Raw genomic sequence first — 144179 nt, forward strand, 5'->3', positions numbered from 1 at the left:
CTGAAAATAACGAAAGAGGTCCCCACTGGACGATTCATATTTATGACTCAGCTAATCAAAGGACATCATGACCACCCCCTCAAATAAATCTCCCAAACAGGAGACTCCTCTAACCTCCCAGAACCTAAACCAGAATCCATCAATCCCAACCAAAATCCTTGCATTCCTACTATAGGAGTAAGAGGGGAAGTTTTATATAAATCGCCCTCGCTTTGTCACACCATTGTTTAACCGCACTTTAACCGTGTTAATGACAATCGGGTTTCAACAATGCTCCGTGACAGTCCTCACCTTGTCTATAAACAGCAAATTAACAAGGTGACATTTTGCCTGGGAGGTGTCAATGTCCAACCATATTGACCTCTGATCCTGATAAGCCAATCATTCACATAGGGATAATGGGGAACTTATTTGCTATCTCTTGAAATCTGGGAAGTCTACCCCTATCCCATGTGGAAGCTGCAGTTTAGTAAGCTTAATAAGAGGCCGCCTGCAGCGCCAGATGAAAGAACCAAGCCAACCATTAAGTCTCCGCTATGCTTGCCTAGGTAGCATCTGAGGGAGCATTCTCATGAGATATAATAAGCAAGGAAGAACATTCATTTTAACAAGACCTATTCTACCCAATCAAGATATTGGTAGAACCTCCCAATGCTGAAGGTCCTGTCTTACCTTCTCAAACAAATGCACAAAATTAGCTTTATATAATTGATCAAAGGCAGGAGTAATAAAAATGCCTAAATATAGAAAACCTCCCTCTGACCACCTGAAAGGGAATTGCATTCCACCTTCAAGATCAGGTACTCCCACAAGACCCCCCCCCCCCGCCCCCCCAACCACGGGCATGGCCTCTGAGTTCATAAAGTTGATTTATACCCCAAGAAAGAGGCAAATAAATTAATACTTTGTATTAAACAGGGCTTAGGCTACCTTTTAATTCCAAAGTTATATTGAATTCAAATTTCACCAACAGCCATGGTTGGATTCGAATGAATGAGCCCTGGGATTCTGGATGACTAATCCAGTGTTCACCACTACCCCATTCCATAACCTACTGCCCACTTCAATGATCTCAGAATGCAAGATAGCCTCGCAATGGGTGCAACAGACTGTACTTTCCACATAGCTTCTGGCTCTGTTTCAACACTGATAACTGCATCAAATTCTTACAGATATTGTTGTCTGGCTACAATGGCTGCATTTTTTTGCTACCTTTTAGCAGTCTGTTGCTGTCGTGACATTCCTTACTCTCCAAGAAGTCTTTTTAAAATGCTTTGATGGATGTAGAAGTTACAACCAGGCCAATTATCTGCTCAGTTAGCTCAGGCACTGAAAAATCACAGTCCTCCCTCTTGTCACTGATGAACTGATCAATTAGCTCTTGTGGCTGTTACCTATAAAATATAAACTCTAGATGGTGAAGTCTGACATTAATTTTTATACAAAGCTGATTTTTCAGCAACTCCCACAACTTTGTGGGGTCTCTTTGGCCATCTTAAGTCAGGCCTCAATTATTGGCTCTAAAAACACCCCATTCCTGATTTTTTATTTTTATTTTAATTGCCATTTAACCTGGTTCTGCAATTGCTAAATCTAAATGTGCACTTGAGGATAATGGGGTGAAAAATCATCTTGAAGATAAGGTGGCACTTAGCAAGGACAAAGCCATTCAAAAGCTGACAAAATGTTGTGTAGAAGGCTGAGAATATTGAACAGTAAAGTTTAAGTAAATCAAGGAGGTTCCGTGACCATCTTGTGAAAAGTTAACTTACATTTTGCATATAATTGAGGGTCAAACATCAACCATCAATTACAATTTATCTTTATATTATTTGACCGAACAAAATTAACCCTCTGGTTCATTTGCTCCATATTGTACTGGAGATTGATTTGAAGGTTCCCAATATTTATTTACAAAATGCAAATTCTTCTTCCACCCACCTACTTTTCTGTATTCTCTTCTGAAAAGATTGACCTTTGCGAGAGTTCTTCTCTTTTGGTGCTGAGCACCTTCCACTGTCTTTCCCATTAAGTTTCATGTGTCAGCCTAAATATTGACAGCAATGTGCAAACTAAATGTGGAGGGAATCACATCACATTAACAATCACTCATGCAATTTCCAGCATGAACCATTGAGCAAAGATGAAAGCTTGGAATTTTGACTGACTTCATTCTCTAACTCAAAAGGGCTGCATCCAATTGTAGCACCCCAACTCCTAATTCAGTTCAGACCAAAGGAGACACCAGCTTACTGATATGCAAGCTGGGTCTAAACAGACTACATGCTGATCTAGAAATAGTGTACCACTTTAGCTAAGCAGCTTTTGCCATCCTTATCCAGGCAGTGGAAATTACATTACAATTCAGAGTAGCTGTCTATTTTACAGAATCACAGAATGTTTCAGCACAGAAGGAGATCATTCAGTCTATTGACCCTGCACTGACTCTTCAAACAAGGTTCCTAATGCTAATCTTCTGTGTTTCCTCCTTACCCTTACATACTGATTCTATCCAAGAAATCATCCATTGCCCTCTTGAATACCTCAACTGAACTTTTCTGATTGAGATGGTCCTTATTTGCATGCATAAATTAGTAGTCATGATTGAAAAATGTTTACAACAGACAAACACTGGATAATCTGCAAAGCCTTTATAAGGTGGAAAGGCTCCTCGTATCAACATCCATGGCAAATATAGACAGATTTGTGCTCAGTTAATCACTTGACACATCAATAACAGTTATCCGGGAAATATCCGTAATACGTGACAACATAGTTTGAAAGAAAGATTGAATATGCAGCTCTGAGAAGCATAAGGTGATCCACTTCAAACAAAGCGGCAGACCCTGATGAGAAACTTCTTAATGCCTCATGCTGGAGCATCAGGACAGTTGTATGTTGTCCTTTTGTGACCACCTACAAGAACAATATTTAAAAGATCAGTCGCAATGTTTGTGTACAATGCTATTCTTGAGTGTTTTGGTTCCCTCTTTAGATTTATGCCATGTTTGAAGACACTAAAGAAAATCAAGCAAGGCCCTTAATGAATATAAAGGAAGCAGAAAAGATCTTAACAGTAAATTAGGAGGGCTAAAAGGGGTCACAAAATGTCCTTAGCAAGAAAGATGAGGGAGAATCTCAAGGCATCTTAGACATATACAGTATTAGGAGCAAAACTGTATCTTGGGAAAGGGCAGGGCCAATCAAGAACAAATTTATGCCAGAGGATGTGAGTGAAGTCCTTAGTGAGTACATCGGGGCACATATAGCATAGTGGCTCAGTGGTTAGCACTGCTGCCTCACAGCACCAGGGACCTGGGTTTGATTCCAGTCTCGTGCGACTGTCTGTGTGGAGTTTGCACATTCCCTCATGTCTGCGTGGGTTTCCTCTGGATGCTCTGGTTCCCTTCCACAATCCAAAGATGTGGTTAGGTGAATTGACCATGCTAAATTGCCCATAACGTGAGGTGTATTTGTCAGGAGTAAATAGTGGGTAGGAGAATGGGTCTAGATAGGTTCGTCTTTGAAGGGTTGGTGTGGACTTGTTGGGCCAAATGGCCTGTTTCCATACTGTAGGTAATCTAATCACATTTGCATTCACAAAGGAGAAGGACATGGATGATGATAAGATTAGGTAGGGGAGTTGATATTCTGGGCCATATCAATATTAAGAAGGAGGAAAACTTGAAAACCATTAAAGTAGATAAATCCCCAGACCTGATGGGATATATCCCAGAGGAGACAAGAGAGAACATTGCTGGAGGCTGAACAGAAATCATTGTATCCTTTTCAGTCACAGGCAATGTCGCAGAAGAATAGCAAATGTTGTTCCTTTGTTCGAGAAGGACAACAGTAATAATCCAGGAAATTATAGGCTAGCATGCCTGACATTGGTGCTGTCTTCAGCATCAATGTCTCCATCTCTCTGCTACACTGTTGTGAAAAATTAGCTGAAACTTCAGTTACTTTTAGGAGAAACTCAATTTCATGCTTCTCAGCCAAATCCTTTACAGGTAATGCTCTTTGGTTATACATTTCATTTATGTGAAAAGTTGCTGACCTCTATACAAGTCCTGTTGATGAGCTCTTACCCGAGACGTTGATTCTCCTGCTCCTCGAATGCTGCCTGACCTGCTGTGCTTTTCCAGCACTCCACTCTTGACTGTACAATTATGCTAATTTCATAGATCATGGAAATACAATGCACATGGATATTGCCAAGCAAAAATAGAGGACCAGGGATTTTCAGTTGCACAACTTATGTATTTTCTTCTTATTACCTTTATTGGTTTGAGTCAGGTGGGGAGGACTCCTGAGCAGGCTACAAGAGCAACTAGTTTGATGTCCAACACTGGGGCAGAAGTCTGATTCCCAACTTCACTGATCCTGGGGGAAAGTCCCTAACACTAAGGGCCATTGAATGCAGAGAGCAGGGGATGGGGATTTAGGGAAGGTATGGTTGTTGATGGGTCTGATGACACTTGGATCTTGCAAGCAGGAGAAAGGAGTACTGTTTCTCCAGACTCAAGGGTTGTGCTGTAAAAAGGCATTTCTCCCAAAAATTCTCTTTGTATCTCTTCAGCTGCTAAGTTTCCTAAGGATTGGGAAATCCAACCTCAAAGTGGAATTAAATCAAAATCCATTAGCCGCCAGAAACATTTAAATTGTCAAGCTGCTTGGGAGCAGGTTTGTTACTCTCATCAGCTTTATTAATCTTGAAATTGGTTGTACTGGGTTCTGGCTTGGGATTTTCCAAATTTTGTTATCTAACTTAAAATTCTCATAAAGTCAAAGCTGCATTTTGGTAAAACATTTATTGATTACCATTTAGAACTTGCAGCATGATTGAATTTGACTGGGTCATCCTTCGGCAGACAGTTAAACTGATGCTTTCAATTCATTGACATGACAGATTCGCTGCAATGTCAAAAAACTTGTGATCCAGCCACTATACAGCTCAAGTACTGTCCTGATGCATTGAATGCAATTTTCTGCAGGGCAGTAAACCAGCAATCAAGTGATTAGCTTCCATAATACTGTCCCATAGATAGTCTAATTGACTTTTTGCATTGGAATAGGCCCTGTTTCTAAAACTGGCTAAACTGACATAACAATTCTCAGCCAATCTGTAGTTTTTGATCAATAGTTTAACTATAAAAGTAAAAGGATGTTATGAAACTTGAAAGGGTTCAGAAAAGATTTACAAGAATGTTGCCGGAGTTGAAGGGTTTTAGCTTTGGGAGAGGCTGAATAGGCTGGGGCTGTTTTCCCTGGAGCGTTGAAAGCTGAGGGGTGACCTCATAGAGATTTATAAAATCATGAGGGACATGGGTAGGATAAGTAGACAAAGCCTTTTCCCTGGGGTGGGGGAGTCCAGAACTAGAGGGCATAGGTTTAAAGTGAGAGGGGAAAGATATCAAAGGGGCCTAAGGGGCAACATTTTCATACAAAAGGTGGTGTGAGTATGGAAGGAGCTGTCAGAGGAACTGGTGGAGGCTGGTACAATTGCAACATTGAAAAAGCATCTGGATGGGTCAATGAATAGGAAGGGTTTGGAGGGATATGGACCAAGTGCTGGCAGGTGGGACTAGATTGAGTTGGGATATCTGGTTGGCATGGACGAGTTGGACCGAAGGGTCTGCTTCCATGCTGTACATCTCTTTGACTATATGACTCTATAATGAGAGGACATTTATGCTCTTGCACTAGCGAGAACGCATTTCACAGCCAAAGATGAAATGTTGGTTTGTTTTGTATGTTTTGTTTCTCATTCTTTTGATTAAGTAAAATCTTTGGAAATACCTTCTGCAATAGTATGCAGAGCATATTCTGCATGCTGGTACTTCCTGAAGGTTTCCTCTATCAGGTCATTAAGCAGCTGATGTCATGAAAAATCAGTTGCAGTAGTGAGGCTGATAATGATAGGTTTACACAGGAATGTAGAAATATATAGGACTAGAAAAGACAATTGTGACTAATAGAGGAGGAACTTAATGAATAAACTAGGATTCAACTGCAATCTCAAAAGATACTTAAGACATATACTGTAAACAAACTATGTGATCTGGACATAATAAACACAAAAATAAATGTATCATCTTATTGAATGATAGAACAGGATAAAGGAACTGAATGGCCCACATTCCTATGTTCATATTTGACCTAACCAAAGTGAAAAACTACCATATGTTATATTAAGTCTTATATTCCTCAGAAAAATAATTTTCCAGTCATTCCCAATTTAGCAAAAGTATCTGGTACCATTGTCTCCCTGAGCAGTTTGTTCCACATGTTCACCTGCCTCTTAGGAGGATAAAGCCAAATTGTGTCTTTGCCTTCTCTTCAGTTAAATACAAACCTGGCTAATAATGTTGTTGCTCTGTATTGAACATCTTTTTTTCTCTACCGTTAACATAAAACCAAATGTGGAGTAATTGGTTGAGATATTTATAAAAATAGTTAATGTATTTTCACCAGCAGCAAATGAAAGAAGTACGGAGTCATGATTGCACTTTTTTTCCTCGCTTGGGTTTGGATTTGGTCAAAAGTGACAACTCTACTCACATATCCAACATCAGCCCTAAATGTTGGTGACAGCTGAGTAGTGTGATGAGATAGACACAGATTTGCTATAACATTTAGGTAACTAGTATTATGGACCAGGCCAGACCCCCTCAAAACATTTTAGGAAGGTAACCCAGACCCTAAGTTTCCCAGTAGTTTTAAACAAATGTAAGGTGACTACTCCAGAAGCAATGCAGCTGGTCAAACTACTCAGTTTTAAACAAAACAGAATTTATTATTTATACATGAACAAAATAAAACCAAATTTCAAATAACATAACTATTTGAAAACCAAACTGACACAAAAATGCAACTTTACAATGAGCTGTTCTGATTTCCTGCAACACCCCTTGGCAAAAAGGTAAATTCAAATGCAGGTTCTTACAGGAGAGAGATGTCAGAGAGAGACAGATCAGAATGGAGCTGTTCCTTTGGGTTCCGAGCTAAAACTAACCCAAAACTGAAAAAACCCTGGACTGGAAGAACTGGCCACTCTCCTTTCATTGTACTAGCGTTTTTTTAAGAAAAACCTGAAACCTTTTCTGATTGTTGACTTAGGCAACATCTGTTAGCAATTATTAAAGTAGCCAATTCAGACATTTCAGCATTTCTGCCTTTACGACCCTCTTGAAAGAAAATCAAGGACACAATAACCTCGTTAAAGCAGCAGGATTGTCACGCTAGCTACTAAAAAACTTGGAAATTGTCAACATTTTAAAAATCATTTCTGAGACAATTGTCCCAATGTAAAAATGTTTCTAATATTAAAACAAAGCCTTTGACAAACATAATTGCCACTCTCAATATAAAAACAAGAATCTCAGCTTCTTATTGGCCATTGCTCTTAACTTTTATTCATCCACAGGATGTAAGCTTTGCTGGCTAGCCAATATTTATTGCAAATCCCTAACTGCTCCTTCAGAAGGTGTTCGTGAGCTGATTTCTTGAACTGCTACAATCATTTGGTATAGGTACAGGCCCAATGTTATTGAGTAATTTCCAAGATTTTGACCCAATGATTGAAGGAACAGCAATATATTTTCATGTCAGGATGGGGAGTGGCTTAGAGTGGAAATTGCTGGCGGTGGTATTCCCATATATCTGCTGCCATTATACTTCTAGATGGGACTGATCATGGGTATGGAAGATGCTGCTTAAAGATCCTTGTTGAATTTCTGTGGTATGTCTTACAGAATGATACACACTGTTGCTATGGAGATAGAGGGAATGAGTGATTTTGGATGTGGTGCTAATCAAGTTGGCTGCTTTGTCCTGGATGATGTCAAACTTCTTGAGTATTGTTTGAGCTTCACTCATCAAGACAAGTGGGGAGCATTCTATCGCATTTCAGACCTGCATCTTTTGGATGGTGGACAGGCTTCAGGGAGTCAGAAGTGAGTTACTTGCTGCAGGATTTCTAGCCTCTGAACTGCACTTGTACCCACAGTATTTACAATGCTAGATTAGTGGTGCTGGAAGAGCACAGCAGTTCAGGCAGCATCCAACGAGCAGCGAAATCGACGTTTCGGGCAAAAGCCCTTCATCAGGAATAAAGGCTGTGAGCCTGAAGCATGGAGAGATAAGCTAGAGGAGGGTGGGGTGGGGAGAGAGTAGCATAGAGTACAATGGGTGAGTGGGGGAGGAGATGAAGGTGATAGGTCAAGGAGGAGAGGGTGGAGTGGATAGGTGGAAAAGAAGATAGGCAGGTCGGACAAGTCCGGACAAGTGAAGGAGACAGTTACTGAGCTGGAAGTTTGAAACTAGGATGAGGTGGGGGAAGGGGAAATGAGGAAGTTGTTGAAGTCCACATTGATGCCCTGGGGTTGAAGTGTTCCGAGGCGCATCAATGTGGACTTCAACAACTTCCTCATTTCCCCTTCCCCCACCTCACTCTAGTTTCAAACTTCCAGCTCAGCACTGTCCCCATGACTTGTCCGGACTTGTCCGACCTGCCTATCTCCTTTTCCACCTATCCACTCCACCCTCTCCTCCTTGACCTATCACCTTCATCTCTTCCCCCACTCACCCATTGCACTCTATGCTACTCTCTCCCCACCCCCACCCTACTCTAGCTTATCTCTCCACGCTTCAGGCTCACTGCCTTTATTCCTGATGAAGGGCTTTTGCCCGAAACGTCGATTTCGCTGCTCGTTAGATGCTGCCTGAACTGCTGTGCTCTTCTAGCACCACTAATCCAGTATTTGGTTTTCAGCATCGGCAGTTATTGTTTTTACCTTGTTGATTTACAATGCTAGTCTAGTTCAGTTTCTGGTTAATGGCAATTCCGGGATGTTGATTATGGGGAATTCAGCAACCATAATGCTACTGGAGGTAAGGGGTGATAGTTAGATTCTGTCTTCTTCGAGATGTTTATTACCTGGTGCGGTGTGATGTGAATGTTACTTGCCACTTGCCAATCCGAGTCTGGGTATCAGAAGATCTTGCTGCATTTGGACATGGATTGCTGCAGTGTTTGAGGAGTTGCAAATGGAGCTCAACACTGTGCAGTCATCTGCTTACATCCATACAGCTGACCTTATGATGGAGGGAGGGTCATTGTTGAAGCAGCTGAAGATGCTGGGGATAATACCCTAAGGGACTGCTGCAGCTGTGTTCTGGAGCTGAGGTGACTGACTTCTAACAACCACAACCATATTCATTTATACCAGGTATGGCTCCAAATAGCAAAGTGTTTTCTCCTTGATTCCTATTTACTATAATTTTACTAGTGCTGTCTGATGTCACGCTCAGTCAGATGTGGCCTTGATATCAGGACAGTCACTCTTATCTCCCCTCGAGAGTTTAACTTTTTTTACCTGTTTGAACAAAGTGTATAATAAGGTCAGATGCTGAATAGACCTGGTGTAACCCAAACTAAGTCTCAGTAAGCAGGTTATTGCTAAACAAGAGTTATTTAGTACTGTCAATGACTTCTTCTATTACTTTACTGATGATCGAGAGTAGACTGATGGACTGTAATTGACTCAGTTGGATTTGTTCTGCTTTTTTGTGCACACGACATTCCTGGGGAATTTTATACAATGTTGAGTATATACCAGTGTTGTAGCTGTACAGGAACAGTTTGACTAGGGTTACAAGCCTTCATGACAATTACTGGCATGTTGTTATGGCCCATAGCCTTTGCAGTATCCAGTGACTCCAACAGTTTTGATACCATAAGACCATAAGACCTTAATACATAGGAGCAGAAATTAGCCCATTCAGCCCATCGAGTCTGCTCTGCCATTCAATCATGGCTGACAAGTTTCTCAATCCGATTTTCCCGTGTTCTCCCCATAATCCTTGATCCCCTTGATAATTAAGAGCCTATCTATCTTGGTCTTAAATATACTCAATGATCTGGCCTCCACAGCCTTCTGTGGCAATGAATTCCATAGATTCACCACTCTCTGGCTGAGGAAGTTTCTCCTTATCTCCCATCTAAAAGGTCTTCCCTTTATTTTAAGGCTATGTCTGCGGGTCCTAGTCTCTCATACAAATGGAAACATCTTCCCAACATCTACTCTGTTCAGGCCATTTGGTATTCTGTATGTTTCAACTGGATTCCCCCTTATCCTTCTAAACTCCAATGAGTATAAACCCAGAGTCCTCAAATGTTCCTCCTTTGAACATGCTCCAGGGCCAGTACATCCTTCCTGAGAGATGGGGCCCAAAAATGTGCACAATACACCAAATGTGATCTGATCAGAACCTTATGGAGTTTCAGAAGTACATCCTTGTTTTTATATTCAAATTCTCTCAAAATAAATGCCATCATTGCATTTGCCTTCCTAACTACTGACTCAACCTGCAAATTTACCTTGAGGGAATTCTGGACTAGAATTCCCAAGTCTCTTTGTACTTCAGACTTCTGAGTTTTCTCCCCACTTAGAAAATAGTCCATCATGAGGAGTAAGTCAAAATAGTTAGAAAATTTGCATTTGTATTTGTGATGCTGAGAACCTCCAATGGAGACTGAGATGAATCTTTCATTCACCACTTCTGGCTGAAGATTGTTGCAAATACTTCAGCCTTACCTCATGCACTGGTGTTCTAGGCACTTCCATCATTGAGAATGAGGATATTTGTGGAGCTTCCTTCTCTATTAAGTTCTTTAATTGTCTATAATCATTCACAACCGGATGCGACAGGACGACAGAGCTTAAATCATGATCATTACGGCTTGGCGCTGAGTCTTGGTCTGTACTTAGATATCATTCTATTCAAGTTTGTCCACTCTGGTCAGGCAGACTAGGTCCAGAATCAGCAGTTAGCTTCCAATATATATTTATAGTTAAGTACCCCTCACGATTAGTCCATGGTTGGCATGTATTTGCATTTGCTGCTCAAAAATAAATTTGACTGGGTGGAATTAAAATGGCCTTCTGAAATGAATTTAAATACTTGAATACCTGCCAATTCCATTAGTTGAATACAGTTTCTTAATTATAATAAGCCCTCCTTGGTTCATCATCCAAAATGCATTATATAGAAATCATTGTAAAAGATTGACCATTAATTAAAAATTATAGATAGTTATGTATTATGTCAGGTCATGGAAAATCAGAGCGTGCTGTTGGTGATTTCTTTCTGTTATGATTGATGTTATCCTTACCTTTCATTAGTCGTTCCCATCTCACAGCTCCTTCCTGGGGTCATCTGCCAACTCAGTATTGCTTCATCCAAATCTTTAATAAATATGGTGAAACATTCAAGCCCTCAAAAGATCTCTGAGAATGCCACTTGTTACATCTGGCCAGTCAGAGCACATATCTACTTTCCCCACCATCTCCTATCTCCCAAACAATATTGAACAAATTAAAAGATTACTTTCAATTCCATGCATTGTCATTTCTGTAACTAATCTGCATGGAACCTTACAGAAAGCCTTGTGTGGGCCACATTCATACCCAGAAAACTTGAATGAAAAAGATGTCCACACCACTCATTTCTTTGATGGGAAGAGCCATCGTGATTCTCACTGGCATATAAGAGGACAAGCTCCTATCTCCAGTAGTCACACTAGATGGCTGAAAAATGCTCAGGATTCTTTCAAGAAACCTTAGCTTACTTGCTCTTGAAATTGGACTTCAAGTCCATTTGAGATAATATCAGGAATGTTATTACACATAACTGGAGCAGGTGAGACTGGAAGCTGGGCCTCACAGTCCAGAGGTAGGGATATTACCATTAAACTAAAGAGATCTTGATGCAGGAGGTATTCTCTACAACTGCATGACTAAAGTTCCAAAGACAGTGTATGGAAGACATTCAGTGTTATAAATATCTAGCACATTCAAGAAAGTGGAAACATATTTGCATGGTAAATTATAGCTGTTTAGCTATGACACTTCAGCATTTTTTGGTCAATTTTTTATCCCTCACACGGTCTTTAATTCCCAGGCAGCAGCATCTGTATTGCACCATGCCCAACTGGCCATTTTCCAAATGCAAGTTTTAGCACAGAATAATAAACAAATAAATGAGTTGATTTCACTTTATTTCAGTTACAGTGTTCCTCCAATTCCAATGACCAAAACAACCAAACCCATAATGCCTCCATTAGGCCAGTGGGAAAGCTCCAATGGACTTTCAACAGGTGAGTTTTTGATCAGTACTTTTCTCAAATTTGCATTGCATTCTACTATCAAGTTTCCCTTTGATGTTCCTATATTAGTTTCCATGTAATTAATTAATGCAACTTTGTTTAAATATTTTCCCAAGTAAATTTGCTACATATTTTCTCTTGCCATTATATATGTGCTATTAGTTTTTATATACTTTTGGTAATTAATTCCAGAGTCTGAATATAAAAACCTGCTGTGTTCAGTGTTCATCTTACTGCAAAATAGAATAAAGGAACTCTGCAAAGCAAATAATGTGGTAAAGATTCTCCACTTTTACATGACTACAGCTCCAAAGACAGTGCGTGGGGACAGTCAGTGTTAAAAATATCTAACTCCCACAAGAGTAGAAACATATTTTTATGGTAAATGGTAGGTGCTTCACTGTTACATATTAGCTTCCTTTTGGTCAATTTTGTTCCCTCACTCAGTCTTTAATTCCAGGCTAACGGCACCTGCAAAACACCTTGACTATGTAATTATTTTTCATGTGCGCATTTTAGCAGAGAGGAATAGACAGGTCAACAACTACAGCCAGTTTCAATACAGCCCCATTGTGAAGCCCACATGTATACAGTTTCCAGCAGAAATCATTATCATAATAGACGGTAGACGATAGACAATAGGTGCAGGAGTAGGCCATTCTGCCCTTCGAGCCTGCACCACCATTCAATATGATCATGGCTGATCATCCTTAATCAGTATCCTGTTCCTGCCTTATCTCCACAATCCTTGAATCCACTCTCCTTGAGAGCTCTATCCAACTCTTTCTTAAATGAATCCAGAGACTGGGCCTCCACTGCCCTCTGGGGCAGAGCATTCCACACAGCCACCACTTTCTGGGTGAAGAAGTTTCTCCTCATCTCTGTCCTAAATGGTCTACCCTGTATTTTTAAGCTGTGTCCTTTGGTTCGGCACTCACCTATCAGCGGAAACATGTTTCCTGCCTCCAGAGTGTCCAATCCTTTAATAATCTTATATGTCTTAGTCAGATCCCCTCTCAGTCTTCTAAACTCAAGGGTATACAAGCCCAGTTGCTCCAGTCTTTCAGTGTAAGGTAGTCCCACCATTCTAGGAATTGACCTCGTGAACCTATGCTGCACTCCCTCAATAGCCAGAATGTCTTTTCTCAAATTTGGAGACCAGTACTGCACACAGTACTCCAGGTGTGGTCTCACCAGGGCCCTGTGCAGCTGCAGAAGAACCTCTTCACTTCTACTAGCCTTCTTCACGACCTGCTGTACCTGCATGCTTACCTTCATTGACTGGTGTACAAGAACACCCAGATCTCTTTGTACTGCCCCTTTACCTAAATTGATTCCATTTAGGTAGTAATCTGCCTTCCTGTTCTTGCCACCAAAGTGGATAACCATACATTTATCCACATTAAACTGCATCTGCCATACATCTGACCACTCACCTAACCTGTCCAGGTCACCGTGTAATCTCCTAACATCCTCCTCACATTTCAACCTGCCACCCAGCTTAGTATCATCAGCAAATTTGCTAATGTTATTACTAATACCATCGTCTATATCTTCTATTATGATCCATCTGGTAACAGGAAAACAAGTCAACTAATACATTTTCTTTCCCTGTTTTCTTAGTCCCTCACTAAAGATATTCATTCTTGCTAAGGTCACCATGCTTGTGATGGTGCAGGATTTGAACCTGGGACCTACGGGACTGCATTGGCATTGTAATACACTGAAGAGTTAGATTAGTTTTATTAGTTTTATTAGAATTTATAATCTGTTTTAAAATAATGTATATGTAAATACACTCTGTCAACATTTTATATCATAGTTCCTGTAGTCGGATCTATAATGGTACAAGGATGTGGGACTTCAGTTATGTGAGGGGATGAGAGAAACTGGGTTCTTCTTCCCATTCATTTATTGAGTGTCAGTGTTGCTTGTTATGCCTACATTTATTGCCTATCCTGAACTGCCCTTGAGAGGTAGTGGTGAGCTGCTTTCTTGAACCACTGCAGTCTGTGGGATGCAGAGATACTGACAGTTATAATGGGAGTTCCAGGATTTTGATATTGTAATAATGAAGGAGCAGTAATATGGTTCCATAAGGCAATATCATGTTTGTCATGGAGGAAAATTTTTAAGTTATGGTATTTCCATGGATGTGATTAGAGATGGTTGAATTTTCACTTGTTGGGGATGGCCATTGCCTGACATTTATGTAGTATCAATGTTACTTGCTACTTGTCAACCTACATATAGATGTTGTCCAAGTTTGGTGCATTTGGACATGGGCTGCTTCAATGTCTATGAATCCCAAATGTGCAATCATCAGCAAACCAATCCTGTTCAGAACTTATGATGGAGGGAAGGTCATTGATGAAGCAGCTGAAGATAGTTGGGCATAGGACAATATCCTGAAGTACTCCTATAACAAAGTCCTGGAACTGAGATGACTGATCTCGAACAATTACAACTATCTTTGTTTGTATCAGGTTCCAATTAGTGCTGAGCTTTCCCATGATTCCTACTAACTTTAGTTTTGTTCCGACATCTTGATGTCAGACATGTCAAATGCCGTCTTGATGTTAAGGGCAATCGTTCTCACTGCACCTCTAGAGTCAGCTCTTTTGTCCATGTTGGGGTGAAAAGTCGAACAAAGTTAGGAGTTGAGCAGTGGAATCCAAACTGAGCACAGGTGAGCAGGCTATTACTGAGCAAGAGCTGCTTGGTAGCATGATGGAAAATATCATCTGTCGCTCTTCTGTTGTTTTGAGCATAAACTAATTGAATGCTATTGGCTTATCGAGATTTAAGTAACATGGCATACTTGGGCAATTTTCCATATTGTCACATGGATCCCAGTGTTGTAGCTGTACTGGAACAGCTTATCTCAGGTGCAGTTAGCTCTGGAGCACAAGCCTTCAGTACTATTGCCAAAATATTGTTGGGCCTATTATTTTTTGCAATAGCCAGTGTCTGCAGCAGTGTCTCCACAATATGAGGAGTGAATTGAATTGTTGAACACTGGTATCTGTGATGCTGGAAACCTCAGGAGGAAGCTGAGATATTTCCTTCATTCATCACATCTGACTGAAGATTTTTGCAAATGCTTCAACCTCGTTTTTTTTCCCATGTGATATTAATCCCTCATGGTTGAAAACAGGGATATTTGTAAGACCTCCGATTCCTGTTAGCTGTTTCATTTTCCACTAACATTCCTGGCTAAGAGTGGCAGTTGTCCAGAGCTTAGATCTGTTCTGTTAGTTACCAGATTGAATAGTCTTGCCTATCAAATGCTATTTCTACTGTTTGGCATATATACATAGTTCCAAGTTGTATATTTACCAGATTAACATCTAATTTTTAGGCACGACTAGCACTGTTCCCCTAGCATGCCCTCCTGTGCTCTGCATTGAACCAAAGTTGATCTCCTGGGTTGATGGAAAGAATCATAGAATCCCTACAGCATGAAAAGAGATCATTCTGCCCATTGAGTCTGCACTGATCCACTGAAAAGCATTCTACCCAGACCCAGGCTCCCATCCATCCCTGCATTTACCATGGCTAATCCACCTAACTTGCACATTTGTAGACTGTGGGAGGAAGCTGGAATACCAGAGGGAAACCCACACAGACACAGGGAGTATGTGCATACTCCATACAGGTAATCACCCAAGGCTGGATTTGAACTTGGGTCCTTGGAGCTGTGAGACAGCAGTGCTGACCACTGAGCCACCCTGATGCCCATTAGTGGGGGGTTACAGATTGTGCTTGAATCCAATTCTCAGGTGGTAAATTCTCACAGCACCTCATAGATGTCCAGATTTGAGTCAGTAATCTGTTTGAAATCCACCTCATTGAGCACAGCTATAATCCCACATAACATGAAGGGGGTTATCCTCAATATGAAAATGGACCTTCATATCCCCAATAATTATATGGTGGATACTCTTACCAATATTCTAATGAATAGATGCAACTGTGACAGGTAGTTTACTGATGTCAATGTCAAGTGTAATTAACCTATTGTTGGTTCCCTCACTACCTGCGTAAGCCCATTTGGCAGCTATGTACATTAAGATTCAGCCTGCTCGGCCAATGATGATGCTGCTGAACACCTCTTCATGATTGACATTGAAGTCACTGACCAAGAGTTAATTCCGTATCTTTGCTACCACCAGTGCTTTTTCCATTATTTGTTTCTCATGACGATTACTAATTCACCAACTGGAGTGAGCGTTAGGTCTCAGCAAGAGGCATCTTTATCCAGTTTAGACTTGGTGCCATAAGACCTCATGGATTTCAATATCAATATTGAGATCACCCAGGGAAACGTCCTTCTGACTGTATAATGGGGTCCATTCTGCTGGTGGGTCAGAACCCACCCTGGGATAGTGATGCTGACGTTCAAGGACCTGTCTGTGAATATGACAATATCAGTAAGATGCTTGACTGGTCTCTGAGTCTGCTCTTCCAGTTTGAAACAGGCTTCCAGATGTTAGTGACGAGAACTTTTCAGGGTCGCCAATGATATTCATGGTGCTCAGGTTGTTGCAGGGTGATCCTTCGAGCAGAGCAAGTTAAGTGTTAATTTAATAAAGATGTTCAAATTCATGATGTGTATTGACTTGGTAAATAAAGGAGAAATTGTTTCAGTGGTAGACAGCTCAGTGACCAGGCAGGGGACAGATTTAAAAGAACAGAGAGACCAGACAGTATGCTCAGAAAATACTTGTGATCTATGCCTCCACTGTTGGACAAAGGATCAAAACACCAAAGCATAAATTCTACTCCCCAAAGTGAGGCCCAAAATGTGTACGGCTAAAAATCTCCACTAGTAATCTTGCTTTAATAGTTCAGGATGGGCATCTCATTTGTACATTTTGTAAATTAGACTTGAAAGCACATGTTTGGTTAAGATTTAGGATTTTAATGGATTATGATTATAATAGAAAGTGAACAGTGTGGGGTTTTAGTGCTTTGAGAACATTGAAAATTATGAACTGGTGCTGAACAGATTACAAATAGACTTGGGAGCACCTCTTTTAAGATATGCGTTGAGACGTTATTAAATCTCAGTTCTATGAATGAGAGGTAGAGAGGGGATACTGATTACTTCATTTCCCACAGGGTGTGTAACTGCTTCACCAAAGCCTTTTGATCTGTCCAGGCCTCCTTTCTTTTCTCTTTATTGTTTTTTGCTTGGTGATTCTTGCAGCACTACATTGTACATCATAGTAAAGCAACAGTTACATTGGCCAGACAAGAGCGAATTGTTAAGGATGTTGGAAATTTGAAACAAGAACAGGAAACTCTGAAGTACTCAATAGGTTAGGCAGCATTTATGGAGAGAGTGGTATATGGCTGAAAGGTTTCCCCACCCATGAACTACATGAGATAGTATTTGATCTTTAATGATAGATTAAGAAACTCATAATTACATATCCAATTCTCATGCATTGTAGAAAAATAACAAAAAAGATAGGACACATAATTAGTATGTTTTAACTTCCCCTCAAAGCTGTCTGTTGCATTTGTCCTTCGGCCAAAGGAAGGGGCACGTTGTGTCTGCAGGGGAACCGGAGGCCATCAAGGCAATTACCATATAAAGCAAATAGAAGCAAATAGCAATCAGAGATTCAGTTCAAGGAGTTTGATCAAAAAGATCTGGTTAGAGTGCTGCAAAACTTTGAATGACCTCAAATATATACCTCACAGTTTCTGCATGCTTTCAACAATAAGAATGTGTCAGGCACATTATGTATATCTTGCAACATGCTCACTGGTTGTTTCCTCATTCTTGCAAGAAAAAATACCGTATAATAAGGTAGCGAGCAGAGACTTGTTTCAGACAGGTATGCCTGCATCTGGGTCCCTTGGAGGAGATAGTGCTGTGAATTTTGGGATTGCAGTGATCGAGGCTGATGCTAGTGATATCACTGATACTACTCATCGTGAAGTGCTGCCTATTCCCCTTCTCAAATCCAACTAAATCCTCATCCTGCTCTCTGGAATGAGTTGCAAACCATGAGACCATGTACTTTTACTTTCTATTATTAAGTTCATGACTAGTGTCTTGATTCATTTCAATTCTGGACATGTTATGGGGCTGCAAAGAAAAGCCTTGGAACCATAGACCAGTGAACTTAACATCTGTGGTGGATAAGTTACTTGAGAAGATTCGGAGCGATAAAATGTACATGCATTCGGAAAGACAGGGTTTGATTAGGAGTAGTCAGCATGGCTTTGTGAGTGGGAGATCACAAATTTATTAGAGTTGTTTGATGAAGTAACCAAGAAGGTTGACGAGGGCAGGCAGTATACATAGTCTATATGGATTTCAGTAAGGCCTTTGATAATATTCCACATGGTAGGCTGCTCAGGAAGGTTAGATTGCATGGATACAAATTGGAATAAAACTTGGCTTGATGGTAGGAAGCAGAGGGTAATAGTGGAAAGATTTTTGGTGGACTGGAGGTCTATGAATAATGAAGTCCCTCAGGGGTCAGTGCTGGGCCAATTACTATTTGTTACCTATATCAATGATTTGGATGAAAATGTACAACGCGTGATTAGTAAGTTTGCTGATGACACTAAAAGAGGCGGTATCATGGACAGTGAGGAAGGTTATCAGAAATTGCAGCAGGATCTTGGTCAGCTGGGGAAGTGGGCTGAGAAATGGCAAATAGAGTTTAATATACATAACCGTGAGGTCTTGCAATTTGGAAAGTTGAATGACTTACTGAAGTCCTATATAGATCATGTCTACCACTCCTCCCTCATCAATCCTCTTTGTTACTTCTTCTAAAAACTCAATTAAGTTTGTGAGACATGATTTCCCATGGAAAAGGTCATGTTGACTATCTCTAATCAGTCCTTGCGTTTCCAAATACATGTACATCCTGTCCCTCAGGATTCTCTCCAACAACCTGCCCACCACCGACGTCAGGCTCACTGGTTTATATTTCCCTGGCTTGTCCTTACCACCCTTCTTAAATAGTGACATGACGTTAGCCAACCTCCAGTCTTCTGCCACCTCACCTGTGACTATCGATGATACAAATATCTCTGTAAGAGGCCCAGCAATCACTTCCCTGGTTTCCCACAGAGCTCTAGGGTACACCTGGCAAGATGCTGGGGATTTATCCACTTTTACACGTTTCAAGATATCCAGAACCTCATCCTCTGTAATAAGAACATTTTTCAAGATGTCACCTTCTATTTCCCTCCATTCTAAATCTTCCACGTCATTCTCTACAGTAAACATTGATGCAAAATACTTGTTTAGTATCTCCTCCATCTCCTGCAGCTCCACATAAAGGCTACCTTGCTGATCTTTGAAAGGCCCTATGCTCTCCCTAGTCAACCTTTTGTCCTTAATGTATTGACTTAACTAGTTTGTCTGGCCTCCTGCATTCAGACTAAGAATCTTTCAGAGTGTCTAATAGCTGTCCCCAAGCTGTGACCTTCAGTGTGCACTAGCAAGCACATCAGCCACTAATGCACACAGGCCATGGGTGGAAATTGCTTTTAACTGTGGTCATATTCATACATCACTGGTTGGGACATAATTAGTAGGAAGTAGATTTCTGTTATGGGTAGTCAGCCCCTCATTATATCTGTATCCACAGGAGATGTGTACCCACAGATCAGTTTGTTTTAGCTTATCTATTTTACGTCCCTTTGGCAACTTCAGATATGATCTTCCATTATTCCTCTCAGTACTTTGTTCCTCTTAGACAGTCACAGAATTTATATCCTTTATCAGTCTCCTTACTGTTCGGCACCCATGTGGGAGGTTAATTTTGCAAGTATTTCTGTATTAGTTAGCTCATCGATGGCTTTACTTCATCAGGTTGATGTGACGCTTTTGCTTTTGACTGTGGCCCTGGTCTCGGTAAGATCTTTTCCTTCTTGAGATCCTTTGTTACTCTGTGCAGACCACTAAACCAGGCTTTTAAGTATTTGACTGGTATTGGTAGGTGAACTAACCCATGGTCTCCTGACTGAAAGATTCCAGTATTGGCATACTCACCTGATTTCTCACAGCTGCCTTGGAAATTTTTAAGCGTTCTTAGGCTACATAACAGACTCTCGAGAATTGCTCCCAGGATTCTTTTTTGTCTAACATGGAGACTTTGTACTTCTGCTCTAAAAATCACCTCGTTTAGTTTCAGGGTCTCTCTCACTTAGTACCTCAAATAGAGTCAGCAAAGGGGACCCATGAGCTGAGTCCCTGGTCGCAAACAGAAGAAAATATAGTCCTTTATTCCAGTCGTAAGTGTGCACTTGACTGTATGCCATGATGATTGGTTTTAGGGTCTGGTGGTACCATTAGAGTGCCCCCTACAGGTGATACACTGTTGGGTCACACCGAGATTACCAGTGATGGCATGGAATATTTTGGAGAGGAAATTTGAGCCCTGATCTAATTGGATCTTGATGGTCAGATCATACCTGGTGAAGAAGTGGGTCAATTCTCTCACCACTCTTTTGACAGATATGGTTTTCAGGATAACGGTTTCTGGGAAATGGTTAGCCATGTTGATGTTGGTAAGAATATACTGGTAGTCCCCTTTTGGTTTGGGCAGGTGTCCCACACATTCCACGATTATCTTGCTAAATAGTGCTGGCATGGGAAACGTAGACTCTGGTCTTACTGCAAGTTGGGATTTTCTTACAACCAGGTAGATGTGGCAAATTCTGTAAAATCCTCCAACATTTTTGTGGAGCTGTGGCCAGTAATAATAATGGCTAATGAGAGCTTGAGTTTGCACATCATGCTATACCCAGTCATCAGAATTTTGTAGGCTAGTTCCAATAATGCCCATTTTTTTAAATTTCAAAAATATACTTTATTCATAAAAATCCTTCTAGATATACATAGGTCGCAACAGTTACCTGGGTGGATCACTGTTCATTCCTCATTTGCAGGTCTATGACAGGACCTTATCTGCACTTCATTTTTAATGTAGTAGCAATCAGGGACTGCTTTCAGTGTGAGCGTCTTTTGTGCTGTTGGTTTTTAATGATGGATCAGCATGTTAGGTTGATACTAAGGAAGATGTATATTTTACCTCCTTGGGTGTCTTCTAAGTTCCCGAGAAAGATTTCAGATACCCAGATAAAATGGTCTTTTCATTCTAATTTCCAATGATGAAGCTTGACTGGTTGTAGACTGTGTAACCACATTGTCAGGGAAAATATACCTTCCCCGAAGCTGTTCACTCACCTTAACCGAAGTGGATCTCTCACATTGATCCTGCAGTCAAGCTGGGAACCACTCTCAATGTCACCTGTCCTGATAGAAGGTCACATTTCAGATGTTCCCAGTGAAGGGAAATGGACTTTCAATTCCTTTACCAGCAGCTTGGCACCTTCTGCACTCTCTGCTGGATAAGTTATGCCTTTCCCAGGAAAGGTTGGTTAGGCCTATATGCCTCAATGTCACTACCTGTTTGCTGACCTCATTCTGGGTCAATGTGGCCACCCTTCCTTTAGATATAAATTCCTGTTTCTCTCAGGGATTTGTTTGATCTAATACACTCTCCCAGGAGTGTTTTTACAGGATTTGCAGCTGTAGTCAGAATCATAGCCTGGTTTGCTATATTCTCTGAGTGACCCTCATTTTCAACATAGGGTACATGGATCCCAGTAAATCTCATTGGCTTTTACAATAGTTTCCAGTGGCGTAGACATGTTCTACCATTTGACAGCTAAAACAGACATGGTCCTTGGCCTCATGTTTCATCTCAGCACTACACTTTCTATCATAATCAAGGCTCCCAGTATCTCTCTCTCTCTCTCTCTCTCTCTCTCTCTCTCTCAAAGGGGTATTAGTTTCAACGCCAGTATCCTTTCCAATGTGACAACCTGCCTTGTCCCTGACTTTCTGTATTCCTCTAGGGTATGTTCTTATGTGAAGGGAAAAGAGTTTTTGAACTCCTTCAGGATTATTATTTCACAAAGTTTTCCCAAACGGCTTCTGCTCTAAATGCCTGTACCCATTGTCAAAAGCAGGCTATTCAAGTCTGTCGAATTCGAGATATGTCTGCTCAGACCATTTCTTGGGGGAATGCATCTGACTATAAATGATACACACTTAATACAGATATTTTTGCTGCATCATTGTAAACAGCACTCTCCTCCAGGAAGAAAGAACAAATCTCATGAGCATTCCCTAAAAATTTACCCTAAAGTAGTCTGTTAAGCTAATCTCTCAGAAACTAGGAGCAGGAGTTGAATATTTGATCCTTCAAGCCTTTCCTGCCATTCAGTATGATCATGGCTGATCCTTTATCTCAACATCTTATTCCTGCTTTCCCTCCATATCCCTTGATGCCTTTAAAACCTAAAATGGTATTTCTTTCCTGAATATATTAGTGATGTGGCCTTCACAGCCTTCTATGGTAGCAAATTAGACAAGTTGAGCAACTCTAAGTAAAGAAATCTTTCTTCATCTCAGTCCTAAATGGTCTATCCCATATCCTGAGACTATGACTCTGGTTCTAGACTTGTTCACCAGGTAAAAATTCTTCCTGCATCTATTCTGTTTAGCCCTGTTGGAATTTTGTGTATTTCAATCAGGTCCCCTCTCATTCTTCTAAATTTAATGAAATCAGGCCAAACTGAACCAAACCCTCCACATAAACAGTCCTGCCATTCCGACTATCAGGCTAGTGAATCACTGCTGCACCCCCTTTCTGGTCAGTATACCCTCTTTCAGGTACGGGGACCAAAATTGTACACATTATTTCAGGTGCAGTCTTACTGAGACTGTGTATAACTGGTGTAAGACATTCCACTTCTAAACTCTGAATGCTCTTGCAATGAAGTCCATTATCAGTTGTTTTCCAAATTGTTTGATGCACCGGCCTGTATACTTCCAGCGACCTGTGTACAAGGAAACCTAGATCCTTTTTTACATCCACATTTCCCAATATATCACCACGTAAATAATGCACTGCATTTCAATTTTTCACACCGTGTATAACTTCACGTTAACTATGGTATACAGCATGTGCTATGTGTTGACCCCCACACTCAACACGCACTTTTTTTTTGCTTGCTCATGGCTTCGTGTCCGCTATTTGCCATTTCTGTGCATTTTTGGCAGTTCTGTCCCCATTGTAGTTAATAGGAAAACGTTGCATTGAATGTGCTTTGTGTGCACAAATAAGAACATAAAAATAGGAACAGGAGTAGACACAAACTGTCTTTTAAGCCTGCTCCATCATTCAATCCGGCCACAGTTAATCATCAGCTTTAATTCTACTTTCCTGTTCACTCGCCATATTCCATTACCCTGAAAGACCAAAAGTCTATCTTGACCTTTAGTATATTCAACACTGAAGCATCCACAACTCCCTGAAAGAAAGAATTCCTAAGAGTCACAATCTTTTGTTTAAAGGAATTTCTCTTTATCTCAATCCATAACTTGCCTCTTTATTCTGAGACTGTGTCTTTTTTGTTACAGAAACAACCTCTCAGCATCTCCTCTGTCTAGCCCTTTGGTGACTTGAATGATTTAATGCAATCACCTTTAATATTTCTAGGCTCTAGAGAACATAAGCTACAGCGTCCTGTCACTGGACAAGACACTTAGTCCAGGAACCAATTTCGTAAATTTTGATTTCTTAAATATAGACACAAAAATTGCACACCAAATGTATTCCAAATCACAGAAAAGCCTTCCAACTCATGTACTCCAACCCCTTTAAAATAAAGGCCAACTTAGCATTCAGTTAAAAAGGCAAAAGGTAAGTTTCAATCTACCTTGTACAAGTACACCCAAGTCTCTCTGAACAATGTTTACAAGTTTCACAACTTTCAAAAATATTCTGCTTTTCTAATATTACTAGAAAAATGAAAAACCTCACACTTCCTCACATTATACTCCAACTGCCACCTTGCTGCCCACTCACCTAACCTGTCTATGTCTTTCTGCAACCTCTTTGTGCCCTTATACACTGTAAAACATTAGTACCTGAAAGGACAGATGGAGGAAAAGCACTAGGTGGGAGTAAAAATTGGCAATAGGAATCTAAAACACTGACAGCATATGCAATAATTAGTCCTCTTGTCTTCCATGTCGTGAGCTGCTCTTCAGTATAAATAGCGTGAACTAGAGACACTGGCCAAGCTTTGGGATGACTCATGGTTTACGGTCCCTATGAACCATCATCTGGATTTGGGAACCTTTAAAAGGTCCTACTCATGTACCCCATGGCCCCCTCTTCAGTTCCAGAGTTCTCATATCATTCATGACCCTTCCATGTTCACTCAACCAGTCTGTGTAATGTATAGAACCAAAGAACTATGTAATAACATTTACAAGACCTGAAATCCTGAAGAAAATAAGAACACCTATTCAAAGATTTACTTTGAAATAAAATGCTGTTATTACTACCCTTAAATTTTCAGTCAGGAAGAGCCATTCATAGTCTCACTAACAGAAACATGCCCTCACTTCAGACCTCTTAACCTATTGCAAATAATTAAACAAACACTGATAAAACAGAACAAAGAAAAATAACTTATTATAACTGAATTAACTCCAGTGACCAGTATCCCATCACCAAGACTCCCTTTATTGAAATGTGGAGACTTCCCGCTGCTGATCTAGCTCCCTCAGAGCCAGCTCTCAGAGTGAAAAGGATGTCTGACAGTCCGATTCTTATCTGTCAGCCAGACTCCCTGATAGAACTAGAATAACAACCCTGATTGGGGAACTCAGATTCTATGAAGTCCACCTGGCTGACCTTGTTACAAAAACTAGAATAACTTGATAAAAATGTCAATAAATCAAAAGACACACTAGATTTCCATCTGTCTACTGAAGTGATCAATTATTAGCCTTGAAGCTCAGTCACACATTCATAATATGGCCATCTGGAAACCGCATTAAGAGAGATATCTGTCCAGGCATCTGTATCTCCAATGGGTCTATGACCTTCCAACCATCCTGCCTCTGCACTTGTTGTCTCTTTGGCCACCTAGAATCTATTTCCAAGTTTGGTGGGTCTGATTTGATTCCACCCTCATCTGTGTAGAGTAAATGCTCAGTATAATGTGACCCTTCATATTGAGAAGAGTGTGCAGAGTCAGGAAATTTCCCCACACATACTACCAGCCTCAGTAGCAAATGTCCATCTGATTATCCTTTATTGAAGTATCATAACCAATGAAGAATCTCAAATTCAAGTCCTGTACTTGGAAGTAAACTTGATTGTTGTGTCTTTTTATCTTTCTGGTACAGCATAACCAAAGGATTTCAAAACTGCACCTGATCATATCCTTTGAAATCATTCACAAACACCTTTCCCCTGATTAGCAGCAATCATGCACAGTATGCTGGTTTGTCCTTCCCTCTCCCTGTCCAGAACTATTGAGGACATTTAAAACAGCAAAACCAGTGTACCAACTAAGATAAATTAAATCATGTATCATATTATGACAGTTGAAACTGGGACCTCCAGTCTGTGATACTTTGGCCTACATTAAAGAATACATTTTGGGGAATTGGTGTTAGTGGCTGGGTAAAGTAATAGCAAACAGCTTTTTGCTTAATTAAATATTTTGGAAAAGACAACTTTGGGGGAGGTAATAATGAGGCTGTTCTCAGCCAGAGAAAATAAGCATTTCAGTAATTTTCATAATTATCAAATGTAGCATTTATTTTTGCTTATGACTCAATATCCAAAGTCATATTCTGTTGTAACAGGTCCAAACATTACAAAATTAAGTTTGGGTTTTTCTATCAAATAACCTCTTCCACACCACAGCAGCAGCATCTGAGTATTTTGGGAGGCTTCTGTGTATTTCTCCAATTTGTGTAAGTGAGTCCTACAAAAATACAATTGAAAAGAACAAAATTAAGGAAAAACTTCAAGTGATAAAAATCTTTAGAAAACACTTTAGAAACACAATCCAGGTCAGTCAACAACGTAAATACTCGCCCATGCTAAACTCCCCCATTCCCTGAGGCGGACTACATTTCAGGCCAGAATTTGAGCTATGTAATCTTTGCTCTTCCTAGTACTGGCAATGTGCCTCTGGGGTTGTGACAGGCATTGGCAGTAAACAAGTATGGTCACTGCTGGAGCAGGTCTAGCAGCATCTGTAGAGAGAAAACCAGAGTTAACATTTCGAGTCCAATGATCCTCCACAGTGATGTTGGTGGACCAATTCTGTGTGATTCTGTTGCTGCTCGCATTAAGTGAGTGTTTTCTGCTGGATTTGCATTCAATTTGGATGCAGCCTAATTCCTAGGCTTTCTTATTGGCTGAATTTATCTGCTTTGTCAGCAATTTCAATTTAGGTATGGAAAATAACATTTCTCAGTCTTCCTCTCAAATTCCAGTGAAGCAGTAATTTACAAATTTATTAACTTGCACACTGTTGAATCAAAAGTAGCAACTCTCCTGATAGCAATACTGAAATAATAGCGAAGTTCTGCTGACCAAACAATATCTCTTGAACAATATTCAGCTTATGAGCCCTAAATTAGAATTGGCCATGGGGGTATCATTTACAATTATTTGGACAGTTCAAATCCTGCTATTCTTTAACTTGGCTGTCTTTTTGCACGATGCTGATGGTTTACAACGGGCTTTTGTCCAACAGGCAGCCTGCAGGCCAGAACGTCGTCCACCAGAGGGTCCCATTTGGTAGATGAATTGGGTTCCAAATAAAGGCAAGTACTAAACCTGTGGAACATCTGCAAGAGAATGCTCCTCCAATCAAAAGCCACTTCTCTCCTGCATTTGCTGCTGTTTTAGAGTTGGGAAGGCAGGTGGTTGAGAAAGTACGACATAAAATATCATGATAACTGGTGATAAAGTAACAGGCAACAGCCAAATTTTTAAAAGATTCCTTTCTATCGACTGAAGAATAGTAATTCTACAAATTATTGAACTAAGATGATATTTTGATCTTATGATGGAACATCTTAGGGCTAGGGGATGTCATTTTCTCTCCATATGTGGTCCTGGCAAGCGCTGGGATTGTTGAAAAGGAAAATGTTTCTCTTGAAATTCACTTCTGACTTCACAGCAGTGCTAGTAATGCATTCTAACTTGAGGGAGATAAGAGACAATAGAGGTGCCACTGCACAATAGATATATTCTATAGGCTACCAGCTAGTGAGAACAGGTTTGCCAGAGATTACAGAGAGCTGGAAAACTGTAGAGTAGATTCAATGGCAAATTTAATTATTCTAATATATACTTCAATAATAATAGCACAAAGGACAAAGCGGAGAAGAATTTCTGTAGCGTGTTCAGGAGTACTTCCTTAATCAGTACCTTTCCAGCCAAATGAGGAAGATGACTTCCTGGATTTGGGGAGCGAGTTGAGTCAAGTGGATCAAGTGTCAGTCACAAAATATTTAGGGAACATTGATATAAGTATCATAAGATTTAGACTGGTAATTTAAAAGGATGAGGAGCAACCCAGAGTAAAAATACCTAATTGGGAAAAGACCAATATCAATAGACTAAGCAAGAAATTGGTTTGAGTAAACTGGAGTCAAAGACTGGCAGGTAAAGCTGCAATTTAACAATGGGCTGCCTTAAAGAGATGCTGGTTCAGGTACAGTTGATGTACGTTTTCACAAGATAAAAGATCAGACAACAGAAACAAAAGCTTTCTGACTGATGAAAGCAAATAGGACAAATTTAAAAAAGGGTGGGCATCATAAATGTCAGGTTTTTAACACAAGTGAGAATCGGGTTGAATCTAGAAACCTCACAGAGAAGTGAAAAGGGAAATACGAGGCAAAAAGAAAATGAGAATAGACATATCAATGATGACAAGTTAGCAAGGAGGAGGTTGCACTGATTAAGAAGCAAAAATGAGATTAGTACGTGAAGGTCGAGGGCATGATTCAAGGAGTAAATTACATTTGCCTTTACCAGGAAGATGTCAAAATTCGAGTGAAAGAACAGGTAATTAATATACTGGAAGTGATGTAAATTGATAAATAGGAGGTAAAGGAAAAACTGGCTGCATTTAAGTGGTTAAGTCAGCAGAACGGTTGCTGGCAGGTGGGACTAGATTGGGTTGGAATATCTGGTCAGCATGGACGGGTTGGACCAAAAGGTCTGTTTCCGTGCTGTACATCTCTATGACTCTATAACAGGATTGGATGCATCTGTGGGTACTGACAGAAATAAGAGCAGAAGTAATGACCATAATCTTTAAACAACCCTGAGATACAGGGATGGTACTACAGAATGATAGGATTGCCAATGTTATACCTTTCTTCAATGAAAAGGGTGTAAAGATAAACCTAGCAACTGTGCCAGTCAGTTTAACCTTGATGTAGTGGGAGTGCTCAGAAACAACAATCCTGAATAAAATCAACAGTCATTTGGATTATTATGGAAAGACAGCATGAAATTTTGTAAGATAACACAGTGTTGATGTAGTTTTCTGGACACCCAAAAGATTTTTTTTTATAAAAGTGCCATATAATACACTTCTGATCAAAGTTGAAGCCATGGAATTAAAGTGATTAAGGCAGCATGGATTTGGAATTAGCTAAAGAACAGGAAACAGAAAAGTAGTTACTTGTGGACTGCAAGGAGGAATGCAACAGGGTTCACCAAAGGTTGTGCTAGGACCATTGATTTTCTGATTTACATTAAGGACTCAGTCTTGAGTGAAAAAGGCATTTACTTCAAAATTTGAAGATGATGAAACTAAGAAATGTAGTGAATAGTGAGTAGGATTGTGATAGACTTTAAGAGATCATAAACAGGCTTAAAGAGATCATAATTGTGATTAGCGTCAACCTTGAGAACTGCATCCCGTTCCCTGAGACAGAAAGGGGAAATTCAAGCAACTTGAAGCAATGTAGAGATTTTCCATGAAGCTGATCTCTGGAATTTAGAGGTTTGACAGGAGATTGTGAAATGAGTAGACACAAGACTGGTTAAATTAAACAGAGCGAAGAATGGAGTGCAGCATTTTGATTGGAAGATTGAGAGAAGGCAATAAAGCTAAAAGATATAGTTCTAAAGAGGTGCAAGAGCAGGAACACCCAGGATATATATGTGCAAACTTTTGAATTTGGCAGGGAAGCTTGAGAGAGAAGTTAAAAGAGCATATGAGATCCTGGACTTTATGAAGAGACACAAGGCACACAAAAAAGATGTTATAGTAAGCTTTTATAAACCACAAATATTTACAAGAATGGTTCCTACCTATGGACTTGAGTTACATGGATAAATAAGAGAAATTGCAGTTGTTCTCTTTACAACAGGTAAGGTTAAAAGGAGTTTTGATAGAGCTGTTCAAAATGATGAATATAGAGAGAAACTTTTCTCCTGGAGAAGGTAGGACCAAAGGACACAGAGTTTAGGTGACTGGCAAAAGAACCAAAGCAGCCAAGAGGAAGATATTGTTTACTCTGCAAGTAATTATGATTTGAAATGTACTGTTTGAAAATGTGGTGGAAATACAGGAGGCAGTTCAAAAATGACAGAATGAGATGAATAGATTGTATAAATGGCCAATTGAAATTTAGTAGACTGCACATAGGTCAAAACAATACATGAGAAACCATTCTCCTTGATAGTATTTAAAACAGTTCTAGATGAATCTGAAGGGACCTTGGAGACAGTACAGACTCAGCGTCAAGTATGTGTGGAGAAAATTGTGATTAGCGTCAACCTTGAGAACTGCATCCCGTTCCCTGAGACAGAAAGGGAAAATTCAAGCAACTTGAAGCAATGTAGAGATTTTCCATGAAGCTGATCTCTGGAATTTAGAGGTTTGACAGGAGATTGTAGAAGCTTTGGTTTTTCAGTGTGGAAAACATTGGGTAAGATATTGTATTTAGGGTCAGACATCAGAACTGTTTACAAGTTTTGACCCACTCTAGGGAGGAAACGAGTCACAGCCCATAAATTCTGTTCAGCTTTAGTTGTGTCAACATCACAAGCTAACATCTGTATTTTGCCAACATCTATGTGGGTAGTGTTAGCTAAACAAGGGCATGGACAGCTGAGATGGTCATTCTGACACTGAAAACTTTTAAACTGAAATAATCTCCAGCTGGGTTTTGAAGGTTTCAAGCGAAGGGATCTGTGATTATTTCCTTTGACAGGTTATTCAATTGTGGGTTTGTTCTTGGAAGGTTAGATTGTTGATAATCCTCCTTTGAAACAAATGGTCTTTGTAGCTTGTGTAGCTGGCAACCTCATGTTTTGTAATTGCCAGAGGGCACCAGATTTTTGTTCCTCTCAATTCCCACCAGTCTATTCCACATTTTATAAAACACCGTCAGTCCATTTTTTTTTCTCTTCTTTGTGTAGTAATTCTCAAATCTTTGCTCAAGAATGTGACACTGCTGTAGCTCCCAGTGAGACAGATTTGTGTAGAATTGTTTGGATTGATTCAATTGTATTGTTATCTCTCACTATATAATGATCCAATACATGGCTTGAATACTCCAAGACTGGATGAACAAACATTTGGTAAGCTACAACTGATATTTTCATTGCAAAACCAGAAATCTGTTCGCTTTGGATTGGGAAAATATTGCTTGGAGTATGCTTTTTAAGGTGAATCCTCGAGTATGGTTGTGAATATTCCTGCTGAAGAGTTTGATTACAGAACATAAAAATATCTGTTGGTGGATCCTTTTTGTTGGTGGTACACACGACCTAGTTTTTTTTGTACTGAATGCCATCGCCCATTGGCCTGCTTTTTAAGTAACTTCAGGAGATCAGCTTGTCATGAATTGGTATGATCTTGAGGTGTTCCTGATGCTTAAACCACACAAACATCTTCAAAAAGTTTCACTCTGCCTTTCAACTTGTTGAGATGGTCATTTATGTATATCAAGAAGAGTAAAGAGGCCTGACACAGTATCCTATCTAATATCAGGAAATCCTAGGAGAGGATGATATCTCATCACACATCAGTCTGTTTTCTGTTGGCAAGGAAGTACTGCAGCCAATTAAATAATGTTCCATTAATCCCATTGCAGTGAAGTTTAAATAAGATCTTTTCATCAGGAAGTTTGGCAAAGGCTTTTGAGTAACCTGGTATTGCCATGTGTGTAGCTGAATCCTTTTGAGACTAAAGCTGTAACCGACAGTTTGCAAAACCTGTATTCTGGTGCATTTGTACCCCAATAACTGTGCTGACTACCTACCAGTATATTGTGAGTGTCCAAATGCTTCATGAGAGGACAATGAACAATATGTTGATGGAATTTGCAAATGACAAATACGTCACAGATATTAGCTTATCCACTTTCTTCTGGTAAGTAGCTGGCATTTACTGACTCTTGAAAGAGATATGTCAAAATTGGAGCCAATCATCAGCTGTTAATTTTAAAATCTGAAAATGGATTTCATCTGGGAAGCTTTAATTGGATTTATTTCTTGCAATACTTTCAAAACACTCTCCCTTCTTATAATGAAGTTTAGTATGTCTGCTAAGTGGTTAACACCTAAGCTGAGTGTGTATCCTAAATCATTTTTGGTAAATATAATGGAAAACTCATCACCTGTGCTTCTGCTTTACTTTAAATTCACACAGAATTCTATTTCCAATTCTGATATTTGAAATGTTTACTTTGTCTTATTTTGATTTCTGTAATGAATTAACCAGAAGCAGGATGGAAGGCAGGTTTGGCAGGCAATTAGCAGTGGAGTAGAATTGAGGTGACACACTTACAGAGCAATTTAACTGAACTCGTCTAAGTGGGCATGATGACAAGGGAGCTGGGAGAATCGGGATGGAATACTATCAGCCAATGCATTGACAGTTTTGCATTCTGAACATCAATTAAGGACTTTTGAAGGAGGTCAAGTGGGTTGTGTCGCTCATCTTTTTTTCACATTTGCTTCTTTCTTGTCACTGGTTTGCTCTTGTTGAATTTGGCTTAGTGTCTTTTATCTTGCTGGTCACAGTTTATACTCAGTCACATGAAAGATTTATTTTAAGATAAAGCATGTAATCTCACAAGACTCTTACTGCTTATTGGGTTCTACGAAAGTGAGTCTGGGAAACCCAGTGGAATATTTTACTAGTTGCCTCATGACTTCTTCCCTTTTAAGGAAGTTAAGGTCAAGACATGCATCCAAGCTGACAAGTGAGGATTGGTGATTGTGAGTTAGTGTAACTAAAAGCATACCTAGACTCTTGACAGTTATTTCCCTGCACCACATTTATTTAATTCCTGTGAGATATAATTTCTCATTTCTCAGCTGTGGTATTTTGTCTAATAGGACAGTGACATGGCCACTTGTATAATACTTAATATTAACACGATGTTCATTGACATAAGACCATAAGACATAGGAGCAGAAACTGGGCATTTGGCCCATCAAGTCTGTTCCACCATTCAATCATGGCTGATAAGTTTTTCAAACCCATTTTCCCACTTTCTCCCTGTAATATTTGATCACCTTGGCAATCTTTGTTTCAAATACACTCAATGACCTGGTCTCTACAGCCTTCTGTGGCAATGCATTCCATAGATTCACCACTCTCTGGCTAAAGAGGTTTCTCTTATCTCCATCCTTTACTCTAAGGCTGTCGCGCCTGTCTTGCCAATGGAAACATCTTCCCAACATCCACCCTGTCCAGGCCATTCAGTATTCTGTAAGTTTCAATTAGATCCCTCCTCATCCTTCTAAAACTCTATCAAATATAGTCCCAGAGTCCTCAAACTTCAGAAAATTCTCAGGCCCTCCCAATTCTACAGCCACAGTACAAATTAATTCACTGGCCTTTTTACTGTCCCTTACCATTGTGTCTTGAGGTGCTTATTTTTGATGGCACTCATCTTGAGAGATAAGAACTAACTTTTACACTCCCCTGCCTTTCACCTCTGGTCTTTGCACCATTATTATGAAGTTATCCCCTTTACCCTAGGGATATCTAACTTCACTTCTCAAGGCTTCTCTTGCTCTTTCCAGAGCTTCTTTTCCTCCTCTATTTTCCGAGTCTCACATTTGGTGAAGGTTTGTTTTTTGAGTGCTGAACCTACCCTGTTACTGCTTCCATACCTGCTATATTCGCTCCCTGTCCATTATTGCATTTCAGCTACTGATTACTATTTTAAGAACAAACAATCACTTTTCTTAAAGTGTCTGATTTTCTTTGCTTCAAATTATCCTCTCTTTTGAAATTCCTTCCCAGGGTAGAGATTCCTGCATGAAATTTGAAATCACAATATTGCTTTTGTGGTATTTTCCCTAATTGTCACTGCAAACTCCATATGGTGTCTGCCACCTCTCCCAGTATGTAGCACAGGATTGTTTGAGGTGGCTCATTATCACCAATCGTCTTTTGTTCATATTGTCTCGAGTCTGTCTCAGGATCAGTGGTAAAGGTTAAACCACTAAACCTAAACAAAAGAGGCACTTGTCTTAGTTAATAAGATGATTGATCATATAATAAGTATCAGCACATTAAATTACAAGACAGCATAATTACTAAGAATTCTAGAGAGGTATACAGAATCCATCTATTCCCTAAGAAGGCTAATGTAGAACTCCCTGACTCCTCCCAGAGACAATGTGACATCATCAAATTGGGTGGAATTTATGCAACTTGACCATTAGCTTATTCAGAATACTTACTTTATGCAACATTGTCAGCAGAATCATGAGAAGCATGGATAGGGTGTACAAAGTTAAAAATCACACAACACTAGGTTATAGTCCAACAGGTTTAATTGGAAGCACTAGCTTTCGGTTGTAGCACAACCACCTGATGAAGGAGCGTCGCTCCAAAAGCTAGTGTTTCCAATTAAACCTGTTGCACTATAACCTGGTGTTGTGTGATTTTTAACTTTGTACACTCCAGACCAACATCGGCATCTCCAAATCCTGGATAGGGTGAATAGCCAAAGTCTTTTTCCCATAGTAGGGGAATCCAAAACTAGGTTTAAAAGGGACCTAAGGGGCAACTTTTTCATACATAAGGTAGTGCATGAATGGAATGAGTTGCCAGAGGAAATGGGGAAGGCTGGTACAATTGCAACATGTATAGGAATGTTTAGAGGGATAGTTAGAGGTTAATGACCGGGTAACCCCGTCAGATACAGCTTCTTAATTAAATGAGCTGCTTCATCCCAGCTTTAAAGTTACTCTAATACTTGTAGTTAATGTTAGGACAGCTATAAAAGTCTAGTTCCAGTTGGAGAGGATGTTGGTAAGACCACATCTGGAGTACTGTGAACAGTTTTGGTCTCTTTACTTAAAAAAGGGTATAATTGTACGCGCAGCAGTTCAGAGAAAGTTCAGTAGACTGACTCCTGAGATGAAGGAGCAATGATTGGACAGATTGGGCCTGTATCCATCGAAGTTTAGAAGAATGAAAGCTAAGGTTATTGAAATATGTAAGACCCCAATGGAACTTTACAAAGTTGATGCTGAGTGAATGCATCCCCGAATTAAACAGAGTACAACAACAGCACATAATTTAAAAATAAGGATCTTCCCTTTTAAGATGGAGATGAGGGGAATACTTTTCTCTCAGTGTGATTTGTCTGTGGAACTCTCTTCCACACAGAGCAGTGGAGGCAGGTTTATTGAATATTTTTAATGCTACGTTAACAAGATTCAGGATTAACAAGGGAGTCATGGTGTATACAGTGTAGGCTGGGAAATAAAATTGAGATAACAGACAGATCAACCTCTATCTTATTAAATGGCAAAATAGATTCAAGGGACAGGAGGTTACAATGGAAATCACTGGGTTGGCTCTGCATGACCAAGCTAATATGGAGAGTTGGGAAAACCTGGAGGACAGGGTAAAATGATACTAAGTCTTGCAGGTAAAGCAGATGGAGAGAATGTCTTCCACTCAATCTGACAGAATTTCAAACATCATGAAAATAAAGCAACAAACCTTAGTATAAATGTGCTCCTCTATTTTATCTTGGAGTAACATTTCTTCCAATTGTATTCTCTTGACACGGAGGAAGTTGTGCTCTGCCAGCTTACTGAGTTTCTTGACACAGGCAGTACACCTGGAAGGTTGATGCATGCTGGTTTCCATGACCTAAAAAATGGCAGCAATGAGCCCAAAGCAAGACATCTTTGTCCATTATCTTCTCAATATGCTGACTCTTACTGGGTCACCGCTGCACAAGCACTAAAAGCCTTCTAGCCCCTCACAAAAGTAACCTTTATTCAGTGTATAAAGACCATTGTTAAACAATTCAACCACAGATGGTGTTAGCTAAAGTGAGATTGGCTGTTTTTGACATCAAGACAGCATAGGCCAACTATGGCATCAATTGGCTGTAGCCAAACTAGAATCAATGGGAATCGGGAAATATAATCAGGAAGGGGTGGGGACATTACTGGTTGCAGTTATATCTAAAACAAAGGAATATGGTTGTGGTTGTTGGAGCTCAATCATCTGAGCTCTAGGAATTTAATGCAGGAGTTCCTTAGGACAGTGTCTTAGGCCCAACTAACTTCAGTTGCTTCATCAATGACTTTTTGTCCATCACAAGCTTGGAAATGTGTGTTTTGTTTGTTAGAAACTGAAGTGATCCACATTTACTTGCAGCAAGACTGGACAACAACTAGGCTTGGGCTGAAAAGTAGCAAGTAACATTTGGGCCACACAAATGCCAGGCAACGACCATCCAAAACAATAGAGAATCTAACAATGTCTCATTGATAATCAATGGCATTACTATAGCTAAAATCCCATTCTTACTGTTCTTAGTTTACCATTGACCAGAAACTGAACTGTAGCAATGATACAAGTACCTCAACTTCAAGAACAGGTCAGAAATGTGGAATATAGCACTGAATAACCCATTTCCTGCCTCCCCAAAGCCTGTCCACAAGGCATAATCAAAAGTGTGGTGCGATGCTGGAAAAGCACAGCAGGTCAGGCAGTATCCAAGGAACAGGAGAATCGACAAAGCCCTTCGTTAGGAATGAGGCTGTGAACCAAGGGCGTAGTGAGATAAATGAGAGAGGGTGGGGCTGGGGAGAAGATATCTGAGAGTGCGATAGGTAGATGGAGGTTGGGATAATGGTGATAGGTAGGAGAGGAGGGTGGAGTGGATAGCTGGGAAGGAGGATGCATAGGTAGGACAGGTCATGATGGTGGTGCCGAGTTGGAAGGTTGGAACTGGGATAAGGTGTGGGGAGGGGAAATGAGGAAACTGGTGAAGTCCACATTGATGCCGTAGGGTTGGAGGGTCCCAAAGCAGAAGATGAGGCTTTCATCCTCCAGGCATTGGGTGATAAGGGAGTGAAGATGGAGGAGGCCCAGAATCTGCATGTCCTTGGCGGAGCGGGAGGGGCAATTGAAATATTCAGCCATGGGGCGATGGGGTTGATTGGTGTGGGTGTCCTGGAGATGTTCTCTGAAGTGCTCTGCGAGTAGACGTCCTGTCTCCCCAATGTAGAGGAGACCATATTGGGAGCAACAGATACAGTAAATGACATGAGTGGAAGTGCAGGTAAAACTTTGATGGATGTGGAAGGTTCCACTTCCTAGATGAGTGCAAGCTCCAACTACTCTCAAGGTCTAGGTCAAAGCATCACTTGACTGTTACTCCTTTTCACACCATCATTATTCACTCCCTTCATCACTGAGTGGTAACTCACCAAGTCACCTTCAACAGCATTTTCCAAACACATGACTTCTACCACCTAGGAGGCCAAGAGCAGCAGATACATGGGAACACCACCACGTGCAAGTTCTCTTCCAAATCACACATCATCCTGACTTAAAACTACTACTGCTCCCTCACCATTGCTAGGCCAAGGTCTTCATACTCTCTTTCTAACAGCACTATGGGTGTCCCTACCCCCAAACATTGCAGTGGTCAAGAAGTCAATTCACCATCACCCTCTCCAGGGCAATTAGGGATAGAAAATATGCTACATCTCATGAACAACTAAAATTGAAATAGTCCAATCCTATGCTAATCCATATCCACCCACTGATACTTTCTAGCAGTTTGCAATGGAAAGCAAGCAGAATTGTGTATCATGGCTAAGTAACCTTTAATCGCATACTGTTCATTCGTGAGCTTTTCTTTTCAATTATGATATAATTTGCTTCATGGTTGGGATAAAAGGAAGGAGGTTGTTTTGTTTTGATGACCGGAATGTGGTGTAGAATAAATACAACAGCATGTGTTCAATTTGTTACTGTCTGTGGTAGTTCATGGAGCTGTGCCTCCTTACCTTCCCCCACGCTTGTGGAGTGGTTACCCAGAATTCATATACAATCAAGTTGTGGATAGTGACGAAGGATGTTGTAGGTTACAGAGAGACATAGATAAGCTGCAGAGCTTGGCTGAGAGGTGGCAAATAGAGTTTAATGCGGACAAGTGTGAGACGATTCACTTTGGTTGGAGTAACCGGAATGCAAAGTACTGGGCTAATGGCAAGATTCTTGGTAGTGTAGATGAGCAGAGAGATCTCAGTGTTCGTGTACACAGATCCTTGAAAATTGCCACCCAGGCTGACAGGGTTGTTAAGAAGGCATACACTGTTTTAGTTTTTATTAATAGAGGGATCAAGTTCCAGAACCATAAGGTTATGCTGCAGCTGTACAAAACTCTGGTGCGGCCGCACTTGGAGTATTGTGTACAGTTCTAGTCACTGCATTATAAGAAGGATGTGGAAGCGTTGGAAAGGGTGCAAAGGAGATTTACTAGGATGTTGCCTGGTATGGAGGGAAGGTCTTATGAGGAAAGGCTGAGGGACTTAGGCTGTTTTCGTTAGAGAGAAGAAGATTGAGAGGTGACTTAATAGAGACATATAAGATAATCAGAGGGTTAGATAGGGTGGACAGGGAGAGCCTTTTTCCAAGAATGGTGACGGCAAGCATGAGGGGACATAGCTTTAAATTGAGGGGTGATAGATATAGGACAGATGTCAGAGGTAGTTTCTTTACTCAGAGCGTAGTAAGGGTATGGAATGCGTTGCCTGCAACTGTAGTAGATTCACCAACTTTAAGTGCATTTAAGTTGTCATTGGACAAGCATATGGACATACATGGATTAGTATAGGTTAGATGGGCTTCAGATTGGTATGACAGATCGGTGCAACATCGAGGGCCGAAGGGCCTGTACTGTGCTGTAATGTTCTATGTTCAATTGCCTCTCTCTAATGGAGAGAGACGCCTTTGGTCTTCTGTAGCCTGAAGCTCCATACAAGTAGTAGATGGTATGTAGGTGGAAGTTGAGAACCTAAGTACATACCCATCAAACGCTCTAACCTGGATACTGTGCGGAGTGATATTAGTGACATTAGCCTAATTTTCTGCTATTTTAGGGAGGTGACAACCCACTTGCTTGAAATGGGTTTTAATTTCAGCCAAAATATAAAACAAAGTAATGCTATTGCAACTATTTAATATTTCAAATTACAGTATAGAATGTTTTCTACACCCATGTTGTAAAGGATGGGTTACACATTTGAAATTGTTCTACCATTAAAAGGATAAAATTAACTAATCAAGTGGAACACAGTGCTGCAGAAATTAAAACACAGACCAGCCACCATCATTCATCATAATGGGAAAGATCAAGCAGCAGAATTTTGAAAGTTAGCATTTATTTAAGAGTATGTAAAAGTTGTTTTTTTTTTAAACGTGCACACATCCTACCCTAACTATGATTTAAATTTTGGTTTTGCACTTATTTAACAGCAAAACCATTAGCAATTGAATAAGTTGAGCACCCTAACATAACGGAAATTGAATTAATCTTCCTTGGTTGTGAAACTGAAGACAATTGATGTTACAGGTGATTGAATTTTATCCCAGGCTTTGAGATATGAGTGCTGAAACAAAATGGGGTTTCCAAGCCCAAATTTGTTGGTATTAATCCAGCACAGCACCCCTTTGGTAGGTTTTCTCCTAACAACTCTGTAGCTTTTGCAGCTCAACAAGCAGAGATGATTATGCTATGTCATGAGGCATCTCAGAAATTGCAAGGGTACCTCGGGTTGGGACAGGAATAAGGTTATCTGGAATAGAAGGGAAACATTTATTGGTGCAGCGAGGGGTGGAATACAGTGGGAATGCTCTGCCAGTGGCAAAATCATGGCACGTTCATGAAATAGTCTTTAAGTGGGACAACAAGCACCTTATTTCATTTGATATTTGAGGAAATAAGTTGAGATTCAAGACTCACCCTTCACAACTAGCATCTTGAAGTGGATTCAAACTCTGAAACTCTGACCACAAAGTTGACAATTAATTTTGATAATCTCCTGTGCTCTCTCGGTGATTTTCAGAAGTGCCCACTGAAAGTCTTTTCCTTTTGAATGCATCTCATCTACCACTCATATTTCATCTTTCTTCCTTACTTTTCCATCTCTACCCCCATGCCTCTTTCAATCAGTTTTCCCAATTTCACTGTAAACTGTCAAATCAATTCATAAGACTACAATATGAGTTTAGCTGTGTTTCATATAAGATGTGGAGATGCCAGAATTGGACTGGGGTAGACAAGGTCAAAAATCAAATGACACCAGGTTATAGTCCAACAGGCTTATTTGAAGTGGAAAGCTTTCAGAGCTCCACTCAGGTGTGATATGATTGGGAGGTGCAGACGCTGTGTTTACAAGCAAAAAGTTAACAAATTAGTAGTCTACTTCAGTTAGAAGGTAGACTACTAATTAAAATGCAAAATCCAGATTCATTTCAGGAATGTCCCGAGATAATTAAAGGTTTTATCAACATACAGGAGGTGATATCTCAAGTTGGACAATGTACTTTAGGTGTGAGGGCCCACTTCAAATTTGTCTGTGTTTTAAGCTGAGATCTGGTTTTACTTCTTAACAGAAAATTGTGTGTGTGTCTGTGTGTGTGTGTCTGTGTGTGTGTGTTTGCGTGTGTGCGCGCGCGCGTGTGTTTGCATGTGTCTGTCTGTGTGTGTGTGAGAGAGAGAGAGAGAGAGAGACAGTGCACTTGTGTGGGTGAGAGAGTGTGTGTATGTACATGCATGTGTGAGAACGAGTGTGTGTATGTGAGAGAGAAAGAAGGTGCGTATATGAGAGAGAGAAAATGTCTCTGTGTGTGCATGCATGAGGACAAGAGGATGTGCGTGTGAGAAAGACAGTTTGTGTGTGCGTGTGTGTGCATATGACAATGTGAGTGTACATGTGTGAGCATTTATGCAGTGTGCAATGATCAAGACACAGTGGGCTTGACTCCCAGTGAGGGAATACTTTGGCAGTCCTGGACACTCAGTCTTCAATCTTCAGGTGAGCATCCTCCAAGGTGGACATTGTGATTTGCAACAATGCATAATTGCTGAGCAGAAGGTGATAGCTAAGTTCCATACCCAAGAGGATGGTCTCAATCATGATCTTGGGTCCATGTCACTACGGGTAGCCCCATCACACTATATAATCTCTCTCTCTCACACACACACACACACACATCCTCTCTGTCACACCCACACGGAGGGGTGAACTATTTCATTTAAGATTCTTTTCTGTCAAAGAATAAAACTGGAACTCAGCTTAAAACATAGATAAATTCGAAGTGGACAGTCATACCTAAAGTTCATTGTCCAACCTGAGATATCATCTCCTGTACATTGATAAAACCTTTAATTATCTCGGGACATTCCTGAAATGAATCTGGATTTTGCATTTTAATTAGTAGTCTATCTGCTAATTGATTAAAGGTTCCAACAAGGGCAGCAAGTTCTCAAGTTGTTAAGTTTTTGCTTATAAATACTGTGCCTTATACCTTCCTATCATATCATACCTGAGCAAGGAGAGGAGCTCTGAGAGCTTGCATTTTCATATTAGAAACTGACCCCAAAGCAAGAAAGCCTCATATTTACCCTTTTCATGCCTTCTGATGTAGAAGGGATTTGAGGAAGAACATTTTCATGCAGAGAGTGGTACCGACCGAAACCCAACACTCAAAAGGATTTTGGAAGCAGAGACAATCTATGATTTCAAAATAAATTGCAATGGGAGTCTGAAGGAAATAAACTTGCAGGTGTTCAGGGATAACAATGGGCACTGCAACTGAAAAGTTTGCTCTATATCCTGCTTGAACCTTATAGGTTTGAATGGTCTGCTTCTGGGTTAAATATGACTCTAAAGTTTGATATGGAAATGATACTTCCTCTGTTGTGTGTTAGAAAAACGCTAAACTGATAAAAGATGTGTTTTAAAAACAAGTGGAGAGTGCAGTAGATGGGTGGTCTCAAAAACAAGAGCAAAAACATCAGCCAATTTTAGATTACCGTGTGTGGTTTTGAGATCGTACAATAGTAGGAACGAAAAGTCATTGTGCTATTTTTAATGTATTTTAGCTTACATAATATATACCAGAGAGACTGGTATAAATTCATCAGAATTATATTAGAGTTGAGAAACCAAAGATATAAAGAGAATTTACAGAGCATTTTCAATGCAACAGAGAAAGCTAAAAGGAAAACTAATGGAACATTTAAAAATGATGAAACCTTTGATGTAATGATCAGGAGAGGCGAGCTGCAGTTTACTGAAGCCAATGAACAAAAGATATCTATTGTCTGCAAGATTTACATCTGCCCATTTAATTTCCATGAGGCTCTGCACTACAGCTTGCTGTTGGTTGGAAATGTCAAGAGCACATGCCCTCTACAGGTCATCTGGGCCCTGTATGAACAGAACAAGGGACTGTGCTGTGTAATTTTTTTTTAACCCAATCATTGTTTTCTGTTGCATTTCCTGTGGCCTGAGTCAGTTTAATTTGTACAGGCAGTCAGCTATATATTGTCCAGTAACATCAGTAACAAGCACAGAATCCAGACAATGTGTATATGTGTTGAAGGGTTAGATTAGATTCCCTACAGTGTGGAAACAGGCCCTTCGGCCCAACAAGTTCACACCGACCCTCTGAAGGGTTTTGGACAGCAGACTGGCAAGTGGAGTTGAGGTGAAGATGGGATCAGTCATAATCATAAGAAATGACAGTGCATGCTCAAGCAGCTAAATTGCCAACTTCTCCTCCTATTTCTTATGTTCTAGGTCTGCAATATTGTAGCAATGTAAATAGTGTTGTAAATAAACTTCAAGGTATCTGTCGCAGTAAGAACCCAAGTCTCTGGTATATGTTATGCAAACTGAAATACATTAAAAATAACAGCAAATGTAATCAATTCCAATCAGGTTTTCCCCAGTTCCCACTGACTTCAATTTTGCTAAGGAAGTCTTCTGCTCATCTCTGGAGCTCGATTCTTTTGTCCATTTTCAGGCGAAACCCAAACTGAGCATCAGTTAGCAGATTACTGATGAAAAATGTCATTTATTAGAACTGTCAACAACACAGTGACAGAAGTTATCTATTGAAAATTGTCTCTAATACAATGAGAAATGAGAAAATATTTCCCTATGCATTTAGAATATGTCACAGGATGTATTTAAAGCAGTAACTCATTGAATTCTTTAAAAGAAAGGTTGATAAATATTTGAAAGCGGGAAAAGACTATGGTTAGAGAAAGGGATAGTTGTTTCAGCTTTGGATTACTTTGGCAAAACGTTGACAAAAATGTCATAGGCTGAATGACCTCCCTTTATGCTCAGTGGTATACAGTCAAAAGGCTCTGGGAGTCCTCAACATTGATTCTGAAGCCTATGAAGTCTCATGGCTTCAGGTTTACATGGGCAAGGAAACCTCCTGCTGATTACCATGTACCATGCTCCCCCAGCTGATGAATCAGCTGTTGAACACTTAGAGGAAGCACTGATGGTAGCAAGGACAGTAGGGGATTTCAATGTGTACCACCAAGAGTGGCTTGGCAGCAGTTCTACTGATCGGGTTAATCGGGTCCTAAAGGACATAGCTGCTAGATTGGGTCTGCAGCAGATGGTGAGGGAACCAACAAGAGGGAAAATATACTTGACCTCATCCTTACCAAACTTCCAGCTGCACATGCACCTGTCCGTAACAGTACCGGTAAGAGTGACCAGCGCACATTCCTTGTGGAGACAAAGTCCCTCCTTCACACGGAGAATAACCTCAGTGTGTGCGGCACTGTCACCGTGCGAAATGGGACAGATTTCAAATAGATCTAGCAACTCAAGACTGGGCATCTAGGGGTGTTGTGAGCCATCAGCAACAGCAGAATTATACTCCAGCACAATCTGTAACTTCATAATTGGACATATCCCCCACTCAGCCATTACCTTTAAACCAGAAAATCAACCCTAGTTCAATGGAGAGTGCAAGAGGGCGTGCCAGGAGCAGCACCAGGCATACCTGAAGCTGAAGTGTCGACCTAATGGAGCCACCAAACAGGACCACTTGCATGATAAACAACATAAGCAGCAAGTGATAGACAGAGCTAAGCAATCCCACAACCAATGGTTCAGATCTAAGCTCTGCAGTCCTGCCACATCCAGTCGTTAGTGGTGGTGGATAATTAAACAACCCACTGGAGGAAGAGTCAAAACAAATATTTCCATTCTCAGTGATGGAAGAGCCCAGAACATCAGTGCAAAAGATAAAGTTGAAGCTTTCGCAATAATCTTCAGCCAGAAGTGCCAAGCTGTTGATCCTCCTCCAGTGCTTCCCAGCATTATAGATACCAGTCTTCAGCCAGTGCGATTCACTCCATGTGATTCCTTACCCATGTAAACCTGAAGCCATGAGACTTCATAGGATTCAGAATCAATGTTGAGGACTCCCAGAGCCTTCTGACTGTATACCACTGAGCATAAAGGGAGGTCATTCAGCCTATCACATTTTTGTCAATGTTTTGCCAAAGTAATCCAAAGCTGAAACAACTATCCCTTTCTCTAACCATAACTCCAAGAAATGCTTGGAGGCACTGGCTACAGACCCTGACAACAATCCGGCAACAGTACTGAAGACTTGTACTCCAGAATTTGCTGCTTCCCTAGCCAAGCTGTTCCAATACAGTTACAGCACTGGCATCTATCTGACAATGCAGAAACAATTGCACAAGTATTACCATGGAGAAAGACATGAAGACTTGGAAACTTGGGGAAGTTAGTGGTGATATCTTGATGACAGTCCACATCACAGTAGAGGAGGTGTTGGATGTATTAGAATGTACGAAGTTGGATAAATCTCCTTGTCCTGACCGGATAGATCCAAGAACACTGCAAAAGGCTACAGAAGAAATTGAGGTATCCCTGGCTGATATTTTTGATTCAACATTAGCCATGGGTGAGGTCGTGGAAGACTGGAGGGTAGCGAATGTTGTGCTTTTATTCAAGAAGTGCTACAAAGAAAAGTCTGGGAATTATAGACCAGTGAGCTTAACTTCTGGGGTGGGTAGGTTACTTGAGAAGATTCTAAGGGACAAGATATACTGCATTTGGAGAGACAGGGTTTGATTAGTAGTGGTCAGCAAGGCTTTGTGAGTGGGAGTTCATGCCTCACAAATTTGTTAGAGTTCTTTGATGTTCGCTGATGATTGCACAATATTCAGCACCATTTGCAACTCCTCAGATACTGAAGCAGTCTGTGACCAGATGCAACAAGATCTGGATAATATCCAGGGTTGGGCTGACAAGTAGCAAGTAACATTTGTGCTACACAAATGGCAGGCTATGACCATCACCAATGACCATAACGTTGACAATCTAATCACCGGCCCTTGACATTCAATGGTGTCACCATCACTGAATCTCCCACTCTCAACAGCCTGGGTGTTATCTTTGATCAGAAACTCAACTGGGGTCATCACATTAATGCTGTGGCTACAACAGCAGGTCAGTGGCTAGGAATACTTTAGTGAGCAACTCACCTCCTGACTACCCAAAGCCTGTCCACATCTACAAGGCACAAGTCAGGAGTGTGATGGAATACTCCCCACTTGTCTGATGGGTGCATCCCCAACAACACTCAAGAAGCTTGACATCATCCAAGACAAAGCAGCCTGTTTGATTGGCACTACACCCACAAGCATCCACTCCCTCCACCACTAACTGTCAGTAGCAGCAATGTGTAATATCTACAAGATGCACTGCAAGAATTCACCAAAGATCCTCAGATAGCGCCTTACAGGCCCACGACCACTTCCATCTAGAAGGACAAGGGCAGCAGACACATGGGAACATCACTACTTTCAAGTTCCACTCCAAGCCACTCACTGCCCTGACTTGGAAATATATCACTATTCCTTCACTGTCGCTGGGCCAAAATCCTGGAATTCCCTCCTTAATGGCATTGTCGGTCAACCCACAGCAGGTGGAATACAGTGGTTCAAGAAGGCAGCTCACCACCACCTTCTCAAGAGTAACTAGGGATGGGCAATAAATGCTGGCCAACCAGCAATGCCCACATCCTACAAATGAATAAATAAATTTAAAAACTGTGATTGCTATCTGGTGACACAACAGCTGGTCCTGAATGATTTTTCTCTATGTCTGATCAGATGGGTGACAGACATATTGATATTTGTGTTTGATTTGATTACAATTGGCATGCTACCAGCAGGTACTTGTGATGCTCATTAATATCCTTCCTAATGGGAAGAAATTTGAGCCTGTTTGATGCCCCAGAGAGGCAGCCTGCACATCCCAAAGGGGAGGTGCGCTTCAGTTACAATGATTAAGAGTGGTTTAAAAATTTAAGGTGGTATACAGAGGAACTGCTAGGAGCATCTGAGAATTTCTGACATGTTTTGAAGGCCCTGCTCAAGGAACTTATTAGTCAGTGGAGGTGCACTCCCCAAAGAAAGCAGAAGGTTTGCTAAGCTGGTTCACAGCACCAGTGGTAAGGACTTAAGAACTAGCCTGGTAGACCATTGCTAGAATCTTTGTGCCCACACTCCACAATGTGGGAAGGAGTTTAATGACCTGAGTTGCATAGTTAAGGTAGGATTCCACTCCGTCCTGAGTGCTGCACCATCTTTAGTTTCAGCACTCATAAGCCCTGCCTCACTGAATCTCTGCAGTACAGACAGAGGCCATTCAGCCCACCAAGTCTACACTGACCCACTGAAGAGCATCTCACCCAGATCCAGCCCTCCACCCTATTCTAGAACCCTCCATTTACACATTCCAAGATACTACAGGGTATGGCCAAATCACTTTCTTCCAATCATAGAAGTACACTTCAATGAACTATATTATTCTACTGCTGGTAGGAACAGGGATAGACCATTCAGCTCCTCAAACCTGTACTTCCATTAGATTGTGGCTGATGTGCAATGTAATTTTATTTATCTGCCATGACTTTATACCCCTTAATACCATCAATTAAAAATGATCTACCAAACTCATTTTTGAAGTTTCTATCCCAGTATGCTTTATATCTGCTGCTGTTCTCCTCAATGCATCACACTTGTTTCATCTTTCACACAGCATCTACTGTAATCTACCTTTACGCTTATATTCTGAAAACATCTCAGTCAGTTACCACCAATGTTAACTTTCTGTAGGAAATGAATGTAAGAAATAGAAGCAGGACTGAGCTATTTGGTCCTTTGAGTCTTCTGTGTTATTCCATTCAACCACAACTGGCCTTTCCCTCAATTGCATTATCCTGCAATCTCCCCGTTTCACTTAATTCTCCAAGATGCCCAAAAATCTAATCTCTGACTGGAAAATATATTTAGTGATTGAATACTGACAGCCTTCTAGGGCGGCCATGCATTTCAAAGAGACACAAATGTAGGAGTGAAGAAGTTTCTCTTCACTTCTGTCTCAAATAGCCTTTATTCTGACACTGTACAGCTCATTCTGCTGTAATGCGTGTTTCGTTAATGCCAATTCACTCTAATATGATTGACGAGTTGGGGACACTGTTTCTAAAGCACGAAGTTTTAAAGTGTATATTGGATTTAATGCATTTCTGGCCTCATTATTTGAAATGGTGTCGCTGTTCCGTGACTTTCTTATAACATGGGATTGCACAAGAATGGAACTAACGCATTATAGCAAAACTGACTGTAATCTCTAGATATAAGGGAAATCATTCTTGCAGCACATTTCCTGTCAATGACTTTAAGAATTGTAAATGCTTCAATGAGGTCACTTCTTACTATTCTAAACTCCAGGTAATACAGGTCCAGGTTACTTACACACTTGTCATGGGACAATTCCCACATTGCAATAAATATGCCGAGCAAATCGACATTGCAAACCTTCCAAAGTTACAGTATGTCTCGTTAGCTACGAACACATATGTATTTGGAGTTTGGTCTCACCAAGGCCCAAGACAATTGCTATAAAACATCTTTACTTTCAAACGCTAAACATTGTTCTCTTTGCTTTCTTAATTGCTTCCCCTACCTGCATGCTAACTTCCTATGATTAATGCTTAAAGGCACCCAGGGCTGAAATGTCAATGTTTCCCAAACTATCGACATGGACAAAACATTCTCCTTTCACATTTTTCCTTCCAGGTAGGGAACATTTGGGCTGAATTTTAGAATCTCCAGCCAATTATTTTCAAGATTAGGATGTGGTTGCAAGATTAGGCTTGTTTGCCACGTACCTCACTACCCCAACTTCTCTTAAGTTTTACAGGGGTCAGTCAAAACAGTGGGTGGCCCATCTGTCCTTGGGTCTACTGAGGACTTTTAAAGACCACTTAAAGGCTCCATTCCACCCACACTGCTATTTTGCCAAGCCATCTGGAAAGTCCAGCAGTTTCAGCTGCAATTTATATCTCAATTTCTATTGTGTGTATGATAATGCTGATTTTATCAACGAGTAACAGAGATATACTAATGGCTTAGCGTAATGATATTACAAATTGTATTATGTGAAAGTCGTTAAGAATTGTGCCATGTTAGCTAATGCAACTTCGTAATTGATATATTAGATAACACTGGCAATTTGGAGCTTATTTGTTTAATTCAACATTGTGACGAGGAAGGCTTGAGCATGTTCTGCTACAATATGGAGTGGCTTCTTTAACATAGCCCAAAGGTGAGCTAAACTAGTCATTGTGTGGGTGGCACAACTGTTAGGACTGGTGCGCTTGAGGAATAGGCATTCCAACAGAGTCAGGTGGCAGCACAGAGGGCATGCAGGATTAATGATGTAAGAGGATGGGGCATTAGGAGAGTGAGGGAGGTGTCGCATGCAACAAGGAGGGGCATCAGAACATGAACCTTGGAGGGAAGTGGGTGTGGCGGCAGGGATACAGTGAGTGTGAGGTAATAGAGAGCACAGCAAGGTACTCATCCTGGCAAAGCAGGGAAGGTCACTGTTCTACTTTCAGCACTGCAGCCCAGTTCTCCACAGATGGGAGGCAGGACTCTCCAAGGTAGCAATCTCTCACCAGGCTGGCACTGTCTGGTAGCTTGGGCTGCTCTGCAAGTCCTCTGGAAGGAAGGACTCCGCTTCTCTGGACCACCCCATCCACCAGAACCTTCAGGACCCTTTTGGAGAAATGTGGTACCAACTTCCCCTTCTTAGCCCTCTCTCCTCACCAGATCATGTCAGCCTGATCCGCAGATGCCACTAAGGATAAAGCAATCTCAGCCATCTGAAGGAATGCACAGCACTGTGGGAGGAAGGTCATTGGTCTTCCCTAATCCCTCTGGGTACATCCCACCATCCTCTCTCTGATGCCTCTCATTCACTCTTTCTCTGCTACTGTACCCAATTTTGACCAAGCTTCATGCTTTATCAGTCACACTACTGCTGCAAGACAAGGTAATGCAAGGTAGGGAGGCTATGAGTACGCAGATAGTGCTCACTCACCCTTAGCCTCTGATAACTAGTGAGGTGCATGGAGATGTAGCAGCCTCTAAACCCAAGCAGAGCAGCTTCTGTAGGGTCAGGTCCACAGCAGCCTATCAAAATGGCTCAGATACAAGGGATGCTGGTCTTTGGGGGGCATATTCTGGGAAGGACACGTGGTAAGATGAGGTGGAAATTTCACAAGATACATGCCTTGGGCTGGAATTGGAAATTAATGTGGTGAGTTTGGCAAGATACGTGCCGAGAAACACTCCAATTAACTCAACACAACAATGAGACCAAACTATGTAAAAAGATGTTGTTCAGGTTAGCAAAAGTATGGTCAAGAGAGTAAGGCTTTAAGAAGTATCTTAACGGAAGAAAGACAGAGAGATGTAGGTAGAGAATTCCAGATCATTGGCGTTAGGTATTTGTAGGTATGGCATCAAGCATTGGAGCAACAATGACTGAAGCTATATGAGGGACCGAATCAGAGAAGCATAGGTGGTTGGGAGGAATAGCCAGAAACTACAGAAATAGGGAGAGTAAGGACATTAAGGGATGTGAAAAAAAGATGAGAATTTTTAAATGTAGACATTGTTTGGTGAGAACCAATGAAGGTCAACACCTGCAAGGGTAAAAAGGAAGTGGGATTTGTTGTGAGTTACAACAAAAGCTACAGAGTTTTGGATAATCTCATATTTATGGAGATTAGAATGCAGTAGGTCAGCCAGGAGTGTGTTAACATTGTCAAGTCCAGAAATAACAAAGATGCAAATGTGGGTTTCAGCAGCAGATCAGCTGAGACATGGGGGAAGATGAATGTTAAATGGTGGTGGGAAAAGACAATCTTAGAGAAGGCACAAAACTCAGGATCAAACGTAACAACAAGGTTGTAAACAGACTGGCTTAATTTAGACTGTTGCCATGGAGAAGGATGGAGTAAGTTGTTAAGTAACAGAGTTTTGAGCAGGGAGCAACATCATAGAGCAGAATCTTATAGAGGTCTGACCGGTGTGATGCATGACAGAATCAGAAAACATTGCAGCAAAGTCCAAACTCGATACTGAAATCATCCCACTCCATCTTTTCACAAGCAGCATGGTGAGATTCTCTCAGTGGTGTGTTGCCAGTTGACAGGGATTAGCACTTCCTAAATGCCTTGTTTATGTCACAATTTGCTTCATTAATATTTAGTCTTCCATCTTACCAAACACGCCATGAAAAACACATGAAAACCTGAAAATGAAACTAGAGTGGGTATCTGGCCGATACAGCTCACTGTTTGATCTGAAGGATCTCCATGTTGGACACCAAAATTTCAGGGCATTCTCCACAGGAACCAGCCAACCACATCCCACATCCACAGGCATTGGATTTGACCTTTGCCAGCCTCTGAGAACCTTCATAGCACATTTCTGATCCATTTAAAAGATTTCAACACTACATTGTGGGTTGCATGAACAATTATCATTGTAATACTGCAGCAAGGGTACTGTCACACACCCAGCTTGTGGACTGGACCAGGCTACATCTCCGTGCACTTCACTAGTTATCATAGGCTCAGGGTGAGTGAGCACTATCTGGGTACTCATAGCCTCCCTACCTTGCATTAACTTGTCTTGCAGCAGTAGTGAGCGTGGTAAAGCATGGAGCTTGATCAAAAGTGGTTACAGTAGCAAAGAAAAAATGAATGAGAGGCATTAGAGAGAGGATGGTGGAATGTACCCAGAGAGATCTGGTGATGTGGCCTCCACTGCTAGCTATGGGAAGGAGAATCTCACATATCAGCATCATACCATCCAACAGGACCTCTGAGATTCTGCCTGCAAAACCGAATGCCATATCCATATCAGGAAATATGCAGGGCAGCTCTGGACTGACAGTACTTGCCTTAGTGCACATCCATCACTTTAAAGGTGCAGTGCATGCTGGGGTATCAGTGGATACCTGCTGGGTGGCCAATTGTTTCAGAAATGGCACCTGGTAAGTTGGGGCTATAATTAGACATGTGATGTGCCATTGGTAGGTAATTAATGACACAAGTTTAATAAGATAGAGGTGAGAGAACTCACAAGGCCTCATGGCGAAAAACCTGTCAAAACCTCAATGAAACTGGACTTAAAAAAAAAGATTCAACCCAACTGTTTCATGTTCCCAATATTTAATTGGATGAAATTTCTACTCATCTTCAGTGTGATAATGTACCATCAGTGGAGATGTTGTGAGAGAGGGTGGAGAGTTAGACCTTGATATTGTCAGTATATACGTGAAAATTAACTCCAGGTCTTTGGATGATGTTGCCAAGTAGCAGCATGTAGATGCAAAATGGAGGGAGAGCTAAGGAGTGATCTTTGAGGGGCAACTGGGATAATGGCTCAGGAACAGAATGAGAAGCAACTAAACTACTACAATGACCAAAAGATGACATGGGAGCGAGGGGACATTTTGATGTAACTCCTGCATTATTTGAATATTCTAAAGCTTCAGGCAAGAGCTGTCTGTGCCTGCCCATGGACCAATTAGAATGGGTACCAAGGATCTCGGAGCATGAGCCACCCCATACCGATTTAACGAATCAGAAAAGAGACCCTTGTATTTTGCACCATCTTTCTCCATTTCAGTTGTTGTTCTGAAAATACCAAGGAATCAACAAAGCAGAAAGTTCAATAATTAACAATTAAACTATGATAGGTTATAGTTAGACATCATGCTTCGGATACAACCTTATACTATGTGAAGCATACTTTGCTTTTTTGTTGTTTTCCATATTCCACATTTGAATAACAAAGCCTGTTTATTACTGTTCATCTACTATTTACTTATCTACTCATTGTTAAAACTTCTTACAGCTAGATGGTGAAGGAGGAGACTGGAAGTCAATCTCTACTCAGTTTTAGATATCAGCAAGAGGTGAGGCATAAATATAAAGCTCCTAGCTCAACAATCTACCACCAGTAATTATAAGTGTCTCTTTAAATGTGGGCAAGTAATTATCTCCTTAACTTTAATTTATACAATTAACATTTTCTGTTAATAAATACCATGGTAAATTACAGCAGAAATCACATCCTGATATAATGTTTAGTTTTCTGCTTACTGAAGTCATGGAATATGTGGGAGGGTTTCTACTTCCTAATCCCAATATATGATAAAAGCCTCATTCCAGTATCCATTCTTGCTAGAATGACCTGGATATTTAACAGGTAAAGGCTTGCTCTGGCTCAATGGGAATGAGAACTTGTTTATGGGAGTGATTTTCAACATCGAATGCAAGAAAATAACTTGAGTTAAAAATTCAGTAACACAAGTGATATCACTGGCCTTTCAGATGTGCTTTTGAACAATAATTTTTCTCTTGCCCATTATATATCAAGCTTTAATCAAAGAAGCATTGAAGAAAGCTTCTCTGCATTTGTTCTCACATTCCTGGATCAGACTTGCTGCTCAAGATTCTGCACATTGTTGATGACAACAGTATCTAAAAATAGTGTAGCACTTTAGCAGCTCTTCCAAGCTGTATTACAAATTTAATTGTTTCAAATCCACATGAGTTTGGTTCTGCCATCGTGCCAAAGATGGAATCTAGGTATGATTAGCCGTCATTTTTAATTATACTGTACAGCATATCATTCTACATATAAGGTACCACAGCTGCATAACCCAGTTTCCAATTCAAATGTCCTATTCACTGCAATGCACCAATGCAGATTTAATTGCTTATAATTCTGAGACTGCTATTTTTTTCTCCACTGTGGTCTCCTTATCGTGGAGATGTAATACTTTGCTACCACCAGACAAAGTAACAAGAAGGTTTGAATAAAGCTGATTACATGAAATGCACAGTGAAACACATGTATCAAAAGCAATTAGAGTCAAGTTGGAAAGTGTCTATCGCTATAATATCAATTGCCATAAGGACAAGTTTAGCTGCAAAAGAAAACTTATTTAGCTATTGCTTACAACTCTTATCCTGAATTTTAATAAAACATCACAAACTTCCAGAAATCCCATTTTTGATTTTCAGTCTGCTATCTGGACTGGGTCACATTTAGGTATGTAGTTGACTGCAAAATCAGCGGTTAAGAAATTCTGCCAAGATCCTTTGTTGTGATCTCTTTCTAGTGACTGTTGCTAGAGAATGAACACTGATAAAATCAGAGGATTGAATTTAACTTCTGCCTCCTAGATGGAATAATGTAAACTGGAATGTTAAGAGAGCCTGGCTATTTGCACTTCATTCCTGTCCCCACATCTTAATTTACCTAACCTCAGGCCAAAGAAGGTTGCCTCCTGAGGATTGAGGGGCTAATTAATGGCTAATTCCAGTGATATCATTGGAACACACAAACCTCTGACTCTGGACTTGACTAAGTGTCATGCAGTCACTGGTCCAGTAGCAGAAATTGGCAGCAGCAATGCTTCTGGCTGATGGAGTCTCAGTTAACCATGCCTCTCCTGACTCATCAAGGATGCATTGGACCTCCTTTGGCTTAGTTGCCCACCTCGCCTGCACATGGATCATCACAAGTTCCTCCTCTCCACCAGTCTGAGTTTACATCGCTGAAAAACACACCTAATGGAGCCAGTGATAGCGTGGCTTCCACAACTATCTCTAATGCCTGTCCCACCAAATGTTAACTCCCATTTGATGACAGTGGTACTTTTGATACCAGCAGTTTTGAAAGGCATCTCAATAATCTGAGTTAGGAATTCAAATTATACGAGTTCACTGTCTGAATGACCCGATGGATCCTCACACGCTTCGTTGATCACACACCTGATTCGTGCCCCAGGTTAGAATTGGGTGTGAGGTGAGGCCAGGATTGAGTCAGCTGGTTTAGTGGATTCACAACACTGGTGATTTCCCCACAACCTTTCCTGAAACTAACTACAGCTCACCAACTGATGCCTGAGATAAGATTAGCTAAAACATGATGGATTGAGAGTTCCTGATTTATTTGGAACTGTGGGTCAGAAATAATCTTCAGAAGAGGAGAAAACAAAATAGCAATTACAAATTTGTTTAACTATCACTCATGTATTTTAATTAGCTGTAATTTCAAAAGGATGCTTTGATTTTGTTGCAACCAATTCAAGATCAAACAGTAAGTTCAATGAAAATGTAACGTAATCTACAGTACCTGTTTAACTGTCTCTGAGATGCACTTATGTCGCACTTGGTTTATCAGTTGCTGGGGTACAATGCAGTTCGGCTGAGGTACAGTCTTTCTTCGGAGTGGTTTGTTTGAATGTGGCTTTACCTGTTTACAGGACTCAGATTGCTGAAATTTCCGTTGAATCTGCTCAATCTTCATATGACAATACATTTGCAAAGGTGCTGATTCGACTGAGAAAAACTGAGCAATCTCTAATAAAAATGAAGTTTAAAATCAACTCTATTAGAAAGAAAATTAAAACTAAAAAGTGATTACAGAAGAAAAACCTATTGGAAACAAAATTCACATTTTCATGAATGTAATAGCTCCATCACTCAAACGTTCTCTATTACAGTATAATGTATGATGCAACACCCTTCTTTAAAATTGGGGTTAATTAGCTTCAGCTATAGTCTTAGAGTATTTTTTTAGATTACTTTAGATTACTTTACAGTGTGGAAACAGGCCCTTCGGCCCAACAAGTCCACACCGACCCGCCGAAGCGTAACCCACCCATACCCCTACATTTACCCCTTACCTAACACTACGGGCAATTTAGCATGGCCAATTCACCTGATCTGCACATCTTTGGAGTGTGGGAGGAAACCTGAGCACCCGGAGAAAACCCACGCAGACACGGGGAGAACGTGCAAACTCCACACAGTCAGTCGCCTGAGGCGGGAATCGAACCCGGGCCAAATTGGTCATGAACATTTAAGGAGTGATGCATAATAATACCCAATCTCTTTTTCACCTCTTGTTTCTGTAAATCAAATGCTTATTTAACAGTTTACCTGCCCCCAGGCATAAGAATACAAACTTCGTGTTGAACATGAGGCAGCTCAGTGACATGAGGCAGCTTAGTGGCTCAGTGGTTAGCACTGCTGCCTCACAGCACCAGGGTTCCAGGTTTGGCGACTGTGTGGAGTTTGCACATTCTCCCTGTGTCCGACAGGCCTACAGGTAATTCAAAGGGAAGATTTACCAGTGCAGGCTGTAAAATATGACCCACGACCCTTGATGTATGTCTATGAGTGGCGATTAAGCCAGACAGCGATAAGTTCAGTGAGTGATTAACTCACCCTGGAAGGAAGCAACCATGTTAATCCTATTCACACCGATTTTCTTGCTGGAGATATCCTGCACTGCACAGCACACATACACTGTGACAGCCCTGACGAACCATATCAGAAGGTATCTAAGATATCTGTAACAGCAAGCAGACCCTATCCTTTTGATGTGGAAGGCTCTGCTCCGCACGTGTCACTGGCGAAAGCGTCTGGTGACAGGTGGCAGGATTTGGGACCATGGGTGCTAAAGGCACAAAGAACGAAAGATTGGGTCTTCAGGGATGATGTGGGTGTCTGGTTCATTGCAGATACGTGGACATATAAGAAGAAACTAAATTGGTGAACTCAGGCAGATAGGAGAGTCCAGATAACCCCCTCTAGCCCTGAAAAGCCTAGGAGGATAGCCTGGCATTTCCCTAAGATAGAAGTCTCGGACCCAAGATTAAAAATGGTCCCTACTGAGTTGTGGGCAATGGGCAAACATGATGTGGGGCTCATATGGAGCTGTGAGCCCATAAGGATAACCCCAAAGTCTGAGTATCGTCCTTGCAGAGAACAATACCCGTTAAAACCCGAGGCCATAGAAGGAATTACTCCAGTCTTCGAATCCCTCCTAAAGGGTGGAGTGATAATCCCCTGTGAAAACTCACCAGTGAGAACCCCCATTTTTCCGGTCAAAAAGGCAAACATTCCCAGTGAACCGGAGGAATGGAGGTTTGTTCAAGACCTATGGGCAGTCAATATTGCTGTTGTCCCACATGCCCCAAATGTTCCCAACCCCTATACTATATTAGCTCAAATTCCACCGGACAGTAAATGGTTCTCTGTAGTGGATTTAGCAAACACCTTCTTTAGTGTACTGGTTCACCCAGACAGTCAATTCTGGTTCGATTTTTCATTCAAAGGGAAATCACATATCTTCACACGACTTTGTCAAGGTGACTGTGAGTCCCCCACCATATATAATGAGGTTCTACGCAGGAGTCTGGAGACTTGTGTTCTAACCCCAGGGTCAGCGCTTCTGCAGTATGTAGATGATTGCTTGATAGCGGCACCAACAAAGAAACAATGTGAGAAGGATACCTTTGCGTTGCTCTGCCGTCTAGCGAGGGAAGGGCACAAAGCCAGTCTGGCAAAGCTACAATTTGTGCAACAACAGGTGAAGTTTTTAGGTCACTTAACATCTGAACAAGGGAAGGCCATTGGTCAAGACAGAGTTCAAGCAATCCAGCAAATTCTAAAGCCTCACATGAAGAAACAATTATTATCCTTTTTGGGCATGTGCTCCTACTGTAGAATGTTTATCCCACATTATGCAACCCTTGAGGTGCCCCTAAGTGACATAGCCCATGGCAAAGGTTTGCAGAACCAGAGTCCATTGCAGTGGACCCCAAACATAGGTAGGGTTCGAAATTAATATTTTGTGCTGGTGTTCACTAGTGAATTTTGGGTACAGAAATCTGAAGAACTGTGATCTCCTTGAAGAAATTAGCATAGACAGGGAGGAGGTTCTAAGTGGTCAAGCAGGCTTAAAAGTAGATAATGTATCCCAGTCCGTTAAGTAAGGCAAGGGAGGAAACGCAGGGGCACTGGCAATAATTTTCAGTTCCACTCTACCACAACAGAAGAGGTGCCAGAGGTCTGAGGACAGCCAATGTGGTATGATTATTGAAGAAGGAAGTAAGGGATAAACCAGAAATTACAGCCAAATCTGAGTGGTGGGCAAACTACCAGAAACAATTCTGAGGGACAGAATTAATCTGCACTTGGAGAGGCAGAGGTTAATTAAGAACAGTCAGCATGGTTTTATTAATTTGAGGTAATGTCTGATCAACTTGATTGAATATTTCAAAGAGATGGGTGGCCAGGTCTATAGATAAGGGACTTCAGCAAGCCTTTTGACAAGATCTTGCATGAGAGATTGATAGTACAGAGAACATGGAACCCAAGGAAATTTAGCTAACTGGATCCACAATTGGGTGCGTGGCAGGATACACAGGGTAACGGTCATGGGGTGTTTTTATGACTGGAAGCCTGTATCCAGTGGGATTCTGCAGAGATCAGTGTTGGTAGCCTTGCTGTTTATACAGATGACCTAGACTTGAACATTGGAGGGGTGATAGTTTGTAGATGTTAAAAAAGTTGATGGAGTGGTAAATAGTGGGGAGGATAGCCTTAGATTACAGAATGACATAGATGGGATGGTCAGATAGGCTGATCAATGGCAAATGAAATTGAATCAAATGTGAGTAGATGCAGACCATCAAGGTAAGGGAATACATGATGAACAGTAGGATGCAGGAAACAGCGAGGATTGGGGGAGCTTGGTATTCATGTCCACCAGTCCCTTTAGGTGGTGGGACAGATAGAAAAAGTGGAGAAGAAGGTACATGGATTTCTTGCCTTTCTGAACCAAGGCATAGAATTTAAGAGCAGGGAGGTTATGCTGGAACTGTATAAAATGTTGGTTAGGCCACAGCTAGAGTTGTGTGTTCAGTTCTAGAAACTATGTTATAAAATGCAGATGATTGTATGGTTGATTCTGTTCTTGTGTGATCATGCGTTATAAGAAAATCGTCCAATAGCTGCGCCATTTAAACTAATGGGGCCAGAATTGTTTTATATCCAAGTAAGGAAAGTTTGTGTCCTACAAATAACGCTCTAAATTCTTCAGTTGTGTTAAAGCCAATTCGCACTGAAAGAGCACAAGCTATAGCAGAACCAACTGGTTCTGGAGAGGGTGCAGAGGAAGTTTACCAGAATGTTGCCTGGGCTGTAGCGATTTAGTTATGAACAATGATTGGACAGCTTCGGGCTGATTTCCATGGAACAGAGGAGACTGAAAGAAGACATAACTGAGATGCATAAAATTAGACAGGAAGGAACTTTTCTCTTCAGTAAGAGATGGTGGTGACCAGAGAGCAGGAGGTTTAGAAGGGATGTGAGAGAAAACAAAATTCACTCACAGGGTGTTGGCAGTCTGCAACTCACCACCTAGTAAAGGCAGAAACCCTCATAACATTTAAGAAGTATTTAGATGTGCACTTGTCTCACAAGACATAAAAGGCTATGGGCCAAATACTGGAAAATGTGATTTGAATAGTTAGACGGCTGATTTTGACCAGCACAGACTCAATGCCTTTGTTCTGTGCTGTGGAGCTCAATGAATGTAAATATTGTGATATTTTCCACAGTTTATATCATAAAATGAAAGTTATAAATAACAAAGCAGCTCACCATGTAGGACAACTAAGGATGGAAAATAAATGCTGCCTCAGACAATGCTGCCCATGTACTGTGTGTGAATTAAAACTAAGAATCTTACAATGATCCCTGAAAGTCACTGCTTAAAATGACCTCCAAGTTGATCCAAATTTCTTGACAACATTCTACCAACATACATTCAGCCAGTTCTCAGTCTATTGGATCAGATTACTGAGTTCCACCAGATTCTATCTTGCAGAACAGTCTCTTGTGATGTATCTTATAAAAGTCCAGTAACATACCTACATTCAATATTTGCTAATGCATTTAAAAAATTAATGAAATTGTTAAAACTTGACCTTTTTCTGATTTGTTCCTAGCTGACCTTAATACCACAGAAGTCAGATCTCAAAATGAAATGTGGCTGGATGGATTGTAAATTTTGTTTTAAGATTTGGGTATCGCAGCATCATTTACTGAACATATTTATAAGGCTGTTAATGTTTTTTTAATAAAACAACATAAGTTTATTCCACAAAAGAAAAGAAACAAAGCTATAAGACAATTTGAAAAGACCTTATCATAAATAATAAGAAAGGTTCAAACCTCCTTCCCAGCAGTATCCTTTACAGACATTCAATCCCAGTGATGAATTCCTATCCTCATCCTTTAAGTTCTCCCTCAACTGACATTGTCACAAACATTTCCTTTCAGCATATTTCTATATTTACTGGGAATGACTCTCTGCATCTCTTCTGGAGACATGCAGACAAATTAACTCACTGCTTTTTCTCTGACTTTGCCTATTCTGAGATTACTAAACTTTCTTCCAACTCTCACACTCAGGAAACTGCCAAAACTAAACAAAAACACTGCTTTTCTACTCATATGGATCTTTTCATTTGAACTCTGCATGTGGCCTCTCTCCATCGGCATCATTCTGGGTTGCAAATCTTACATTGCCAAAAACTTCAGCAATTGTCTAGTCATTCATCGTGACAGCAAGTGACAGGATCAGACAGAGCCAGCATGAATTTACAAAAGGTAAATTTTGCTTGACAAATCTACTGGAATGTTTTGAGGATGTACCTAGTAGAGTTGATTAAAGACAGCTGGTAGATGTGGTTTACTTGGACTTAGAGGTTTTTGATTAGAGATTAGCATGTAAAATTGGGTTTTGGGTAAAGTACTGACATAAAATAAAGAAACTGCATGGCAAACAGGAAACAAAGAGAAAGAATTAATAGGACTTCCTCTGAGCTGTGAGCATTGACCAGAAGGGGTACTGCAGGGATCAATGCTTGGTCGCCAGTTATTTGCAACATATGTTAATGATTTAGATGAGGCAACTAAATGTAATATCTCCAGATGACTCAAAAAACTAGGTAGGAGGGTGAACAGTGGGAGGATACAGAGGTGCTTCAGTATGATTTGGACAAGTTGACTACGTGGACAAATGCACAGTAGATGAAGTGGATAAAATGAGGCTATCCACTTTGGTAGCAAAAACAGGAAGGCAGATTACTATAAGAGGGACTATAAATTGGGAGAAGGGATTGTGTGAAGAGATTGGGGTCTCCTCAGACACCAATCACTGAAGGTAAATACACAGGTGCAGCAGGTAGTGAAGGCAAATGAAATGTTGGCCTTCCTGGTGAGAGGATTTGAATATAGGAGCTGGGACTTCTTGCTACAATTGTTCAGGGCTTTGGTGAGAAGTTTTGTGGACAGTTTTAGTCTCCTTAACTGAGGAAGGCTGATGGTGAGGTGAGGTACTGACAAAGGAGCAGCGTTCCAAAAACTTATGATTTCAAACAAAGCTGTTGGACTAGAACCTAGTGTCATGTGACCTCTGACGAGGTCTGGACAGGATAAATGTAAAAACAGTATTCATGATGAGTCCCCCCCCCCAACACACACACACACAGAAAAGGAAAAAGGATAGGCAATTTAGGACTGAGATTAGGATAATTATTTTTTCACATAGAACATGGTGAGCCTGTAGAATTCTCTGCCATAGAAACATTGAATGTTTTCAAGAAGCAATTAGATATAGTTTTAGAGATAAAGGGATAAAAAAAAGATATGGGGAGAGAAAGGTACAGAGTAGTGAGTTGGATGATTACCCATGATCAATTTGAATGGGAGAGCAGGCTTGAAAGGCCGAATGATCTACTCCTACTCTTATGTTCTATATTTCTATTTAATTTAAATGAAATAGCCACATCTTTTGTTTTAGTTTTTGGATTGTTGACCAAAATGGGAAAAGGAGGTAGCTTTAAGGAAACTCTGGATTGAGATGTTACAGTTATAAAATGAGTTATGAGAACTCATTGTGAATGTATCTACTTTGTTCCAGTAATAGTGGAGGAGTGCTGAACTCACACTATCAGTGTATGTCAGGGCAGCGTTGCCAAGAGATTGCTGATTGAAAGAAAACAACCAGGACAATTGTGTTGATCAGGAGTCATCAGCACAATAACAAATCTCTGAATGGCTCCTGGTTCTAAATGATACAGTGGTCAAAAGCATCCAGGCTCTAAAAAGACATCATCTCTCTCTCTCTCTCCTTACAGAGAGTAATAAACAACTGGAAGATAGTTAACTCTTCTTATTCGCCATTTGTCTATAAACTGCTACCTCTAACTAGTGACTGAGTAACGTTACAATTGATGTTCTAGCTGCCCTATGTATGCAGTAAAGTACTTGAAAGGGAGGAGAAGAAGAAGAAGACGCATTGGAAGGATTTGGAAGAAGCAAAATGACACCTCAATGAATCCTGTGTTCCTTTTTTGTCTTCACCCATGACATCTATGTTTTACTTAAGTCTATTTTTATGTGTGCATGTGTTTAAGGGGTAGAGTCTAAGTTAGAATGTTACAGCTGATGATCAATAGTTTGTTTGAACTTGGTTAGGACTGATTTATTTGTAATAAACAGTAATTTCTTGTTAAGTGTAGGAATCTGGGGAGTGTTTTCTTTTAACCTGAGTTCATCAAGCAGGAAAATGAACTGTAAGTTGATTAAATCTTTAACTTATGTGACAGTCCTGGGAGCAGGTTGTGCTGGATATCAACACATTCCCAATGGGTTATGAGGAGAGATTGGGGGCTTTTTCCAAGCTGATTTTGGGAAAAAAAGACAATGGAAATTTGGGCGTGAAGTAGGTAAGTGATAAGGATTAAAGGGAGAACCTAATTTTGAACTTTTTTTTAAAAAAAGGAACTGGAAATTGCTAATGCCATCCTGCAGGTGGCAGCGCTTTTCCTGATGAACTTAAGATCACAAAAGTCAGTTTAAGTTGGAAGTGGAGTTGCCTTTCAAGGCTAAGGCAGCAAAAATAATCGAAAGGCTAGCATATCATTTGTGTTTTGTAGAAATACAGAAGGAAGGTAATACGGGTAATGAAATATCAGAATCAATTCATATTAAGCTGCAGTTAAAGCAGCTTGAACATGAAGAGGAGATGAAGAAGTCAGAGAGAGGAATTCCAAAGGCCACTTGAAATGAAAACATTGGAAATCAAAATTAAGAAGCTTGAACTAGAAATGAAAGAGAGAGAGAGACAAAAAAATTCTTAAATTTATACATTTAACAATGGAGACCTCTGATGACAAGGACTCTGAAGATGAAAATCATAACATAAAGTCACTAACATGTTTATGTTCATACAAATCCCAGCAAAGTTTGAGGAGATTTATCTAGCACTGTCAGAAGAGGTTACTAGGGATTATTAGATTAGATTAGATTAGATTAGATTACTTACAGTGTGGAAACAGGCCCTTCGGCCCAACAAGTCCACACCGCCCCGCCGAAGCGTACCCCTACATCTACATCTACCCCTTACCTAACACTATGGGCAATTTAGCTTGGCCAATTCACCTAACCTGCACATCTTTGGACTGTGGGAGGAAACCGGAGCACCCGGAGGAAACCCACGCAGACACGGGGAGAACGTGCAAACTCCACACAGTCAGTCGCCTGAGGCGGGAATTGAACCCGGGTCTCCGGCGCTGTGAGGCAGCAGTGCTAACCACTGTGCCACTGATAATAAAAAAAAGGCTATTCTGGATGTACATGAGTTAACGTCTGAGGCATATAGGCAAAAGTTTAGGAATTTAAGGGAAGAGCCTGATTAAATCTACATTTGAAGGTGGATAGGAGCTGAAACCACCTACAAGTGAGATCATTTTCTGTGAAGGATTTTTAAAAATCAACAGCTATTATAATAAGAGCTCATGATGAGAGCCAAAGAGTTGCAATTCACAGGCCAAATTAAAGAATGGGCAAACAAACATGACACAACTAGAACGTTTCAAGCAGGAAACGAGGTATGGGTATCATTGCGTTTGCAAGGTCAAACCTCAGAAAGCTAAATTCACCAGTACACACAAGAATAGGCAAAAGTAAGGACTACTGATGCTGGAAATCAGAGTCAAGATAAGAGTGGTGCTGGAAAAGCGCAGCACGTCAGACAGCTTCCAAGAAGCAGGAAAGTTGATGTTTCGGGCAAAAGCCCTTCATCAGGAATGAAGGCAGAAAGTCTCAGGGATGGAGAGACAAATGGGAGGGGGCTGGGGCTGGGGAGAAGGTAGCCCAAAGTACAATAGGTAGATGGAGGTGGGGATGAAGGTGAGAGGTCAGAGAGGAGGGTGGAGTGGATAGGTGGGAAGGAAGATTGGCAGGTAGGGCAGGTCATGAGGATGGTGCTAAGCTGGAAGGTTGGACTGGGGTAAGGTGGGGGAGGGGAAATGAGGAAACTGGTGAAATCCACATTGATGCCCTGGGGTTGAAGTGTTCGGAGGCGAAAGATGAGGCGTTCTTCCTCCAGGCGTCGGGTGGTAAGGGAGTGGCAGTGGAGCAAGCCCAGGACCTGCATGTCCTCGGCAGAGTGGGAGGGGGAGTTGAAATGTTGGGCCACAGGGCGCTGGGGTTGATTGGTGCGGGTGTCCCAGAGAGTAATAAAGTATCTAGTTATCTGATAGATACTCCTGATTATCAGAAGTATCAATTATGTCACAAAAACACACTGGAGTGATATCGTTGGAGGGGAGCGCATGTATGTCAGGTAGTACATGATGACAGAGACATCAAGAGTAAGGTAAAATGAGTGGCAGACAGCTTGCTAAGTGAACCTCCCATAATTTGAGTATCCAATACAGAAACAGTGGGACAGTTAGACATTAGGTGGCTTCCATATTTATAGGAAGTACAATGGAAAGATCTAATAAAGTTACTAAGGATATACAAGAAAATGTGTACAGATTGACCAGATGTACTATATTCGCTAATCATTCCGTAGATATAGGGAAATCTGTAGTGAGTAAACATTATTCTTAATGGTTGCACCCAGACAAACAAGCTCAGGTAGAAAGAAAGATTTAATATGTGCTTGGTAGTACAAAACTGCAGTATCACTAAAAAGAGACAAGAAGTTAAAGCTTTTCATCTTGCACTCATCAAAACAGACTTGAAAGAAAGGACCACAGATGAGGAAAGTGTGTTGATTGGTTAGACCATCTTTGACATGAAGATGCAGCAGAACAGTTAACTGTCAATCTCGATTCTCAGACCAGGCAGGTAGATTCTGATTGGTTTAAATATTGCTATCTGCTACATCCCCATGGCAGCATCCTGACCTGTCACAATCCGGAAACGAGTCGTTTTTTTCTGTTAACCTGAGTTGGTCAAAAAGGAAAACTAAGGAGTTCGAATAATTTTATGATAATCCCAGGAGTAGTTAGGCAGGATATGGAACCATAGAGATGTACAGCACAGAAACAGACCATTCAGTCCAACTTGTCCATGCCAACCAGAATCCCAACCTAATCTAGTCCCATTTACCAGAACTTGGCCCATATCCTTCTAAACACTTCCTAATCAAATACCCATCCAGATGCTTTTTAAATGTTGCAATTGTACCAGCCTCCACCACTTCCTCTGGCAGCTCATTCCATACATGCACCACCCTCTGCATGAAAACATTGCCCTTTAGGTCTCTTTTATATCTTTCCCCTCTCACCCTAAACTTTTGCCCTCTCGTTCTGGACTTCCTCACCTAGGGAAAAGACTTTGTGTCTAGTTACCCTATCCATGTCCCTCATAATTTTATAAATCTCTAGAAGGTCAACCCTCAGCCTTCGACGCTCCAGAAAAAACAACCAGAGCCTATTCAACTTCTCCCGATAGTTCAAATCCTCCAACCCTGGCAACATCCTTGTAAACCTTTTCTGAACCCTTTCAACTTTCACAACATCTTTCCAATAGGAAGGAAACCAGAATTGCACACAATATTCCAACAGTGGCCTAACCAATGTCCTGTACAGTCACAACATGACCTCCCAACTCCTGTACTCAATGCTCTGACCAATAAAGGAAAGCATACCAAATGCCTTCTTCACTAACCTATCTACCTGCAACTCTATTTTCAAGGCTCTATAAACCTGCACTCCAAGGTCTCTTTGTTCAGCAACACTCCCCAGGACCTTACCATTAAGTGTAAAAGTCCTGCTAAGATTTGTTTTTCCAAAATGCAGCACCTCACATTTATCTAAATTAAACTCCATCTGCCATGGCTCAGCCAATTGGCCCATCTGATCAATATTCCATTGCAATCTCAGGTAATAATTTTCACTGTCCACTACACCTCTAATTTTGTTTTCATCTGCAAACTTACTAACTAGATCTCTTATGCTCACATCCAAATCATTTGTATAAATGAAGAAAAGTAGTGGACCTAGCACCGATCCTTGTGGCACTCCACTGGTCACAGGCCTCCAGTCTGAAAAACAACCCTCCTCCACCACCACTCTCTGTCTTGTACCTTCGAGTCAGTTTTGCATCCAAATGGCTAGTTCTCCCTGTATTCCAAGAGATCTAACCTTGCTAATTAGTCTCCCATAGATGACGTCCACCGCTCTGCCCTCATCAATCCTCTTTGTTACTTTTGGAAAAAAAACTCAATCAAGTTTAGAAGACATGATTTCCCATGCACAAAGCCATGTTGACTACCCTAATCAGTTCTTGTCTTTCCAAATATGTGCAATTCCTATCCCTCAGGATTCCCTCCAACAACCTGCCCACCAGCAATGTCACGGTCACCAGTTTATAGTTCTCTGGCTTGTCCTTATTACCGTTCTTAAACAGTGGCATCATGTTCGCCAACCTCCATTCTTCTGGCACCTCACCTGTGACTATCAATAATACAAATATCTCAGCAAGAGGCTCAGCAATCACTTCCATAGCCTCCCACAGAGTCCTATGGTACACCTAATCAGGTCCTGGAGATTTATCCACCTTTATGCATTTCAAGACACCCAGCACTTCCTTCTCTGTAATGTGGACATTTTTCAAGATGTCACCATCTATTTCCCCACATTCTATATCTTCCATGACCTTCTCCACAGTAAACACTGATGCAAAATACTTGTTTAGTATCTCCCCCATCTCCTGCAGTTCCACACAAAGGCTGCCTTGCTGATCTTTGAGGGGCCCTATTCGTGAAAACCATTTGGATTCTCCTTAACCGTATTTGCTAAAGTTATCCAATATAATTCACATAATTTCTTCAAAATGCTGTTTTGACACACCTTTAATAAAATTAGTTTCTGACCTTTGGAGTCACCTTCACAGAACTGAAAATGAAAACCCCATTCACTGTTACTTTATAACCAAGCTTCCAACTAATTATATCATAAATCTTCATCACATTTTTCCAGAAATTGCATTGAGAGTCCTGGAGAATGCCAAGATTTACCAGGTTATTGCCAAGAGTATTGGTACAGTTAACACTTTATACCTCCCCACTCCACCACTGCACTCTCCCCCCCCCCCACCCCCACCACCACCAAGTTCCCACACACTGTTCAGCTTATTAACTATTTACAGCTTTCAAACTACTTCCACTTCCTCCCCACTCCCGCCAAGCATTTATTGACAGAGGTTGATGCTACCAATGTTTTCAGACACCTTAGAGGATACGTAAGATGAATGTGGTCTCTGATCATCTCCTTAGAATACTAACAAATGTTGGAATGAGATGGCAGCTTCTCACAACAGCTGATATACTTAATATGACCTGGATGTGAAGACAGTGAAGACTAATCAAAAAACACTGTTTCAATAAACAAACCTCCAGGACCCAAACAAACACAAGAATGAAGACAATGAGCTGAAATCCTCTTTCTCATACTCTTCTGCTTCTTATCCTGGGTAAGATGACAATACAAAGGACAGCTGGTGTCAGTACTGCTTCAGGTAGTTCCATACAGTCAGACTTCCATTCGATGCAGTTGTGATCTATTCAAAGATTTCATTCACTGCAATTAGAGTAGCATTTGTAGATTCCTCTACTGCAATATGTTCACATTAGTTTGTTGCACCATTTCTAACATGTGAATTCCTTCCTGCTGCTTGAGTGTGTGACTGCTAATACCTGGAGTTTTAGTTCAGCCGTCTCCTTTAAGTAATTAGACCTCTCTAACTCTTCTTCAAATGTAGCATGTCAAGTTCCATTTGATACTTGGTTTAAAGGTTTTCTAAGGTTCTCCTTAGCTGCAACAGTCCTGGAATTTGGGCCTCTCCTCGGTTCCATCACTGAAAAAAAAACTTGAGGGCTTCTATGCTGATCAGATTCAACTACAAACTCCAGCTTACACATATTGGATTAATAACCTACAAACTTTTAAGGTCGGCTTGATCCAATCTGGACTTTAGCATCTCATTCTCCATGGATAATTTTTTTGGTGGTGGTTATCAACAGGTCATTTGCCTCTTCAACAACTTCATTCTCTTCTGCTCTTGCCTGAAAAGCATATTAAGGCCTAAAATGTCACCATTTGACTGAACATCATCATTCTTAAAGCATGCATTTATTATTTTTAACCAGCTTTTCCTCACAGAAAATGAGAACAATTTGTAATATTCACTTGTACTCCGAGGAATGTTCTTTCTTCACAGCATAATGAGCCAACTTCAATTTCTGCTGCAACTGATGAATTAAGAATATTCAAAGCTATACACACACATGCATGTTTAATACATCACAATGCTGATTAGGAATGACATGCAGAGTATCAGTGATCTCTCCAATTATAGTAATGTATAATTTGCATCTGGCCTCACACTGTTATCCTGCACCTTAAATTTGAATGAACAATGAAGGTGAAGCTTCAACCAGTGACGCATCCAAAAGAATGGATACGCCCATCCCTGTATCCAATTTAAAAGAAGTTTTATTGCCATTAACTGAGTTATCTCCATACCAAAAATTATTTTGTGGGTATACTACATCCCCCAAGAAAATTGCATCTTCTTCCTCAGTAGCATGTCCTTCTTGTTCAGCTCCAGATCAAAGTGGTCAGTCTTTCAACAGTTATCCCACAGATGGAAATCTTATTACTGCTTTCGCGAGTTGGCACTGATATGGAGCTTTCCACCTACAATGTATTCAATAAGCAAACATGGGAATCCTTTGTGTCTGTTTCCTTACTGGTGGGCTGGTAGTCCTCTGATAAATGAATCGGAGCCAAAGTCAGTTCTCTGGCTCTGCCCCTACAGATAAAATGTTTTTGCTAAATGTGAGGTCCTCTTTAGACAGCAAAAATTCTGAAAGCTTCAGTCAGCAACCTTCCTATGATGCAGTCCCTTATGAGCTCATTGCTCAATGTTCCATATTGACAATTATCAATGAGACATTTAAGGTTATTTGTGCAAGAATTAATAGTTCCCTGGCTCCAGACTGTGCTGACTGAAATTCACTCAGACTATAATGGAGTTGTGCCGTAAACTAAAATGGAGTCCAAATGCCTTAATGATGTTGTCATATTTGATGGTTTCTTTTTCCACCCTATTTAATGGAAGTTGCTACTGCTTTCAGCACATTAACCTCGTCCTTATTTGGTCTTTAATTAAAGTCAGTTGCTTTCTGATATCTGCTAAAACATTGACACTAGTCAATCTAACACATAATCAGGTCGGGATCAACACCATGGTCTAAGTACTCAGGTAACATCGCTGTGTGTGGGTATTGTTGCCTCTGCTATTGGTGAGCTGGTCTGGTTAATGCTGAAGGTGCTTTTCTAGGTGAGTTCTGGAAATCAAAGTCCTTATACTTTATTACTCTTTCTCAGCATTGGGCAGGGTTTCTTTCTCAATAGTCCAATCATAGAGCTGGCCTCAAAGTCCATCATCTGCTACTCCCTGCTGCTGCTGAGTATCTCTTCAGGCTTCACTTTGCCTCTTATCACTGATTTTCTCCATCTGGTCACTGTTTGCAACCTTGTTGTTAAGAGCATTTTGGAGCTTGAGGCACATGAGGACTTAGCACAAGACTAGTGCAAACTATAAACATCTTTGCCTATAAAATACAAATATAAGCATGATAGAGCAAAGCTTCATTAGTGCACTCTTCCATCAGGTCACAGTCCCATGTGATTTCACATCATCATGATATAGCTCCTGTGTACACGCTCAGTGTGGTTAACCCTTTACTATATCTGCCCTATCATACTTATATAAATACTGAATTACTAGAAAGGAACATTGCATTTTTCAGTGAACTATTAAAGAATGGGCAAGTGATTTGAATAACACCTACCCCATTTTTAAGAGCCATTGGATAATATAAGGGCGCAAGCCCTTCTTCAGGAATGAGGAGGGTGTGCCAAGCAGGCTAAGATAAAAGGTAGGGAGGAGGGACTTGGGGGAGGGGCGTTGGGAATGCGATAGGTGGAAGGAGGTTAAGGTGAGGGTGATAGGCCGGAGAGGGGGTGGGGGCGGAGAGGTCGGGAAGAAGATTGCAGGTCAAGAAGGCAGTGCTGAGTCCGAGGGTTGGAACTGAGGTAAGGTGGGGAGAGGGGAAATGAGGAAGCTGGAGAAATCTGCATTCATCCCTTGTGGTTGGAGGGTTCCTAGGTGGAAGATGAGGCGCTCTTCCTCCAGGCGTTGTGTCACCATGGTCTGGTGATGGAGGAGGCCAAGGACCTGCATGTCCTTGGCGGAGTGGGAGGGGGAGTTAAAGTGCTCAGCCACAAGGCGGTTGGATTGGTTGGTGCGGGTGTCCCAGAGGTGTTCTCTGAAATGTTCCGCAAGTCTGGTCCTGACTCTGAACAACTTCTCTTTCCAATCCTCCCACTTCCTCCAAACCAAAGGACTAGCCATGGGCACCCACATGGGCCCCAGCTATGCCTGCCTCTTCGTCGGATATGTGGAACAGTCCATCTTCCGCAGCTACAATGGCACCACCCCCCACCTTTTCCTCCGCTACATCGATGACTGTATCGGCGCTACCTCGTGCTCCCATGAGGAGGTTGAACAGTTCATCCACTTAACTAACAACTTCCACCCCGACCTCAAATTTACCTGGACCATCTCAGACTCCTCCCTCCCCTTCCTAGACCTCTCCATTTCTATCTCGGGCGACCGACTCAACACGAACATTTACGATAAACTGACCGACTCCCACCTCCTTCCACCCTACCCCCTGTAAAAACACCATCCCATATTCCCAATTCCTTCGCCTCCGCCGCATCTGCTCCCAGGAGGACCAATTCCAATACCGAACAACGCAGATGGCCTCCTTCTTCAAAGACCGCAATTTCCCCTCAGACGTGGTTGATGATGCTCTCCACAGCATCTCCTCCACTTCCCGCTCCTCCGCCCTTGAACCCCGCCCCTCCAATCACCACCAGGACTGAACCCCACTGGTCCTCACCTACCACCCCACCAATCTCCAGATACATCGTATCATCCTTCGTCATTTCCGCCACCTCCAAACAGACCCCACCACCAAGGATATATTTCCCTCCCCTCCCCTATCAGTGTTCCGGAAAGACCACTCCCTCCGCAACTCCCTCGTCAGGTCCACACCCCCAACCAACCCAACCTCCACTCCCGGCACATTCCCCTGCAACCACAAAAAATGCAAAACTTGCGCCCACACCTCCTCCCTCATTTCCCTCCAAGGCCCCAAGGGATGCTTCCATATCCGTCACAAATTCAACTGCACCTCCACATACATCATTTACTGCATCCGCTGCACCCGATGTGGCCTCCCCTACACTGGGGAGACAGGCCGCCTACTTGCGGAACGTTTCAGAGAACACATCTGGGACACCCGCACCAACCAACCCAACCACCCTGTGGCTCAACACTTCAACTCCCCCTCCCACTCCGCCAAGGACATGCAGGTCCTTGGCCTCCTCCATCGCCAGACCATAGCAACATGACGCCTGGCGGAAGAGCGCCTCATCTTCCACCTAGGAACCCTCCAACCACAAGGGATGAATGCAGATTTCTCCAGCTTCCTCATTTCCCCTCCCCCCACCTTATCTCAGTCCCAACCATCGGACTCAGCACCGCCTTCTTGACCTGCAATCTTCTTCCTGACCTCTCCTCACCTTAACCTCCTTCCACCTATTGCATTCCCAACGCCCCTCCCCCAAGTCCCTCCTCCCTACCTTTTATCTTAGCCTGCTTGGCACACCCTCCTCATTCCTGAAGAAGGGCTTATGCCCGAAACATCGATTCTCCTGCTCCTTGGATGCTGCCTGACCTGCTGCGCTTTTCCAGCAACACATTTTTAAGCTCTGATCTCCAGCATCTGCAGTCTTCACTTTCTCCTAGACTTTTCATATTCCCCATTCCATCTAAGATGATAGAATTATCTAGTTTAATACCAATAATACATTGCTAATAGCAGCTCTTAATGCTGTCACTTGAACATCGCTCTGTAAAGTGTTCATTTTATTCACAGAGTCATAAACCAGGGAGATCCTTTTAATCTGTACTTGGGCATCTTTCAATGATCCAGTATAGTTTCTGATGGTTCTTCAATTCTTATCAAAGCTGTGAAAATGCTTTGAAATACCATTACAGTTCTCATTCAAATGTTTAATATCAACTTTCCAGCCAAGTTTATCTGCTATAGCTGCCAAAATTGGCCATGTACATATATTTACGGCACCACAAAATAATCTCATGCACAAACAGTAATTTGCAGACATGATATATGCAAGTAGATGGCTTTTCCCATCACATTATTGTATGAATGTTATGTTCATTGGTCACTTTACAAATCTCAAAAGCAAAATCTCATCTTTGTTAAGTAAGCAATTTTTTTTTCAGCTTTGCTAATATAAATGTAGGCAGACACAGCAGCCAATTTGCAAATAATAAGGTCCTACATATCACACCAAAATAAATGACGAGATAATTATCTCAATCTGAATTTAATGCACAAGTTACATTCTCAATTTTTCTTTTGTCACATTAAAAATTAAACCAGATAGTGCAATGTTTAATTCATTTTTAAGGTCTTGTGAATCACAGAAATAGTCTGTCGGGGATTTTTTCTTCCTTTTTTTTAAACATACTCCAGCATTTTCTGCAAAACATATTGTTCTAAAGTTTTCCAATTTGCTTTACATTTGAAAAATTCACACCAATGCCATTAATATCCACATTCATTACTGGTGCAGTGTGGGTAAGTTTATTGATTTCTATTCCTGCATAAAAAGCTTCATAATTGCAGGTGACAGCCCTCAGACATAACATTAAGCAGTATCGACTTGAAAATCCCATATTCAGTTCCTAGTTCGTACTAATCTTGTTTATCTCAGCTAAGACAGTAGTTGGAGCTAGGATTACAGGGAAACATCAGCTTGGAATCGCATGCCCATCTGCAGCAACAACTGCTGGGAAGTGATAAGTTTTTTTTTAAAAGAAACATTTGGGATGTCAATTTGCTGCTGTGCTAAAATTTATTGCCATTGCAAAGGTGGCAATGAGGCTGGTACAATTTCAACATATAAAAGGCATCTGGTTGGGTATATGAATTGGAAGGGTTTAGAGGGATTTTGGCCAAATGCTAGCAAATGGGACTAGATTAAATTTGAATATCTGGTTGGCATGGATGAATTGGACCGGAGGGTCTGTTTCCATGTTGTACAGCTCTATGACTCTATACTGCCTTGAACCAATGCAGGCAATATTGTGTAAATAGGTCCACGCTGCTTTCAAGGAGAGTACAAGATATAGGAATAGAAGTAGGGCATTGAGACTGCTCTGTCATTCAATGAGATCATGGCCGATCTTATCATCCTCAACTCCACTCATCTGCCTTATCCCTAGATTACTGATTCAAAATCTGTCCATCTTAGCCTTGAATAAAATTACCCAGCCTCGACAGCCTTTATGCAGAAAAATTCCAAAGATTCACGACCCAGTGTGAGAAACAATCCTCTTCATCTTTGTCTTAAATAGGTGACCTGGAGATGCTAAAGTGTTAATTTGTTCTGCTGTCATGTAAGAAATTGGATATCCTGCGTTGGTGGATTTTTCTGTCTTGTATGCAGGAAGTGACTATCTAATCATACTCTGTAAATGCTGCAGTTTTAAGGATAACCTAATCACGCCCTGTTTTAAGGAATAACCTAATTATACATTGTTTTAAGAAATAAACTAATCACACATTGTTTCTGGAACTAATCAAATTACTTCACAGTGTTTTTGAGTAGCACATGACTATGGTGAAGTGGCAGGGCATTGTGGTTTGCGTGTATGACTGACTGTGATGTAAAACCCTGCATAAAGGGAAGACGGTTCCCTTATTCAGGGGACCTCGCTTGACACACTCTGCAAGCATTGCGAAGTGTTAAGTGATCCTCCAAAAGCTTGTACTTGCTAAAGTAAATCGTGGCTGTTTGCAGAAGTGGGCATATTGCAGCTGCATCAAGCGTGTAAGAATCTCAAGAAGGGAACCTAACATTTGGCAATGAGAGTGGGATTCCAACATATATGGAGCTTCTAGGTGGACTGAGTAAGTGATCGCCTGTGTTACGGAAACGTGAGACGGATGGGCCCACTAGGTAAGATTTACCTCAATCTCTCTGACTAACCTATCACTCAGTGGACCCCTCGTCCCCTAGGACTCTGTATTGACCGGATGTCTGAGATAACTTACGCACTTGTATGCTGAGGAGTTCATCCCAGTGAAGTTCGAGTCCCCCTGGAATTTGGAGGTTAGAGTCCTTTAATAGTGGGATTTGAGGCCCCAGAACATAAGATAAAGGATAAGGCCTGCCTCTGTCTCAATCACTCTGTCTTAGATGGGTCGTTAAGAGGGAAATCCACACATGAAGGTCAGGACACTGAAGTGGGTGTGGAGACTGAGGACACTGAACTAGTATATCAAGGTAAGTTAGGAAGTTGAGTTTTAAAAAATGGGACAGATGTTGGATAAGTTGGGTGTTGGAACCCCTTTGTATCAGTTATGCCAGGATGACCCTCAAAATGAAGTTCAGGCGCCTGTCAGGCTTTTTAAATAAAAGGTTGTAAAATAAAATTTGGCTGATGAAAAGAACTTGGGACATGGATAAATGTTTAAAAGCAGAGGAGGCAATTTGGAAGCATAATATGGGGACTAAATGGAAAACTTTAATATCCGTATGGAGAAAGACCGCTGAGGAAATAACAAACAAATCTAATCAGGCCAGCTGGGAGAATAATGCATGCCAAAGATTAGAGTGCGTGATCATGAGGGAAACCCTAAGTCTTGGCAGGCGCTGAAGAGTCAGTATGAAGATTATGATATGAATAAAAGGGAAACAATAAAAGCTGAGAAAGGAGAGGCAAAATAGGACAGAGTTAAAATGCCAAGCCAGACTATCAGGTGGGAATAAAATGGAGGTACCTCCTGACATGTCTGGTTTGCCAATAATGTTTTAAAATAATGACACTGATGACCAGCTTTGGTCACAATGCAGATTTCTGATCTCCTCAGGGATACCTATTTAGAACTTACTATACGTCCAAAATCTCCTCAAAGCAATCCTCCTCTTCAATCAATTGACCATAATCAAATGTGCTGTCCATGTAATGGACAATACAAATATTGGGAATGGCAATGCCAGAACTGATGAACTGCCAAAGACGCGGCAACAGCCCGAAATTCTATTGTGTCCTCTGTGAACCGGCAGACGCTAAATCAATCACCTGCCTCAAAAACAACGGGCATACCAGACATTGTCACTATGCAGCATTTATAGGGGGTTGCCCCGATCCAGAAAAAAACAAATATGGAAGATGCATGAATGTTCGCACTCTGCGTCAAAAGGCCCCTGGATTACTCCAGTTCATCAAGTGTGTATACCTGATGCTTTTTTACCAATGCTTATTGACTGTCCTCATACTGACAGCCACCTTGGTAAGGAAGGAATGAGTAACATCACATTGCATACTTGGTGGCACCCCCTGACAGGCCAAGGCAGCTCAAAAGCATGTCAGATCACGTCTAACATGTCAGCAAAATAATGCCAGTCAAGGTGTGCGATGCGTAACAGGGAAAACAACTTTGCCAGCTAGCCCATTTGAATATATTCAGCTTGATTTCATTGAATTGCCACATGTACATTGTTATAAGTATTGCATTGTTATTATTGATATATTTAGCAGAGGGATTGACGCCTTTCCAACTACTAATAACAAAGCCTCAACAGTGGTAAATTACTCCTAACAGAGGTCATACCGAGGTTTGGAGTGCCTCGGCAGCTTAGTTCAGACAATAGCCCGCACCTTGTAGGGAAAATTAACAATGAGCTGTGAGATGCTGCATATCCAGCAGCAACTCCACTGTGCTTACCACCCTCAGGCAGCAGGAACAGTGGAAAGGGCGAACGGGATTCTTAAAACCAAACTAACTAAGTTGATGTCTGAAACAGGCCTCAACTGGTTGAAGGTCTTGCCTTTAGCCTGTGTCACATGAGGATCACCCTACACTCGACCACTGGACTGTCGGAGGCAGAAATATTTACGGCTGACCCAGTAGGACCCCTTGGGATGCCAATACAGACCCACCCACGAAGACTTAGATATTATGAGACAGGAAATGCAAAGTTACTTTCACCAGTTAAACTTGCCTCTGAAGTTTCTCCATTGACAGGTAAAGTATGCCTTCGGACGATCGCTCGCCCCTCCACAACTTGATCCAAGTTCTACTCCACTTACTCTGCCCCCTGGAAATGTTATCCATTGCACACTCAGTGCCAGGTCATATTCCTGGGAACTTTATTCAGTGCTTCTGATAGACAATTGATCCTGGAACGTATCACACCTATCCTGCTCTCCCAGCACCAGCACTGCCTGCCTGGATTAGGGGGACACAATAGATTCAATCAACTCCCCAGTCATGAGCACGAAAAGTGATGAAGCGAACAACGGAGAACAGGAGGTCCATACACTTTTTGTCAGTGGCTTTCCTATGGATATTAAATCATGTGAGCTTTACCTTCTCTTTCGACCACGTAACGGATATGAAGGGTCACTGATCAAGCTAACATCAAAGCGCAGCCAATTGGCTTTGTTCTATTTGACAGCAGAGTGGGAGCAGAAGCAGCAAAGAATGCATTAAATAGCATTCAGTTTGATCCCAAACATCGTCAGACTCTCTGGTTGGAATTTGCAAAGGTGAACACCAAGATGGCCAAGAGCAAACTGACAGCTACACCTAACCCCACAAATATGCACCCTGCCTTGGGAACACACTTCACTGCACGGAACTCCTACGACCTTGCAGAAACAGCACTGATCACTGCATCCCCAGAGGCCTGGGCTCCCTATCCCAGGGATAGGGAACTGACCCCTGCCATTCCACGTACTGCGTTCACCTGCTCTGCTGCTGCAGCTGCAACTGCTGCACTTCATACTCAGACGCACTGGTATCCTCCATTTGAAGCATCTCCGCAAGGATAGAAGACTCATCAGTTTTGTTAAGTATTTAACTGCCCTTATCCAAGAATTCAGATTTCTCACGGAGTGAGGAGCAACGACAGACTGGATTTTGTGTACAGGTTGAACTTTACTGAAGGAGATTTTCAATAACTCACGCGTTTCCATTCAACTTGGAGGGGCTGGAGTGGTCATTTAAGGCTGTTGATTTAAGAACTTTATTGTGAACACTTTGTTTCCACATGGAATCCTGGGGATTCCTATCTACTGCATGGGCTAGTAATTCTTGTTGTTATAACCATTCTATGTTGTGTGTCAATAACTTGCTTAAATACTGGCTGTCAGATTCTTATGAATAAGCTGGTAGTGCCTTTTTCAGCCCCATTTAGTTGGTTATCATGGAATGATATGTTAAAGGGTTAATTTGTTCTGCTGACATGTAAGATTGGATGTCTTGGGAGAGTGCTTTTTTCTGTCTTGTAGGCAGAAAGTGACTATCTAATCATACTCTGTGAATGCTACAGTTTTAAGGAATAACCTAATCACACACAGTTTTAAGGAATCATCTGATCGTACATTATTTTGAGAAATAATCAAATCACTTTACATTGTTTTTGGGTGGCATGTGACTCTGGGGGAGTGGCAGGGGGTTGTGTCTTGTGTGCATAACTGACTGTGATGTAAAACCCTGTATAAAGGGAGGACAGTTCCCTTGTTCAGGGAACCTCACTTGACACATTCTGCAAGCATCGCGATCTGTTAAGTGACCCTCCAAAAGCTCATACTTGCTAAATTAAATCATGGTTGTTCACAGAAGTGGGCATATTGCAGTTGCATCAAGCGTGTAAGAATCTCAAGAAGGGAACGTAACAACCTCTTATGCCAAAATTGGGCCCTCTGGTTCTGGAGTCTCCAGAAAGGGGAGAAATCTATTTTGGCCTAGGACACCAGCCTGACAAACTCCTGCAGAGATGTCATGGAGCTGACTTCCAACCACCTCAATTATATTTTATGTTGGTCTGAGGGCTGAGGATTGGATCAAGGATTGATTGAGGATAGATCAAGCTCAGCTGAAAGTGCTGTTGCATTTAAATACTCAGGCTACAGATATAAGGAATAGCAAGAAAATAGAGAAATTGATCCAACAAAAGTAAATGCTTTATGAGAGGAAGCAACAAATGTGACAGAAAAATTGTGTATTCCTGATGTGAAAGTCCATTTCCATTTCTATTGGTTAAACCCTAACAAATAATTACATCCATTACACAGATTGTTTTTGACTCAAAATTAATTTAACCATGATAGTGGATACATTTTTAATGATATACTCGACCCAACCACATCTTGGTCACCCACAATCCTTTGTTAAAATCATGCTTTTAGGAATATTTCGACTTGTAGTCTTTGCACAGTCCTGCTTAAGATAGGGAAAAGTAATAAATGCTTCAGCTTGGAAGAGAGGAGGAATTTATAAATCACATTCATGGGCTGCTGAGATGTTTAAGTCGCCTTCTACTTCTTATATAAGACACTTAATTCACATTTAAATTTGAACAACAAAAGAAGCTAGCTGTCTCGTACCGCTACTATGCAGTAAATTCATAAGTTGTTTCCTCCACCTACAAGATGTTGCTGTCAAGCCTAAAAATGCATCTTGCCTACCACACAAATGTGATATGTAATTTTCAATGCTAATGTGATACCAGGTTTTTAGGTCATATGTCCCTATAGCTGATGGACTGTATCAAACTATTATCCCACTGACCATTCGCAGCACCAGCTTGCGAACTCTGCTCAATCCGCCCATATTTGTAAGCCTCAGAAAAATATATCCACCAATAGAAGTATTTTTACTCCTGGAAATCATTTATTAAATCACCTGGACTGTGCCAATCGCTACATGAGAAACTAATTTAAATGCGAATGCATTTGCATGTGCCCTGATGCTAAGATAAATCATACACACATTGCACTTTTTCAGAAGAACGGGTCATGGAGATAGACATCACGGTTGTATCCCTATGGCACTACCATGAACAATCAGAATCTACCTTCCTGTCTGACAATTGAGATTGACAGTGAAACTGTTCTTCCTGCATCTCCATGCCATTGATGGCCCAACCAATTAGCACCCTTTTCTGATGCTGCATAAAATGGTGTCACTTTGTTCAAGTCTAATTCTTGTGGCCTAGTCCTGATGTGTGCATGACAAAAAAGCTTCAAAATTTTAACTTCTTTTAGCAATGTTTAAAATGTTCTTGATTCCAATAAACTACTCAGACAAGCAAACATTTAGCAACTGAATGGTGACGCATCTGAAGCAATGATTACATCACTGAAGAAGATCGTTGCAACCTATGGAATACGAGACCATTATTAACTCTGACCATCTTTATCAGTTTGTCAATGACATCTTTAAATAGTTCATAGCATCATATGGATTCATCCACAATATTAGCTCACCAAGGTATTCTTTACTCAACAAATTGACTAAAAGCTAGGTATGTACAATGAAAGCATGAAGAATAAGAAAGAATGAAGAATAAGATCCAACTTGCACTTTTGAGTGATTGCTCAACTTCAACTCCCAAATCCTCCATGTGAGCACATTATAGAAAGATGAGTGAGAACTCAACTCAGTACTTTTCTACATAGACTCATGCTAACTCTATAAGATGATAACTTGAAGATAGTGACAGATAAAGAAAATGACTAGCATTCCAGTCAGATGTGGAACTATGACAAATGTCACAAAGCATGCAACCTACCAAAACTCCGACCAGAAGAGTCACTTTGGGCTGAAGACCAAACCTGTCATGGTGGAATGCAGATCACTGTACCCACTTAATCTAAACCAAAAAAATGAATAGGGTGTTGTAATGATTTGCACTAAGTTTTTTAGATTAGACTAGATTCCCTACATGTGGAAACAGGCCCTTCGGCCCAACCATCCAAACCAACCCTCCAAAGAGTAACCCACCCAGACCCACTTCTCTCTGACTAATGCACCTAACATTATAAGCAATTTAGTATGGCTAATTCACCTGACCTGCACATCTTTGGACTGTGGGAGGAAATCGAAGCACCCAAAGGAACCCAAGGGCAGACATGGGGAGAATGTGCAAACTCCACACAGTCGCCTGAGGCAGGAATCGAACCCAAGTTCCTGGCACTGTGAGGCAACAGTGCTAACCACTGAGCCACCATGCCACCCTTCTACACAGAAGCAACCTTCTGCACATTCAAAGCAGATATCAACATCATCAAACAGACCAAGGATGCTGCATTCATTCCGAGGTACAAACGATGATTAGATTACTGAACTGGAGTTATCTACTCATTCTCGCACTGTCTAGTAGAATCTGGGAGATCACACAAAGGAATTGAATTCTCAATCTCCTCCAGCAGTATGAAGAATATATTCTGGTAGTTTTGTAAACTTCTCCCTTAAAAATGATTGAAATCAGATACTTGATGGAAGACCTTATACAATGTGTAGAATCAGAGACTTGGGAAAGAGATGTAGGACAGCAGGTTAGGTCTGACTGTGTGGTACGCTAATGAGACATAGTATACATTATCACAGAAAGTAATGTCACATGATCTCTCTTGCAGCCTTGCGGCAGGATAAAGCTACTTTAACATGTTTCTCAAATAGAGTTTTAATAAATGTTTTCCTTCTTTCGACAGATTCTGTAAATATTCTTTCAGAGCAGAATGAGACTAAGAGCATTATAAATATCACTCATTTTGGTTTAGTGATGTAATCAATTTTAATTCATCTCACATGCTTCCAAAAATTAATCAGAGCTCCATATGTGCCTCCTTTAGAAATGATTATTAAAATTTGCCTATTTCCATGGTTACTATCATTAGCAATCAAACTGCACCTGGGACTCTTCTTGTTGAAACTGTGCCAAGTTAATCTGATAATGTCAACCGACAGAACCTGGCCATCAGTATCACTGCTACCAGTCAATCTCAAACTCAGCACCAACTAACAAGCTACATAATTCATTAAGAATCGCAAACACTCAGAAGTCCAATAGCTCAGAGATGTGATTTAAAAAAAACCTCTTCACAAACTTTAAGAAAAAACTTTATGTTCTTTCATTGAATGAAGGTATTGCTGGTTTTATATCCCATCCCATTTTGCCCTGCAGTCCAAGATGGGGAGGTAAATCTAGTTTGTTATTAGGAAAGGAGTTCCAGGATTTTGATCCTGCAACAGTGAATAAATGGCAATATAGTTCCAACTGAGTTGGAAGGATTCTTGGAGATGGTACCATGCATCTGCTGTCCTTCTCCTTCTAGGAGGCTGAAGTTACTAATATGGATGGTACTGTCAAAGTAAATTGCTTTAGTACATCAACAGGTGATACACATTACCATGGTAGTGCACTGGAGGCAAAGAAGATACTAATCAAGCAGACGGTTTCTGCTGGATGGTGTCATGCTTTTTGAATTTTGTTGGAGCTGTACTCATCCATGCAAATGGAGAGTATTCTATCAGATTCGTAAGTTATACCTTGTAGATCATGGACAAACTTTAGGGAGTTTGGAAGTGCAGAATTCCTAGCTTTTGACTTTTTGCTGCAATTACAGTACTGATCACTGGTGATCCAGTTCAGTTCTGGTCAACGATACTCCCTAAAGTATTGGACAGGTGGTCATTTAGTGATGTACTGCCAATGTATGTCATGGAGCAATGGTTAGATTCTCTATTCTCGGGATGGTAAGTGCCTGCCACTTGTGTGTAATACAAATGTACTTACCACTTATAAAGCATCCCTTTGTATCAAAGTCTGTCTGAGAGTGGTTTATGCTCACTGACGGGTATATTTTACTACCAGAGGATCACAAGATAGATAAAAATAAAAAAGATATTTTCATTTACAGAACCAACTGTATCCTATCTGTAACCAACTGTATCACACACTTCCCTCAATTACTCCAGATAGTTTTTGCCTAAAAATGTCTATTCTACATATGCATTATGTTTTGTGTGGAGGATATTTAAATTGACTTTGTGCATGTTTAAACTGTCACAATTTAGTTTGAAGTAGCGTTTGATCTAACTTTCTACATCTTTATACTTTTGTATCTCTGTAACATTTGCTCACCAGTGTAAGTGGAATCATTTTGAACTTCCCTAGAGAATCTAGAGCTTGAATGCATCCAGTGCACCTTGAGGGCCAGACATACGACTGAAGACACTGTAAAGATTACAGACCAGAATGCAGACCACCTATGGGCATGTCAAACTTTAAAAGAGGACTAATACAGCCGAGGTGACTGCAGGTGTAAATCCAGTGCCTATTTAGAGATAAATACTGACATGTCACACCCTGTAGAGAGTCAGAGAAACTTCAAATGAAAAGATGAAAAGGAAAGAGACAACAAGAGGCTGACTATCCAATTCCCTCTCAGCAGGAAGCCTTCTTCTGCAGACAAGTCCAATCTTTTATCCTTCCAGGATTATGGAAAAAAGGACCTTAAAATTGAGCTTCACCCCTATTCTGTCTTAATGGCTGATGTCCTAGTGAGTGTAAAGGTCACAGCTAGAAGCATAGCCATTAAAGACCTGTATTGCAGGTAAAGGAAGTGAAAAGACACTCTCTCACTCTGAGTGCTTCCAAACAGCCTGGAGAATAAATTTCAATTGACCTTCAAAGCCAAGAGTCTCAAAATTGATTATTCAACTACCTACATAAAAACTTCAGTAATATCCAATGTAATGTATGCAAGTTTTCTACTATCGACACAAACAACTCAGAAATTGATTTATGTACCATACTTTAAAATCTTCATGTTTTCTTTGGGGTCGCTTCTTATTCTTAATCTGTGTGTATATGTGTTGTGTTATTATTTCTTCTTGTATTTAGTAACTAATAAACTCACTTCTCACTCACTCAAGAAGCCTGGTTACATTGGCTGTATTTTTTTGGTCGAAGGGGAAAATATCCAGAAGAGATCATATTGTAAATTAATCTTTTTGTGACCAGCTGAGAGGTGAGTGAATAAAGAAGGGGAGCCAGTTCAACCCTCTTCATCCAGGAATTCAAATATTTACGGTATCCCTCCTGGAACTAGGTCAAATTCAGAAACCTCATCCAGAGTCTGGTCATAACAAATCAGGAGCTCAAGTTCGTGATTTTAATTCACAGACAAAATGAAGGAATTCGGGTAGTTAAACTGTTACTTTGAAATCAACGGTTTCTTTAAAAAAACAAGCACTTTCTAGAGTTATCATTGCTACTGTATAGAAATGTCTGTATTCAATGTCAGTACGTTCCAAACAGAATTAGGGTAAGTTACTTTAGATGAATTAAAAATTCTGTCCCTCAAAAAGTTAAAAGGTTTAGCCAGGTGCTCAGGATAAGTACTTCATATGAAAGCAAGGAAACCCAAAATTTAAAAAAAAGGCTGCCAACAATTTACAGATGGAAAATAAAAAACAATGAAAAGATATATTCACAGTAGAGATAATAAAAATGGATCAGAGAAAATGAGAATTTCAACAAAAAGGGAAAGAGCAAGGAAGAGAGGGAAATGGAAAGAGGAAAAAGCAAAGGATAGAAGAGAAAGCGAATTTTAAGAAAAACAACAGAGAACTGAGTTTGAGTGATGACAGCTCAAACTGAGGGGCAGGAATCTAACTGTGTCCCATGACGATATCACTGAGTCAATCTTCAAGGTGGCCATAATGTGAGGTACCTACTACTTTTTTTCATTCTTGTTTATTTGTGGAATGTAGGCTATTTATTGGCCCATCCCTAGTTGCCCTTGAGAAGTTGGTGAGCTGCCTTCTTGAAACACTGCAGTCCACTGCTGTGGGTTGACCCACAATGCTATTAGGGAGGGAATTCTTTCATTTTGACACAGTAACAATAAAGGAAGGTGATATATATAAACAGTGAATGGCTTGGAGGGGGACTTGAAGGTTGTAGTGTCCCCATCTGCCTGCTATCCTTGTAATTCTAGATGTAAGTGGTCATGGGTTTAGAAGGTGCTGTTTCAGGATCTTTGGTGAACTTATGCAGTGCACCTTGTAGATAATGGTGTCCCACAGGGATCAGTGCTAAGAATTCTGCTCTTTGTGATCTACATAAATGATATGGAGGAAAACATAACTGGTCTAATTTGTAAGTTTGTGGATTATACAAAGATTGGTGGAGTTGGAGGCATGGACAGAAAAATGGTAGATGGTGTTTAATCCAGACAAATGTGAGGTGATGCATTTTGGAAAGTACAGGTGAAAATTATACAGTGAATGGCAGAACCCTTAAGAGTATTGATATGCAGAGGGATCTGGGTGTGCAGATCCACACACCATTGAAGGTGGCAGGGTAAGTAGATGAGGTAGTAAAAAAAGCCTATAGCATGCTTGCCTTCTTTGGAAGGGGCATTGAGTGTAAGGATAGACAAGTTATGCTTCAGCTTTATAGAACTTTAGTTAGGCCACATTTGGAATATTGCATACAGTTCTGGTCACCACACTACCAGAAGGATGTGGAAGCTTTGGAGAAGGTACAGAAAAGGTTTACCAGAATGTTGCCTGTGTATGGGGGGGGTTTTAGCTCTGAAGAGAGGTTAGATAGACTGGATTTATTTTCATTGGATTGCAAAAGATTGACAGCGACACAAGGGTAAACTCTCCTGCTTAATTTAAAACGAGCAATACAGAAAAGATTTATCCTGTGCAGTAATCTGTGAAAATTCGAGAGGCCAAGAACTATTTAAAGTAAACATTAACAACTTTATTTCTTAAAGTATAACAGAGAATACTTAACTAACAACCATTTAAAACTCTGTCCTCTAACTTGTCATTTACCTTCCCCTTCCACAATACTAGTCTGATAAAACTCCCAATTAAGACTTATATAACAAACCTTCTTATCTCAAAACCAGGCAGCTTTCGTTTCTTCTATTTGGATATTCCTGTGTCTTCTTTTCTTCTTCTTAGGGATACTTTTAAGAGAAATATTTTTCAGGCAGTCGTTTTACATGCTGGTAGCTTGGCAATTCTCCTCTCAACTGTTCAATTTCCCCCGGTCTTATACCCCCAAAGCATCAGATTGTAACATTGGCTTTTAAGATCGTCAATATACTAAACTCAACTAGACAGAGTTTGGTATTTTTCAGGATATAATTTAAACTGATTGGCCTAATTCGAATCTGTTTTGTAGTTTCCAGGCAACCAGCTACCCCAATAGAGGGAGCACCTGTTACATTGTATCTTATTGGGAACACTTGGTGCTGTCAAGTAGCTCTACTAGCTTTGAACTCTCTTAAAGGTACAGTACACCCACACCTTCACAACAACCTGAGAGAAGGATAAGATTGTGAATGGCATGGATAGAGTGGCAACTATGAGGCTTTTTCTCGGAGTGAAGGAGTCAATTACATGGGGACATAATTTCAAGGAGTGTGGGGAGTTTAAAAGAGATGCACAAGAGACATTTTCGCACAAAGGGTGGTGAATGCCTGGAATGCGCTGCCAAAAGAGGTGGTGGAAGCAAACTCAATAGTAGCATTCAAGAAATACCTGGACGAATACATGAATAGGAAGGGAATAGAGGGAAACGAATTCTGTAAATGAAGACAGTTTTAGTAAGGAAGAACAAAATGTGGCAGTGTAGGCTTAGAGGGCCAAAGGGACTGTTCCTGTGCTGTACTGTTATTTTTTTCTAGATAGAACATACTGCTGCTACTGAGCGTTGGTGTTAGAGAGAGTGGATGCTTTTAGACATCGTGCCAATCAAGCGAGCTGCTTTGTCCTGGATGGTGTCAAGCTTCTTGAGTAAAGTTGGAGCTGTACCCATACAGGCAAGTGGGGAGTATTCCATCACATCCTGACTAGTACCTTGTAGATGTTGGACAGGCTTTGGGGAGTCAGGAGGTGAGTTACTGATTCCCCAAATCCTGTCAATTAAGTTCTAAAATTGGTCGTAGAAACATTCTTTCTTGGTTTTGAGTGAGTTGCACAGTATTTAAAGTGGCCAGACTCTGGATCCTCAAGAAACTGCCTGACCAGATATTTGTGGAATTTGAAAGGGTTAGCAGCTTGCTTTTGACCAGTGCATATCTCACTTAAGACAGAAGCCACTAATAAAAACCTCCGTCAAAGTAATTGTCCATAAGTTCCAAAATGCCATAAGTTCCAACACTTCCTAATAAGAAGTCACCTAGAGGAACAGAAAGTGACCAATTCCAGGCAGACGCCAGGTCCTTTATTATCAGCTGATCTACAAAGCCATGTTCTCAAAGAATGATCCCATTATCACCTGAATGCAATTGGAAAGGGTAGAGCTGGGGAGAATTATAGGAAACTAAGCACCATAGGATAGTGGGAAATGTTAAGAATACTCCTTAAAACAAAAATGATGGTGCTGAGTGGAAAACTGAGGCTAAGAAGACTGGTATGTTGTAAGGCAGGGCATGTACACAGCCCAACTGCCGCAGACTATAGGAAAGACCAATGGAATTATTGGGGCACATGCATACCATGCAGTGTGGGAGTCAGGCTGACAGCATCACAGACTAGGATATAGCCCTGAGTGCAGCTGAAAATTCCCTGTAAAGGAACTCCCGAGAGTGTGGAAGAGGCTAAGCAAATCCCTGAGCGTTACTGTAATTTTTTTATCATAAGGAAGGGTGGCCACATTTTCTCAGCACGAGGTAAGAAGCTTGTAGTCATACTGAGGCCAATCAAACTCTACTTACTGGCTTCACACTTCTGAAGAAGTTGAGCTGAGAAGATCTGGCCAGAAATGTGGTGCAGCATTGAGCAGGGGAAAGATAGAAACAAAACAGAAATTCATGACAAAAACTTGTATTCTTATCTGACCTGGTCACATGCACCAAACAATTCTAAACTAATTCGAAATTAAACTTTGTAGTTTTGCCTTTTTGATGGCTACTTGGCAATATTTGGACGTATGAATGTTAACTGCACGCTGAGAATTCTTTCTATATCATCCTAAACTATTTGAACATTACTCAAAGAGCTTTTCCTGTATGCAATATTTTATATTTATCTGTATGAAATTATATCTGATACTGCATTGCATCTAACACTTTAAGTGTATTCAACATATCGCCCAATCTGTGGATCAACCCTCAGATTACTGTGCAATACCATTATGTAGCTCATTCACACGAGAGTTCTCAGCAAAAATGTATCCAGATCATAATGTGACAGATCTGATGATAAAGAAAATATATACAAAATGACATATGGCTTGCTACCTCCAGTCACTCACTACTGTGTCAGACCAATAGGTTTTGCTATTAGATCAGCGAAGCCAGATCACTCCTTTTAATGTCAGTCCAAACTCTTGTTATGAAACAGTCATCTGCTGTCAGATTATACTCAAGGGGGTAGTAAACCATTCTGGGCAATATCACATCATCCACCTTCTTTTAGCCTCTTTGTTACTCATTCTACTGACAGTTTATCAGGTGGGCCACATAACTGGCTTTTGTTGCTATACTGCCCAATGCACATTTCAACTGCTGATGTTGGACAAGTATTCCTAATGTCAAATATCAGTATACCAAACCCAATTTCATTTTAGCTTAATCATTTCTAAGACTAGTGTCAAAAGATTACATAATGATAATGTTGCTGGACAAGTAAAGTGAAGACTTGAACAAACACCTTGGTGACAAGAATTCAAATTGCATCGTAGCTGCTGGACAAATTTAATTTCAACTAATTAATAAACCTGGAGTAAAATGCCAGTCTTATTAATTATGATCATGGATCTACCAAATTGTGTTAAAACAAAAGACTCTGGTTCACTAATATCTTTAGGGAAAGAAATCCACCAGTCTTATCCAGCCAAGCCCAAATGTGACTCCAGACCCACAGCAATGTGGCTGACTCATAACTACCCTCTGAAATGCTTTGAAAAGTCATATAGTTGTAGGAAGCTCGTCAACATCTGCTCAAGGACACTTATGGATGGGCGAAATTTGTTTGCTTTTACAGAAACACTCACATCTGAAGAACAATTTTTTTAAAAAAGGAACATTTCAGTACACTCCCGAGCATAAGAAATAAGCAGGAGCTGGTTTTGTGAGCTTGGACTTCAGCGCTTCACATCAGGCCCTGGCTCTGTCCTCACATGGAGGTTTGTCAAAGTGTCCTGATATGAGGCTCGAACATCAAAACCTGTCACCTTTTCTGGCATTAGACTGAAATGAGGCTCCAGCATGAGATCAGGACAAGAGTTGTGACACCAGGATCCAATATATCGGGGCTCTGAACTAAAGCTCTGAGGTCACAGACCTCATGGGCTGTGACACAACAGACTCTGACATTGCTTGACATCGACAACTTTGTGGAGGACTGTTATATTTGGTGAGCTGTGTCATAGTAATAGTGGAATTGTGGGCTCTGGAGAAAATATGACAACTAAGAACACATCTAATAAATCAGTGTTATAATAAAACTGGCAGTCTCAGAAATTGGCAGCTTATTCAGAACACAAACTTACAGTAGATGTGAATAGACAAGTGTAAACTTCAAATTATTTCTGCACTGAGCAAATCACAAAATTCAACCAACTCATCGAGGACATTTTAAATAAGCAACTGACAACCCGCTTAACAAGTGCTCTAATTTCCTCTGGCTGCTGTTGTTATTTATAGCTCAATGCTTTACACACAGGAAGAAATTAAATTTAGACAATAAAAATGCAGCTTCCTTTCATTTTAAGAAATTTGACAGATTCTGCACTAGTTAATGCCCTCCTAACATTCACCTATGAGATGATGACAGCTCTGCCTTTAGGCTTGGAAATGGCAAATGACTTTGAGGAGTGGAAAACCAGAAAACAGTTGAGCAAATGCCTTAAAAATGATGGATATCAAAGAACTCTCAAAATCTGCTCAGCCTATTCCACTGACAGGAACATTAAATAAAGAACTAATCTTGCTTTGGGGTTGTCACAATGTTCAGTATAACATGGTCTCCGTATATTACTACACCACAACTATTTCTATGTATTTAATGTGGTCATTTGAAACATTACAGTTACATTAAATAATGAAATCCTCAATTAAGTTGGCAGTTAGGGAACAATGACCACAGACTTTGACAGTAATCATTTGATTATGTAGGCATGGCAAGATTTCCAAGGGCAGGTTTCCCATCTGTATTTTTCATCATTCATAGGTTTCTGACCTGGAAGTCAGCCTGACTGATAAGCCTGTTATCCAGGTGATCAAGAAAGATTCCAGCATAAACCACAGGACCAGACTGGTCCAAACCCCAAATCTGCAAATGCTTGTGATTCTAGGATACTGGGTGAGTTGAATCATCGAACTTGGAGGTGGAGGAGGTTTAATTCCTATGCCAGGAGATGGATATCTAATCATGGAGTGGAGGGCCAATCCAACCAAGATGTCTTTATAAGGAGAAAGGCCTGATGGATAGGAGTTTGGGTCTGAGGGAAGCAATCCTACTCTTCCTCACCCACAAGCAGAGCCATCCTCTGGGGCAGACTGCCTCTTGTCCCATTACCTCCATTAATAATGGAAGTGGAACAATTGGAGTAGGTTGAGGTCATTTGTAAAATTTAACAAGTTTTAATCTTTCAATCAAACTAGACACAGTCATTTGTAGTGCTAAGGTTCTACCAGAAAATTATGATGCTGCAAAGAACATTTCAAGATAACTTCAAAGAAGCCAGGGCTTTACTTAGATAAACGCCAGGGCTACTTCCACCAGTGACACTTCGATTGCTAAATCCTAGACTTAATACTGTTTAGAGGAACTGATTGTTGAAATAATGTGAACATTGGACATCTATCAGTACCGGTCCAGTTTGGAGTAACAATAATTCTCTTTGTAACAACTATGAATGGAATTTGGGGCAAGCTCAATCTAGTTCTCAGTGATTAGGAGCAGTGGACAATTCATTATGCTTAGTAACAAGATGCACCTGATCTGAGCAAACTTGATGAAAGTGTTGGCTTTCAAAATGGATTATGATCCATCACTTCCATGAATATAAAACTCAAAAAATACTAAACATTACACTCACATCCTTTATTTCTGAATATTATTACTTAAGTAACAAGCTGATTTAAATTAGCATTACCAAACACTTTAACTTATACATTTAAACAATTTTTATCAGATATCTTACCTTTACAGGAAACCATATATTGTTCTTTTAGATGGTGTGGAGAAGATTCAAACCTGTTTCTCTTCAATATATTAAGATGTTTTTCTATGAATTTTTGTTTTGTTTGTAAATCTTCAGGGTCTTCACAGCATTCAAATTCTTCTTTTGTTTCTAAGAACATCAACAGGTACTTTAAAAATAAGTATTTAAAATGATTGCAATCTTTTAAAAATGACATCATGTTTCAAAAATACTCAGCTGAGGCTTTATTAATCTGCTGATGTTTCCAAGGGATTATCTTTACAGCAATAACTTCCATTTAGGCAGCACCTTTTAATAGAGAAAAACATGTCTATTTCTCTTTGTGAAATGCCTTGACAATCATTGCCCCTTTGTAGGGAGTTAGGCTAAGTAACCAAAAGTACCGATGAAGATGAGCTGACCTTGAATTGTCAGGAAAGTGGTCGTGAGACAGCGGTGTTTAGGGAGGGAGCTTGAAAGTCTAAGATTGAAATGGCTGAAGGTTCTGCAATGAAGCAAGATACAGAAGGATAGTGTCGGATGAATTGAAGGCACGGATGGGATACAGCAATGAAGAATGTTCCAGAAGCTGACTGTAGCAAGGCCTAGACAGATAAATGTTGAATAAGATGAAAGATTTCATTTTTGGCACACCATGGATCACAGCAATGGTGTGAATTAATGAAAATGGGGGTGTTAAGTGTATGAGTCTCAGTGCAGAACTGTCGAGTTTTTGATAGTTGGAATCAAGAAGGAAAGAAAGCAAAGGATAAATGGAAACTGGGAATGACAAAGTGTGATGAGGTTTTCAGTAGTAGGCACTGAAGAGATGGATAATGTTGTGGAAGTAAGAGTGAATTGCAGTTCTAATAATGAAATACAAAATATTACTCAACTAAAAGTTAATATTGATTTTGGAGCTCTACCAATTGCTGAATGGATAAAAACATCATTCTGTATAACAGTTAGAAATAACAGGATGCTGCCATATTCAGTTCCTGTTCCGTGGTGAATTAATTGATCTAATTAATGTTTGTACGTAGTCTGGAGAGACTGATAATGTTTTATGATTAAATTCAAACTTCCAGCTAATATCTGAAAAGATAATACAAGAAGATTTCACAATCTTTATTGTAAAAAAATTATGAAAAATAAAATTGACAAAACCTATTTTCTTTTGCAGGCAGTTTACACTTTAAGCTACTGAAAAGACCATTTTCCTTTTTTTATACTGATCACACATCACACTCTCTACAGAATCACATTCCTTATTGCGCAGAGATAACAATTGCTCGCAGTTCTGAACAGATCTGCATTTTCCATTTAGTTCAAGAGCATTTTTGAATGGTTGCCTCCAGGTACCTTCCTTAGTTTAGTTTTTATAGATCTCCTAATTTCATTGCCAGCAATGAAGCCCATCTTAATGATTCTCCCCTTGAATCATTCCAACTTGAATCTTCTGGAATTCTTAGTTGATTACAGGATGTCTCTCTTTAACTAGAGACAGTCTCTCTCCCCATCTGCAGTGATGATTCACAAAGCCATGCAGTCTTTGCTCTGTTGCTCACACAAAACTGCTGTCTACCTGTGATATCCAGTGTGTTCTAGGGAAGCCTGTAATCTGATCTCCTAAATGGTTTGCTCTGTACTTTTTCCCATAGCAACATGAAACACAATAGCCCTGCATTCAGGTTGAAATGCCAAATAGGTATTTGTGACTATGAATGCCTTTCATTTTGGAAGTAAGTGTACAATTTGCAACACAACTGTTTACAAATCAATACTTCCAATACCTTTCTGGGAATTTTGAAGGCACCAACCCTTATATTCTTAACACACAAGCTGCTGCCACCATTTTACGCACATATATCCCTTGTATCTTCTTCCCAACAAAACAACGTAGCCCTTTTATTAATCTATAACAATCGAACCCATTGAGGTTTACTGGTAGGAAAACTTCAGAGCAGGTGACATGACCCTCTATTTTCAAATTTAGGGTGAAATGAAATCGTAAAACACAATGAATTTACAAACCTCATAACTGTAATAATTTGAAGACAATTGTGTTCAGAAATTGGGATAGAAGGGGGAAATAAGTAAACATATCAGAATCACAGAAACACCTTTTTCGTTTGGATCCTCTGGAAAGGTTCAGCAAGGAGCAAGTGAATTCAGAAATTCTGAAAACGCAGTAATATTAGATGACAGTGAATTCTGTGCTCATGGTTTTGAGGATATGTTTCAATATTTTGATGTTTTATGACATGAAAAAAGCTGATCAGTTCCAATTTTTACTCTTAGCACTGAAAAATAATTTATTTTCTTTTTAATTCTTTATCACTCTAAATTGTTTTCATAATATATCAATTTATTGCATCGTGCTTTTATACGCAAGTATAAAAAATTGATGGTTGTGTAGTGGTAATGTCACTGGACTACTGGTCCAGAAACTCTGGGAACCAGGTTGAAGTCCCACCAAAGCTGCAAGTAGAATTCATCATAAATTGTATGGATAATAAAAAGCAAACTGGAACTGAAAGTTAGTCTCAGTTAGACTAAACTGTTCACTGATACAGAAAGTTAGGCATTGTGCATACTACAGAAACTCACCAAGGCTCCTTCAGCACAACCACCCAAACCAATGGTCATCCATCGCATCGAAGGAAGATTGCAACAGATGGAAACCATCTACAAATTTCCCGCTAAACAACACATCAATCTGACTCAGAACTCCGACGTCATTCCTTCAGCCTCATTCGGTCAAAATCCTGGCACTCGTTTCCAACCAGCTCAGTGAGTGTAACCACATGGATTGCAGAGATTCAAGAAGGAATCGCAATACCACCCTTTCAAGGGAATTTGAGATGGGCAATACATGCTACCACATACACTCTGAGAAAGAATTTTCACAAGTCCAACTTTGTTATGCCATGCATGGGTTTCCTCCGGATGCTCCGGTTTCCTCCCACAGTCCAAAGATGTACAGATCAGGTGAATTGGCCATGCTAAATTGCTCATAGTGATAGGTGCATTAGTCAGAGGGAAATGGGACTGGGTGGGTTACTCTCCAGAGGGTCGGTGTGGACTTGTTGGGCTGAAGGGCCTGTTTCCACACTGTAGGGAATCTAATCTAATTTAAAAATCTCTTCATTTCTGAATTTCCAGGGCACTGAGTGTATCTGTTTCAGGAATAAAAATGTCACTTGTTCTGATAGTCATTGATGCAAAACTGTGAATGTTAATTCAACTTCTCATCCCCTCAGGCTCGGTATTTATTATGCATTGGGTTCTTATATTCCATTCTTGATTGAGAAGTATCAATTAAGACACCCTTCAGTACCTTGCTTGAGTGTCCATCTTCAGTGTGGGAATGGAAGACTAAGGGAGTAATAATGCAACCAACAAATCTGAAAGTCCATTCTTATATTATAATGCAACTGTCCTGGGGTTAAAAGCACTAGATGCAGTTAACACGGGGCAGTGTGAACCGGAAGAGGCTCTGGCAATACAACCATTCGTGAATTAACCAAAGTCTTACCAAAACCTAATTTTTAATGGATGATGCCTCAAAAGCATATTCATCACTGGGTGAGTGTTGCAAAAAAAACTGATGGGTGGGATATTAGTGAGAATATCATGATTTGTTTAATCCTTATAGAGATGTACAGCATGGAAACAGACCCTTCGGTCCAACCCATCCATGCCAACCATATATCCCAACCCAATCTAGTCCCACCTGCCAGCACTTGATCCATATCCCTCCAAACCCTTCCTATTCATACACCTATCCAAATGCATCTTAAATATTGCAATTGTACCAGCCTCCACCACTTCCTCTGGCAGCTCATTCCACGCATGTACCACCCTCTGTGTGAAAATGTTACCCCGTAGGTCTCTTTTATATCTTTCCCCTCTCACCCTAAACCTATGCCATCTAGTTCTAGATTCCTTGACCCCCAGGGAAAAGACTTTGCCTATTTACCCTATCCATGCCCCTCATACATTTGTAAACCTCCATAAGGTCACCCCTCAGCCTCCGATGCTCCAGGGAAAACAGCCCCAGCCTGTTCAGCCTCTCTCTATAGCTCAAATCCTCCAACCCTGGTAACATCCTTGTCAATCTTTTCTGAACCCTTTCAAGTTTCACAACATCTTTTCAATAGGAAGGAGACCAGAATTGCATGTAATATTCCAACAGTGGCATAACCAATGACCTGTACAGCCGCAGCATGATGTCCCAACTCCTGTACTCAATACTCTGACCAATAAAGAAAAGCATACCAAACGCCTTCTTCACTATCCTATCTACCTGCGACTCCACTTTCAAGGAGCTATGAACCTGCACTCCAAAGTCTCTTTGTTCAGCAACACTCCCTAGGACCTTACCATTAAGTGTATAGGTCCTGCTAAGATTTGCTTTCCCAAAATGCAGCACCTCGCATTTATCTGAATTAAACTCCATCTGCCACTTCTCAGCCCATTGGCCCATCTGGTCAAGATCCTGTTGTAATCTGAGGTAACCCTCTTTGCTGTCCACTACACCTCCAATTTTGGTGTCATCTGCAAACTTACTAACTGTACCTCTTATGCTCACATCCAAAGCATTTATGTAATCATCGATAGTCACAGGTGAGGTGCCGGAAGACTAGAGGTTGGCTAAGTGGTGCCACTGTTTCAGAAGGGTGGTAAGGACAAGCTAGGGAACTATAGACCAGTGAGCCTGACGTCAGTGGTGGGCAAGTTGTTGGAGGGAATCCTGAGGGACAGGATGTTCATGTATTTGGAAATGCAAGGACTGATTAGGGATAGTTAGCATGGCTTTGTGTGTGGGAAATCATAGCTGAAAAATGTGTTGCTGGAAAAGCACAGCAGATCAGGCAGCATCCAAGGAGCAGGAGGATCGACATTTCGGGCATAAGCCCTTCTCATTCTCCTGCTCCTTGGATGCTGCCTGACCTGCTGCGCTTTTCCAGCAACACATTTCTCAGCTCTGATCTCCAGCATCTGCAGTCCTCACTTTCGCCGTGTGGGAAATCATGTCCCACAAACTAGATTGAGTTTTTTGAGGAAGTAACAAAGAGGATTGATGAGAGCAAAGTGGTTGGCGTGATCTATGTGGACTTCAGAAAAGCATTTGACATGGTTCCCATGGGAGACTGATTAGCAAGGTTAGATCTCATGGAATACAGGGAGAACTAGCCATTTGGATACAGAACTGGCTCAAAGGAGAAGACAGAGAGTGGTGGTGGAGGGTTGTTTTTCAGACTGGAGGACTGTGACCAGTGGAGTGCCACAAGGATCGGTGCTGGGTCCACTACTTTTCTTGCTTCCCACAGAGTATTAGGGTACACCTGATCAGGTCCTGGCGATTTATCCACCTTTACCCATTTCAAGACATCCAGCACTTCCTCCTCTGTAATATGGACATTTTGCAAGATGTCACCATCTATTTCCCTACAGTCTATATCATCCATATCCTTTTCCACTGCAAATACTGATGCAAAATTCTCCTTTAACATCTCCCCCATTTTCTGCAGCTCCACACAAAGGCCGCCTTGCTGATCTTTGAGGGGCCCTACTGTCTCCCTAGTTACCCATTTGTCCTTAATATATTTGTAAAAACCCTTTGGATTCTCCTTAATTTTATTTGCCAAAGCTATCTCATGTCCCCTTTTTGCCCTCCTGATTTCCCTCTTAAGTATACTCCTACTTCCTTTATACTCTTCTCAGGATTCACTCGATCTATCTTGTCTATACCTGACATATGCTTCTTTCTTTTTCTTAACCAAACCCTCAATTTCTTTAGTCATCCAACATTCCTTATACCTTAAGTTTAGTTACTAACAGTGTTATTGAGCCACCTTTGGTGAATGCTCATTGAAATCATCCACGCAGGGTACATTCTACCACTTCAAGGTGGTAAGCAGAAGGTTTCCTTTTTTATATTTGACCTGATGCCATGAGATCTCATAAGGTCTACAGGAAACATTGATGATTCCTGGGGGAACTGTATTCTTGACCTTATACCATCACTGTGCCATCACTTCTGCTGGGTAAGTCAGATTGGGTGATACCGAAAAATGGTCAGGCATAATGTCTGAAAGGTATGATTTATGAGAATGACTATGCTAGGCTGTTGTTTGACTCATCTGTGAGACAGCTCTACCAATTTTGGCATTAGTCCCGAGATGTTAACAAGAAGGGTTTAGCTATGTCATGTGTTTTAGTTGATGCCATTCAGTCCATCTGGTTTAATTCCTTTTTTTGAGGCTTTCTACTGGAAATAACTGAAAGGTCATTTCAGAGGCAGTTAAAAGTCAACTACATTACTGTTTGGTCTAGAGTCACCCAACCATCTCCCAATCTTGCTGGGCAGCTGTGTGTAAAACAAGGCTCTTCTATGTAAAACATTTGGGACAGATGTGATCAAGTTGTGTGTAAATGTACCTTTTTTTAGAAAGACATTAAATAATATTGCTCTTTTATGATAAAAGCTTAATGTCAACTTCATTATTTGAGATACATAAGTTCTTATTAAAAGTTATATTCTTGCCAACCTACCATTTACAAACTCAACGTACAACTGAAAAATAGGTTTCTCTTATAAATGTGCCCGTCAAATCCAGTTACTTTCTGTTAAAAAGACAAGGGGCATGAGAAATAAAGCAATATGTGGAGAAACAATTCTTAGAAAAGCCAAGTGGAGACTTCCTGTAACATCCTGGCCCAGATCATAACCTAATTAAGTAACTCCAAGGACAGGTGACAAGTATTAAAATAAATACAGAAATAAAAATTAAGCTTTCTCACTTGTACAAACAAAGTAAAACCACTTCTCTCATCGATCACCCACTCTGGATAACTTTGGAAACTAGTACTTGACAGCCTCTCAGCCACAGAGATCTTTTACAGCAGGCCCTCATAAAACAAAAAGATCTCTGCTCTAAAATCTTAATTTTATAGACAGCAAACTCAGGAGCAATATTTTAAATTGACCTACCATATCTCAGCTGGCACTCATGTTGTCAAACACGAACACCAAAAAAATAAACAAACCGAGCAGCTGAATTCATTTCTGGATAAATAGAATTGGAAAGCAAGGACGTTACATCAAACTTGTAGAGAAGCTTAGTTAGATTAACATTCTGTGAACTTTGTTGTTGGGATGTGGAGATTATTGGAAAGGTTAGCATTCATGGCCTGTTGTTAATTGAGAGTGTTGCAGTATGCTGTTGCTTTGAGTCACTTTGTCCACGTGATGTAGGTTCACTCATTATGTCATAGAGTCATAGAGATGTACAGCATGGAAACAGACGCTTCAGTCCAACTCATCCATGCCAACGGATATCCCATCCCAATATAGTCCCACCTCCCAGCACCTGGCCCATATCTCTCCAACTTATTCATATATCCATCCAAATGCCTTTTAAATGTTGTAATTGTACTAGCCTCCACCACTTCCTCTAGCAGCCCATTCACACATGCACCATCCACTGCGTGAAAAAGTTGCCTCTTAGGTCTCTTTTATATTTTTCCCCTCTCACCCTAAAACTATGCCCTCTAGTTTTGGTCTCCCGCACCCCAGGGAAAAGACCTTGTTGATTTACACTATCCTTACCACTCATGATTTTATAAACCTCTATAAGGTCACCCCTCAGCCTCCGACGCTCCAAGGAAAACAGCCCTGACCTAGTCAACCTCTCGCTATAGCTCAAATCCTCCAACTCTGGCAACATCCTTGTAAATCCTTTCAAGTTTCATAACATCTTTCCAACAGGAAGGAGACCAGAATTGCACGCAATATTCCAAAAGTGGCCTAACCAATGTCTGGCTGCCACAACATGACCTCCAACTCCTGTACTCAATTGTCTGACCAACAAAGGAAAGCATACAAAACACCTTCTTCACTATCCTATCTACCTGCAACTTTACTTTCAAAGAGCTATGAACCTGCACTCCAAGGTCTCTTTGTTCAGCAACACTCCCTAGGACCTTACCATTAAGTGTATAAATCCTGCCATGATTTGCTTTCCCAGAATGCAGAACCTCACATTTATCTCAATTAAACTCCATCTGCCAACCCTCAGCCCATTGGCTCATCTGATCAAGATCCTGTTATAATGTGAGATAACCTTTTTCACTGTCCACTACACCTCCAATTTTGGTGTCATCTGCAAACTTACTAATTATACCTCTTATGCTCACATCCAAATCATTTATATAAATGATGAAAAGTAGTGGACCCATCCTTGTGGGTTCTTGTGGCACTCCAATGGTCATAGCCCTCCAGTCTTAAAAACAACCCTTCACCACCACCCTCTGTCTTCTACTACCTCTGTATCCAAATGGCTAGTTCTCCCTGTATTCCCTGAGATCTAACCTTGCTAACCAGTCTCCCATGGAGAATCTTGTCAAACACCTTACTGAAGTCTACATAGATCACGTCTACTACTCTTCCCTCATCAATCCTCTTTGTTACTTCTTCAAAAAACTCAATCAAGTTTGTGAGACATGATTTCTCATGCACAAAGCCATGTTGACTATCCCTAATCAGTCCTTGCCTTTCCAAATACATGTACATCCTGTCCCTCAGGATTCCCTCCAACCACTTGCCTACTACCAACATCAGGCTCACCGGTCTATAATTTCCTGGCTTGTTCTTACCACCTTTCCTAAACAGTGGCACCACATTAGCCAACCTCCAGTCTTCCGCACCTCACCTGTGACGAGAGATGATACAAATATCTCAGCAAGAGGCCCAGCAATCACTTCCCTAGCTTCCCACAGAGTTCCAGGGTACACCTGATCAGGTCCTGGGGATTTATCCACTTTTATGCATTTCAAGACATCCAGTACGTCCTACTCTGTAATATGGACATTTTTCAAGATGTCACCATCTATTTTCCTACATTCTATATCTTCCATGTCCTTCTCCACAGTAAACACTGATGAAAAATACTCATTTATTATCTCTCCCATCTCCTGCAGCTCTACACAAAGGCTGCCTTGTTGATCTTTGAGGGGCCATATTCTCTCCCTAGTTGCCCTTTTGTCCTTCACGTATTTGTAAAAACCTTTTGGATTCTCTTTAACTCTATTTGCCAAATCTATCTCATGTCCTTTTTTTGCCCTTTTGATTTCCCTCTTAATTATACTCCTACTGCCTTTATACTCTTCTAAGGAGTCACTCGATCTGTCCTGTTTGTATCTGACATATGCTTCCTTCTATGTCTTAACCAAACCCTCAATTTTTTGAGTCATCCAGCATTCCCTATACCTACTAACCTTTCCTTTCACCCTCACAGGAATATATTGCCTCTGGACTCTCATTATCTCATTTCTGAAGGCTTCCCATTTTCAAATAAATTTATTATTTTTCCCTCAACTGAACTATCAAGACAGAGATGGGAAGGATGTGCCAGGACTTTGAGCCAACGACACTGAAAGAGCAACAATATAATTACAAGTCAGCACAGTGTGCAACTTCAGGAGGTTCAGATAAGTATTAATGTCCCATGTATCTGCTACACTTGTCTGTCCAGGTGAAAGAGGTCACATGGTATCAAAGATGTCTTGCAGAGTTGCTGCAGTCCATCTTGTCAATAAATAGCATAAGGATTTGGAGAAGGAGGAGGCAATTCAGCCCCTTGGGCCTGTTCTGCCGTTTAGTATGATCATAGCTGATCCCATTGCAATCTCAACTCCAATTTTCTGCTCATTCTGCATAACCCTTCAACCTATTACTAACTAAAAATCTGTCTATCTGCACTTCGAAATTACTCAATATGCCCTCCAGGGTAGTGAGCTCCATAGATTCACGACGCTTTGAGTAGTAATTTCTCTTCATCTCAGTTTTAAATTTGCTACCTTTATCCCAAAACTATGACTTCTCATTCTACATTGCCTCTCAAGAAGAAACATCTTCTTTACATTTATTTTGCCAATCCCCCTTTAGCACCTTATATATTTCAATTAGATGTTCTCTCATTCTTCTAAGCACTTATCAGCTTAAACTGCTTAATTTATTTCATGAAACAAACCTTTTATCTCTGGAATAAACCAAGTGAACTTCTTCTGAACTGCCTCCAATATATTACATCACTTCTCATGTCAAGGGATTCTAATTGTACCTAATACTCCATGTGCAGTCTCAGTAATGCCTCATACAGTTGCAGCAACACTTTCCTATGTTTGTGCTCTATTCCTTTAGCAATAAATGTCAATACTCTATTTGCCTTCCTATTACTTGCTGTACTGGCATTCTGGTTTTCTGTGATTTGTGCACAAGGACACCCAGATCTGCATCTGAAGTTTATCACCACTTAGATAATAAGTGGCCTTTCTATTCTTCTAACCAAAATGGATAAGTTCATACTTATCCATGTTAAACTACATTGGTAAACTTCTTTATTGCAACTTACTTTTCAACTACTTTTGTGTCATCTGCAAATTTGGCTTTAGTGTCTTCTATTCCTACATTTGTCATTAACATAAATTGTAAATAATTGGGACATGAGGACCGAACCCTGTAGCACCCCAACAGTTACATCTTGCCAACCATAAATGACTCATGTATCCGAACTGTCTGCTCTCTGTTGCTTAGCCAATCTTCTGTCAAAGCTAACTGATTACTCTAAACCTGTGCAATCATATTTTGTGTATTAATCTCTTGAATGGCACATTATCAAATGTTTTCTTGAAGTCCATTAACACTACACCTACAGAATCCTTGTTATCCACTTTGCTTGCTACATAAAACACAGGATATAACAGAACAGTACAGGAACAGGCTCTTCAGACCATTATGTCCATGCTGACCATATGTCATTCAAACTGATCCCATCTATTATCTACCTGTTCAAATGCCTCTTCGACTTTGCTAACAAATCTGCTTCTGTGTCTTCCCCTGGCATCACTTCACAGGCACCTACCACTGCGGAAAAAAATTGCCTTGCATATCTCCTGTAAACTTTTCCCTTTTCAAGTTAAAGCGAAGCCCCCTAGTAGTTGACATTTCCACCACGGAGAAGAGATTCTGACTATCCATCTTATACTTCTGTCAGGTTGCCCCTTAGCCTCTGACACTCTCACAAAAACAATCCAACTTTGTTCAAGTTTTCCTTATAGCTAATGTGCTCCAATCCAGAAAACATCCTGTTTTGTATACAATGCTCCAAATGTGAAGTAACTAAAGTCTTATGCAGCTACAATATGACTTGTCAACTTTTATACTCAATGTCCTGACCAATGAAGACAAGCATGCTATATACCATTGTTACTACTTTATCCATTTGTGTTGCTCCTTAGGGTCCTCCCATTTATTGCATACTTTCCTCTTGCATTTGACCTCCCTTGCATCACCTCACACATGTCCAGAATAAACTCTATCTGCATTTCTCCGCCAAATTTCTACCTGATCTATATCCTGCTGTATCCTTTGATAACCTTTCTCAATGACCACAACTCCACCAAATTTTGTTTTATCTGCAAACTTACATCTTCATAGAACTCTGGCAAACTGTTCAAACACAATTTAGCCTTCATAAAACGTTGACTCTGAAGAATTGTGTTTTGATTTTCTAAATATCCTGTTATTAATTCCTTAACAATAGATTCGAATGAATTTCCCAGTGCCAGGTTATAACTAACTAATCTATACTTTCATACTTTCTGCCTCCTTTCCTTTTTTGAATAAAAGTGTTATATTAGCATTTTCTAATCCACTAGAATCTTCTCACATCTAAGGAATTTTAGAATATTATAATTAACAACTGGACATCTTCAATTCTCCAGAATAATCCTCCAACATTCATTTCAGCTATTCTCTTCCCTTTTATATACTTTTAGAAGCTTTCTCTACTGGTTTATATTTTGTGCTAGTTTTCCTTTGTACTTCCATATAATAGAACAGAATTCCTACATTGCAGGTGGAGGTAATTCAGCCCATGAAGTTCACCCCAACCCTCCAAACAGCATCTCATCCAGACCCAGCCCACACCCTATCTCATTAACTCCACATTTCTCATGGCTAACCCACCAAACCTGCATATCCCTGGACTTTATGGGGCAATTTAGCATGGCCAATCCACTTTGCCTGCACATCTTTGGACCATGGGAGGAAATTGGAGCACCAGCAAAAATCCCATGCAGACATGGGGAGAATAAGCAAACTTCACACCCAAGGCTGGAATCGAACATAGGTGCCTGATGCTATAAGGCAGCAGTGCTAACCACTGAGCCACTGTGCTATCTATTTATCTTTGCTCTTTTTATTACTTTTTTAAAAACTCTTTGTTGATCTTTAAAAAGTCTCCCAACCTTTTAGCCTACCACTGGCCTTTGCAATATCATATGCCTTAGTTTTTGTCTTTATTGTTACTTTTAACTTCCTTGCTGAGCCATGGATGATTTCCACCCACTTTATAACTTTCTGTCTTCCCTGGAATATATTTTAGTTGGGAGTATTTGAATATCTCCTTAAACATCTGCCACTGCTCATCAACAATGCTACCTTTTAGGCAAAAGTGAGGTCTGCAAATGCTGGAGATTACAGTCAAGATTAGAGTGGTGCTGGAAGAATACAGCAGGCCAGGCAGCATCTGAAGAGCAGGAAAATTGACGTTTCGGGCAGGAGCTCTTCATCAGGAATGGGCTATACTACCTTTTAGTCTTCCTGACAAGTCCACTAGGGCCACATCTGTCCTCATACCAATGTAATTACCTTGTTTAATTCTAGAATGCCAGTATGGGGCTCTAGTTTCTCATCCGCAAACTGAATTTTGAATTTGAGCATGCCAAGATCACTCTTCCTTAGAAAATCCTTTACAATGAGATCATTAAGTAATCTCACCTCATTTTGCACAATACTAAATGCAGAATAGCCTGCTCCCTGTTTAGTTTCCCAACATGTTGCTCCAAGAAACAATCTCTAATACATTCAATGAACCCTCCTTCAAAGCTACCCTTACCAATTTGATTAAACCAATCAATATACATATGAAAATCACCCATGATTATTGTTGTATCTTGCTTACATGCTCCAGTATTTCCTGACTTACAATGTGTCCCACTGGAGAACTACCGTTTGGAGACTAAAAGGTTATTCTTACCAGGTACTTATTTCCCTTGCTATTTCTTATTTCTACCCAGACTAATTTTACATCTTGATCTCCAGTGCAAATATCATTTCTCACTATAGCACAGACCTCTTCCTTTATTATCAAAGCTAAACCACCTCTTCGTCCTTCCTGGATATCTTTACAAAAGACTAGGTACCTTTGGGTATTCAATTCCCAAACTTTGCCTCTCTGCAATCGCGTCTAAGTAATCGCCACCAAATCATATCCATTTGCCTCTATTTGCATTATTAGATAGTATACACTGCTACTGCTCTGTACCAGTTATGGAGGGAATGAGTGTTAAAGGAATTGTCTGGGGTTTCATTCAAGCAACTGCTTTGTCTTGGGTGATGTTATGCTTCTTGTTCTTGGAGCTGCACCTTTCCAGGTAAGTGAAGGATCCTCCATTACATTCCTGACTTATGTCTTTTATATGGTGAACAGGACCTTATGATGATGGAAGGTAATTGACAAAGCAGTGGCAGATGAGTCGACCTAGTATACACCACTGAGGAATCCTGGCAGTGATATCATTGGGCTGTGAATATAAGTTTCCATAACAAACAACCATCTCTCTTTGTGCTATTTATGATTCTAACCAATGCAGGTGTTCAAAAAATGCAGGAGTACTCTTAAAGGACACATTTGTTATTTGTCAAAAAAGACAGCCATGGACGAGAGGTAAGAGTCAATATTGAACTCATCAAAAAGGCAAATGGGAAAAGATGCAAAGAACAGCCTGGGGTGACAAAGCAGGTTGTGAGATCTATAAAAATGATAATATGTAAAGAAACATACAACCGAAACAAATCTTTACAATTATATGTGGCAAAAGAATGCATTCAGAAGCAACATGGTCCCCTTGAAAACTAATCATTGCGTTGTCAATGAAAATAAAGAAATGGTGGTCAGGGTGAGCAATTTCTGTAGATCAATATTAATAACAGGTATGTGATACACAGCCAAAGCCAATTATTACTGAATTAGGGACAGTGTCTCAACTGAATTAGCATATACAAGATAACAATAGTAGAGAAATTAATGGCGAGTGTGAGTACAGAGTCACTAGAAATTGATAAAACAGGAACACAGGATTTCCATCCCAGATTTTTAAAAGAAGAAGGTGAGAACATTGTAGATGCTCTTATTATGGTCCTCCAAAATTCTCTCATGCCTTTAGATTGAAAAATTGTTTCTACACTTCTACTATTTATGAAAGGTGACAGGAGAAAACCAAGAAATTATAGACGAGTTGCCTAATATCTACAGTCAGAAAATTGTCAAAATCTACAATTAAGAATAGGGTGACTGAACAATTGAAACCTTCCAGCTGATCAGAATAAGTCAGAAAGGGGAAAATATTAATTTTAATATTTTCACAATAAATTAAAATTCAGAATAAAATTAAAATTGTTCAAAAGTTCCAATTAGCTGTGCTTTTTCATCTTCTGAACCCATACTGAACAACATAAAATTCCCTCACTGTCTCTAAGTTTAACTGGAGGAGATGAATAAAAAGGGGAGAAAAGGCATAGAAAGTACTTAAAATATTTAATACATTCTTATTTGGTTAGAATTTTAATTTCATTGTATCAATAATATCTTTCAAAATCTGTAAAGGGAAGGCCATTGCTGGTGAATCTGACTGAAGATTTTGAAGAGGTGACTAAAGCAATAGGCAAGGGAAATGTATTTGGATGTTATTTATATGGGCTTCCACAAACAGGTGATATAATCTCTCATAAAAGACAATGCTGTAAAGGTAAAACTCATGGAACTGAAGACAAAATCATTGATCTGAATAGGGAAGTGGATAAGAAATAGGAGATAAGGAGCAGAGATAACAGGCAAGTTCTTTAAATGGCAGGATGCGGTTAGCAGGATCCATCGTATGGCCTCAACTGTTCACCATATTTATTAGCAAGGTAGATGATGGGATAAAAAGACACATTTCCTAATGAAACAAGGATAGACACATGGTAAATAATGTAGATGAAAGCATAATATTACAAACAGTTATTGATAGCTTAAGTGAGTAGACAAAATTGTGATAAATAGATTTTAGTGTAGGGCAATTTAAGGGCATCCACTTGGGAAGTAAAACAGATAGCAGAGGGGAATGGGAAAGCCAGAAACAATGAAGGTCCAAAAAGAGTCATAATGTAGTATAAAGATCATAAAAGTGCCATTAACAGATTAAAAAAGAACTAAAAAATAATCTAAAGATATGCTAGCCTTTATAGGACAGAATGCAAGGGAAGATTTGAATTGTATACAGCCCTGCTGAATCCACAGTTGGAGTACTGTGAGCAGTTCTGGGCATTCCTCCTCAGGAAAGATATATTGGTCTTGGAAGGAGTGCAGCATTTACCAGAAATATTTATGGATTCCAAGAGTTCCATCATGAAGGGAGAGTAAACAAATTAGGTACATTCCCTGGAACTTAGATTTATTGAAGTTTTCAAGATATTAAGATGAATAAATAGGGTGGAAAGTTATTTCAGTGGTTGAGAAGAGTAGGATTATGAGCACATCCTGAAAATGAATGCCAAAGCTTCTCCTTTCATCAGTGGAATGAGAAAACACTTATTCGTGCAAAGGGGAGTATAAGCTTGAAATTCACTTTTGCAAATGGCGTTGGATGCTAGAAAAGTTTTTACATTTGAAATTGAGATATGTAAATTTCTTTTTCTTATTAAGGGATATAGGGCAAAGGCAGAACATGAAGTCCGGTTGCAGACCAGTCATGATTTGTCTGAGCCGCTCTAGGAGCTGAATGAACTGCTCTTGATCCTGTATGCCGAAGGTGAAGTTAGATAAAATTGAGGGCCAAGGGAATGGAAGTATATGCAGAAACATTCAGATAAAATAAGCCGAGAACAGGTTCATGTTAGTTATGGATATTAATAATGACCTGGATGTGAATATTGAAGGTATAATTAGTAAATTTGCAAATAACATGAACATTGGTGATGTTATTGATAGTGAGGTGGATAGTCTCAGTCTACGGTCTGATCAACTAAAAAATTAGGCAGGGTAATGGCAGATGGAAATTAATGCTGTTAAGTGTGAGGTATTGCATTTTGGGAAGTCTCCTTAGGGAAGGATATCCACAATGAACGGTAGGTTCCTAGGGAGTACTGAGGAACAGAGGAACCTTGGTGTAAAAGTCTATGGACCCCTGAAGGGGTCAACACATGGAGATGGAGTGTTGAAGAAGGCATGTGGGATGCTTGCCTTCATTATCCAGGGCATAGTAAAAAGAGGAGGGTACTGCTGTTCCAAATTTATAAGACATTGGTTACGTCACACAATCAAAGGACCGTGATTGCACTGGACAGGGTGCACAGGAGATTCATCAGGATATTGCCTGGGATGAAAAGTCTCAGTTGTGAGGAGAGTTTGGGAATAGGCTGGGTTTAATAGAGCAGAGGAGGCTAATAGGGAATTTGATTAAGTTATACAAAATTATGAGAGGCGCAGACACAGTAGATCATCAGAATTATTTCCAATGACAAACATGTCTAAGACCAGACGGCAGAAGTTTAAGGTGAGGAGTAAGTGGTTTAGTGGAGATTTCTCGAAATATGGACTGGGCTGCCTGAAAAACTAGTGGAGGCAGGTACCCTCGCAACATTGAAGAAGCATCTGGATGAGCAAGGGCATAGCAGGCTTTGGACCAAGTGCAGGTAAATGGGATTAGGGTACTTTGCTGTCTGTTGGATGGCAGACATGGTGGGCCAAAGGGCCTGTTTCTATGCTGTTTGACTCTCTAACAAAGAATTAATCAGTCCATAGCTGCACTGGATCCAGTATCATGAAAGAGTACATCAAATAATCACTAAGAAGTGGTGCTTAAAACAGAAAGTGCTGGAGAAACTCAACAGTTCAGGCAGAATCTGAGTCCAATATGACTCTTCTTCAGAATTACATCCAGAACCCTCTGAAAATGTCCCTTAAAGTCAGAAAGGTTAAAGGGTTCTGACTCACGGAAGCTTAATGGTTTTGCAGGAAAACTTGGAGGATGTAATATATACACTAACTCCTCAGTGATTTCAGGCTGAACTTTACCAAACTTCCGCTAAGTGTACAATTTCAGGGAGCTTCATGGAGAGTTTTTCTCCATGAACTCTAGCATGTTATCTCATGTAATTTCACCTCACTATTGGTAAGCACCAGACCTCTATGTTGCAGCTCTCACACTATCTTACATTCACCAGCACCACTGGCATACTCACCACTGCTGGGATGTTCAGGGATCTCCACTGCCAGAGTCATTCACTGCCAGTCACTAACAGCTCTTCACAGCACACATGCGGGAGGGAAACAACAAACAAAAGCTTCTGAGGGCAATTACAAAACACTTCCATGGAATAATAATCTCACATTCATCAGTGTATTGCTACTTTACATCATCACCTGACTGATCAACTGTCATTGTAACCACAGCTACATGGATAAGCTAGACAAGCAACCTGCCCTCAGTGCCATACCACGTTACAGCCCTGTCTGAAGGATTGCTACACATTGTTTGACATCCAGTGTATAATAACATGCTAGCACTGTACAATGCGAGACTAGCATATGTTGGAAAACCTTCAAACAGTTGAATATGTTAATTGTTGCTGTTGTTTAATAAAAAATTAGGAAAAAAAACAAACCAAACAAGACTGCAATAAAGCAAAGAATTACAGATGCTGGGACTCAAACAAAATCAAGAAATTGCTGGAGAAATTCAGCAGGTCTGGCAACATCTATGGAAAGAAGGCAAAGTTAACATAACAAGTCCAGTGACCCTTCTTCAGAACAGGTCTTCAGCTCTGAAGAAAGGTCACTAGACTGAATATGTTGACTCTGCTCTCTCTTCACCAATGCTGCCAGACCTAGAGTTTCTCCAGCAATTTTTATTTTCATTTTTAAAAAAGTTGCACTTGCATCTGAGATTAAAGAGGTGCTGCTCGCGTTTCAAACACAACAAATTGACAGTCAATGAATGAACACTTCAACAAGTCATATCTATTGGTGACAATTAAATCTGCACCCAACACAGCATGCTCCATCATGCCCAACATGATGGAGCTACTCAACTTATTCTTCCTCCTTGGGATACTGCTATTGCCCTCCCAGATTTTCACATGCCCTCTTTGCCTGCTCCAGTTGTGCTGGGCACAGCAAGCAAGGATTATGTGGTTCACATACACACACAGAATGATACAAGCATCAGAACTTCATCTTTAGGAGGCCTATTGTTTGCTTCAGGATTGTGCTATTTACAATCAGCCCATAAGATCTGGTCCCAGAAGGTGGTCCTCATCCCCATAACCATCCTTGTATTACATCCACCACTTGACAGTCCTCAACTCACAAGGACATAGGCATAATACAGCTCCTAGGCAACGAGTACAGGCTTTGGTATTGATGATCATGGGACACTTGTACGTTGATGGATTGGAAGCCTTTTCTATTGATAAAGTCAGGACATTGTGATACAGTGCTCTCAGTGCAGCATGTGCACAGTCTATAATGTAAATACTGCACTGGGGGGGGAAAGCCAGCTATGTTGCCAAAGCCTACTTCCTAGACTGCAGCACTGACTTCATCATGGAGGACAGAGATAAAGTGGATGACTGGACTCAAATTGCTTTTGTAATTGCCTTGATACATGTCTGAGTACAGGATTGAGAGATCGCACACAGCTCTCCAGTGAGTGACTGGGAACAGCCAGAGCTGACACCTTCTGCCACCAGCAAGCCCACCCCACCAGATTTCACACCACACACCCCTGACCTAAAGGTGTCGCACCTTTTGCCAGACCCAACACTGTTCCCTCGACCTGACCACTCAATCTACCCCAAACATTCAGCCACTTACCCACCAACCCACCCCTTTTCCCAATTAGAACCCTACCCTACTCATTAACTTGGAACCCTAACCCCTCACACACCTGACACCCTACACCCACTCCTACTTTACAAACTTGCTCTTTCGCAGGAACTGTCAAAGTCACTGGCTGAGCCGCTGTACAGAACAATGGTTGAGCCTCGGCTTGAGTACTGTGTGCAGTCCTGGTTGCAACACTACAGGAAAGATGTGATTGCACTGGGGTGGGTGCAGAGGAGATTCACCAGGATGTTGCTTGCATGGAGCATTTTAACTACGAGAGAGACAGGATAGGCAGCAAATATTAGGAGGGGACCTATTATGTGTATAAGATTATGAGCGGCATGGATAAGGTGGATAGTCAAAGGATTAGTAATGAGGAGGCATAATTTTAAACATGAAAGGCAGGAGGTTCAGAGGGGATTTAAGGAAAACTCTTTTTCACCCAGATGGTGGGCGGGTAGAGACAAAAAAATCTCACAACCTTTAAAAAAACTTGGATGAGCACTTAAAACTTCATAACATTCAAGGCTATAGCCCAAGTGTTAGAAAGTGGGATTAGTGTAGATAGGGTCTCTTCTGTGTTATATGACTCTATGACTTTATGAGTCTACCAAAGACCAATGCACACGTACTGCTGCGGGAAAGGATATGGCTTCAATAATGATCCTCTTCCATGCTGGCTTTAAGGATTCCTAGACAGGTTTCTCATGTTTAGTAATAGGAGGCTCCTGTACTATACTATATTTTACATTAGGATTAAATCTCAGCACATCATGGGCCAAAGCGCCTGTTCTGTGCTGTACTTTTCTATGTTCTATGTTCCATGTACAGGAATTTCCAGAGTAGAAGTAATCTACATGTTTACTTTCTTTTTCTGCTTCAGGGTCAGAAATAGAGTTCCTGGCTGTGATCGAAAATTTCTAGGCAAGAGTTTATACCTGGTCATATTGGTAACTGAGTAAAGCAGTTAAATTCATGCTGGACCAGTGGATTCATGACAATCGAAACAGTGCACTTCCCAACCTCCCAAATTCGGTTGGCTCTCTGTTTAATTATGCAAAATTATCACAACACGCGAACCATCATAAATAAATCTGGTTTAATTTGCTAATTGCAAAATAAAAAAAGTTCCACAGCAAAAGAAAACTAGACAAAACATTACTCTGCATCACATGTAATTATTCTCCAGAGTATTACTAGGATTGTCAATAAAAGTTTATTGTCCATCTGATTAACAGTAGCTTAATAATTACATTGTAATGTGCAACTGAAATGTACCGTTTTTCATCGTCATAGTCTTCACAGCACAGGAGGCGATTTAACCCTTTGTGTCTGTGCCTGCTCTCTGCGCAGCAACCATTTTCTGACTCCATCCCCATAGCAATACAAATGCATTTCTCACAACCACCAATCCAATTTGAAGTGAGTTACCATCACCACCTCCAAAGCCTTCAAAAATAATGAATTCCAGGACATCATCCCTGGTTGTGCAAACAAAGTTCTTCCTAACATTCCCTTACACATCTTGCCAGAGCCTACACTCTCTGTTCCCTAATTCTTGTTGCTTCAGCATTTTTGCCCATCTTACCTAAATGTGCACTCATTTTGAACACCTCGATCAAACTTTTCTCAACCTCATTTGCTCTGAAAAGAACAACCTCTGCTTTTTCAACCTAAGCTCATTCTAAAATTTTTCATCCATGGAGGGTTATCTACCGCAAAGCCTAGGAAGAATTTGTACCATACCTTACTACATTTGCTTCACTAACCACCTACACCATCTCACGTTATCCCTCTGATCTGAATCTATTGACACTGCCATTCCTGGAACAACTTACCACTTAGCGGATATCCACTGAAAGACCAGCATCACTTGTACCTGTTTTAAAAGGCCAATATGCACCCAGCTGAGCACTGGTTTTCTAAAGCTGCCATGCTCGGTGATGGACATATAGTCTACAAATTTTAGAGAGGAAAAAGACGGTACCATGAGTCTCTGATGCCATAAGGTGTCATGAGGCTCTGGTTGAGGATGTCATGCAGAGGAGGGGTGTCTACATTATAGTTAGAAACTCACTTTTCCACTTGGCAGATGCGCGAGAGGTGCTGTGAGTTGCTCCTTGTGTCAAGATAGGCCGAGCCAAATTTCTTTCACAGTTCTGTTACAAATCTCACGGTAGCCCATGCCGTTCAGGCTCCTATAAGATTCCACCTTCAGCTTTATGGGTATTATATGAAGGTATTCCAAAGGTTGCTCAAATGGTTAAATCTTGTCACAGTCTGTGTGGAAGGAGTTCAAGGTAAGGTCACATGGCTGTAGCAGTGATTGATAATTTGATGGTAAAATAGACACATTCTGAAGGTGACAGTGAATAACAGATTTTATTAGATGTCTGAAAGCCTGAACTCAAAAAGGTTCATGAGCGAAGACGTGGTGAAGGACACCTGGAACATATTAGCATGTAAATATTCGGATATCATTCTGTATAATTTAGTATAGAAAACTTAGACAAAGAAATGTCCCTTTGCTATGTTTTAAGACAGTTTGTACTCACTAGAATAAGATACATTAGTACTGAAATTATAGACTTGGACCTCGAAATTGCCCATATAACATCTGTTTTTCAGGCACTTAAAGGCCTGCTAATCGTCCAATATGCTGTGCAGTAAGTTCATGTCCATTAATAACTGCCAAGTACACTTTCACCATACTGAAGCTGACAAAACAATTGACTTTAGGGTTCATGCTCATAAAGGCCTTGGGCTGTTTGCATATTCAAGTTAGTGGCTTGACATTTGTTTGACTCTGCCTCAGTAAAATTGGGTTGCACGGAATGCAGCTGGCATTGAGCCAAATGTGTTTCAAAAGCCCAAGTCACACATCTGTGGCAAATGTAATGACCTGATACCAATCTATTTTATTCAATCAGGGGATATAAGCTTTGGTGACTGAGTTAAATTGCCCTTGAGAAGGTTATTTTATAAGATACCTTCCTGAACTGCAAGAGTCCGTTTGGTTTAGGTACATCCTCAATTTTTAGGGAAAGAGTTCCAGGATTTTGACTGAGCAACAATAAAGAAGAGGATTTCCACATCAAGATAATGAGTGGCTTGGAAAGGAATTTTCAGATGATACCATCATGTGCCACAGTGCCCTTGTTCTTTGAACAGTCATGGGATTGAGAAGTTCTGCAAGGAAGTTGAGGTGAATTTCTGCCCTGCATCTTCTGATGTTATATGGAGCTGGAAAAAGCACAGCAGGTGTCCTGATAAAAGGTCCTGACCTGAAACGTCGACTCTCTTGCTCCTCTGATGCTGCTTGACCTGCTGTGCTTTTTCCAGCTCCACATTTTATCAACTCTGACTTCCCAGCATCTGCAGTCCTCACTATCTCCATCTGCTGATGTTTACTGCTATCACTGTGTGTCAATGATGAAGGAAGTGAATGCTCATGGACACAGTGTCAATCAAGCAGGCTTCTTTGGCTTGGGCGGTATCAGGTTTCTTAAGTGTTATAGGAGCTGCGCTCAAGCAGGCAAGTGGGGAGTATTCTATTATACTCCTGACATGTGCCTTGTAGATGGTGGACTGGCTGAAACATTGGTAGTGGTCAATTTGCTTGTCTGATTCTGTAATAGAACCAGGAAGACTAGTTTTTTTTTTAAGTCTCTGATATGACACTGGTAGCTCAAAGACTGAAGACAAACCAGTAACCTCCTTAGAAAATTGGCTAAGAAGTAGAAGAGACAAAATTAAGGTCATGGCTAGATAATGTAATGGACAGGCTGTGACTAGCTATAACCCAAATTATCTGTGTTGGAGCAGCAACCATTCACTGTATTTATTAATGACATAAATGATGGGATAGAAAGACACATTGTTGTCAATGACATGGTGCTGATCTCGTAGCTCTCCTGAAGAGCCTGCAAAACAGTTATACTTGGTGATCCCTGAGCAAACTCATCTACAAAGGTCCCAACGCCAACTGCTTGTGTTTAGTAATGCCAGGACATGGACTGAAAGCCAATTTGAACATTTCAGGTCTTCTTTTTCTTCAAAATTGATCTCTGCAGAAAAACTTATCATTTTTTACTTTAATTAGCGCATACGTGTTGGGGCAGGAGTTAATTAGAAGGGTAAATATTTGTACAATAAAGATAAAACAAATAACTGTGGATGCTGGAGGTCTGAAGTGAAACCAGAAATTGCTGGAGGAACTGAGCAAGTCAGGCAGCATGTATGGGCTGAAAGCAGAGTCGATGTTTCAGGTCTGGTGACTCTTCATTGGATCACCAGGAAGTATTCAAACTTTTCTATTTGATACTGTGTTAATCTATTTTGCATTTTTAGTGAATAATTCAGTTTGTAAAGACATCAATTTTGTTGTTTATTAAAGAAATCTGGTTGATGGATTTCTTGAGATAGATAAAGTATATAACTGGTCAGATCAGTAAATGGTAAAGCATTTCAATTTATGTTGTGACTAGTGCGTTGTGGGAGTAGGGAGTGACAGTGCATTCCTTCAACATTATTCATAACACTAAAAACTGGAGCCAGATCTTTCAGAGGTGAAATTAGATAATATTTCTTTATACAAAGGAGGTAGAAAATTTGAGATATTTTCTACAAACATTAGATTAAGTTAGTATAAATATAATTTGTTATAAATATGATTTAATATAAATAGATAAATATAAAACTGAGACTTTTATTAAGCAAAGGTATAAAGAGACATGGGACAAACACTAGAAAATTATTAATTTACTGGTCAGTCATGATCTCAAGGAATGGTGGGGCAGGCTCATTGGGTTGAAAGGCTGACTCCCGTCCTTACCTTTTTTTTTACCCAGTCTCTGCATGACTTGCTGGTCAAGAAATGAGGATAAAATCAGCGAGAAAAAACATCAAGATACCAAATGAGCTAGCCCAGAAGCATATTTTAAGAAACAATCCATTATTCTATCTCACCATGTTTGATATTTGGTGGTGAAAGAGATTCCATTTCAGATTTGATTGTGGTGGCTTCTGATTCGGTTTTTGATTCAAATTCCTCATCAAAGGGATGATAAGACTCAAACGATTGACTGTAGGATTGACCACTCTCAGTTTCATCAGTACAGGATGTAAAGGATTCATCAGTATATTTCACCATATTGCTACTGCAGCTGTGACAATGTACACAGGAATCATCTTCAGGAGAGCTGATCACAAACTGCCCTCCACTGGTTTCTGTTACATTTGCCATGGATAATGGGAGAAGCAGCTGAAACAAAACAAATAAAAATGACTTATAAAAGTGACCATAATGCAGCTTTCCTAACAGTCTGCTTGTTAGAAGCAAAATCTTCTGCAGCTGTAAGCACGAATGCATACAATTGCATGTGGGTCTAAGAAGGGCCCTTTTGGCATAATAGTAACATCCTTACCCCTGGACTGAGACACCCAGGATCAAGTCCCACATTTTTCAAAGGTGTGTAATAACATCACTGAACAGGTTGATTAGAAAAATGGGCTAATAAAGAAATACAAACAGGTCAAGAGAGCTCTTGTGTTGCATTTGTAGTGCTTAGAAGCTTGGCTTCACTTTCCATCTGCTCCCAAGGTCAGTAATAACATTAATCAACAGGTTGATTAGAAAATAGACAGACAGGCACAATCAGTAACATATGCTGATCTCAGATGGAATGTTAGGAAGGTTTCTCTCCATTCCCTAGCCTAACAAGAAAAAGGGAAAAAAATCAGTCTGAGTCTACCTTCCCCAGTGACTCCTGTTGGAAAATGCATTGTCAAAGAAGGACAGGATCAGATTTAGTTGTCACTTCCTGCGGTTAAGCCATCTGCTAACATTCACCATCTCAGCCCATCCACAAAGAATGATCACTTCAACAAAGCAACAAAACAGTTTCTGGTTCTCACAAAACTGAAGTATATTTGGTCTAAAGGTACTGGCCAGGACATCAATCACACAGAACCTGAATATTGTTCTACTAAATGTGATACATTTTTATTAAACTCTAAGCAACAGTACATACAATGATACCACTTACTTAGAAGGCCCACAGCTATGGCCTCCCTCAGAAGATAAATCCAGTGAAGATCTCCTAACACATCTTTTGAACAACTCACCAAATTGTTCTACCCGCTCTAACAATGAGTCATTTTCAAAGTCTTTTTTTGTATGATTTTCTTGTTATAACATATTACATACTTTTTGCCTGTTTAATTAACCTTAGTTATACTACCGTCCTATTCAAAGGTATATTCTCTGAACCTCAAATCCAAGGCTACATTTAAATCAACAAGGGCAGTTGTTTGGCTTATTATCTCTAACAACTTTGTCAATCTCAACTTCTGGAATGAAGGAAGCTTTTTTTATGGTCACACAAACAATGCTACCACAATTCTATCAGAGCTCCAGCATTGTTTAAAAATCACTTTTCAGACTTTAGCAAGTCTGTGTCTTGACTAAATGTCTATCTTGCCTTCAGGTTTCCAAACCCACAATACAGTTCTTCAGTCTGGTTACTAATTTCTCCTTTAATAGTCTATTCCACTCCTGAGAGACAAACTCAGCACATAGGAATCATCAACAACCATCTTATAATCATTCATAAGAAAAAAATACATGATTCAAAGTAATTAACACAACAGCAGATAATGCATTGACTTACGGAGGTTTTACATGCTAGTGTGAGTATATGCATGAGTATCGACTTATAAGTACAGCACCCAGAGGATAAAGTGATAAACTAAGTGAGAAGCTTAGTTCAGAATAGGTTCATTTCACCATGTGAAAAAACATGAATTGCCTTCAATTTCCATTATGCTGCATTAGTTGACCTGACCTGTACTAACAACTAAGATAATGTACAGGGGATTTTATACGTTGGCAGGAGCAGGAAAGAGGGCATATGAACTGAATGAAATAAGGAAATGCAAAATTTCAATTTTGTTATTGATTGGGATGTAGAGCTAAAGACAGTGACACATTTGCAGTGTGTGGCACCACAAGTGGACCTTGTAACATATTTGCATACCATGACCACTCAGAAGTGGTTATCAAGCTAAACCTGATCTCACCTGACACACGTACACACACCTCCATCCAGAATGTTACACTGAGATCAAGAGCAGATACTCAAGGCAATGTTTTTATTTGCTATATATAGGTGTGCGTGTATGTGTATATCCTATAGTAGCAAATAAATACATATAATGACTGGAAGTCTTCACCACTTTTTTGCGTTTTGCTGATTTGCAGACGATTACAGTTAAAATAGAAATGCCCACTGCGTGCACAGGTTACATGTTTTTCATTGCTGAATTCTGGAGCTTGAGTTGGATATAAAAGAGCCTTTTGCTTAAACAGAGAGGCCCTGCATTATGGCCAGGATTTTTCTACCTAAGTCCACTGTCCTTAAGATCAGACTTGAAGGTACAAAGGTGGTATGAATGCTCTCTCAGATTAAAATTCCACATAAATAATTCAGATCATACTTTTCTCACGTTAGTTATATGTTCATGATTGTTATTTGTTGAGGTTAGCTGAACTCGAGAGTTTTTGCATAAAATCTTACATTCAAGACAAAGTCAGCAACGCATGAAAAAATGATCACACTTGTCTTTTTGTGCACGTTTGTTTGCAGGTAACACAGCTGCGGCTGACATCAGTGGTTTTCCTTGTTAAGTTCTATGGTGTAAGGGAGGAGAGTAGGAGACTGGCAGCTTACCTAAGGCTTAGAACAAGCAAGTGTGAGCATAAGGTGGAAGTGGGTAGAGTGGGATCAGAGCCTTGGAGCTCTCCTCTCCACCAAGACCTGGGAGGTCCCCATCAGCAAATCAGGATTCCAACTTGCCTCTGTCAGCTGTCTGTGTGCAATCGTTCCCACGTGGGAACTGTGAAGGGCAATTGCTGGCTTGTAGCATTGAACTGGTGCACAGCTGGAATTTAAATACATGCTGAAAGCAGGAAACCAGAAGGTCTTGGCTGTGACAAGTACTTGGGCTGCTACATGAAAATGAGTGGTGGGAGGGGAAGGGAATGGTTCATCAGGAGAACAGTTTAAAAGAGGGTGTGAGGATATTCGTGGGAGTTCATTGGGAGAAACCCTCCATATTGAAACTGATGCATAGCGCATTTTTGGAACAAAAATCAGTGTGGGTGTCCTTTACAATGCAGAGAAGGAGGGCCAGTGGAATCTGCAATTCCAGCATGACCCACAGAGTGAGAAGTATAACAGGAAGTCGCCACATGAACATTCAATAAAGAGTGAACAAAAAGACTCATGCCCTGTTGCTTTCACAATAAAATAATCCTTAATTTTCTGTGACCATCAGTGTGTGCCAGTACATTTAACTCTCGAGTTCAGCTAACCTCAACAAATAACAATCATGAACATATAACTAACGTGAGAAAAGTATGATCTGAATTATTTATGTGGAATTTTAATCTGAGAGAGCATTCATACCACCTTTGTACCTTCAAGTCTGATCTTAAGGACAGTGGACTTAGGCAGAAAAATCTTGGCCATAATGCAGGGCCTCTCTGTTTAAGCAAAAGGCTCTTTTATATCCAACTCAAGCTCCAGAATTCAGCAATGAAAAACATGAAACCTGTGCACGCAGTGGGCATTTCGATTTTAACTGTAATCGTCTGTAAATCAGCAAAACGCAAAAAAGTGGTGAAGACTTCCAGTCATTATATGTATTTATTTGCTACTATAGGATATACACATACACACACACCTATATATAGCAAATAAAAACATTGCCTTGAGTATCTACTCTTGATCTCAGTGTAACATTCTGGATGGAGGTGTGTGTATGTGTGTCAGGTGAGATCAGGTTTAGCTTGATAACCAGCCTGAAAAGCTCACAATCAAATGATAAAAATTGAAATTGGGAAAACTATCCTTAAAAACTAACATGAAAATCAGTTGAAGTCATTTAATAATTCATCACTGTCAGCTAGATGCTATACATATAAGAATCAGGGTAAAATGGCAGGAAAAATTGTAGCACTATTTCACTCACTCATACTCCACAGGAACATGAGTGGGTCGGATTAATCCAACTGTTCACAAGAGAACAGAGAACTGTTAAATATACAGCTTAACAAAGTAATTGAACTCTGGTACAATAGGCCTGGAGAGTACAGTTGAAAATACATCAGTTTGTTTTTTAACTCCATGAAGTAAGTGCTATCTCTCACAAAAACCGAGTTAAATCATTCCTGCCTCCATTTTACTTCCTCAAATCTCTGCACACTGAAAGCGTCGTCTTGGTAACAGGCATGTAATCTCTTCTCACCTTTCAGTTTTAGTGAACTGCGACCCTTGGGCTTTCAGAGACATTTAGTGGTTTCCTTCATGTTCAATGGGAGATTATGTACTGTGCTCTGTTTCTACAGTTCACTCAGGTCCCTGAGAACAGAAAGCTAAATAATAAATAACTGAGTTCCTGTGAGCAGTTGGACTTCCTCCCCAACCTCACACTACTGCATAGTTCTAAAAGGAACTGGAATGTTCCATTCCAAATGTGTTCTGAGGGGAGAAATCTCCCCAGAGTTTTAACTAAGGCATTTTATTTTGCAAATAAGTTAAATAAAGATCTACTGGATATAGACGTCATTTATAATTACTTACTGTTAACACAGACGTCGGATTTAAATTTACAACTTTCCTACTGTCTGAATAGATTTTTTTCCCTTTACTGTATCAAGGCATGGGAGAAGCTTAAGACTCCCACATGACTCTCTGTCAATTAATCTATCCACTTATCTAGAGTTAGCTGTGGCTCCAAGATTTTCCTTGCTACTTATTTTAAGTGTAGCAAGAAGTTTATTCATGCTTATTTCATTAGAATGTATTTTGAAATAGTTCAACTCATTTTCGTTTTAGAACTTGGCTGAACAATAAATAACTGCCGGTGGTTGCCTGAATAATAAGTTTGTCGAGAAATGACTTTTGTGATTTTTTTTCCTTTCTCTTGTGCTTTAAGCCAGTATTGCTACCTGCACATTGAGGTATAGGTCTGTATCCTAGACTGGAGCCTCAAACTTCTTTCCTGGGTAGATATGGAGAATCAGGAAAAGACTCAGCTCTGTGAACCCATCTTTTAAAATCACCAACATAAAACAAGGAACTGTAGATGCTGGAAATCTGAAACAAAAACAGAAATTACTGGAGAAACTCAGCAGGTCTGGAAGTGTGTGGAAAGAAAACGCAGAATTAATGTTTCAGGCCCAGTGACCCTTAATCAAAACTGAAGGGTCTGAAGACATTCTGATGATGTGCCACTGATTCAGAACATTAGCTCTACTTTCTCTCCATGCAGGTGCAGCCAGACTTGTTGAGTTTCTCCAGCAATTCCTTTTTTTTTAAATTGCCAACTGCATTCATGATTTTTGGTTCAAGGGCAAGGGCTGGATTGGAAGTTGGTTATTTAAATAGAAACATTAAAACATAAAATGACCTTCCTGCACTCCGTCCCTCATTCCCCTTGTTCTTGGTGCTCATCAATGCCAACCAATGCTGCTGTACATATTTAGGATGACATTCATATCCTTATTCTACCCTATGCTCATCTCCCATGGCCCCTGATGCCCTCATCCAAATCTAGCCATCTCCTATGGTCCCTCATAACCTGCATGCTCCTAAAATTCCCAATGGCCCTTTATTGTCTACTCAGTGCTGAATCACATTCCCCACACTCACCTTTGGAGGGCGCCCTGATTTAATACAAAGGTCTTCTGATAATGACAATGTTGCAAAAAACACACTCAGTATTGATACAAAAACGTTGAAATGCTTCAACACATCATTTCTGAAAACAAACATTTTACCTAAGTGCTCAAGGTTTATGTAAATAAATATTTCACTCAAATGATCGGTCTTTTATGTCAACAAATAATTTTATTCAATAAACAGTTTGAGCTATTCATCAATAAACACCCCATTGTGAAAATACTGGAAATTAGTTTTGCAGCACAAATCCCACAATGTTTCTATGAGAGCAGGAACCCTAAACCTAGTGCTATTTATTTTTTTACATTGATGCTTTTTTTGGACAATGTCTTGACAACTTTGCCAGTCCCAATAACTTTATGGGCTGTGTTTCCCCATTTTTTTGGCTGTGTTATTTTCAGAGAGTTTGATGCCATGACCTGTGAGGACTTTTTCAAATCAATCTTCTGCTGCTCACCCCATTAATTCTACATCTGGGCTCTGTGATGCCCTTCTCATTAATCATGCAGTAGCAGAGACACAAATGCACACCACCTGTGCCATTGACATCATAGCAAAGCCCAGACTCAAACCCCTTCAATGGTTGTAAGCCTAAAACTGCCCTTCTTTTTCATTTTTGTCAACAAGATGTTACAGAAAGGCAAGCAGGCATCCCACTTCACAGCACTTCACTGGAGGTGCTGGAAGATGAGGTGCTGGAGGGAAGAGTCATCTTCTTCCATGTGGACATTAAAGGAGACCATGGCACCAGACACAGCCAGCCTGGATCCAGATGGCAGCCTGAATCAATGCCATTTCACACACCAAGGGAAATGCCCAACAATGCCAGAAGAATGGTTGGCAAGAATAAGTGACACCACTTTGTCTCTGCTTTCTCAAACTCACTTTAACTACCATTGCACAGCAAGAGCTGTACGGTTAATGCTGTACAATTCTCAACATTATGTTTAGCATCTCCAGTCACCAGTCTTACCCGTTATTTCATCTTCATGCCCTCTGCACATCCAACACCTCATCACCTCTACTGCTTGCTCACCATCATTAACCACTCATCTACTTCCACTTACTCAAACCCTCCTTTTGACTCATTTCAGGAGAAGATGTTTCATAACTGGGCAGAGAGGCTAAGATGGATCGTGAGTGGCCAGCATTCAGCTCTTCAGCCTACAATTAGGTCAAAACTATTGAGATGGCTGGAGAGAACAGAGACCCCTTATAAGGGGAGATCAAGCCCCCACTTTGAGACAACCCAATAAGCATTATTATACTATGCTGCCCTCCCATTATTATCAATATTCACTTATTCTTAACATGTTAAAGCTTCTAACCCCATTGAAAAGCTCATGCCCTTTCTTCACCTAGGCAACTGCCAGTGGCATCCGAAACAGCCAGCTCCTCAGCCCATCAGCCCCTGCAGAAGAAGCGACAGATTTCACATAGGATGCATTGGCAACTCTCTCCTGGACTTTTTATCAGTTGAGACTTTCACCTCAGTGCGCACTCTTTCTGGATTTGAGGTAGCAGTACTAACTACTGAGCCACTGTGCTGCCACTTATCATAAACCCATCCAGATGCCTTTTAAATGTTGTAATTGTACCAGCCTCCACCATTTCCTCTGACAGCTAATTCCATAAACACACCAACATCTGCGTGAAAAAGTTGCCCCTCAGGACCTTTTTAAATCTTTCCCCTCTCATTTTAAATCTAGTTTTGGACTCCCCTACCCTGGGAAAAAGACTTTGGCTATTCATTCTATCCATCCCTCTCATGTCTGTATAAACCTTTATATAACCTCTATAAAATTTTCAACTTTACCTTATACAGTTATCAGCTCCCATTAGGAGGCTGTGTCATGAGCAATAAATCAGGAGTAGGTCCACCTTATCTCTTGACTTCAAAGAAACTTCAAGTTATATTAGATTTAAAGTGTATTTGCTGCTTTTCTCATCTAGATTGTCTGTTGGCTATGCCCTTACTCCATTTAAAACATTAGCTTAGAAAGCAAAAAGACTCACTCAGCCAGATCCACCTGCACCGCAACAGAATTATACAGCCTGTTCCCAAATACAAATGAAATTAACAACTTTTTCATTCTGAACTTTTCCTCGTTTCTGGGAAATCACATGAATAACCTAAATTATTTAGCAAAGTATGACCATCTGCCTTTTTATGACTCTTACCTTTTAATTTGCCTTTGTCTACATAACAGATTTGGAGGAAACTGTAGCTGGTGTCCTTAGTAAGTTTGAGGACAATACAAAGATTGCTGGGGTTGTGGATTACGAAGGGTATTGTCAGAGGATACAGTAAGATATAAATCATTTGGAGGCATGGGCAGAATATGGAAGATGGAGTTTAATCCAGACAAATGTGAAATGATGAATTTTGGAAGATCAAGTATAGGTGGAAATTATACAGTGATTGGCAGGACCCTTAAGAGTATTGATATGCAGTGGGATCTGGGTGTACAGTCCCACAAACCACTGAAGGTGGCAGAGTAAGTAGATAAGGTAGTAAAAAAAGGCCTATAGCATGCATCCTGTCATTGGAAGGGGCTTTGAGTATAAGGATAGGTAAGGTATGTTCATTGTAATTTTATAGAACTTTAGTTAGGCCACACTTGGAATACTATGTATAGTTCTGGTCACCACACTGCCAGAAACATGTGGATGCTTGGAGACGGTACAGAAAAGGTTTATCAGGATGTTGTCTGTTGTGGGGGATTTTAGTTATGAAAAAAGGTTGGATAGACTGAACTTGTTTTCACTGGAACACAGGAGGTTGATGGGTGACCTGATAGAAGTTCATAACATTGTGAATGGCAAGGATAGAGTGGGAAGTATGTGGCTTTTTCCCAGTGTGGAGGGGTCAATGACTAAGGGGCACAGGTTCAAGGTGCAAGGGGAGATATTTAAAGAGATGTGCAAGGCATGTTTTTCACACAAAGGATAGTGAGTGTTTGGAGAAGGAGGTGGTGGAAGCAGACAGAAGAGCAGGATTCAAAAATGAATACATGAATTGGAAAGGAATAGATGGAATTGTATCTGTAAGTGACAACAGTTTTAGTATGGAAGGGTAAAATGTGTCAGCACAGGCTTGATGGACCAAAGGGCCTGTTCCTGTGCTGCATTGTTCTTTGTTCTTCTTTGTTCTTTATCTAGTAAACTCATGTTACCTTTTGAATTGTGATAATCTTAAGTCTGCATAGTTTGCCAAACTCTAGGTGTTTACCAGATTTTCCCCATATGGGAAATGATATTTAAAACTACACTTTCAAAATGAAAATAACTATACCTCTAAAACTAATGAACTATGCCATTAGACATAGTAACATAATGCACATCATAACCAGTCATTCATGTCATCACTATCAGTTCACCATTCATGATGTGGATTGAGTGCTGCCATTTCCAGTACAGGAATATTGCTTGAGAAATCAAGCACAATAAAAATTATTTGACTATCCATAGTTCCTTAGGACTGTTCATATTCCACTGGCATTACTGCCTGGAAGCATAACAGAAAACCTGTAGAGTGAAGGAATTCTCAGCCACTGACTCACTGTCACAACACAGACGTATGCCAACAAGTATCAGGAAGGCATCTTATGCCCAGTTAACTTCATACAATACTTACCATTTTAAGGGGTGTTTTTTTTAATATAAATCTGTAAAGATATTCTCATGCACAGACAAAATGTGACTCAACAGAATCTGAGTATTATTTAACTTTTCAAGAGCATGACACAAGCCTCCACTGGATGCATGATTGTTAAGCTTAATCACCAATAGAAGCTGCAATTGTAGAGAGTCTTGGCTGGAACTGTACCAATTATGCTGAAGAAATTAATTAATCTGTTTTTTTTTCTTTCCTGAACCCTTTAATAATCATCTTCTTCAAGCAACTGAATCGTCAGTTAAAACATTTATAGAAGATGATGGACTAAAACTTTCTCAGCTGTAGTTGAACATATTGAAGAAAATCCCTGCTTGTATAGAATATAAATAAACATTTTCATTCATCCTGCACATGAGAAATCCACAGTCGACAGTGAAGGCCAGGGTAAAATCAGTAAACCTCACTGAAATTAGACACTGTTCCTCTTGTTTGCTGCAAAAACCCTGGGCTGCCGAGGATGCTGCCATTAAGCCTGACCTAGGGGGTGCAACCATGTTTCCTACATTCAAACAGTGATTAAATTTCAAAAGAATCTTATTGAATATAGATCACTTGTGACCCAGATCATGAAAGAACTGTTATATGAGTGTAAATTTCTTGCTCTTTTGCACTTGGATATTTCTTTTGCCCTTGGATATTTATGGTAATGGATGAGAGTAGTCTCCATTATGGGAATGTAACTGCTCAACTTTAAGGCAGTTACTCAATGCCCTGTGTGAAGAAATAAATTTGCCTGCAGTGTTGATTTGAGGTCTGCCTTCAATTTCTGCAGCTTTATTCATAGCCAATAGGTGGCAACCATGTTTCAAATTGTAAGTTTCTTTTTGTAAAAGACCAACCTTGTTATAACTATAAAGAAAACTTTGTGCAAAGATACTTAATTGTCCAAGGTAGTGTCACTTTTATTTCAAATATCTCTCAACCCAACTTAAAAAGAACATGGGTAGCCCATTTCCCTGCTAGTAATCCAAAACGAATGTTTGCTCTGCATTTAACTGGTTTGACACAGATTTTTAAAAGGGTCATTGACCAGGTTGAAGGTGAACAGCAGACTCTATAATGCCAGTTCCCCACTAGGATTCTAACACAGAGTCATTTTTAAAATGGGCAAAAGTGAGGACTGCAGATGCTGGAGATTAGAGTCAAGATTAGAGTGGTGCTGGGAATGCACGGCAGGTCAGGCAGCATCTGAGGAGCAGGGAAATTGACGTTTCTGGCAGGATCCCTTCAACAGGAATCGTTCTTGATGAAGGGCTCCTGCCCGAAACGTCGATTTTCCTGCTCCTCAGATGCTGCCTGACCTGCTGTGCATTCCCAGCACCACTCTAATCTTAACTCTAATCTCCAGCATCTGCAGTCCTCACTTTCACCTAGTTGATTTTAACCTTATTGTGAATCCTCGTGCAAGGATGCCTACCTTGAAGAAGTTCTCCTCCTCTCTCTACAAGAATCTCAAGGAGTCCCTCTCTCACTGCAACCCCCAGGTCATCTCCTCTGCCCTGAAGATCTTCAACTATGTCCTGAAACAGACTCGCTACCACAGCCACATTTGCTTCCTCAGTGCCTGCCTCCGCAACCAAGTGATCCCACACGGACTCTGGACTACACTCAGACCAGCACAGTTTGGACTCGAACAGGACAAACAGTACAGACTACAGATTCAAAACCACCAGCAACGGTTCTCATTCCAGATCCTCCGCTCCATACTCACAGCCATGCACCACCACCTAACCTCTCTACAGTCAGCTACGTCTCAACTGAGAGCCACACTTTCTCCGAACTGCACAGCACCCCTTCTGTACTATATCCTAAGAAGAATTCATACTCTCAACAAACAGTATTTCTATCTCATTTTAAAAGTGGTTTGGTTCAAGTTCATGTTAACAGCCTGGTAATGTAATTAAGAAATCTACTCACTCTTTGTGTGGAACACAACGCCTTTCCTGCTCTTCTGACCACATTACTTCAGGATCGTGGCCAAGTACCTGTGGCATTTTAATGGAGTAAGTAACATTACCTGCCCTTGTCCGACTTGTCTGCATCTTCATATCAGCAGCTTTCCACTCGGCCAGCCACAAAGTGCTGAAGACCCCTCCAAGATTGTCCTACCATCCCTGATTATGAGTCCATTCCCTGGGTTTTGATTGATTGAAGTTTTCAAAATCATGCTGCACGTTTAAATATGCAGAGAGTCAGCACCCCGAGATTAGCCCAATCCCTGATTAAGAAATCAAGCCAAGATTATGGGTCTGGAAGTTGGGAAAATGGTATGAACCAATGTGTAATCATAGAGATCAATCTCTGAATTGCTAAGCCCAAAGATCATTTGATTTTGGGCCTCATACCCCAATGGATGAGGCCAATAAACTGCAGTCAGACATCTTGTTCTTAAAGCGGATTTCATTTTGATTCACTGTATCATCAGCAGTAAACCCGAGAAAAAGAGTCTGTATATTCCCCATTCCTGTATCTCACCCAATTAGATTTTAGATTTTTATTAACATTTAGATTTTATTACTTAAGTACAGTAGCACAGTGAAAAATGTACAATAACTCCACACACAGCGCTATCCTAGGTACACAAATCTTAGGCATAAAGTTGTAAAAGAAACAAAGTTTAAAAAGTTAAGCATTACCTTATTAGAACAAGTTAAAAAAAAGAACTAAGGTAATAGTTAACACTAAGATACCTTTAATAATCTAAGCCCTGCGCTCTGCATTATGATGGCTTCATATTTAATAATTGTTGTGAACTTGATTTTGAAGGATTGTGGGGACATCTGTTTTTTTTCAGAAAAAATTATTAAAAAGACATTGGTGTATTTCTCATCAAGGGATTTCTTGGAAACCATGTTTCCAGATAATTGCTGGTGGCGGTTGCTTGAAATCACTTCAGGGAAAACAGCTAGCTGTTTTTACATCTGAGTTTTATGGTAGTTGTGTTTGAACAGTGTTTACAGGCTTGAAGTTTGTTTGGTTCTTTAGCTGTGGGGATGCTAGCTAAATAATGAACTGCTCAGTTCACATCTCCTGTTTCTGAAGCTGTTTTTGTGGTAAATTCGACATGAAACTTGATAGTCCTCTTGAAGACTGACTCGAAAACATCTCAATATCCTGAACAAGCTGGGCCTGCCTATGTTTGGTGACACAGATCTTCACTTGCCAAAATGTCAGAATGTCAGCTGCCTAACCATTTGAAAACAGATTATTTTTGTTTTCAAGAATTAAGGCTTATTGGACGAAAGTGGATTTTTTTTTGTTCCCCCAAAGTGAATCTCTGCAGAAAGAATTTTTTTTCTGCTTTTACCTGGTGACTATGTGTGGGTATTGGGTACTTAGAGGAGTAAACACTTTTATTTTTATATTACAAACTGACTGTTAACCTGTTTTTGTATCTTCACTGAATAATTGTTTTCATAATAAATCAGTCATGATCCTACTGAATGGCAGAGCAGGCTCCAGGGACTGAATGCTTTACTCTTCTCCCTATTTCTTATTATAAGCATTATTTTAAGTTGAATTTAAGTAGTTTAATATAGAAAGAGCACAGGATTGGCCATATGGGCACGGGGCAAAACAGTGACATTTACACTGTGACACATGAGTAGTAGAACTAGGGAAGGGCACTGTGTCTTGATTCTAACATGTAATATTGCCACTTTAAACCCCACTACCTCCCAACCTCTCTCACCTTCTGCAAGGCTCTTCTTATTCCCCAGTTCATTAACCACGTTTTTAGTTATTGCTCTTAATTCCTAACTTGGCACAGCATCTATTTTGTCTGATAATGTATCTTTGAAGTTTGAGTTATTTTTCTACACTAAAGGGGCTATATAGCCTCTAGGCTGTAGAATAGCACATATTGCCGACTTATCAATGTTTGGTCTAATTTATTTCTCTAGCACACTTTTGTTAGTAATACTAATAAGCTTCAATCCTTCACTCTCTCTTGTCCATTGGCTCTTTAGTTTAGGGAGATTTCTTTTTTCTTTCTCAGTGAAGACAGACACAAATAATTTAGTCAGCATCTCTGCCATTCTTCTACCCCCATTACAAAGGCTCCTGACTTTGCATGTATTGGACCTTTATTTTTCCTCACAAAACATGTCCTTCTTACATATCTATAGAAAATTGAACTTTCTTTTGTTTTGTGATAATTTTAATTTATATTTTATTATTCATTTCTTTATTAATTTCTTGATGTACTATATAATCCTTCCAATCATCAGGATTACTGCTATTTCAAGCAATGTTATAGGACTTTACTGTTAATCTTAGTCAGTCCTTAACTTCTTCTGTTTGCCATGGTTGACTGACCTTTTTGGGTTTTTACACCTAGAAGGAATGTACACTTGCTGTAATTTTGTAATTATTATTTGAAGACCATCCACTAACATGCCGTTTAACGTATTTTTCCTGATCTACCTCAGCCAATCAGCCTTTCATACATTTGTCATTTTTTTGCTGATATGTAACATCCTGGCTTCAGGTTGAGTCACCTCACTTACAAATGTAATTGTGGCCATTCGCTCCTAAAGATTCTTTCCCAACAAGGCATGAAAAATCCTTGGCGGATAGGATCAAGGATAACCCCAAGGCATTCTATGCGTATGTGAGAAACCTGAGAATGACGAGAACGAAGGTAGGTCCGATCAAGGACAGTAGTGGGAGACTGTGTATTGAGTCGGAAGAGATAGGAGAGGTCTTGAACAAGTACTTCTCTTCAGTATTTACGAACGAGAGGGACCATATTGTTGAAGAGGAGAGTGTGAAACAGACTGATAAGCTAGAAGAGATACATGTTAGGAAGGAAGATGTGTTGGACATTTTGAACAACTTGAGGATAGACAAGTCCCCTGGGCCTGACGGGATATATCATGGGATTATGTGGGAAGCAAGAGAGGAAATTGCAGTACCGTTGGCAATGATCTTCTCGTCTTCACTGGCAACGGGGGTGGTACCAGGGGACTGGAGAGTAGCGAATGTTGTGCCCCTGTTCAAAAAAGGGAATAGGGATAACCCCGGGAATTACAGGCCAGTTAGTCTTACTTCTGTGGTAGGCAAAGTAATGGAAAGGGTACTGAGGGATAGGATTTACGAGTATCTGGAAAGACACTGCTTGATTAGGGACAGCCAGCACGGATTTGTGAAGGGTAGGTCTTGCCTTACAAGTCTTATTGAATTCTTCGAGGAGGTGACCAAGCATGTGGATGAGGGTAGAGCAGTGGATGTAGTGTACATGGATTTTAGTAAGGCATATGATAAGGTTCCCCATGGTAGGCTTATGCGGAAAGTCAGGAGGCATGGGATAGAGGGAAATTTGGCCAATTGGATAGAAAACTGGCTAACCGGTCGAAGGCAGAGAGTGGTGGTAGATGGTAAATATTCAGCCTGGAGCCCAGTTACAAGTGGAGTTCCGCAGGGATCAGTTCTGAGTCCTCTGCTGTTTGTAATTTTTATTAATGACTTAGATGAGGGAGTCGAAGGGTGGGTCAGTAAATTTGCAGATGATACGAAGATAGGTGGAGTTGTGGACAGTGAGGAGGGCTGTTGTCGGCTGCAGAGGGACTTAGATATGATGCAGAGCTGGGCTGAGGAGTGGCAGATGGAGTTCAACCCTGCCAAGTGTGAGGTTGTCCATTTTGGAAGAACAAATAAGAATGCGGAATACAGGGTTAATGGTAGGGTTCTTAGTCAGGTGGAGGAACAGTGGGATCTTGGGGTCTATGTACATAGATCTTTGAAGGTTGCCACTCAGGTGGATAGAGTTTGTAAGAAGGCCTATGGAGTATTATCGTTCATTGGCAGAGGGATTGAATTCAAGAGTCGTGAAGTGATGTTGCAGCTGTACAGGACTTTGGTTAGGCCACAGTTGGAGTACTGTGTGCAGTTCTGGTCGCCTCACTTTAGGAAAGATGTGGAAGCTTTGGAGAGGGTGCAGAGAAGACTTACCAGGATGTTGCCTGGAATGGAGAGTAGGTCGTACGAGGATAGGTTGAGAGTTCTCGGCCTTTTCTCGTTGGAATGGTGAAGGATGAGGGGTGACTTGATAGAGGTTTATAAGATGATCAGAGGAATAGATAGAGTAGACAGTCAGAAACTTTTTCCCCGGGTACAACAGAGTGTTACAAGGGGACATAAATTTAAGGTGAAGGGTGGAAGGTATAGGGGAGATGTCAGGGGTGGGTTCTTTACCCAGAGAGTGGTGGGGGCATGGAATGTGCTGCCCGTGGGAGTGGTAGAGTCAGAATCATTGGCGACCTTTAAGCGGCATTTGGATAGGTACATGGATGGGTGCTTAATCTAGGATAGAAGTTAGGCACAACATCGTGGGCCGAAGGGCCTGTTCTGTGCTGTATTGTTCTATGTTCTATGTTCTAAGGTCATTAATTAGCCCTTTTACACAACACTAGGCATAAAGTCACCTGTCTCTAGTCAGTTCCTCAACATAGTATTCTAGAAAAACATCCCTAACACACTTTAGAATTCATCCTTCACTGCATCTTTTGTTAGGTTTCCCCAGTCAGTGTGCACATTGAAGTCACTCCTAATTACTGCATTACCCAAGCAACATGCCTCTTTAATCTCCCAATACTGTTTGGTGGCCGTTAAGTAACTCACACCAATGTTCTTTTATTCTTTGCTAGTTCTTAGCTCCACCAAAGCAGATTTTACATTTTCTTCTTTTGGTCTGAGATCCACTATTACTAATACACTGCTCACTTTCCTTATTATCAGTGTAACAACACCTACTTTCCTTTCCACACGTCCTTTCCAAATGTGAAATATTCTTGACTATCCAGTTCGTAATCATCATAGAATCCCTACAGTGTGAAAACAGGTCCTTCAGCCTTCCAAAGAGTACCCCACCCAAACCCATTCCCCTACCCTATTACTCTATATTTACCCCTAACTAACACATCCCTGAACACCATGGGCAATGTAGTATGGCCAATTCACCTAACCTGCACAACTTTGGATTGTGGGGGGAAACCGGAGCACCTGGAGGAAACCTAGGCAGACATGGGGAGAATGTGCAAACTCCACACAGACAGCGGCCCGAGGGTGGAATCAAACCCGGGTCGTTGGCACTGTGAGGCATCAGTGCTAACTGCTAAGCCACCATGCTGCCCCATGGTTAGCCTGCAATCACATATCCATTGTTAGCAATTTCATCAAACCTATTTACCTCTATGGGATACATGAACACCAACTAGCCACAAAAATACATGACCCTCTCTTACTAGTATCATCACATATGGATGAGGAAGGACACCACTTCAGCTGGGACAACATACCCATCCTAGGGTAAGCCAAACAAAGACACACATGAGAATTCCTAGAAGCATAGCCTTCCAACCAGAACTCTATCAACAAACACATTGAGTTAGACCCCATCTACCACCCCCTGAGAAAAGGAACAGGAAGTGACTTCACCACAAGAAATGACATCACCAACCCAAAGAAACCCAAACATATAAATAGAAAGCAGGAATTTTCAGCAGTGCTTCGCCTGAGGCCCACTGAAGATGTTACCTAGTAGGGTGACGAAACGTCTGGAAATGAACCTTCCAGCTCAGCGAGCAAACCTACATCCAAAATTCATATAACAGGACTCTCAGGTAAGTCCACATTGTTGTCTCTCCCTAATGAGACAGCAGTCCTATGGTCTGGTAGGATTATGCTAACTTTACCTTTACTTAAGCAATTTAGGATTTTTCTTTATTTTGCCTGCCATTATTCATGCCTCCTTTTGCTCTCCTAATTTCATTTCTAAGTTCTCTTTTGCACATCCTATACTCGCTTTGGGTTTCTGACATTTTGAGCCTTTAGTATTTGCCATTAGCCTCCCTTAGTCTCTTTATACAATCCTGTAGATCTAAGATTTGCTGGATTTGTTGGTCCTACCCTTTGTCTTTATTGGAACATGTTGGAACTGTACTCTCACTATTTCCATTTTGAATGTTTCCCACTGTGCTAATTTATCTAAAAGTATCTGCTTCCAGCCCACTCTGACTAAATCATATCTAAACTTATAAAAATTGGCCTTCTCCCCATTTTAAACTTTAATTTTAGGCCTAACCTTGTCCTTTTCCACGACCATTTTGAATCAAATGGAGTTATGATCACGACCTGCAAAATGTTGATAGTTCAACAAGTTGCCCAGCTTCATTCCTTAAAATTATGTGCCGGACCACCCTCTGTCTTGTATGAACTTCTATGCACCGGTTTAAAAACCTCTATTGGTTCCATTTTAAGAATTATTCTTCTTCCAAATCCTTCACACTATGGCTACCCCAGCTAATGTTTGGGGGAAATTTTTGAAATCTCCCACAATCACTACCCTCTCACTTTTACACTACTTTGAAATTTGCCAACATATCTGCTCTTCTATTTCTCTCTAATTGCTTGCGACCTATAGTACACTCTGTGTAAAGTGATCGCTCTTTTTTGGTTTTATAGTTCTAAGGCCTCACACATAAACTAGCTGATTTGCTATAAGTTGTTTGAAGTAGAATTATTCCTCATTCTTTCATGAAGTGTAAGCATCAGGGGAAGGCTGCTTTTATTGCCCATCCTTAATTCTCCATAACATGGCAATCTTTTTATGAATTCACAGATTTGTTAAACGCTGTTTGTAACTTCTGCTTCCACTTGAATCTCAAGTTGCATGGAGTATCTGCAAGATTAATCTACCAAAATAAATAAATGTTGACACAATCAATTTCAGTCTCTCTGTGGTGAAACAGCAGTCTGGCCTTAAATAATAACTTTACAGTCCTCTTCCCAAAAAGGTGTTTTACTCTCATTATTGAAACCATGCATGATCCAAAGCAGATTTTACTGGGGAATATTAGAGAATGCTTAGTGAGACATTAACTTTCATCACGGCATGCTAAAACTCACCGAAGTGTTTTGATTGATCACGTCAACCCCAAGCACTGCTAACTATTATAAATGCAGAAAAATAACACTAGAGAACTATATTGGAGAAGCCACAATATACAGGTGTGAAAAGAAGGATACTAAACTATACCAAGGAGTTGAAGAACCTTACTTAGAGATATGGAACAAACAATCTCAGGGACACTGTGTGTGGAGACACCCAAAACCCAAAGATACTACACACTGGTACCTCAATGTGCAGGTATTAGTTTTGGCTTAAAGCACAATGTTACAAATCAGTTCGAACTGTAAATGAGGGAACCTGACACTCAGCAGTCTCCTGAAATCAGAATGTCAAACTAAAAGTGCATCAGCTCAATATTGATTAGGTTCATCCAAGGCTTTGGAGCTGGTCTGGAATCTCAGGTGGTGCAGGCTATGGATCATTCCACAGATTTGGTCACCAGAGGGAGTGTCTGAGCTGCCAAAGGTCAAAGGGAAACAAGTGAAAGTCAGTTGTGATTAGTACTCAAGTTAGACATCTGAAGGAGAGGCCCAACTGTCTACAGTCATAGCAACCAGACTATCCTGTTCACCCATCAACAAAAAGAAATGACAGTTACTCAGTTTCAGATTCGTGTTTTTTGTTTAGTATCATTTCCATCATTATTTAAACATTAAATGAATGTAAATTAGTGAGCTATCCTTTTGATCCAGTGAGTAGATCGGATTTGGACCCTGATCTGAGTTGAGCTAGTTAACTGCTGTCAGTCATCGCAGTGAGATTCACATTGCAAGTAGCCACAGCATCCCTTAGGTTGGAAAGAGTACATCAGCAACAAAGAGTTATCAAGGAAGATTTGGTAAAGAGTGTGTCTGTGCATGGTGTGTGTAAGAGTGCCTACCTTCCATGAATTTTTTTACTAATAAAAGATGAGAAATGTGTACCCTGTGGTGGAATTCTACCTTAGAACATATTTTTCCATGTGGGCTGTATCTTTGTGGCCATCTATAACCCAAGCCAAAAGGAGAGTGTCTCAGAAAATCTCTGCACCCTTCAGGCACTCTGCCTGTATTCCTGATGAAGGACTTTTGCCCGAAACGTTAATTTTCCTGCTCCTTGGATGCTGCCTGAACTGCTGTGCTTTTCCAGCACCACTCTACTCCAGAATCTGGTTTCCAGCAACTGCAATCATTGTTTTTACCTGGGAAATCTCCACCAATGTTGAGACTGGAGTTGAGCTCTGGATAGGTGCCACTCACTTCACTGGGTGGGCCAGGCCCTGATGCTTGGTGGAGCCTCAGGGTTCAGTGGTGGGCAGATGGTATGTGAGAGTGTTTGGGAACCAGCAGATCAAAGCCTTTGAAGGGTTCAGCAGGCTGCAAGTCTAGTGGGGCCAGGGATGGGGAAGTGGAGGTAGACATTTGGTGAGGTTCAGCAGGTCATGATTTTGCAGGTTGAGGGCATTGCAAGATTAGAGAAACAGTATTCAAGTGGTTCATTTTGCAGAGGCATGGGTTGTCATGTAGTTTGGGAACAGGGGCATTGTCAAGCATTGTAGAAAATAAGAAACAATTTGATTACATGATACCTTGTCCCAACAAATTTCAGACCTTTTTGGACTTTAGCCACTGTTTCTCTGCATTATAGCCCTGTCCATTTCACTCAATGTAAGCTCTTGGTGGTTTATAATGCTGCCCAATAATGCTCAGCTGTTGCTTGCCATCAGGATAGTTTTCCCTCTGGATATGTGATAGTGCATGGAATCTGCTTGGTAGTTTGCCTTATTGAGAAGCTGTAATGGAGTATTCCTACCTATAATGAAGCCACACAACGCCAAGTTATAGTCCAATAGGTTTATTTGAAATCACAAGCTTTCAGAGCACTGCTCCTTTGTCAGGTGAAGTGGAAGGAGTAGCACTCCAAAAGCTTGTGACTTCAAATAAACCTGTTTAATTATGCCCTGGTGTTGTTTGATTCTGACTATGTCCACCCCAGTCCAACGCCAGCACCTCCACGTCATATGGATAGCCTCTCAATTTTGCTATGATTCTGGATTGAATAGGACCAAATAGTTATCCTCATTGTTGAGGAGGGGTGAACTTGTTGCCCTTTTTGTTTCAACCCCTCTCTAAGTTGGACCCCTTCAAAATTAATTTAGAAACAATCCCTTCCCTCCTGTATACCTCTCCCCAAGCCTCCAACTTTAAAAGGTGCCAAATTAACCAGGTTATCTTGAATTAAAGAACAGGTGAGTTTATTAGCTACTAAATACTGAAAAAGGTATTAAAATAAACACTGCATATAGGTTAGAAATGTGAATTGAGTAAAAAGATAACAGTTAAAAAAGATAGTCAAATCAGTCTCATGGTTCAGTGATTAGCAGATGGTGAAACATTACAACCATTAAACTAGATTATACCGGTAACACTGATATTAGTAGTGAAGGAGTTGAGTTTGATAGTTTTGGCTGTATAAATTACCCAACAAGGTTTTGTCTTGTTTCCTTTTCAGTACTGACTTCACTGGCTTGCCTGCCTTCCAGTATTCAGTGAGAGAGTATCCTTCCTTACCTACAACACTGTAGTATGGAAAAATAGTGCTCAAACCAAGACCTTCACATCACACTAGTCCATACTAACACACCAGCAGATCAGGGTTTGCAGATGGTTTATAAATCCTTTTTTCATAAATAATCAGAAGTGTAAAACATAAACATGTCTTCAGTTTGAGATATGATCCATAGGCAATATCTTACTGCTGCGAGAGAGAGTCAGCCCCTTGTTACCTCTGTAGTCACAGAGATCATTGTATTGAGTTACATCTCTCCTTTTGAAGGGCTGTTGCTTGAAGTTCCCTTTTGTTATATTCTATGGTTCTTCCCAGGACTTTACCAGACAGTCCCTGAATTTAGATCTACAGTCATGATTTGACTGTGAACTCCTCCTGTAAAAAACACATTGCAATTCAAAGTTCAATACGGGTAAACTATTTCAAAGCTATAATTTGTCGTTATGACACCATGGGGGTATCACCATCATAAAGCAGGGACCTACCAAAATATGGTTCAACCACTACCTATAAATCATACTTTTCCATTATTAATTTCAGTCCTATCAGCAGGGGAGTCAATTAATGGATAAAACAGATAAACTGCATAGACTTTGCTGGAAAAATCTGTCAAAGAATTAATCCTACCTTAGTGGTCAAACCTGACCCCACTTTGTGAAACAATGTGAATTCAGCCAGGGTTGCAGTCCAAGGACAAGCTTTAGTATTTAGCATTCTGAGATTCAGGACAGGAAATTAATCAGGATGCTTGCTCCACGTTGCTATTCACCACAATTTTTAGGTAAATATGAGCAGTAATTTCCTATGGATTCCAGATTCCAACATTGAAACAAACTTGGGTCCAAGACTGGACTTGCTGGGAGCCAGGTCAGCAGAGCTATTTTCCCTAATTCTCTGCCTCCATACTGGTCTTCTTCATATTGCACCCAACCATGGAATTGCAGCTGTGGAGCCTGGATAACACCACCAGGATAAAAATATTAAACAATTTAGAGTAAGGAATGTGACAACTCTACAAACTGGAGGTGAAATCCTCCAAGGGGAATTGTTAGGGCTGTAGTGATGGCCTTTCCTTTCTGTGATGCCATCCTTGGGACATGGAGTGTCTGGTCCCAATAATTCCCCCTATCCTGCCATATGGAGGCAGCTTCCACCAACCTAGCAGCCTCTCCACACATTGCTCTGTCGCAGACAGAAATGGGAATGATATCAAAAAATAACCAATAATTGGCATCTTGCTTATTGAGATTGGCTGAGCACCTCCTTGGAGCAGGCAACCAATTTCCAGTTTAGCCCATCAAGGGGAACACCCAAGTAGGAGAATGGGAGAATAGGAGAATGACATCTGCCTCATCTGTCTGGATTAGGAGGAGAGTTTTGACAAAATATCACACAGCTACGTGATGAGTGGTGATCTCTCCAAAATGGGATTTAGGAAGGAATTCAATGCAACTGCACTGCACAAATATTAGCAACAGTTTCAATCAGTTGGTGGGATTCAGAAAGCTTTCTAATTAAATCTGCAGTCAGGCTGTGCCTGTCTCTCTCTCCTTTGTCCTGTGTTGTGTTATATGGAATGTTTTATCGAGGCCTTCAGAAAGAGTGTGGACATAAGAGGGCTGAGAATTCAGATAGTGGAGGCACTCAGGTCACAGCCCTCCAGAAGTCAATCTCTGTTTTCTGCTTGGATCCACTGCTGCTGTGCAAACTACTCAGCATCTGCAATAGTTTGAATGGAATTGAATTTAGTACATTTTACAGTTTATACGTCACCACTTAGCGCCATCTTAGATACAAGGGTATAAGGTTCCTCCAAACCAAAGGAGTAGCCATGGGCACCCGCATGTGCCCCAGCTATGCCTGCCTCTTCGTAGGATATGTGGAACAGTCCATCTTCCGCAGCTACACTGGCCCCACCCCCCACCTTTTCCTCCGCGACATCGATGACTGTATCGGCGCTGCCTCATGCTCCCACGAGGAGGTTGAACAGTTCATCCACTTTACCAACACCTTCCACCCTGACCTCAAATTCACCTGGACCGTCTCAGACTCCTCCCTCCCCTTCCTAGACCTTTCCATTTCTATCTCTGGCGATCGAATCAACACGGACATTTGTTATAAACCGACCGACTCCCACAGCTACCTAGACTACACCTCCTCCCACCCTGCCCCCTGTAAAAATGCCATCCCATATTCCCAATTCCTTCATCTCCGCCGCATCTGCTCCCAGGAGGACCAGTTCCAAAACCGTACAACCCAGATGGCCTCCTTCTTCAAGGACCACAATTTCCCCTCAGACGTGGTCGACGATGCCCTCCACCGCATCTCTTCCACTTCCCGCTCCTCCGCCCTTGAGCCCTGCCCCTCCAACCTCCACCAGGACAGAACCCCACTGGTCCTCACCTACCACCCCACCAACCTCCATATACAGCCTATCATCTGCCGTCATTTCCACCACCTCCAAACAGACCCCACCACCAGGGATATATTTCCCTTCCCTCCCCTATCAGCGTTCCGAAAAGACCACTCCCTCCGTGACTCCTCATCAGGTCCACACCCCCCACCAACCCAACCTCCACTCCCGCACCTTCCCCTGCAACCGCAAGAAATGCAAAACTTGCGCCCACACCTCCCCCTTTACTTCCCTCCAAGGCTCCAAGGGACACTTCCATATCCGCCACAAATTCACCTGCACCTTCACACACATCATCTATTGCATCCGCTGCACCCGATGTGGCCTCCTCTATATTGGGGAGACAGGCCGCCTACTTGTGGAATGTTTCAGAGAACACCTCTGGGATACCCGGACCAACCAACCCAACCACCCCGTGGCTCAACACTTCAACTCCCCCTCCCACTCCACCAAGGACATGCAGGTCCATGGACTCCTTCATCGCCAGACCATAGCAACACGATGGTTGGAGGAAGAGCGCCTCATCTTCCGCCTAGGAATCCTCCAACCACAAGGGATAAACTCAGATTTCTCCAGTTTCCTCATTTCCCCTCCCCCCACCTTGTCTCAGTCAAATCCCTCGAACTCAGCACCGCCTTCCTAACCTGCAATCTTCTTCCTGACCTCTCCGCCCCCACCCCACTCCAGCCTATCACCCTCACCTGGACCTCCTTCCACCTATCGCATTTCCAACGCCCTTCTCCCAAGTCCCTCCTCCCTACCTTTTATCTTAGCCTGCTTGGCACACTTTCCTCATTCCTGAAGAAGGGCTTATGCCCGAAACGTCGATTCTCCTGTTCCTTGGATGCTGCCTGACCTGCTGCGCTTTTCCAGCAACACATTTTCAGCTCTGATCTCCAGCATCTGCAGTCCTCACTTTCTCCTATAAGGTACAACCCTTAGTTATTGAACAGAGAAATGCAGAATAAAATGTTACATTCCAGCAATACTCATATAACTATAGGTTAGAGAAACAAGCAGCAAATTTAAAAAGACAAACACCACAGTCTTTCACCAAAGGCTCTGTGCAGCAGACCAATGCAGGGGGCCTCCATGTTGTCTGACTGCTCTGCTGCTACCGTGCTTCACACTGGGTTGCTGGTCACTGACACCTCTGCTCCGGTCACTGACATCCCGCTCTGGTCACTGACCTCCCCACTCTGGTCACTGGTCACTGACCTCCCCACTCTGGTCACTGGTCACTGATGTCCCCACTCCGGCCATTGGTCACTGACATCCACGCTCCAGCCACTGGTCACTGATGTCCCTGATCCAGTCACTGGTCACTGATATCCCTGCTCCAGTCACTAGTCACTGATATCCATGCTCCGCTCACTGGTAACTGATGTCCCCTCCCTGGTCACTGGTCACTGACATCCCTGCTCTGGTCACTGGTCACTGATGTCCCTGCTCCGGCCACTGGTCACTGATGTCCCCGCTCTGGTCACTGGTCACTAATGTCCCTTCTCCAGCCGCTGGTCACTGATATCCCCGCTCTGGTCACTAGTAACTGATGTCCCTGCTCCAGCCACTGGTCACTGACATCCCCACTCCGGCCAATGGTCACTGACATCCCCACTCTGGTCACTGGTTACTGATGTCCCTGCTCCAGCCGCTAGTCACTGACATCCCCGCTCTGGTCACTAGTAACTGATGTCCCTGCTCCAGCCACTGGTCACTGACATCCCCACTCCGGCCAATGGTCACTGATATCCCCACTCTGGTCACTGGTCACTGATGTCCCTGCTCCGATGACTGGTCACTGATGTCCTCACTCCAGCCACTGGTCACTGACCTCCCCACTCTGGTCACTGGTCACTGATGTCCCCACTCCGGCCATTGGTCACTGACATCCTCGCTCCAGCCACTGGTCACTGATGTCCCCGCTCTGGCCACTGGTCACTGACATCCCCACTCCGGTCACTGGTCACTGACATCTCTGCTCCAGTCACTGGTCACTGACATCTCCACTCCGGTCACTGGTCACTGACATCCATGCTCCGCTCACTGGTCACAGATATCCATGCTCCGCTCACTGGTCACAGATATCCATGCTCCGCTCACTGGTCACAGATGTCCCCTCTCTGGTCACTGGTAACTGATGTCCCCTCCCTGGTCACTGGTCACTGACATCCCCACTCTGGTCACTGGTCACTGATGTCCCTGCTCCAGTCACTAATCACTGATGTCCTCGCTCCAGCCACTGGTCACTGACATCCCCACTCTGGTCACTAGTCACTGATGTCCCTGCTCCGGCCACTGGTCACTGATGTCCCCGCTCTGGTCACTGGTCACTAATGTCCCTACTCCGGCCGCTGGTCACTGACATCCCCACTCTGGTCACTAGTCACTGATATCCCCACTCCGGCCAATGGTCACTGACATCCCCACTCTGGTCACTGGTTACTGATGTCCCTGCTCCAGCCACTGGTCACTGATATTCCCACTCTGGTCACTGGTCACTGATGTCCCTGCTCCAGCCATTGGTCACTGACATCCCCGCTCTGGCCACTGGTGACTGACATCCCCGCTCTGGTTACTAGTAACTGATGTCCCTGCTCCGGCCACTGGTCACTGACATCCCCACTCCGGTCACAAGTCACTGGTGTCCCCTCTCTGGTCACTGGTCACTGACATCCCTGCTCTGGCCACTGGTCACTGATGTCCCCTGCTCCAGTCACTGGTCACTGATGTCCCTGCTCCAGCCACTGGTCACTGACATCCCTGCTCCGGCCACTGGTCACTGATGTCCCCTGCTCCAGTCACTGGTCACTGATGTCCCTGCTCCGGCCACTGGTCACTGACATCCCCGCTCCGGTCACTAGTCACTGATGTCCTTGCTCCGGCCACTGGTCACTGACATCCCCACTCCAGTCACTAGTCACTGATGTCCTTGCTCCGGCCACTGGTCACTGACATCCCCACTCTGGTCACTGGTAACTGACATCCCCGCTCCGGTCACTAGTAACTGATGTCCCTGCTCCGGCCACTGGTCACTAACATCCCCACTCCAGTCACAAGTCACTGGTGTCCCCTCTCTGGTCACTGGTCACTGACATCCCTGCTCTGGTCACTGGTCACTGATGTCCCCGTTCCAGCCGCTGGTCACTGACATCCCTGCTCCGGTAACTAGTCACTGGTGTCCTTGCTCCAGCCACTGGTCACTGACATCCCCACTCCAGTCACTAGTCACTGATGTCCCTGCTCCGGCCACTGGTCACTGACATCCCCACTCTGGTCACTGGTAACTGACATCCCCGCTCCGGTCACTAGTAACTGATGTCCCTGCTCCGGCCACTGGTCACTAACATCCCCACTCCAGTCACAAGTCACTGGTGTCCCCTCTCTGGTCACTGGTCACTGACATCCCTGCTCTGGTCACTGGTCACTGATGTCCCCGTTCCAGCCGCTGGTCACTGACATCCCTGCTCCGGTAACTAGTTACTGGTGTCCTTTCTCCAGCCACTGGACACTGACATCCCTGCTCCAGTCACTAATCACTGATGTCCCTGCTCCGGCCACTAGTGACTGACATCCCCGCTCCGGCCACTGGTCACTGACATCCCCGCTCAGGTCACTGGTCACTGAAGTCCCCGCACCGCGCACTGGTCACTGACATTCCCACTCCAGTCACTGATCACTGATGTCCCCCGCTCCAGTCACTGGTCACTGATGTCCCTGCTCCGGCCACTGGTCACTGACATCCCCGCTCCGGTCACTAGTCACTGATGTCCTTGCTCCGGCCACTGGTCACTGACATCCCCACTCCAGTCACTAGTCACTGATGTCCTTGCTCCGGCCACTGGTCACTGACATCCCCACTCTGGTCACTGGTAACTGACATCCCCGCTCCGGTCACTAGTAACTGATGTCCCTGCTCCGGCCACTGGTCACTAACATCCCCACTCCAGTCACAAGTCACTGGTGTCCCCTCTCTGGTCACTGGTCACTGACATCCCTGCTCTGGTCACTGGTCACTGATGTCCCCGTTCCAGCCGCTGGTCACTGACATCCCTGCTCCGGTAACTAGTCACTGGTGTCCTTGCTCCAGCCACTGGTCACTGACATCCCCACTCCAGTCACTAGTCACTGATGTCCCTGCTCCGGCCACTGGTCACTGACATCCCCACTCTGGTCACTGGTAACTGACATCCCCGCTCCGGTCACTAGTAACTGATGTCCCTGCTCCGGCCACTGGTCACTAACATCCCCACTCCAGTCACAAGTCACTGGTGTCCCCTCTCTGGTCACTGGTCACTGACATCCCTGCTCTGGTCACTGGTCACTGATGTCCCCGTTCCAGCCGCTGGTCACTGACATCCCTGCTCCGGTAACTAGTTACTGGTGTCCTTTCTCCAGCCACTGGACACTGACATCCCTGCTCCAGTCACTAATCACTGATGTCCCTGCTCCGGCCACTAGTGACTGACATCCCCGCTCCGGCCACTGGTCACTGACATCCCCGCTCAGGTCACTGGTCACTGAAGTCCCCGCACCGCGCACTGGTCACTGACATTCCCACTCCAGTCACTGATCACTGATGTCCCCCGCTCCAGTCACTGGTCACTGATGTCCCTGCTCCAGCCACTGGTCACTGATGTCCCCGCTCTGGCCACTGGTCACTGACATCCCCCCTCTGGTCACTAGTTACTGATGTCCCTGCTCTGGCCACTGGTCACTGACATCCCCGCTCCAGTCACTAGTCACTAGTGTCCTTTCTCCAGCCACTGGTCACTGACATCCCCGCTCCAGTCACTAGTCACTAGTGTCCTTTCTCCAGCCACTGGTCACTGACATCCCCACTCCAGTCACTAGTCACTGATGTCCTTGCTCTGGCCACTGGTCACTGACATCCCCACTCTGGTCACTAGTCACTGATGTCCCTGCTCCAGCCGATAGTCACTGACATCCCCGCTCTGGCCACTGGTCACTGACATCCCTGCTCCGGTCACTGGTCACTGATGTCTCCGCTCCAGTCACTGGTCACTGATGTCCTTGCTCTGGCCACTGGTCACTGACATCCCCCCTCTGGTCACTAGTCACTGACATCCCCGCTCCGGTCACTAGTCACTGATGTCCCTGTTCTGGCCACTGGTCACTGACATCCCCGCTCCAGTCACTAGTCACTAGTGTCCTTTCTCCAGCCACTGGTCACTGACATCCCCGCTCCAGTCACTAGTCACTAGTGTCCTTTCTCCAGCCACTGGTCACTGACATCCCCACTCCAGTCACTAGTCACTGATGTCCTTGCTCTGGCCACTGGTCACTGACATCCCCACTCTGGTCACTAGTCACTGATGTCCCTGCTCCAGCCGATAGTCACTGACATCCCCGCTCTGGCCACTGGTCACTGACATCCCTGCTCCGGTCACTGGTCACTGATGTCTCCGCTCCAGTCACTGGTCACTGATGTCCTTGCTCTGGCCACTGGTCACTGACATCCCCCCTCTGGCCACTGGTCACTGACATCCCCACTCCGGTCACTAGTTACTGATGTCCCTGTTCTGGCCACTGGTCACTGACATCCCCGCTCTGGCCACTGGTCACTGATGTCCCTGCTCCAGTCACTCATCACTGATGTCACTGCTCCGGTCACTGGTCACTGACATCCCCACTCTGGTCACTGGTCACTGAAGTCCCCACTCCGTGCACTGGTCACTGACATCCCTGCTCCAGTTACTGGTCACTGTCATCCCCACTCTGGTCACTGGTCACTGACATCCCCACTCCGTGCACTGGTCACTGACATCCCCACTCCGTGCACTGGTCACTGACATCCCCGCTCCAGCCACTGGTCACTGACATCCCTGCTCCGGTCACTGGTCACTGACATCCCCACTCTGGTCACTGGTCACTGAAGTCCCCACTCCGTGCACTGGTCACTGACATCCCTGCTCCAGCCACTCGTCACTGACATCCCTGCTCTGGTCACTGGTCACTGATGTCCCAGCTCTGGCCATTGGTCACTGAAGTCCCTGCTCTGGCCACTGGTCACTGACATCCCTGCTCCAGTCACTGGTCACTGACATTCCCCCTCCAGCCGCTGGTCACTGATGTCCCTGCTCCAGCTGTTGGTTGCTGGCATCCTGGATTCAGGCCACCCGTCATTGGCATGCCTGCTCCAGCTGCCACTTCAGTGGCTGGGTGTGGGATGCCAAGAGAAGGGAGGAGAGAGAGTGAGAAAAAGAAGAAAAAAAAACAGGTGGAGCAGTTGGATCATTCTACTCTGCCTCGACCTTACCGAATGTAGACCTCAGGAACCAAAGTAAATCAAGGCAAGATTTAGGTCAAATCATTTGGGAATTGGACCAAATAATCCTTTTCCCCCTCAACTATTGGTGAGTTTATCTGAAGGTGATAAAGTTATGGTTTCAAAGAGTTGGGCATATGCTGAAACCTGGGAGGAATGGACACCTCTGGCCAAACAAATACTGAACAGATGGGAGCAATGTTCCTTTTCCACTGTGTGTAAGAACTGGATCATGAGGTACAAGGTGCTCTCGGTTATCTGTGCATGCTGCAGGTCTGGCCTATTTGTCACTCACCACTTGTGTCACAGTGACCACCCGAGCTGTTGTCTGCTTTTCTGGAGGCAGAAGACTGATGCTGTGTGCAAGGATATGATGTACAGACAGCGAGAAAATAGGGAGAGGGATGGGATAATTGTTGAGAGAGATTGACAGCATAGCCAATATCACCCTCATCTTGATAGTCACCTTTGTGCATGGCTGCATCAAGCAATGCGTAGATCGTCATTGTGCATACATGAAGTACCATTATCTGCTGGGATCCAATATTTACCCCAGTATCACAAAGAATGGATCTGGCCTTATTATTGCAGAACACTCCGAGTAGTTTGACCATGCCATACCACCTGTTTCTCATGGAAACATTCATACAGAAAAGCATCTTTGGCCTCACGTCCAGCAAGCAGTCATTAGCATGTCCTTGACATCCTGCAGGAAAAGGAAAGGGTAGATTCTGTAAAATCTTTCCCTGAACTGACCGTGAATGTCATTTGGCAGAATGACTCATTGCCAGAACTTTCAAACAAGCACCAAGATGTAGCTTGGCTGCTGGTAACAAAGGCCCTTCCTATCAGGTCCTTCCTACATGCCTAGAATCTCAACCACTCCATATGTCAACCTCAAGGTGGCTCCAGCGGGAAACAGACTATGCTCCAGTTCATTGTCGTAAGTCCTTTTGTAAGGAAGGTCTAGAGAGAGATCTCGTGGTTTTTTGACAAAGTTTGCCCTGAACAACTCCATAAGGCAGGGCTTTGTACTCTATTGGCCGTTCTCAGTGATGCACCAAAGATAAATACCAATTGCACCGGGAGGACTATCAACTTTGCTTAAAGATGACCATTAGTCTGCCCAAAACATGCTGGTCTTGCAGTGCAAGTTGACCTCAATCAAGTGTCACAGACTGGTCCATTCTAAGGCTCAGCACTTTGTGCTGATGGATACACTGAAGATTGAGGTGCCCTCCAATGGGCCTAGAAACTGTAGAACATGTAAATGGCTTAAAAAGTATTAGATTGTGAATCAAGTTTTGAAAATAACTTGAGGCGACCCCAGTGTGAAGCGCTCTATATAAAGAATTTAAAATCAACTGTGCTTTCTGTACACTTCAATTGAAAATGATTTGTCCTGAGGCTGTGTACCTGATGCAGAGTATGTTTTGTAAATATTAAGACTGTTCCAATCATGTCGAGTGGAATGTGTTA

General features: G+C 41.4%; 1 protein-coding gene and 1 pseudogene across 1 annotated transcript; one reads left to right on the forward strand and one right to left on the reverse strand.

The window, feature by feature from the left end:
• Window positions 1–25839: 25839 nt before the first annotated feature.
• LOC140495946 (uncharacterized protein C8orf48-like) lies at window positions 25840–117610 on the reverse strand. Its single transcript, XM_072595270.1, has 6 exons — window positions 117426–117610; window positions 113085–113379; window positions 89116–89265; window positions 53943–54169; window positions 35045–35197; window positions 25840–26011 (listed from the first exon to the last, which is right to left on the reverse strand). The coding sequence occupies exons 2-6, from the start codon at window positions 113359–113361 to the stop codon at window positions 25907–25909; spliced, it is 912 nt and encodes a 303-aa protein (XP_072451371.1). The 5' UTR covers window positions 113362–113379; window positions 117426–117610; the 3' UTR covers window positions 25840–25906.
• LOC140495665 (RNA-binding protein with multiple splicing 2 pseudogene) lies at window positions 75417–76000 on the forward strand (annotated as a pseudogene).
• Window positions 117611–144179: the final 26569 nt, after the last annotated feature.

Source organism: Chiloscyllium punctatum, chromosome 25, assembly GCF_047496795.1.
Source record: "Chiloscyllium punctatum isolate Juve2018m chromosome 25, sChiPun1.3, whole genome shotgun sequence".
NCBI classification, from domain to species: Eukaryota; Metazoa; Chordata; class Chondrichthyes; order Orectolobiformes; family Hemiscylliidae; genus Chiloscyllium; species Chiloscyllium punctatum.

Coding starts and splice junctions, on each gene's coding strand:
- LOC140495946 (XM_072595270.1), bottom strand. CDS start 113,361: ATGGCAAATGTAACAGAAACCAGTGGAGGGCAGTTTGTGATCAGCTCT. Junction 54,170..89,115: donor ATATATGGTTTCCTGTAAAG/GTAAGATATCTG, acceptor CATTTTTATTAG/AGATTGCTCAGTTTTTCTCA. Junction 26,012..35,044: donor AGGAGCACATTTATACTAAG/GTTTGTTGCTTT, acceptor GTATTTTTGTAG/GACTCACTTACACAAATTGG.